Source organism: Oreochromis aureus, linkage group 23 (assembly GCF_013358895.1).
Source record: "Oreochromis aureus strain Israel breed Guangdong linkage group 23, ZZ_aureus, whole genome shotgun sequence".
NCBI lineage: Eukaryota > Metazoa > Chordata > Actinopteri > Cichliformes > Cichlidae > Oreochromis > Oreochromis aureus.
The window spans coordinates 42404983-42545168 of NC_052963.1; the positions used below are offsets into that span (position 1 = coordinate 42404983).

The 140186-nt window shown below is 41.5% G+C and overlaps 10 protein-coding genes across 19 annotated transcripts; 5 read left to right on the forward strand and 5 right to left on the reverse strand.

The window, feature by feature from the left end:
- Positions 1-4994: 4994 nt before the first annotated feature.
- Positions 4995-12502, reverse strand: lpl (lipoprotein lipase). The gene is made up of 10 exons (XM_031725752.2): positions 12267-12502; positions 11279-11484; positions 10735-10914; positions 10112-10223; positions 9219-9461; positions 8362-8604; positions 7393-7513; positions 7053-7235; positions 6846-6953; positions 4995-6298 (listed from the first exon to the last, which is right to left on the reverse strand). The coding sequence occupies exons 1-10, from the start codon at positions 12364-12366 to the stop codon at positions 6247-6249; spliced, it is 1548 nt and encodes a 515-aa protein (XP_031581612.1). The 5' UTR covers positions 12367-12502; the 3' UTR covers positions 4995-6246.
- Positions 12503-27557: 15055 nt separating this feature from the next.
- safb (scaffold attachment factor B) lies at positions 27558-35374 on the reverse strand. 2 transcript variants are annotated; one of them, XM_031725788.2, is made up of 21 exons: positions 34889-35374; positions 34496-34592; positions 34023-34087; positions 33729-33938; positions 33583-33642; positions 33458-33497; positions 32223-32649; positions 31793-31836; positions 31599-31708; positions 31349-31498; positions 30925-31013; positions 30651-30700; positions 30476-30561; positions 30217-30359; positions 29911-30061; positions 29574-29770; positions 29303-29471; positions 28838-28911; positions 28693-28751; positions 28542-28596; positions 27558-28450 (listed from the first exon to the last, which is right to left on the reverse strand). In XM_031725788.2, exons 1-21 carry the CDS (start codon positions 35039-35041, stop codon positions 28330-28332), a joined length of 2550 nt encoding a protein of 849 aa, XP_031581648.1. In that variant the 5' UTR covers positions 35042-35374; the 3' UTR covers positions 27558-28329. The 2 variants fall into 2 exon arrangements, with proteins under 2 accessions (XP_031581648.1, XP_031581649.1); XM_031725789.2 differs by having other exon boundaries at positions 29956-30061; positions 34889-35373.
- A 433-nt stretch (positions 35375-35807) lies between these two features.
- Positions 35808-45332, reverse strand: malt2 (MALT paracaspase 2). Of its 4 annotated transcripts, none has more exons than XM_031725791.2 (17): positions 45135-45332; positions 44545-44699; positions 44205-44371; positions 42730-42860; positions 42425-42569; positions 42156-42343; positions 40870-40966; positions 40613-40663; positions 40222-40311; positions 39929-40132; positions 39591-39768; positions 39439-39513; positions 39181-39308; positions 37475-37624; positions 37227-37384; positions 36927-37064; positions 35808-36501 (listed from the first exon to the last, which is right to left on the reverse strand). In XM_031725791.2, the coding sequence occupies exons 2-17, from the start codon at positions 44679-44681 to the stop codon at positions 36058-36060; spliced, it is 2481 nt and encodes an 826-aa protein (XP_031581651.1). In that variant the 5' UTR covers positions 44682-44699; positions 45135-45332; the 3' UTR covers positions 35808-36057. The 4 variants fall into 4 exon arrangements, with proteins under 4 accessions (XP_031581651.1, XP_039462283.1, XP_039462281.1 ...); XM_039606349.1 differs by lacking the exon at positions 45135-45332 and adding an exon at positions 44908-45073; XM_039606347.1 differs by lacking the exon at positions 45135-45332 and adding an exon at positions 44866-45073.
- A 288-nt stretch (positions 45333-45620) lies between these two features.
- mrpl54 (mitochondrial ribosomal protein L54) lies at positions 45621-48957 on the reverse strand. The gene is made up of 3 exons (XM_031725760.2): positions 48698-48957; positions 48356-48512; positions 45621-46169 (listed from the first exon to the last, which is right to left on the reverse strand). The coding sequence occupies exons 1-3, from the start codon at positions 48822-48824 to the stop codon at positions 46037-46039; spliced, it is 417 nt and encodes a 138-aa protein (XP_031581620.1). The 5' UTR covers positions 48825-48957; the 3' UTR covers positions 45621-46036.
- A 38-nt stretch (positions 48958-48995) lies between these two features.
- On the forward strand, positions 48996-52037 carry fam32a (family with sequence similarity 32 member A). The gene is made up of 4 exons (XM_031725761.2): positions 48996-49149; positions 50701-50845; positions 51666-51719; positions 51849-52037. Exons 1-4 carry the CDS (start codon positions 49076-49078, stop codon positions 51915-51917), a joined length of 342 nt encoding a protein of 113 aa, XP_031581621.1. The 5' UTR covers positions 48996-49075; the 3' UTR covers positions 51918-52037.
- A 91-nt stretch (positions 52038-52128) lies between these two features.
- On the reverse strand, positions 52129-54376 carry fh (fumarate hydratase). Its single transcript, XM_031725759.2, has one exon. It carries the CDS (start codon positions 54173-54175, stop codon positions 52676-52678), a length of 1500 nt encoding a protein of 499 aa, XP_031581619.1. The 5' UTR covers positions 54176-54376; the 3' UTR covers positions 52129-52675.
- Positions 54377-55372: 996 nt separating this feature from the next.
- hdgfl2 (HDGF like 2) lies at positions 55373-64285 on the forward strand. Its single transcript, XM_031725768.2, has 16 exons — positions 55373-55613; positions 56246-56322; positions 56827-56968; positions 57313-57519; positions 57968-58090; positions 58599-58667; positions 58771-58951; positions 59089-59173; positions 59299-59596; positions 59675-59808; positions 59910-59977; positions 60111-60181; positions 60277-60378; positions 62106-62265; positions 62383-62500; positions 63144-64285. Exons 1-16 carry the CDS (start codon positions 55542-55544, stop codon positions 63241-63243), a joined length of 2007 nt encoding a protein of 668 aa, XP_031581628.1. The 5' UTR covers positions 55373-55541; the 3' UTR covers positions 63244-64285.
- Positions 64286-64497: 212 nt separating this feature from the next.
- Positions 64498-91539, forward strand: ap3d1 (adaptor related protein complex 3 subunit delta 1). 5 transcript variants are annotated; one of them, XM_031725785.2, is made up of 35 exons: positions 64502-64885; positions 68258-68353; positions 69197-69277; positions 69493-69573; positions 69693-69800; positions 69958-70087; positions 72205-72344; positions 72479-72552; positions 72668-72717; positions 73109-73158; positions 73396-73444; positions 75242-75387; positions 75710-75858; positions 75973-76203; positions 76545-76776; positions 76914-77059; positions 77273-77414; positions 78467-78538; positions 78666-78741; positions 78929-79128; positions 79425-79498; positions 80663-80686; positions 82005-82173; positions 82355-82498; positions 82927-82980; positions 84759-84869; positions 85150-85305; positions 86015-86062; positions 86478-86498; positions 86805-86994; positions 87501-87589; positions 87838-87923; positions 88273-88394; positions 88583-88662; positions 88764-91539. In XM_031725785.2, the coding sequence occupies exons 1-35, from the start codon at positions 64790-64792 to the stop codon at positions 88857-88859; spliced, it is 3813 nt and encodes a 1270-aa protein (XP_031581645.1). In that variant the 5' UTR covers positions 64502-64789; the 3' UTR covers positions 88860-91539. The 5 variants fall into 5 exon arrangements, with proteins under 5 accessions (XP_039463181.1, XP_031581645.1, XP_039463180.1 ...); XM_039607247.1 differs by lacking the exon at positions 82927-82980 and having other exon boundaries at positions 64498-64885; XM_039607246.1 differs by lacking the exon at positions 80663-80686 and having other exon boundaries at positions 64503-64885.
- Positions 91540-93380: 1841 nt separating this feature from the next.
- Positions 93381-107592, forward strand: cdc34a (cell division cycle 34 homolog (S. cerevisiae) a). Of its 2 annotated transcripts, none has more exons than XM_031725765.2 (5): positions 93381-93793; positions 102813-102899; positions 103087-103184; positions 104420-104554; positions 104704-107592. In XM_031725765.2, exons 1-5 carry the CDS (start codon positions 93611-93613, stop codon positions 104927-104929), a joined length of 729 nt encoding a protein of 242 aa, XP_031581625.1. In that variant the 5' UTR covers positions 93381-93610; the 3' UTR covers positions 104930-107592. The 2 variants fall into 2 exon arrangements, with proteins under 2 accessions (XP_031581625.1, XP_039463126.1); XM_039607192.1 differs by lacking the exon at positions 93381-93793 and adding an exon at positions 102345-102608.
- A 7637-nt stretch (positions 107593-115229) lies between these two features.
- LOC116309230 (C2 calcium-dependent domain-containing protein 4C) lies at positions 115230-122902 on the forward strand. The gene is made up of 2 exons (XM_031725781.2): positions 115230-115360; positions 116269-122902. The coding sequence occupies exon 2, from the start codon at positions 116318-116320 to the stop codon at positions 117572-117574; it is 1257 nt and encodes a 418-aa protein (XP_031581641.1). The 5' UTR covers positions 115230-115360; positions 116269-116317; the 3' UTR covers positions 117575-122902.
- Positions 122903-140186: the final 17284 nt, after the last annotated feature.

A 140186-nucleotide genomic window follows, 5' to 3' on the forward strand; every position in this document is an offset into this window, starting at 1 on the left:
TAAGTCAAAGGTTCCACATCATTCAGGTCATTCATCGTCATGTTTGCAAGGCTCCACAATTCAGAAACAGTTCTTATTCAATATTATATTTTTTTTAAAAATGGAAAGATAAGACTGAAACTTAACTGAGCAATCAGTGAAGTTCTTGCAGTAAAACTGGCCACCATTGCTTTAAAACTCTGACCTGTGACCTATTACACGTGAGCATTTTACTTACCAAATAGGCTAGGTATTGCTGATACAAGCTTAAGATTATGAACACATATTCATGCAAGAGTAGCTGGCTTTACAGCTGCTGAGTTGTTGCCCAAAACTTCAGGACGAGACGCCAAGAAAAACTGGGAAGGAGGCCGATGAGGTGATGGTTGAAGAGTCAGAAGCTTGTTAAAGTCAGCTGCACCATTTGCAAGATATAAAAAAATTACTTGTGCAGTGACTGATATATATGATGTATGTTAGAGTGTGTAATAAATACAGTACATACCAAATTAATATAAGTTCGGATCTTTTTTTAAGTCCATTTTAATATAATTTTCTAAGTAAATCCAAGTTCTTGATTCTGACTGCTAGTACTGCTACTACTTCACACTTTATTCACAAATCACTTATGATCTGACTCAGACATGAGCACATATAAAATGATCATTTGTGAAATGGGACCCCCTGAAAGCTACTCAGATCTTTTATACAGAGCACAAACATCAGACAATATGCACAAAAGACATATATAATTACCAACATACATTACTTTACTAACCTATTATTGAAAATACCTTCTACACAGTGGCACATAAATAGCATTGTGAATTTATTAAAGTATTGACTTAAAATATGAAGCGCTTGCAGATTTTGAAAAATCCCCACCGTACTGTGTTTAGAATCAAATATATTTTAGAAGCAGCTGTTGTGTTAAACTCTTTCAAAACAGAGAACAATTTTAACATTTTTGTTGTGCTTTTTATTCTAGATCTGTGGAACTCTCCAGGTCACACTAAAACATGTATATTTACATTAAAACTGTCAAAAAAAATCTATATTCAGTTCATGTAAGATGATTATAGCCGTAAAAATGAGCGTTTGATGGAGCATCTAACTTGGACCATGAGTAAAACAATGCAAAATCAATAACAATACCCACTTTAAGCCTCAGCTGGACTGAGATGGGTGCCTTACAACACCAACAGTACAGTCTTGAGATTCCTGCCCAAGGGCTTCAACTCCCAGCACACCTTGAGTCAGGTGATCTCAAGGTCTCAGAGTGGTTTCATCCAAAACCTGTAGTGCTAATGACACAAGCCTTTTTTCACAGCTGGGCGCATGTGATGATGCATATGATTAATAGTGGGTCAACGACGACCACCTAAGGAACAACCCCGACTAGGGTTTAAAGACCTGGGACTCTCCACCCTTTGGTTTTAGAGAAGAAGCATTTTCAATGAGAGGTTAAATGTCTCCAAAACACTTAAAAGATCCCCGTGGCTTTCTATTCAGCTCTTCAGACTACTGTGACCTGGATGACCGAGAACCTACACAGAAATATTTTACACAATATCTTCATTTTTGCTCTGTTACATGAGGTACAGGCCACACTGTGTAATAAAAGCTCCACTCCTCTTCTTCCTTTTGCACACACTCTCCAGATGTTGGTATTGCAACAAAACAGCTGGTTTCATTACTTTTTATACTTCTTTGAATATGATTGGATTTTCCTTGAAAAACAGTGATTGCATTTGTTTTTCCACTCCTGCCTCTGCAGCCTTTTCAGGGGAAGCACTCGTCCCCTGGTGACTAGAGGGCAGTGAAGAACATACCAGACCTCCACAGCCAACATTTGTTGGTTCCAGCTGAGATGAAAAATGGGCAAACAGTAATTCCTCCTTAAAGTTTGGCGACAACAGAATGTCTTTAATTTTATGTACTTCCAAGATTATTTCCTAAGCTGATTTCTAGGAATGGCACATGTTGCATATGAAGACAAACAGAGTAAAACTTTGTATTTTTTAGGCTTATAGAAGACAGCAACAGCTTTAAACCAAGCAAAAGTATTAATAGGTAAATTGTTACCATTTATACATGCAGCATTTTCCCTGAGCTCCTTGAAGCACTAGTTTCAGATTGGAGAGGGCAGCAGGAAAAATGTAAAAGTCATCTTTGTGGCTTCAACAACACCAAGTTCACCAGCAACAGAAAGTCATGAGGGAAAGTTTCCACAGTGACCACAAGGACAAAAATGTTTTCCTGTACCTTGACCTTACACTTACTTACACCAAGTTCGGATCACCAAGTTCTGTTACAACTCTTTAATACCTTCTTTGTGTCCCAGAAAAGTAAATGAGCAATGATGTCAGTGATACTTTATGAATAATGGGAAACTCTTTGGCTCAAGGTTAGAAATCCTGTTATTCCCCAGTGACACTGTTAAAAGAAGAAAATACTGATTTCTACAGTCTCCTCATATTGGATCAAGCATTTTCAGAGTATCAGAATTATAGAAAATGAAACATTACAAACAAAGTCGGGTGAATTTTTGTTGTTTTGTTTGGAAGATTAAATCACTCCATGACCTGATCAACTTTAAAACTAAAACAGCTGTCAGCTGACATTCAGATTGTGCTTTGAGAGTTTAAACAACATGAATATTCACAAAACAGGATTGCGTAATGAATTAACATCCACATCTCATTTCATTAGCTCGGTCCAGACTCCAAATGTTGCACAACAGCTTTCCTCTTTTTCCACATTTGAGTGGAAACCCACACTCTCTAGGAATCAGAGCTGCATCATGTTGTTTTTTTATGGTTTGGTTCAAAGTTACAAAATATGAATTTAACTATTAGTATGTCTGTTTTAGTGATAACAACAAGCTATAGTCCTGTACTATTAAACCATGCTGGATGTTTGTTCCAAAGTTGTAAGCCATGAGAGAGTGGGAATTTAGTTATTTAGTTTTTGAATATCAGAACAAATGACTTCTTTGACCAGTGATGACACTGGTCACCCATCAAACATGTGGGGTCACAGCAAACCCACACCTATTCAGGTTCAAGTGGATGTGTCTACACAGGGCCTACAGCACTTTTGGCCTTTGGGGCTACTACATGGTCCACAGTGTACTTACCCATAGAAAACCCATGTGGAGCCTCAAAGGGGAAAAAACTGCTGTGGGCCCTGCTTGGGCACACCCATTTGAGGGCCATGTGGGATAAGTGTGGGACAGCCCTACAGTCTACCCATAGCTACTCACTGTTGGTCCACATGGGCATGTTTACTGGCACATTATTTATAATGAGGAAACACCGTACAGGTGAATGTGAGTATTGTGGAAAAGATGAAACCGACAGAATATGTTGTTTTCATATTCTGTGAAATTTCCCAGTTTGAGCCTGGGAGGAGACACAGGTGATGCCCCAGCAGCGAAGTCCACACTCTGGAGTGGGGCTGAGGTGTGCACTACAGGTGTGCCCGCTGTGGACCCGTGCGGGAAAGCTGTTACTTTTAAGTGATATTACAATCTTTATACACAAGGGTAGTAAAAAAGAGTGTTTACATAAAAACAATTCTTCTTTAGGGTAAATCATCATCTGTTGCCAGGCAACATCACCTGTTGCCTGGCACCTTATCTTTTAATTTTACAATACTGCAGTGAGCACTGATGTATGCACCTATATGGCTTGAGTCCCCCTAGCTATGGAGCGTACTTTTAATGAAAAGAGCAAAAGCAGTTTTACAAACTGGATCAGTGGTCGAAACCTTTCAGCTGCTGCCATTGTAGCGGCAGCTCAGGAAATGGTAACATGTGGGAAGCTATTCACAGATGGTGAACACCTGAAAGTATCATTTATTAAAATATCAGAGCACGCATTCTCAGTCAAACTAAACTGAATTGTTTGAAAATGTACAAGCATGGCTCTCTCCACAAATACAATCAAATACCAGGCCATAAAAGTGCAAGTCAGCAAGTAGAGAGCATGAGTGTATCTCCAGCATTCTCAGTTGCTATACTTTTAATTCATTATCAAAGCAAGCTACATTTAATTAAATTCATTTGTAAAATCACAGGTAGCACTCAGAGTGGCCAGAATATTTTTCTAGCTCTTTTTCAAAATTGACACAGCAAGATATTTTTTCCTTGTCTTCGCTAACATTCACGATTTCAGTTTTATCATTTCATGAATGCCACACATACAGAAGCTTTACTGGAATGAAAATGTAACGTTAGCTTCTTCTTCTGCCTCAGTTTCACCATCCTCTGTAATGCCATTCCCGTCTCACTACATCCACAAGTTTTCCTCCTGCCTGACAGCGCCATATTCAACATCCTTCATCCAGGATCTCCACCATTCCTTCTCTCCAATCCATCTCAGTCTTGCTGCTCTAACTTTATCTTCACACTGCCCAACCTGAGTGGTCACTCTGATATACTTATTTCTCAACCTGTCCATCAGCACTGCAAACAAGAAGGGGCTCAGAGTCGATCCTCGATATAATCCAACCAAGATCTGGAACTCATCTTGGCGCCCTATCTAACCTTCTCCATCAACACTCTGAAAGCAAACATGGCATCTGCGCTGTTCTTTCTCAGCATTAAACCACACTGCTCCTCATCATCACCCCTCGTCTTAACCTAGCTTCAACAGCTCTTCCCCATATCTTCATGATGTGGCTCATCGGCATCGCCAGATCTGCACATCACTCCTTGTTCTTGAGAACTGGTACCAGAACAGATTTGCTGCATTATTTATATGTAAGAGTGATGCTGATACATGTAGCCTTCATTATAAGGCTCTGTTCTTTTGATAGCAAGGGCTGTTGACCCCTACCTAACCAGCATCTGCACATACTCATACAAAGTAGTAGTTCTATCTAAATAGTTGATTCCATAATATTAATTAAAAGTTGTGCATGTGTTCTTAATTAAAAAAACATGACTGTATGGTTAGTTTTTCTCATCCATAAAATTAGTGAGAAATGTAACTCCAACACATCTCCGGTAATCACAGTATAGTTATTTTAATCGTTTTAAAAGCAGCTTTAAGCAGTAAGGAATATTGCAGCGTGGCTTATCTCTTTGCCGGGTTCTTTCTGCAAACAATGCCTCGCATTTCAGTTCATAAATGCACTCAACAGCTAGAACTGAGACCAATTTGATCGATCCTTCCAAGGTCTCACCCACAAAAACACAAACCGCTTGAATTATAAAAAATAGAGATGACAACGGGAGCCTGCCAAAATATATTACAGCTTTATATACAAATATATAAATGTACAATCAATAAATACAAGGCGAAGTAATCTTGAGATGTATTATGGCTGTCGTTTATGTCAGTCCATCACAAATCATAAAGGCTTGGGTGATTTTTTGTAATGTTTGACCTTTTAGTATATGGGTATAATTTAGTGAAATGAGGTCAACTGTTTCAGGTGAGATGCTGTTGACCGAGAGGCGCACTTATCCTTTAAAATTTGATCAGTTTACCAAAACTAAAAAAATGCATATCCTTATTGGAGTGCAAGCTCGATGACCTTAACATCTGAACTGCTTCGAGGGGCGGAGAGCCTTTTAAAGTGACCAGTGACACAATAACCAACAAAATCAACGAACAAGCAAGACTTCAAAAGATCAGATATTACCATGTAGCTCATATTTGAAAAGATACTGATTAAGGTATTTACAAAGACCACTGTGATTCTCCATTCAGTAGATTATAAATGCTTCTTTGGTCCCTGTTGATTGTTGGCAATTAGTGGTTAAGTAAAGACAAATGTTGGGCACAAAATAATCACTTTGGACATTTAAAAAACATAAAAACGAACAAAGATGTGCCTAAATTATGCCTATCACTCTGGATTATTTAAACATCAATAATAATCCAAGTTCACAAAGGCTCAGAAAACACATCGCTTCTGTCATTGCAAGTATATCAAAGTCGGTATAAACAGTACATATAGGATACAAAAAGCAAAAATAATGATTACAAAGCAGTTCAAGCTACTTAAAAATGTCAGCACATCATCAAGAAGAAACCTGCTTCAGCAGCGGGATTTCTAGCACTGTGGATGAGGTTAAGTTGGTTGCACGGGAAGTTCAGTAAATACAAGAAGAGCAGGAGAAGAAGAAAAAAACACAGCAAATCTCATATGTGTCCAGTTATTTGCGAAGACTTTCCCAGCGTTGCTGTGTGCTGCCCATCTTTGGCTACGTGTGAAGGGACAGATGATACACGCGGTGGGTGTTTGAGTGCAACTTCAAGCGTCCTGCTGCCCAAAAAGGCTGCCCTTCGTTTTAAGCTTGTTCGCCCTGGAAAGAAGAAGAGTAAAATGAGACATCTTGCCTTTGATAATACAAAAACAAAGCTCACAGGACCTAAAGAATGCTATCTATAGGATTCAAATGTGATAAATATTTTATTCTTGTTGTTCTTGTTTTCAGATTTCATCTCCTCCTGGCCTCCACAGTTTCCTCTGTCACGCCAACCACCTGCTTGCCCTCTCTCACCACATCCACAAACATCTTTGGGCCGTCCTCCTTTCATCTTGCCTGGCAACTCCTTTTTCAATATCCTCCTCTTAATACATCCAGTAATTCTCCTCTTTGCATGTCTAAACCTGCTCAATCGCCCTTGAACTGCCTAAAGTCTCTGCCTAAAAGTCTAATACATTTTTAACTGCTAATTCAAGTTTAATTATGTATTTCTGTGGTTCAGGTTTGATTTACTCATTTTTCCACTCATCTTCCTCATGATTTATCAGCTCAGGGAAAATTGAGTTCTCTACATCTCTCTAACAAGATAAATCTACTTTTTACATTTAGGCAAACCCTTAAAGTTTTACTGTCTTTAACTTACAGTTTTTCTTTACGGCTCTGGTTGTCTTCCTTTGACTTGACAAAGACGGCGTTCTCTCCTCCCCTAGTGAGGTCAACAAACTCTCCGTCCTTTGCAGTGAAGATCACCCTGAATACACAGAGAGAAAAAAAACATTATTATCATCCTCAATGATTATTTTTCCGTCACAAGACTGCAGTGCATAAATGTCAGCAGGTCTGAACTTACTTGGACTGAGTCTCTCCACACTTGATGCGAAGTTTTCGGATGTTGAACTTGGTGCTGCCCCACCAGTTTGACCAGCTGATGAATGCATCCCGCTCCCAGCGCAGCTTCACGATCATCAGGTCTCCGATATCCGTGTCGGTGGTGATGAGGAAGGATTGAGTGGTGTTACTGTTCAGGGATGGTCTGCAAGGTTAAGAGAAGAGAAGCTGCTCAGATTTGAAGGTTCTCTACACAGATTGTTAGATTTGTCTACCTTTTCTTGTAATCCACATGTGCACGTCTTTGCAAACTTGGTTTTAAAGTTATAAATGTAAATATGAATGCTGTTTAATGTACTCACAGAACAAAAGGAATATCTTCCTTCTCTCCATTTGTTCCATACAGGGAAATCTTCATTGGCTGCTCCGTGAAGCTCTGCTGGTTCTGGCTGAAGAAATGTGCCTTCACCTGGTAGTGGAAAACTGCAAGAAGGGGGAATCCGGTTGTTAGAGATTAGCCCACTTCTCTTATTTGACTGCTCCAAGTTTGTTTATCACTAGAAAAGATTATGTAACCTGGACCTTTCTCTATCTCAGTGTGACCTTTACAGACTGGCATTTAAAACACGGATTTGCGCTAAATCCTGGCTGGTTTCATTTGCAAAGCCACATATATGACTAACAGCCAGTTTCCCAGACACGGCTCAAGACGCGTACCAGATTAGAGGAAACATTCAATAAAGATCTTTGTTGAAAAAAGTCACTGAGTGGCGAATGAGGCTTGATCCATGTTGGAGACCCTATATATCTACAAAACATGCTAAGCTGTAGACACCAAGCTTCTAACAATAACACTGTTGGCTTGTGTCAATAAACTTTTCCATTGGTGGTGTGCACTGGTCTCACTTTTCCTTAACATCCCCTCTAGCAAACGAAACACTCATGACACCTTCTCGTAGCCTTCTGAGTGTGTGATACTTTTTTGTACACGTGTCGTTGCAGTAAGTGTCACCTTTCCTGGTCCACAAATTGTGCACAGCAACACTACCAGTACTACCAGTAATTCCAGCTTCAGGCAACCACATGCACACTAAGAACACCACAGAACAGTAGCTCATAGACTGAGGATTACTTTAATAAAGTATGTGAATGGCTTAAATCATTGTAATCCTCCATAAAGTACATAAAACCAGCTGGAATTTTCTTCAGCTGTTAAATGTTAAATTTAATCTCTTTTGCACTGCAGGGAGCATCCATTCATTCTACTTTAATAGAACTTAAAACAGATACTCAAATCTTTTCACATGCACGTCCTTTTTCCTGGTTTTTACCTTTGAAAGGCATCATTCCACGAGTCTTGAGGTACATCCTTGTGCTGCGGGCCGTGCGGACTTTTTTCACATTGTAGCCGATCTTGTTGCAGCGGTTCTTCCTGCAGCTGAGGCACATTCCCTTGTTGAAGGTGTCTTTGGAGTTGCATCGGAAGGCCACGCTCTGCTGCTCAATGTTCAGCAGAGAGTCGATGAACAGGTGGATGGAGCGCTCGTGGGAGCATTTGACAAGCTGGTCCATATCTGCGAAACAGAGAGCAAAGAACGTGTAAGGTTTCTGCACGTCGCCCAGATAACATCATGCAAACATGGAAAATTACTTCCTCGTGTTGGACTTTTACTGTTTTTTTAACACATGCTGACCCAGAAGCCATTTCCCACTTAGTTGTGCTCTGCTCTGTTAAAATACAACAGCTGAGGGAGCAGAACATCAAGAGGCACTTTAATCTCTGTCACAGTGCAAGTCTGTTATGACTGGAGGCAAACACGCTTTAGCTGCGGCCCTGAAAGCTTTTAAACAGTCAGAGTGTCTGTTGATGCCACATAAACTTACAAGAACTTATTATGTTCCACAACACTGTTACACTGTTTGTTAAACCGATCGTTTATACAATTTAACCGATCACCATTATCTTCTGTTTTTGCTCATTATACTGAACATAAACACAAAGTCATTCTTGGTGTTGTAGAGCAAAAATTATGTGATGCTGCTTATGCTGGTATGAATCCAGGTTATATTTGTATTTGGCTGTCTGTTATCATCAGTAATCAAATCAAACCTAAACAAAGTACTTCAAAGTGAATATTTGTAATAGTGCAGTCAAGAGCAAAAAGCAGAGAGGGTTTGTATGTCATACTTTGGAGGCCTTTGATTCCTTCTAATGCAATTCCCATCAAAGTGTTCTGGATGTCGCAGCCTGGCTGGAAGGTGCCTCCGTTGGGGTAAATATCTATGTGACCCACTGGTCTCTGGATGCCGATACTGCGGTCCGGGGAGCCCCTGGTGTTGGTGTGCAGGACATCCACAAACTGGGCATCGCCTCGGGACAGTGTGCTCTGTTCATCCGCATGCTCGAACGTGGGGCCGGCGGGATCCAGACCTGGAGAAAAAGAGGGATTCACGTTTATTTACTGTGTCACAAAGAAAATATGGAGAGATTTGGATGTACTAGAAGAAAGCGATCACTTTTATAGGTAGATTTACTAACAGAGCTGCACATTAAAGTATTTTGGCCTTTTACTGCACCTATCCAGAACCGCTGAAGCTCAAAACAATGTGAGGCAATGAGTGTGAGCTCTTAATGAGGCGCAGCTCTTAGATCACAGTAAACACACCATTATACTTGGCAGGTCAGACAGATTTCAAAGCTGGAGCAACGTCATAGTGGCAAAAAAAAACCTGGAGCCACTAGCTGGCAGGAGCTCAGTAGATGTAGATACACATGCATGCCCAGATTATGTTTCACTGGCATGCTGAGGTGCCTTTGAGAGCGGCACTGGAAAAAAATACTCATACATATGGTATGGTATGTTTACACACACAGGCACTTACACTAAATTTAGTATTTAATGGTATTTGACAACAGGTCACAGTGCTTACAGCTAAAACACCTTACACAATCTTAACTGTAATGATGCAGTTGTGTGAGACTGTGCTGTCAGTCAGAACAGAGGGCAACAATGACCCATTGTGCTAATAAATCTATAATGTGAGCAGTTAATAATCCGTTTGATATCTTAATGCTCTTACCTGTGATCCGGCTGATTTTGTGGTTGGTAAGGTCTCCGGCAATTCCAGCAACATGCGCTCCCAGACTATAACCCAGCAGATGAACTCTGTCCCAGGGCAACTGCAGCTCGTTCTGAAAGGTAAGAAATGCATCAGAAGAACATATTACACTCCCTTAAAACAGTTTGCAGAGAATCCTGCAGACTTGCAAAAGGGATCAAAACTATCTGTAGGTTATAGCTTTTCCAAATGTTCATAGAATTTTGGAAATCCTCCAAAAAAAGGGATCATTTTATGTAATTTGGGGTTTGCTAAATCTTTGCAAGCTTCATGTAAACAGATGACAACATTCTTCACGCCAGTTCCCCTTTTAGCCTCGTTCAAACCACTAAGCCTTGTTAGGAGACGCTGCTGTGAGCCACAAACGCGGTCATAAAATGCTTTTATTGGCATTTAAAATCATAACCAGTAGGAAAACATATCCGCAGCAGCACCACGAGGTACAAAACATTACATCATGTAAAGCAACTTTCTCTGGCAGTACACTGACGACATGTCAGCGCTGTGGTAATATGGCCATCCGAAAAGAAAAAAAAATGTGTTAAGTCAGCTGTCAACCACTGCTTTTCTGTTAGAGCACTCACTTGTATCCAGGTAACAAACTTGGCGACATCACGACCCACTAGTTTGGTGTAGGCAGCAGAGGTCGGGTAGTGCTGGTTGGCTCGGGTCAGCCAGTCCACCACAATCACATTAGCAGTGGGCACACGGTCGTACAGAGCAGACACCAACTTGGGCACCCAGCTCTCAAACATCCCTGTTACCTACAGGAACACACACAAACAAAAGGTCACGCTAGTGTGAGGTCAACTGCAGTATGGCGTGATTTATTCTGGTCTTAGCCCTCGCTCTGTGTCCTGTGGTTGGAGAGCAGCCAAAGCATCATCAGGTTCAAATTTTGCTGCCTGACTGGCCATAAATCACATTAGAACAGAAAATGCATGGACTTCCTATCATTCCTTTCCCAGCCTGTTTTCTCTTACAAGTGTAGCTTTGTATTAAGTTTACAATTCTGCCCCAAAAATAATAGTAAAATTGGTAGGTTTGGTTTTTCAACATCAGAACAAAGTATTTCTGTCATTTGCAAAGAGCAAAACATCGCTGTCAAGTGTGCTCAGTGTGACATACCGTCCAGCCGTGTATCACAACGAAGGTCTGTGTTTCTGAATTAAAGTTGCACTCCTTGATGGTTTCCGGCCTCCCGGGTACTATGTAACACATGTCATCATCCGGGGTGTCTGCGGTGCGCAGGGAGAACTTGGACACGATGTCGGTGTAGTCGGTGAGCCATTCAGTGGTATTCAGCAGTTGATCAATGGTGACTGTCTCGTTTGCTGTTACAACACACACAAACAAGCAGTGCTAGATTGTTATGATATGACAGAAAAGCGGGTGTCTGTTGACAGGTGAGACAAAGACACACTTTTTAAGTTCCAGTTAAGTGCAGCTTTTCAATAATGAAAAGACCAAAAAAAAGACAAAACAATAAGGCTACAGTGTTTTTTAATTAAGTGAATCAGCATCATTCTTACGCCTTGGACTGCTGATGCATAAAGCATTGTGAGCGGTGGAGCAGTAGGAGTGTAAAGCGTGACGGTGTCGCCCCCTTTTGTCTCCTGAATTCCCACCAGCACAAGTTTTAAAAGTTTCGTGACGGCTGAAAAAATGAAGAATGTGGATTTTCTGGAAATAAAACTGGATCTTGAAAAGTAAATAATAATAACTTTCTCCCTATGAGACAGACTGTGAAATTGAATTTGCGTTGTAACGTAATTAAATATGAGCATCGTGTTTTTCTACTCTATTTTTCATGTTTTATAATAAAACTGGGAAAATAAATGTGCGAATATTTTTTGCTTTTAGTTTTTCCTGTGTTAATGCCTTCTGCTTTACTCCTCTTTCCTCGGACAAAAGCCTCTTGGCCGTATTCACACATGGAGCTAAAGACCTAAACTCCGTCCGCTTATTACGGGGTTATTACCGGTCAACACGGTGCAGCGCGCATTAATTAACCTGCATCCATTTACTTAAACGGAGCAGCATTGGGGTAATATGATAATAATAATAATAATTTAAAATAAATAAAAAGTATCTCAGCCACATAAGTCGATCTTACCAAAAGCGGTGGTGTTGGATTCAAGGTCTGAAGAAAAAGTTGCAAAGATTTTTCCCAAAATTATCCAAGCAGTTAAAAAGCAGATATTTTGTTTTCCCATCTTATTGATGTGTTTCTTCGAAATGTTGCTGGATGCTGGTGGAGCAGTTGTAGATCCAGTTGTTGTTGGACCGATCAGAAAGTGGTGTGAAGCTGGAGCTGAGGAGTGAAGTTGCTTATGGTCTGTCACAGTTGCCGCTACAGGTCATCTTTATTGGTGACTAATTTGAATATTCAAGCACGATTGGCTGGAGGTTCGAGGGCGGAGACTAACGTTTATCCCAGCTCTGAGTGAGCGAGGAGAAGAACAGATCATCCACATCCCTCTTTACAGAAGAGCTGCTGCACTGCAGAGGGTTTTATTTACGCGGTGATAACAGGTTTAGGTATGAACTACCAATCAAGACGTGGCTCAAGAGTTGGGAGTTCGCCTTGTAATCGGAAGGTTACCGGTTCGAGCCCCGGCTCGGACAGTCTCGGTCGTTGTGTCCTTGGGCAAGACACTTCACCCGTTGCCTACTGGTGGTGGTCAGAGGGCCCGGTGGCGCCAGTGTCCGGCAGCCTCGCCTCTGTCAGTGCGCCCCAGGGTGGCTGTGGCTACAACGTAGCTTGCCATCACCAGTGTGTGAATGTGTGCGTGAATGGGTGAATGACTGGGTATGTAAAGCGCTTTGGGGTCCTTAGGGACCATAAAGGCGCTATATAAATACAGGCCATTTATCATTTATTTACCATTTTTAAGAAAACACCAAAGCGTTTCCTCACACTTCAGCCAAACAGTGACATTTAAAACAACACATTAGACTCATTAACTGGTGTATGGATTTGGATGCATGTGTTCTTATTTTATGCAACATATGATCATACTGCTGTCCGTCCTGGCCAGGACATTCTTGTAAGAGACTTTGAACCTTCCCTAGAAGGTTAAATAAAAAAAAATGATGATCGAACTTATTGAATTAATATAAAAATGTAAAAAGTAAACACAGTCATGAAAAAATATTCAGAATCTTTACAATCTGCAGCTAAACGTCTCGCTGTAAGTTTGTGCTTCAAATAAAAGTGGACAAAAATGAGGGCAGGGGAAAACTGGCCCATTGAGTCATGACTTTACATTAGTTGGGCAATGAACAATCAAGCAGTCAGACAGTGCGGATCGAGGCAGTGGAGTGAATCCAATGAAAACATGTTGTGTCAGCGTGGAAGTGAGTGTTGGTAATCTGGATGGACTTGCCTTTTAAACATCCAGATGGAGAGATGCCCCTGTGTGCTTGTGGGGAAATATCACTTCTGTGAAGCCTTGAGCCTTGCGTGACACAATAATAATTTTTTAATCATAGGCTACCTGTTGCCATGTTTTGTTAGTTACTATATAGAGGTCGCTCCGTCTTTATGGTAAACATTACAAATACTGGCTTTGAATACTGGAGTACATATTTCATAAGCTAAATATACATTTTCTAGGTTCTTCCTCCTGTGAATTTATGGTTCAGTTACCTAGATTACGTTTAATTTTTAATGACTAATCAATGACACTGGTCACAAGCCAGTGTACTCCTAATGCCAGCCCTATCCAGCACTAGGAGGCAGGAAAGGCACGCAGATTGTCACTAAGAAGAAAAATCATTCGTAAAACACAGAATAAAATGTACAATTCACAATAAATATATACTTATAAATGTATCATGAGCTTAAAAATACATTAACCTACTTTGTTTCCTGTTTCAAGATCAATAAATCATCTACATCAATAAATCAAATCACTTTAAATTCTAAGTATTACTGCTTGTATCACTGATCTTTTCTGTTTATTTCATATTCACATTTTAGACTACTTTGGCAGTGGTACTGGTATAAGTCTGATCTCAGCCAGGTGTTTTCTGCTTGTGGCATCATTACACCAGCGTTTATCGTTGTGGAGGTGACAAAGCAGAGCTTTTTGCAAACGGGAGAAGTATTCCTTCTAACACATCTTGTGTAAAAAGGGGCATTTTAACCCTAACAGTGACGTTTTCCAAAACCAAACCAAACAGCTACTGAAAACAAAATGTAAAAAATGAAAATACAACACGAGCCCTATGCAGGAACACAAACTTCTGTTTTCTTGATCAAAAATCTTGTGATTTATGCAGACATGCCAACAAAGATGCTGTGCTGCAAGTTGAGAAATCACACTAGAGGGGGACCCAATGCATTAAAACATGCTTCTTATCAAGCATGATGAAGTGGGAGTGAAAGTGTGTTGACACAAAACAGATCCGAAGAAGCGCATCGACAAAGTCTTTCGAAATGCGCACGGGGCAGTGAAAAAATCCCAAAGAGATGTGAATCTGGAGCTCTTTCTCCAGTGTGAGTTGAAGGCTTTTGCATCTTCGTGCCCCTGGGGCCCAACCTCTGATAATCTGTCCACGCCTTCAGCATACCTCCAGCAGATCTGAGCAGCGTGGGTGTGAGACAGAGCCCCCTCTCTCATTGGTGGACCTCTGGTGAGCCATCAACTGTGTAGCAACGTCAAAAGCACGGCGTGGTGTCTAATGTTACCACAGTGTCTTTGTTCTCTTTGGGTTTAGAAGAAGAATTTAATACCATTTCCCACCCCTATACCATATATAAATAAAACAAGATGCTTAGATGCATGTGCATACTTAAAATCCTTTAGTGACGGACTCGGGGGAACCAAAGCAGCAGTGAAATCAAAAGCATGTGGAGGTTACGAGAAATGCATTTCACTTTTACGATTATTTTCATGCCAAAACACCTGTGTGAGAATATTTTGTGCCTCCCTTCTTCAGACAGAGGCCAACAAACACAGGCTGACTTTTAACCTAGATTACCTACAGTGTAATTATATAGTGTGTTCTCTGTTGTAAGCAAAGTTTATCTATGTTTGATGTGAAAGATTAAAATATGTGGAGACTGAAAAGGATTGTGCACATTCTGCACACCTTTTCCCCAACACTAAGTTGTTTAATTGACAAAAAACATTGTTCTTCTAAACGAGTATAAACAAATTAAATTTTAACTAATAAACCTTCCTCTCTGTGAATCTCTGACACAATATCTCATCAAATAAAAGAGAATAAGCGAGAATAAAAGCCAGTAAATGGGTAAAGTGGACCACAAAGACACCAAATCTGCTCCACTGACAGCAGAAATATCTTTACTTCAGTCTAAATGGGAAAAAAAAGTTTAATAAGTGTAAAAAATCATTGTAGATAAATAAAAACACAATAGCCTTTTAAAATTAGTACTTTTCACTGCCATGAAAATGTTGCAAAGAAAGTGAGAAACTTTGTGCTCAGTGTGTTCATGAATTTCATCCATTAATAGATTTCTTCTTCTTCTGCTTTTTTATCAGTTGCTCCCTTTAGGGGTCGCCACAGCAGATCTTCTGCCTTCATCTCACTCGCCTCTGTCACACCAACCATCTGCGTGTCGTCTCTCACTACATCCCTGTACCTTCTCTGTGATCGTCTTCCTCTTTGCTTCCTGCCTGGCAGCTCAATTTTTACCATCCTTTGTCCAATATATCCACTATCCCTTCCTCTGCACATGTGTTTACAAGGAATAAAACATAAATCACCCCTGCTCTGTTTTTCTTTATCTAAATATAATCCTTTTGTTTGTGTATGTGTGTGAAAGCTCGCGTGTGTCAGTGAATGCCAGGAAGGTGATGCTTATGGCCTGACCAACAAGCCCAACCCAGTGATTAGACAGAAGAGTGACGCCTATCCCTCAGCCTTTGATCAGCCTCGATCTCTGCTTCTAGTGTGGTTACAGTACCTCACCCCAAGGGGAGACACATGCAGATAAACGACAGGGCCAGAAGAAATAAGCATCCTAGATGAGATAATCCAGAACAAACCTCAGTGAAATGATATTTAAGATCGTGGAAACAAGATTTTATTTTTCGCAGTTTGGAGATTGATAAAAGTCAGAAGAGGAAGTGCTGTAGATGGACAGAGAGAGCGGGAGGAGAACAAAAAGTCAATGATAATTGCTTATAAAAAGCAGAGGAAACAGATTACCAGTGTTTTTTTAGTTTGTATACAGATCATCAGCCTCTCTAAGCTCCAATTAGTCTGGTTTTGACTGCTGAGGAAATTAAAAGATCACTGCTGAGAGAACATAGATTTCATGCCGGTGAAGAATTTCTTCACTTTGCTCTTGCTGCTTTTTCATCTGAAGCCTTGCAGATCTAACGGCTGCACATTTGTTTCACATTCCTCAGCTGGCTCTGTTTGCACGTCTGAAAGATTATGCAGGCTGTAGCATTTGAAAGTACACAAGAGTGCAGAAACTGCAGTACTTAATCCACAAGTCATGCCTGGGCTCTGTGTGGTGTTTCAGGACTAATTGCAAATATTTAAATTAGTGGCTTCATTAGTTGCCTTATTTGTCTTGTTTTCCTTCCCGCAGTATTTACATGTGTTTACAGGGTTTAAAAGAGCGCTGTAGAAACACCGCCGCTCTGCAGGTGTATTTACACATACAGCTCAAGCCTTTATTATACCAACATACAGCATGTCACAGATTTTAAAGTCAGTAGAAGTAAAGCATAAACCTCATAAACATATGTTTAACCAGCAGTCTCACACGAACAGACCCTGAATTAAGCCCGAGTATAAACGGTCACTTTGATGACTCACTGAGAAGGCAGATTCTAGGAAAAAACACGGATGTGGTTTCATTCTTGGTGAGGAAATTTGTGGGGGGTCCTGTGTTTCAGAGAGGTTACACTATGTGTGTACAGTATATGGCTGCTCCGGTGTTTCCTTAACAGCAAACTGCATGTGTTTTCCTTTTTATTGTCCAGCTCTTATCTGTCAAAGGGTCGAGAGCAGATGCTCATGCCTACATGCCACAGTGTGAGTGAATATTTGATGTTAAACTTCCTTCCTGGAAGCAGAGCACGTTTGCAATAAGCCCAAGGCCATCCTCTAATTGTTTTCAGCGCATCTTCGCATCGTGTTCTCCTCTTATCCAATTGTTTCCGCTCGCTTTCATTGCCATATCTGTTTAGACACAACAGGAGATTGAAACACCTACAGTCTCAACAATGCCACCAGTTTTATTTACAGTGTACTTTAAAACTTTAAAACACAGGAGGAAGCGGTATTCGGTTAATACCACAGTTCATTTGAACCGTAATTGCCCTTTCAGAAATCCATTAGAAAAGCCAGATTTGCTGTGCAGCACTGAAAAGTAAGAAAGCCCTCTCAGTAGGAGTCAAGCCTTTTACGAGTCTCTCGCTAACGACCCATTAAGGTCATGAAAGAGCCACAGAAAGAGTCGAGGGAGAGAATTGTTTATGTGAGGAAGGCTGTTTTTTATTCTTCTGTGGAAGGGTGACATGAAAAGGCTGCATCGAGCACTCGTGCTGGCAGTTTAATGAGGAAAACTGCTTGATGTGTGAAATGTGGGTGGTTGGCTACATGTATAAGCGCATGGTCATTGCATAGGATAAACATTTTTTGTGTGGTGTATATGTGTGCGTGCCTTTTTTCTGAAGCTAGTCCACTTCCTAGTGTCATGTGAAGGCTGTGTGCAGGCAGGAGTGGTGGTATGGAGGACTCAAAGTGCAGACATTCGGAGGTAAACGTGAACTCAAACTCAGCTTTACTGCTGGATGGCAAGGCAGAACAAACAAACTAAACAAACTGAGAATACAAATAACTAACTGGCAGGCAGGCAGGTGGACCAAACACACAGTGTAGGATGATGGCAATCACAACACAGACAAAACAAAACACAGGGCTTAAATACACCGAGGGAGCAATCAGGGAATGGGAGACAGGAGGGAAACACAGCTGGGGCAAATCAGGGCTAACGAGACAAGGGAAGCAAAACCAGATACATTAACATGAGACACAGACTTTCAAAGTAAAACAGGAAACATAACACAGAGACGCGGACTTGACAAGGGGACACAGCAGACAGGGGAGACAGAGCAACTATGAAACACAGACAGAAACCAGGAGGCAGAACTCCAACAAAGAAACCAAAAGACTAGAAACAAAAAGTTCAATAATAATGAAAACTCAAAACTCTGGGTCGACGACCCAGGTCTCCTAACACCTAGCAGGTGAACCACCATTGATAAAATGAATCTACCATTTCTGTGCAAGCAGGTTCTGCCTAAATGGTACTAATGCTTATTTTAAAGAATATATCGTTCACAAACAGACAGACATTTTTTGTCCAGGTGTAACCTTTTTTTTCATTTGCAGAGTTTTTTGCTCGGTCAAACCCAGTGACGGTGAAGTCCTGCAATGGTGGAGCAAAAGTATCAGCAGTAAACCAGAAACATCAACTTTTTCTTTTAGCTTTACTGATTTATATTTAAGGTAAACATACCACTCCACTAACTTGTTACTTACTGATATTAGTCACATTTTTTCTCTTTTTTAGTCATAAAACATTAATGAATGCCTGATTCCAAAAGAAAGCATATTTTAAAACACCTAGGCCTCAATAACCTCTCAATTGATGCTTATTAGGAAGTGATAGAGTCATTCTCTCTGAGTGACCCATTGGCTTATTCTTATATTAACAAATCACAAAAGAGTAACTGTTAATAATTTCCAAAGTATGGTAGATCTTAGAGATCTGTGCATGACCAGTAAAGTGAACAACCACAGTGATGATCATACTTTAGGCTTGCAAACTCTACATCTGCAGCTGATAAACATCTGAAGCCTACATTTTAGTCATGAATGTATGCACATGATGCAGATGCAGATGTACACTGCTGCGCGCTCACTAAAAAGCCCAATTCCATGCGTATGGATTTCTTAATTTTGCACCTGTGGGTGGTTTATCCGTATTATATGAGTGGAATGCAGCAGATGAGAATCCTGAATGGGACGTGTGTTTCATCTATGACGACAGCTGGTCGTGCTGCTGTTCATTGGGTTTAAAGGACATGTGAGGAGCTGTGAGTACAGCCTGGTCTGACTGAGGTTTCTCAAGTCGCAGATGTCCCAACTCAGGAGGGAGAATATGTTTCATAATTATTGGATTTCATCTCCTCCAGAGGATACCACCGTCTGGGAGGCAGAGGTGAGATAAGGCTGCATGAACAAACAGGCATATAGTTGTTGGTCTTCAGACTTCTCATTGTGTTGTGTTGAAATTTATATCAACTAAGTTTAAAGGGTTTTTTTTCTCTCAAAGCATTTAATCACCTGATCTACTGGGCTGTTATCATTGGCTGATTTTCTTCATGGTGTTCCTCTTCTGCAGCTTCATCAGGGAACAAATCAGGGTTAGGTCTTCACTTGGTTTCTTCTAAATGTGGTTACAGAATTTCAGAGTTTGGGAGCCAGGAGACATAATTTGCTTCACTGCATGTCTGTGCATGTGCAATTTTTATGTTGTTTCAACATCATGCAGAGCTGACCTCACGCAGAGGATGAGGATTTGCATTCTGAAGGTGCTGAGTTAGAAAGAAGTGAGCCACCATTTCCACCTCATCTGTGCAAACAGCTCAAGGCTACAAATGCTACTAAAATCTGAATATTGGATTAAAATCAGGGCTGTACTTGCACTGTGAATAAAACAAGGCACCAGGTTTGGCAGGTAAAAGAAAGGAATGAAATAACACAACTGGTTCTTCTGCAGTAATTTTGGTCCTTATTTAAAGATCTCTGATCAAGCTTTGATACCATGTGTCCTTCATAGTATCAGGTACTTTATTTTGGTTTTAATCGGTTTTATTCATAAAGCACCAGCATCTTGTAGGAAGGCGGTCATCAGAATAGGGCAAAGAAAAGTGATGAAAGAAAAACATAAAGAAAAAACAACCAGGACAAAGCAAAAACTATGAGAGAGGAGACACAAACTAATAGCATAGTGGCAACCAAGTCAAGGTTCAGAATCATCTGACTGAGCCGTAAATAAGATTCAACATCAAAAAGAACATTTTAAACTTTAAGTAGAGAGGAAGTCTAATCGTCTAACTTTCCAGCTTACTCTCTTGTTTTCTAGTCTTACGTTTGTTAAAACATAACAAGGATGTTTTCTCAGCTTGTTTTCCCTCAAATGTACAAAGAAGCTCCCGGTGGATCTCCCTGTGATGATCTTGGGTCTGGCCTTTCAGACCAACATATAGGAGAGCATTGCATTACATTACAACCCCTCCCATCGTATTATCACACATGTAACACTTCAGAGTCAAGAATCTATCACAGCAAACGCTGCATATGAGCTCACTGCAAACCTGCTGTGTAATGTGATGTGAATTCCACAGTGTTTTTCTCTCTTGTGGGTTTGTCTCTCTCCAACGTACAATGAGATCCATTGGTTTTTGAACAATGACGCTTATTTCTGTCTGCACAGTGGATTTTAAATCAAGTTTTAATTCAAAGGGTTTATCAAAAGTATTTCGGTTTAGGAATTAAAGCCGTTTTATGCAAAGTCTCCCATTTTTAGAGGCTCATAACATCATTGTAAATATAAGGATTTTAAAACCCTTTGCATTCACTAACGACCTGAAGTCTAGAAACCACGGACATCACCAAATTCTGCGTTTCCTCCTTTGAGATGTTCTGCTAGGCTTTCACTGCATTTACATTCAGTATCTGAAAAGCTGCTCTACCTGAGATCAGGTGAAACACTTGGTTATTAAAGAACATCACATTTTGTTTTTTGAGACACTCTTGGATTGCAGTGTGACGCACTGACCAGACAGTTTTGCAGCATTTGGCTGAATCTGAGCAGACTATAGCCCTGTACACCTCAGCAGTTCATCCCGATACTTCTATCAGCAGCCACATCACCAATAAACACTAGTGGCTCCGTTCCACTGGCAGACTAATGTGCTATAAGAGTGAATCTATCATGTTTGACAGATGATGTGGTATTCTTCATGTCATAAGGTCTTTTCTCTTACCATCATTTTGGTTCAAGTTAATCTTCATTCCATCTCACCAAAAAATTGTTTTCAGACCTGTGCAGGTTGTTTTAGGTGTTTTCTGGCTAAGTCTAGTCTGAACTTGCTGTTATTGAGGGTACTCAGTGGTTTGCATTCATTAAGATTGCAGAATGTGATGCACGTGTCTCCTCGAGAGACGAGTGAAATTATTTTTCTTAACCACTGAAATAATTCTGTCATCATGCATTTTTTGTCTTCTGTGGTCTTTCAGGCATTTTGGTATCGATCCATTGTTTTTAGGAAGGTACCAGCTTGTAGATTCAACCCTCCCTAAAGTTTTTACTATCTTTGTTATAACAGTAGTCACCAAATACAAGTGGAATTCGCTCCAAATATTTTATCTGTATCATTTGTAATGGAGTACCAAGGGTACAGGACACATCTGGGCATGACAGCTAAAAAAAGCTGAAAGTCTGCACTTCAGTCACATTTTGATTGATTTAAAATCTTCTGATGAGGCACACTTACACAAAAAAGCTGTCTTTGTGCAAAGAAACTGTATGATCAAGAAAGGAGAGACAACCGTGTCTGTAAAATCAAAGATGTAGAATAAAGATCAAGACCCAAACATTATACACATCAACCAGTCTTCAGCTCCGAAGCTCATAGAGCCTCTCTGAAGATGTAAGCAACACACGTTGCATTCAACTAGCCCGACCTTCTGTTTAAAAAAAATTAAAAAGTAAACTTGTTTTTAATCCCTTTAAACTTTAAAACTCTCTCCGCTAAATCAACACTACAATTTTCAGATAGACGAAAGATAAAACTTAATAGATAAAAATCATCAGAAACAGATGAAAGGCAGCGTGTTTCTGTTTGAGTTTACTTCTGTCGATGATTCTCTAAAAAATGTGAGTTTTTGTAGCCACCTGCTATGAACTGTCTATTTCTGAAAAATAGATTTGGCGTTTAATTTGAAAGAAATACAAAAGCGAGACGCCACAGAGACACGCAGGACAGCCCAGACATTAGAAAAGAATGTAATTTTCCAAAGGCCAAGAATCTGGGTAAACGATGTTTCACAGCATGGGGGTCGATGTTGAGCATCAGTGGTGGGTGTCTGAGTGCATTCCTCGTGTAGTGACCTCTGTGTGTGTGCACGGGTGCTTGCAAACCATATTTCTGCCTTGTGTCTGTGAGGTGTCTGCAGCTACGTCCAGGCTCTCACGTTGTTTTCCACCTCTCAGCAGTCTGTGATGTTGATTTAAGCGGGACATTCAACATCTGGTGGACTGTTTGTTCTTGAGGAGTGGCCAGTCAGGGTGTCAGAGAGCCGTTATGTATGTCCTGATTTTAACCTCGCTCACACAACCTCTGTGCCCCAGTCGTCTGTCCTTTTTTTTCATACTCCTGTCATTTGGGGTTTTTTTGTTTGCTTGTTTGTTTGTTTTGCTTTTGCACATAGAACATAAATTAAACATTTTTTTTTAAATATACTATTAATTTTTACACTTGCAATCACTGCCACGCATAACAATCTAACATAAAGCTAGATATTACCAGTCTGTTTCTATTTACGACTATAGGATGCCCTCTAGTGGACAAAAAGGAAAAGAAAGAGGAAAATCTGGAAGATTTGGGGGCTTTTTTACGATTGAAATAGTCTTAATGACATTGTAGTTGAGAAGTAGCCCTCAATTATTTTTTTCCCCAAGTTTACTTGCTAATTCTAATATAGTTTCTGCATTTTAAGAGTAAGATATCTAGGCTTACTGTGAATGGTCCCTTTATTCGGTACACATCACTAATACTGTGTTGGACCCACTTTGTGGCTTGTTAACTGTCATATTTACAGATCCAATAAGTTCCCGAGACCTTCCCAAGAGATTCTGATTCATATTGAGATGCTAATGTCACACAGTTGCTACAGATTTGTTGGCTGCACAGCCATGATATGAAGTACTCATTCCACTGCACCCCCAAGGTGCTCTAGTGCAGGGGCGATTTTAGCCCATTTTTGGGGGTGCTGAAGCACCCCCAAAATGAATCAAAGCACCCCCAAAGATTTCTTACTTTTTTTTGACAATATTTGCTGTTTGTGTGACACACTACTGAAAATATAAAAAGCATACAGTACTTGGTTGAGACGGAACATTTTAACAACAAAAGTATAGATAACCCCACCCCCTCCCAAAATGGTTTGTTCCAGCTCCCCCCCCCCACTCTGGCTCTAGGGTCGTTGCTGCCAGAGCGATGGTAGCTGAGACGCAGCGGAGTGGAGGTGGAGTGCCTGGATTAAAACAGGACATATTAGCAGCATTTAACCTTCAGTTACTCTTTATGTAGTTAGATAGGAGTCATGTTTCTTTTTAGCTGAAAAACATTACACCCAGGTAACCTGCAGTGTTGAAAACGTGTTTTCCAATGATGTTTGCTACCCTACAATCCGTCCTACTCTGTAGTAAATTCAGCAACATTTGACCGTCCTGTTACTCCCACTGAAATGTATACAGCCTATTTAAAATCTAAAACTTAAAATTGTCCGTAGCCTGCTGTTGTTACCACTGTCCTGTTTGAAATGGATACTAACTAGCTAACTGACTGAATGCCCATTAACCTTATAACTCCTGTTGTGTGTGTGTGTGTTTGTGTAGAGAGAGACAGTCAGGTTCATAATGGATATAAGGAAGTTTTTCAAAAACAGGAGCCACATTCAGGTAAAAGTGTAAAATCAAATGATCCGTCAATAAAGGATAATGTTGGATCAGTGTTTCAATATTTTATATCTTTTATTAGATGTTCATGTGGTTTGGTTATTTGCCTTTTGGTTGAAAGTACACTGAGACAGGACTTTTCGTTAGTGATCTTAATAATTTCTTTTTTCATATTAATGTAATTTTTTCATCTAATTGAATACAATCTATTAGTGTATGATTGTCAGTCCAAAGAGGAGAGAGGAAAGAGGGGAACGTGAGGAGAAAGTACAAGGTCAGGAAGAACCAGGTAAGAAAACAGACAGGGAACAGTGACAGGCAAAACAGAAACTATTAAACTGACGAAGAGAAAAACCTGATTTTATTCATACAATCAGGAAGTTGTGCTCTCCTATATTAAAGCTGCTATACAGAATCTGCAAAACAAACTGGGTTGAAACATTTTTGACCCTCTTTAACAACATTCCAACATAACATTATCATTGATTGAGGAGATTAAAATTAATGATATATTTTTATGTGGTTCAGCCACAACTCCACTAAAACCTCAGCCAGTAATAGGTAGGCTAACTTTTGGACCGTCCAGTTGTCTGTATGACTGCCGCATACAGACTTATCGGCAGAGAAACACTTATCAGTGTTTCTCAAACTTTTACAGTGTGCACCACCTGAGAAAAATGTCAAGCTCTCCCAAGTACCACTATGAAAGCATGAAACTCATAAATCTTACAACACAAAATTAGTATTATTAAATTAGTTAAATTAGTATCTGCAGTAAAGATTTTTTCATACATTGTATACATTCTACCACAGGCAAAGTTGCCTCCATTTTTATAGTTTTTTATTAATATTTTGTAATAATTTATTCTGTTTTGGGAGTGTTTTTTATGTATCTGTATTATATTATACATACACATTAAAAGTGAATCTCTGTCCAAAACATGCACTCAGTTTACTTCTTACTCACTATGAGCATCATTTAAATAACCTTTATCAGATTTGATGGTTTTGTTACGGACTTCTCAAAAAAGTGTTTTGCTTTTCTTTCACAAATGTGGGGATTAAATTGTGTTAAAATGTACAAAACAGTGATGTTATGTTTGTGACGAGGACCCAGGCAGAGAGAGACTTGATGAATTTAAGAATCTTATGATTTAATAAAGAAATTTGCAGACTTGCACAGAGATGGCAAAATTATGATGACTAATAACGGAGATGAAGACAACAGACGATGAGGACAGGGAGGAACAGGGGTTTAAATGCACCAAGGAGACAGAGGGAACTCGGGACAACTGGAGACATTTAAGGATGCAGGGACTGACAGAGACAGGGAAGAAGTCTCATCGTGACGTGTAAAGCTTATCTTGCCTGGCTGGGCAGCTCTCTGGGTGCTCAGCACCCCCAAAGCTCTGATCCTAGAATCGCCCCTGCTCTAGTGGGTTGAGATCTGGTGACTTTGGAGGCCGTTTGAGTACAGTGAACCAAGAAATCAGCTTGAGATGATTTGAGCTTCATGGCATGACGTGTTTTGTTGCTTGAAGCAGCCATCAGACGATGGGTACACTTTATGTGGTTGTAAAGGGATGAACATAATGAATAGCAATACTTGGGTAGGCTGTGAGCCCTGCGACAGACTGGCGACCTCTCCATGGTGTACCCTACCTCTTGTCCGAAGACAGCTGGGATAGGCTCCAGTGCCCCCCGCGACCCTGAAAAAGGATAAGCGGAAGCGAGAGGATGGATGGATGGATGGATGGATGGATGGATGGATGGATGGATGGATGGATGGATGGATGGGTAGGCTGTGGCATCCATGCTTTCGTGTTGTTTACATTAGATTCTGAGCCTACCATTCAAAATGCCATTCAAACTCAGCACAAGCTGAGTCTTATCAGACAGGGCAACATTTTAATTTTGGCAAACCCAAATTGTGGCCTCAGTTTCCGGTTCTTAGCTGACAGGAGTGGCACCCAGTGTTGTCTTCTTCTACTTCGAGGTTCAATGTGTTGTGTGTTCAGAGATACTCTTCTGCATACCTTGTGGCCTTTCCTATCAGCTTAAGCAGTCTGGCAATTCTCCCGTGACCCCTGGTATCAAGAGGTCAACTTTCCCCCAGAGAACTACGCTCACTGGATATTTTCTCTTTTTCAGACCATTCTCTGAGATGATTGTAGTGGGAAAATCCCAGTAGATCAGCATCTTTTATTTCTTTTTTTTACTTTTCTGAATCACTGTATGTGTCACCCTTAACACTTAACAACAGGATCCTAGGACTCATATTTAACATTGTTATATTTACATCAATAAGTGAATGACCACACCTTATATTTTTCTCCAATTTGTTTTTATCTTTTTGCTAGTCCAGAAATATCGACATGTTAAAGGGTTTGCAAACATACAACAGGAAAGGATTATATATCACCGTGAGACATCATTTTGACCTCTGTTCATAACACCCACAGAGATGAGCACACACAGATGTCACAGCTCCACATATAGCTCCTTCCTTTTTTTCTTTTTGTTTTACATTACAACAAAATAAAGCTACTCATAACTTATCTATGTTAGTTCTTTATTCCTGAAATTGAGTTCCTGTATTTTAACTTTTACTTCACTCCATCAAGACTCAGCAGATCATGTGTCATATAGTATGATACATACTGGTGCTTAAGGTCATCCCAGCGCGTTAGTTCTTTTAAAGTGAACAAGCTCCAAAACAAGTCATACACTCTTAGTTTACAGCTTTATATTATTACTTTAAACAGCTTGTGAGTACTTAACATTTCAAACTGAATATGCAAAGTCCTTGTTTTTATTTTGCGCTCCAGAAACTCCCATCACCCCTGTATTTAGTCACCTGTGTAATCACAAATTAATGTTTAAAAAAAGTGCAGATCTGCAAAGACAACGCAACATATAAATGTTTACTGAACTTACTGCAATGTCTGCAGAGAGCCTGGCTGGAGTGCAAACATACAGAATGCAACACTAGATCTGACTATACACTTGTGATAGTTTAGGATTTATACCACTATTCATTTAGGTTATATGGATGAATCCAGTCAGTAATAAAAAAGCCCAAAACTTGTATTTCCTCCTGTAAAAAGAATGAATTTCAACAGTAAAACTGTTCTGTTTGGTGGTGAAGGACCCCAGTCACTCAGACCTAGAGACCAGATAGTGTCCTCCTAGTTGGTGGTTGCTAAAATGATTGCAAAAAAGTGTACAATGGTGCTCTGAAAACTTCTGATTGCTCAGGTCGACAGGTTTCACCCAGCAAGTTGGGAAATGCACATTTTAGCCAGGCGTCAGAGCTTGTACTGCTTTGTTTTATGACGTAACTTTTCTGATCACGTATCTGTATTAATTTTCCATTCATAAACTCCTCTAATAATAATCAGGCCTCATACCGCTTCATTTCTGAGAGCCACAAGGACTGTTTCATAAACTAGGACAGGACATTTTCACTGCCATGTCCAGTAACTGTTGGTCCAATTTTATTTGCAAAAGCTAAATAAGCGAGTACCACTGATGCCACAATACCTTTAAAAATCTGACAAAAATAATGCGCATGTGCATTGTGCGTGTGCAGTTTTATACCCTAAGCTTCGGTGCCACCGAGCGGCCCATAAAATGTTTTAAAAACATGCACAAAACTAGAAAGACATTTGAATCACGACCACACATTTAATTCTAGAATTTATCACAAGTCTAAAAGGAAAGCTGGAAAAACAAAAACGTTACAAGCAAGAAGAATCAAAGTGTGACATTTAATTTTAAAACGCTTTCATCTGCAACAAACTTTCACCGAGCATCTTTTTAAAAATGACGAGAACCTGAAACTCTCAAATTATTTTCAATAAAGTTTCATCAAAAACAAAAAAACAACAAGAATAAAAAAAAAACTTCTAAGGGACTTGGATACAGAAAGGAGGCTTGTGAGGTTAGGTCCATGAACTCAGGCGTCTAAAGCCTCTTTCAGACATGTGCTCTTCTTCATTAAACTGACAGCATCAACATATCAGCATCCTGATCACGCTTCCTTAAAAGACAAAAAATAAAAAAAATGTGGAAATCTGTCTAGGTCAAACCTAGAAACATCCATGTATTATTGAAGCCAGCAATATTACATATCACATGTCTGAAAAGGGTTTAATAAACATCTGAATTTATTTTACACGCACACACGCACGCACTCACGCCAACTTGCAAATGCATAACAGCTGTGATGTACAAACAAGGTAGGGCTGTATGATAAATACACTATCACTGTATCACAAAAGGATAAACACACTTCCATCAAAAATGGATGGGAATTGTGCCAAAAAAGGAAAAAAAATAATCCTGATTTTAAAAAATTATTTTTTCTTTTCTTTTTTTTTTTTTTACAAAAACAACATAACCACATCATTACACAACCGTCTCCAGACAGGCATCAGTAACGACGACCGAAGGCTCCGCCCTGCAGCCCGCTGCCCTGCATCAGCTGGTTCTGTCTGTTAAGCGCTCCGGAGAGAGACTGAGATGTTCCCGTGTTCATGTAGCCGCCACGGCCTCTGAAATCAAAGACGCACGGACATCAGCTCTGTTGTGAAACCAGCGAGGCTAGCTGCAAACAAAACAAGACTGAATCCAGAAGCTACTCACCCAGCCATTCCTCCCCGTGCCATGTGGCTCTGGCCTGGGATGGCTCCATCCCGACCTGGAATTAAAAAAAAAAGAAAAAAGATCCAAGTTAAGATAGCAGTGCTTTTAGCTACTTTTTGTAGCTAATACCTTAAAGCGCAGGTTGACCTACCTTGCCAAGGTCTGTCTCCATCCATCTTACGGTTAGAATCCCAGTCACGACCGCCCTCCCTAATAAAAAAAAGGAAAACTGCATTAGTGGACTATAAAAGTTGCTTATTGCGCTTGAAAAGAAGCCAGCATAGAGTGACATTCACCTGGGATTCATGCGCTTGTCATAGCCTCCACCCCAGGAGTCTCTTCCGTCTCTGCCGTGTCTTTCTGAGAAGTGCTGCAAAAGGACACAAGACAGCTGAAATTTTCATATTCTCAAATCTCACATGCAGACGCTACATATTCTACACACTAAATGTTCAGCGTTTAGTGGCTTTTGCTGTTAGTTAAAGCTCTGAACCACAACAACATATCAATACTGTGGGAGCTCACTTTAAAGAGCACTCGTGTTTGACATCCACACGCCAAGCCAGTGAAGCCGCAGTGCTCAGCTCAACAGTGTTTTATTTAACTTAAGTGGCTTTGCCGGTGTGCATGTTCCACATCTAGACTTCAACATGCAGAATTTAGGAGTCAGGGTGGTGCCAACAATAAATGTTTGTGTTTTTTTAACTCACTGTTTCTTTTTCTAACAGAATAAGATCTGGGAGGGGGATGCAGGTTCTTACCTGACCATCTCTGTCAGCACCCATATTACGGGTGTTGTCCCGCCTGTCCATCATCATGTCGTCTTGGTAACGTCCCCTTTCTCTGTGATCAAAGTCCTGATAGCGACCGAAGTCTGAGCGGCCGTAACGGTCATCCATGGCCATACGCTTATCAGGCCAGTCATCTTTCCTAAAAAGAACCACAACAACCACAAGGATCGACCAGTGAGCAGAGCTGGATCCAGCAGATAAACGCAGCATGCATCAGTGTCACCACACTATGTCACTGTACCTGCCGTCCATGTCGTAAGGCCTCTTAATGGGGCGTCGCTCCTGTTCATAGCGCAGCTGCTCCTGCTGCCGTCTCAGCTCCTCGCGCTCCCTGAGGATCCTTTCCTGCTCTCGCCGCCTTTCGTACTCAATGCGTAGCCTTTCACGCTCCAGGAACTGACGCTCCATGCGATCTGCGTCGAGGCGCTGCTTCTCAGCCTGCAAATGAAATCATTTGATTACAGTTAATTCATAAATCTTTAGAACTAACAGGGATTAAAGGTGAGAAGTGTTTATATGGGAGGAATGAAAGCAAATGTAGTGATTATGTGCAGAGTGCATCGGATTGAGAGTTGTACCAAAGGACGCATATTTGGAGGCAGAGATGAGTCATGTGAAGATACCTCCAACCAGTGTCTCTTCCTCATCAAGTGGTTTCGCTCCTCCCTCTCCCGGAAGAGACGGATGCGTTCGCGCTCTCGGTCAGGTCGGAATTCCCGATTGCGGTCACTGAATGGAAACAGCAAAGATCAGCTGTTATTCATTATTCATTATTATCAAAACCTCAGCTAACTGCTAATCTATATAAGTGTCTTTATGAATACATTCTGTATTGTTAAGCTCCATGATGGGCTAAGTATTGTTTCTGTATTCATGATCCTTACGTGAATCTGCGTCTCTCGACCTCTCTGATCTCCCTCTCCCTCTGCCTTTGTCTCTCTCTCTCCCTCTGCTCCTTAATCTGGTCAAATGACAAGATGTCTTTCCTCTCCTTACTCGAAGAAGTTCGGTCCCGACTCTTGGTGCTCTGAAGAAAGAGCAGAAGATTGTAAAGACGGGCATGATCTAACCACTTCATGCATCAACAAAACAACACTGATTAAGAGGGAGATGGCAGTAACAGGGTCATTAATCATTACTTACCCTCTCCTTGCTTTTGCTTTTGGTTTTGACACTGATAACAGGCTCTCCCTTGGACTTGTCCATAACTACAGTCCTCTCATTTCGTCCTGCCAAACAAACAATTATTAATGTCAAGTATGTAATAAAGGGTTTTTTTAAAATCATGTCCAGGTGGAAATTCTAACACATCTCACACCTTTGCCATCTTTTCCTTCTCCCTCAGACTTCTCATCCTTTCCATCAGACCTGCAGAAACATCCATATTGTCAGAAATCATTGAACAGTTAATCTGATCCTTATCTTGGTTTATACAAAGGGTTAAATGTCTGACAAACTACCCAGACACATGGCATGCTAAAAATATAAATACACCTGTGATATTTAAAAGCTCACTGGGCCAAACTTTCCCAGAAGAAGAGGCACTTTTAGCGATATTACTCAAACATAAGTCAAGAGTCTGGCAGTCTTACTTGGAGTCAGTGGAGTGTCTCCTGTCACTGCTGGACCTCTTGGGGTCGTTCTTGTCAGCTGGCTTCTTCCCTGCAGGTTCATTTTTAGCCTGCAATGTTTAAATGGGAACATGTTTATTCACAAGACCAAGCTCAACATCAGTGTGTTTAAAGAAACAAATACTACTGCCTTCTCTATAGCTTTCTAATTACTTCAGATCATTTCTAATCTTTGCCATTTCTAACTATTATGCTTACTGCATGTTTTTTTATTTAGAGCTAACACTTTAGTCTGATTATATCCAACAGTTTAACAAAGTTTTAGGCATTGCAATACATCTAAACAGAAAATAGACTGCTGCTTCCAAATGATCAGACTGTCAGATGAAATGTTAGTTACAGAAGAATAAATACTAAAATCAGCCGTCCTTCTCCCCACACTCACCCGCTCCACAGAGATCATCCTGCCATGCAGCTCAGTCCTGTGAAGGTGGCTGATACACTTGGTTGCTTCCTCTGTGGATGACATGGTGACAAACCCGTAGCAGCGAGCCCCGGGACTCTTGGCATTGGTCACCACCTTAGCTCCAACAACCTGCAGGACATTTATAAAGCCCATTAATATTTCCTGTTGCGTCCATGCAAAAAGTAACTGTGTGGCGACACTGGTGAGAGACTGTTTTCAATCGACTAACCTTGCCATATTTGCTGAAAAGCGTCTTCAGATCAGTCGCTCTGGTAGTGGAAGAGAGACCACTGACCCACAGATTCCTGCTGCTGCTTGCTGCGGCCCCAGCTCCAGCACCTACACATGTGCACATAAAATTAATGAGCACACAGCCATTGAAAACAAGACCACCAAGACAAAGAAGCCACTTGATTTACTCACCCTTTTCATCCTTCGACTCGGTCTTGCCATCTTTGTCCTCAGAGCTAGAGAAGAAGGGGGAAAAAAAGCCATCAACCTACAACGGTGAGGATGTTGGCGAGGACATCCACGATCTTCTGGCACACATGTTTGCATTTCTGTTATATAGCATCTCTCATTGCCTACAGCGATCAACCCAACATGTACCATAGTGCAGTGATTTATTGGCGAATAAAAGGAGTTATATCCTCTGGCAATCCGAATAGTTAGGTTTTTAATGGATAATAAAGTGGGACAGGTGAGTGCAAGGAATGAAAAATGGGGGAAACAAAACAAAACAAATGTACAAAACGATTTACCTCCAAAAGAGCATCCAAATTTTGCTAGCACAAAGGGGCCAAAGCAACAGAGATAACCATTTTTGGTTTCTAGTATACAGAAAGCAACAAACCTCTTTTTCTGATCATCGCCCTCTACAGAAGAGGACTCTTTCAGTGTCGAGGCTGAATCCGCAGCAGCTTTCTCTTCTGTCTTCTCATCCTCCTCAACCTTCTTAGCCCCCGTTTCTGAATCAACAGTTTCACCCTCGCCGCCCTGTTTGCTTACACTAACAGCCTGCGACATTTTGTTTTCACTGTCAAGTGTCTCTTCTGGGGCGTTCTGTTCCTCCCCAACCTCTTTGGGATCAGTCCCCACAACATCCCCGCTGCCCTCCGCATCTCCAGCGGCAGTCACGTTGGACTGGGCACCTGTGTCGGACACACTTTCTTCCCCTCCGGCGGTGGCTCCTTGGTCTTCTTCAGGGCTCGTCTCGTGGCTCTGGTGTTGATCTTCGTTATGCGGCTCAGATAAACAAGACCCGGCTACTTTGTCATTTTCTACGGATTTAACAGGAATAGAATGGCACATAGTTTAATCACTTCTGAAACACATCAATGGTTAACGAGGAACTGGCAAGGCCTGGATTAGGAACGTCATGACCACTGGCCTGTGCTCTTAGAACTATGTATTAAAACGATGACCCTAAAGAGAGACTGGAAAAGGGCCCAAAGGCTGTCGGGACAACCGAGCAACTAAAGGGGCTAAAACTCATTTCTCAAGCTCAACCACTTCACTCTTTTCACCTGATCCAAGACAGACAAAGAGTAGAGTGCTGAAGAGAGCCACAACATCAGCAGTACACTGGAGGCTCGCTGAACTCCATCTTCTTTCAGCCTTTGAGACTTTTCCAGCGTCCATTGGTAGTGAGCAGACCTTCAGCTCAAGTCCAGCAGTTTCTTATCCAGCTGATTTCTGATTCAGCGTCTTTAAAAAGTCGTAAGAGTTGACAAATCTTGATGCATCTTCTTTGCCTTGACCTTCACGTGGCAACCTAGAAACACTACAATCACCTGCAACAGCTTAAACCTCCCTCACCTTGAAACTGAATTGCTGGCAGTGTGAATCAACTTGTTAACCACAGTCACGTGAGCATGTGAGAAGAGACACGGTAACTCGACCGATATTTACAAATGAACAAAGAAAAGATCATATGTGGCTAAACAAATTTCAACACCAAGTCAGCAATTCCCTTTGGGCTTCCAGTCTCTCTTGTTGGTTGAAACTAAACAAAGTGTTTGCATTTTCAAGCTTAACACTGCACATCTACACCTCAACCTTATGATGAGCCAATTTTTTTTACAGTACCTGTTTCTTCTTTCGTGTCGTCAGCCTCTGGATCCTGAGCCTGAGACACAGAAAATTATGTCTGTTAAAACGTTATCGTGTTTTAACAAGCTCTGCAGGTGTAAGAAATGTGTTAGTAAACGCACCACATCGGCTGCTGAAAATGTTGCATCTTCATCCTTATCCAGCATCTCAAATTCATCCATCTGTTAAAATATATTCAAATAAACTAACATTAAAACAGAGTTACAAGCAAAGATTTAGCAGACATGTTTCTAGGATTATCTCTCACCTCTGGACCTCTGGTGTCTTCTTCTGACTCGAGTGCCCTGTAGTCATTTTCTTCATTCATCCCCGTGTCGTCCTCTCTGTAAAAGTTCTCGCTTCCAAACTCGTCATCTTCAGCTGGTATTCCGTTGTCATTCTCAGTCTCATCCAGAATGTTCATGTCAAGGATGTCCATGTCCTGCATGTTCTCATGCTCATCCTCCTGATTATCCTCCTGATGAGACAAAGAAGTTTTTAATACATCAGCCGTAGCATCCAAACTGGAGGAAAAGCAAGATAATCTTATCAATAAACTTACATGGCCATCGCGGGAATCCTCCTCCATAGTGCCATCCTCCGGTTCATCGTTCTCCTGCTTGGTATCTGAAGAAAATACACTTTAGTTTAGTCTTCGCCTGATTTTGACAGGTGTCAAAATCTCTCCCACGCATATTCTGTTATCCTTGCTCTTGCTATACTCTTATTTTAAACCCCCAAAACGGCCTAAAAGTTTTATTGACAGTATTAAAACTATTTGTCCATAAAGATGTGGGAATTATAAAGGCAAGGAAGTTTGCATCATTTGACTAACAACGAAATGTGCTCAGTTATGTGATGCGAACAGAAAGCGTTATATAACGAAATACCGTAATTATTCACGGATGCTGCACAAGCACGAAATACAACGACATGACGTATTACGAGTCACCAGGCTTGCAGAAGCCTCTCGGGCACAGAAACAAACGGAAAACGTGTTGACATGCTGTTTTAAGAGCTTGCTGCAAATCTTACCTCTGGCAGCGCGTTTAGGTGTAACGTTAGCCTTCTTGGTGGTCAACTCCGGAGCGACGATAATCTCGTCTGGATTTCCACCCTCCTCCTCGATTGCCTGTTTGTCAAGAGTACGGCAAAAACGTTTTACAGATTGTACATTTAAGCAGCAGTTGAAATAAAACCATGTCAAATAGGTGAATGCACGCAAATTAGCGGCATTAGCGAGTTATGTGGTACAAGCGTATGCTAGCACTTAGCATACATTTAGGGTCAACGGCCTCGTAGCGTAGTACGCTCGGACTTTTGCGGCTGTTTGAGCGTCAAACTAAACTCCTGTAATGCAGGCCTTTCTGTGCATTTGAAGCATTGTTATTCAGCGACTGGCTGTTTAAGGGACTGTACGATTCAGACCTTTTTAAGACGCTCCGATAGCACGCTCTTCACGCCCGTCGTGTCCAGGTTTCGTTTCTTCAGCTCGGCCTTCAGGTCTATAACCCGCAGTTCCGACAGTTTGCGCACTTCTGCACCCTCCGGCACCTCCACATCTGCTGATGGGTCAGCCATCGCAAGACACGGAAAAATATCTCTTCAGCTTGCAATAGTAATAATAATATTCCTTCAAAGAGCCGGGTTTACTGGCGCCGTACAACGAATGGGAGCTGCAGGATTACTAAATTACTGCAAAATGGCGGATGCTGCAAGTTGTGGGCAAAGGTGGTGACGACACAGCGCAGGCGCAGTGCAGCGATAGTGCGGAGACTGGCACCAACCAGCCGGAGAGCGCACAGTATACTAAAGTAAACAGCTGCTGTTATTTATGCAAGCGTTAAAACACGATGAAAGCACACAGACAGCATGCTGTTAGGAGTTCTTCTTTTCTGCTCCCATCATCTTCCTCCTTCTTACCCTACCTCTAACATCCTCCTCTGTTACACCAACCATATCCACTCGCTCCACCCACTCCACCCCGCCTGCACTTTTTCACCTGTCTTGTGCACTGTCCACTGCTTTGGATGGTTGACCCCAAGTATTAAAATTCTTCCTCCTTCACTGTTACACCTGTCTCCCTCTCATTCACACACTGCTGACTTTTATTCCTTTTCTCTCCAGTGCATACCTGCACCTCTCCAGGCCATCTTCCACCTTCCTATTCTCACTACACATCACAGCGTCATCTTTGAACGTCATAGTCCATCTCTGCAAACAAGAAGGATCTCAGATGTAATCCCACCCCTACCTTAAACCCATATGTCCCTCCAGCTGCACCTCACCACTGTCTTAGTGTCCTCATACATGTTTTTATAGGGCATGTTACAAAAAGGTTAAGGTATAAAGTTTATGCTTTATTCTCCTGTTTTGAAGGCAGTCTTTTGATTGCATAACATTGTTACAAATCCATAAAAAAAACATTACACAACTTAATGCATAGTTAATACAAAGATCACAGCTTAAACGGCCCCCATACAGTCCAGGCTGAATTTAAAGAAATGCCATATTAACAGGACTTGTCTGTCAAGCTTTCCACACATTCATGATTTTGTACTGCCGATTTATTAGTGGGTAAAGGCTGGATCTCAGTCTCAGTAAGAATGAAAATTGTACATGTCACTGAACTTGTAGTTCGAGTCATTTACTTTACTGTGGGGCAAACTTTTGCTGGCAACAAGAGGTCGAGGGTTATCTAGTATTTCGGGACTGTCAGTCTCCTCTGGCACATTGGCACTCCTGGGTGATGTCAGGGAGCCACCGGTGAAAGACACACTGGCACTTTGTGCATGATGTGACCATGTGTTTGAGGCTCTTCCAGTCGGGGACAAGTCTTCACCAAAGGAGGAGCATCCGGGAAAGTTAAAGGAGTCGAGGCTGAAGGACGAGGAGGCAGCGCTGACGCGAGCTGCTCGGGGTTCGTGGAGATTGAGTTTGGAGACCAGTGGTCTGCCGACTGTTACTTGCTGCCTTTCTTGTACTTCCTCATCCATGTTGGAGTAGGTGTAATGAAGGCATATTGTGAATGTGAGCTCCCTCTATAAAGACAGTGAAGAACACAGTTTGGTTTTGGTTTTTTTAGCAGTTATGAAAAAGTATTGGCTTCAGTCTTTAATGCATATTATTAAACTGCCTTTAGATGGCATAGATAATTTTTTTAAGTTTCTTTAAGGCAGTGATTCCCAAAGTGTGGGTCGAGGCCCCCTGGGGGCCACAGCAAAACAAAAATTCACTTTGAAATTATTTATTTATTCACATATTTATATAAATGTATTTATTTCTATGAAAAATACATTAATACTGGTAATAAGAGGAGGTTAATTTGTGACATTACTCATTACTTTGACCCTTTGAAGGGATTTCCTGTTTTTTAAGTGAGCTGCAGCAGGCTTGACATTGGAAACGGCTGCTCTGAGGTCATAAACAGAAGAACTTATTGTAAAAATAGGGAAAAATGACAGACCTTGAGTCTCTGCAGGCTGCGGATCCGCGTGTAGAGACTGTGGGCTTCCGGTGAAGGAAGCTCCTCTTTTATCAATAATAAACATCCAGCTTCCAGTAGAGACTCCTGATTGCTCTTCTTCAAATCAATGTCCACATCCTGCAAAAGTGATACGAAAACTGTGTAAAGCTCAGTGCATTTTCAATTAGATGCTTGTGCTTTAAGGAGATGCAGCAGCAAATTTAGTCCTGGGTAAAATTTTGTCTGTTCTGTATTGAATCACAAGCTTTTTAAATCTAAGTGGAATAATGTGTCTCACACCTCAGGGAAATCGGTAAGCTGAGCCGAGCAGGAGACTATTTCATCGGGTTTGTCAAGTATCCGAGTGTAGATGACCATGACGTTGGAGAATTCTGCAGCAAATCCAAGCTGAACCTTCACTCCACAGTCAAACTGGAGGTAACGGCTTTCAGGGAGAACTGTGAAAAAAATAAATAAATAAATACGAGTAGAAATGTCTTTTTTTGCTTTTTGAAATATTTCATCATTTCAGTTAATACTTTTTTTACCATGTGCAATAGCCCACTGCAGGTTTCGAGCTGAAGAGGATGCCGAACACTCAGAAACCTGTATCCTGTCAGTGAGGGAGCGTCTTTCAGAGAGATTACTGCGCAGCTCCAGCGCCTGCCGCCCTCGTGTGATTACACAGCGACCCATGTCTGAGAAGAAAAAACAAGCTTTAATATTGGGGGCACAGATGTGACGTGTCTATTTTTCTGTTCCAGGACATTATTTTTGTTTAAAACACTTTAATAATAGGATTAATATGCATTTTAAAAAGTGTCATAGATGATCTTAGAGCTTTAAATAACTGGATTAAATCAATTAAATAGTTTTTCTTGCAGGCTGTGCCACTAGATCTTAAATCTGTCATAAGACTAAACAGGCCATAAAATCAACAAATAATTGTAAAGACATTTAAAATAGAAATGATGCACTCAGTTTGCAGTTATAGTTTGCACCATTCAGTGTGGGTTACTCCAAAGAGTTCTCAGTTTTTTCATGCTACAGCGTGTATAAGTGGGATATGACCAGACCTGCAACATCCTCCTTGTTAAACAGCATTTAGTGGGCTTTCAGGTTTCCCTTCATATCCACGTAAGCATATTGCTGCACCTTGACTCAGTCCATCTAAGTCTGCTAAATGTTGCCATTGAGTCAACATGCATGATAAGTGCTTACATGAAAAATAAGTGAGTACCTCCCCACTGACCCCCTTGGAATCAGCTTTTCTTCCTCCAATAACATTGATAGATTACATGAAGCCATGAAAAAATTTACCTTCGTGCTATGAGCCATTTCCGAGTTACATGCATTTTAAAAACATAAGAGTGGCTTTAATAACGGTGCTCACAGTTTACACACAGTATCAAAGCTTCACCAAGGGTTCGAGCATCATGCCAAAAACGAAAGGAATCAGTTTGTTGTTGATGCTCACAATGCAGGAGATGGATTTGCAAATTTATCCCAGCATTTCAGTAAGTGTCAGGAATAATCATTTCTCACTACTCACACTACTTTGCAGATTTCCTGCAAAGTGAAGGATGTTGAACTGTTTTCACAGTTGAAATAGCTTGAAAATAAAAGCGAGTGGACTTCTGTAAGTTTTGTGAAGACGTTTCACGGCTCATCCAAGAGACATCTTCACTTCTAAAACTGTCGGAGTTGGATGTGTTTAAACCCTGTTCGGGGTTATCCCTTAAAAGGGTCGTTGACCCACTATTAATCGTGCTTTATCACATTAGCCAAGACGTGTGTCAGTGACACCTTGCCTCATCCTATCATGTGACCTATTATAGTAAACTGACACAATATTTTTGGGGGGGGGGGGGGCTTGGAAAGGATCTCAAGACTGCACTGTAGGTGGCCAACAGCTGGTGTCATAACCCAGCCACTCTGTTCAATGATTGTTATTCACAGTGGACATAAATGGCCCCTTTTACTCCTCTTTCAAATCTTCTGTCTTTGAGTTCCAAAATGTGAACATTGGCATCCTCGAAAGAGTGACCTTTATCCTTTAGGTGCAGGTGTGCAGCTGAGTCTTGTCCTAAGGACTTAAAAAAGTCACCGGGAGCAGTGCGGCACTGCCAGAGCAGTTTACTCTGAACGTGAAATCAGCCAAACTGAAGTCAGATATGTTTTTTTTTATTTTTTTAGTTGAGGAATATCGCGATCCGACCTCTGATTATATCGTACAGATTGTTGTGTGCTCTACCTTCAGCCACTCTGTCGAGCATAACGGTGACCTTCTCATCTTCACAAACTCGCCGTTTGAGGAAGCTTATGAAGATGCCATTTGACACGTCTTCCCTCTTCACCTCATACGCTTCAGCGTCTACGCATCTAAAAGACAGCAACTTTCACATGAGTTTCACCTTGTAGCCTGAAGTAGAAATACACAATAAGTGCTAGAAAACAACACCCGATACTGAAGAAATTCAAAACTGAACCGCATTTAGGACTGGGAACTTACGTGGCATAACCAAACACTATATTTGCCGTGACCTTCAGCAGTCCAGGCTGCACAATGACATCATCGTGTGGGTTTCTGAAAAAGAAAAAACACGAACAGATTCAGAGGCTCTGATTATAACTGCATTAAATTTAAAAAAAAAATACCCATACCTTTTGCGACACATGTCCAGCAGGAATACATTAAGACCAGTCTTTTTCTCCTGCATCTTTGTGAGTATGTTCTGTACACACAAGCAGTGCTCTGATGTGTAGGAGACCGGTGCGTCAATGGGAACCATGAAGCTGTTTCCATAGTTCTCATAGCCATGACCAGCAAAATATAGCAAACCTTCAGAAGTAAAGAAAAACAGATGCAATTATTTATCCTATTTGTATCCTCTTTTTTTTTTTTATTAAAAGTAGATTTTACAGACACAGTGCTGCATTTATTTTATCAGTAAAGAGCCTTGCAGTCACTCAAAGTGGACAGACTTATGCAGCAGATGTACCATAGACTCCTTTGTCAAGCAGCAACAGGAACTCAGTAACAGCGCTGTGCATCTCCTGCCAGTTGAGGTCGAGCAAGGAAACCACCTTAAAGTCCAACTGTCGAAGAAGGTTGGTCAACTCGTGGACATCAGAAATGGGAGCACACAGCTGCGTGTGGTGAATGTAGTTCATGTTACCAATCAGAAGAGCGACTTTGTCTGTGGCTGTGGACAGGAAGAGAATGAGCAGTGAAACACCCACAAATTGACAAAAGTAAGACTCGGTATTTGTCTGTTTGCTTGCATAAATTCACCATAAAAGTCCTTGGCAGATGGGGGCGGACTGGCTATCTGTTGGAGCGGATGTATTCCTACTCCATAGGTTTTGTGGACTTCCTGTGACTCTGAGAACACCAAAAGAAAAGAACATGCTGTGTTATCTGATAACCAACAGTTTGTTTAACATCTCGTTTTCACTTCTGTAAAGCATGGTAACCAGACTTACTGTGTACTTCAGATTAACCCAATTAACCACAGCTATCAGTAGCTGTTTTTTAGGTTACAATATACACATGCACACTATCTATAAATACCACTTTTTAATTACCTCTTATATATAAAAAGAGGAATCAAAGTCAGAAAGGACATAGGAATTACAATATTGCGATAGTTCCTGTAAATATTCTACCAGAAATTAAAGAGTACCTCGACCGCGGTCAACCTCTACCCAGGAGGCGTCAGTGACAGAACTGGGGCCTGCATGAAAGTGCAAAACAAGAACAGTTACCACAGCACGGTACTGCGATTTTGTAACTATACAAATGTGAAGTGTCAGACTTACTGTAATGTGCTTTTACTTATTTACTTCATGCAAATATATAAACATTTTAACATTAAGAGCTTACTAAATCTTCTCATTTATGTTTACAATCCTAATGTAGAAAATACAAACAATGCCTCACCGATGGTGACTGTTGCCGTGCTGCTCCACACCTCATGATACAAATTGAACACCTTGCACGTGTACTCTCCTCTGTGTGCTGTGGTCACACATGGGATCTGCACAGATACAAAACATCAGCCACATAGAGCATCAAGCTGACATCAAGCTACAACCTCCAGAGATGGAAAATGAATGTGGGAGTGCTATAAACTTGTAACAGCCAAGTGAGTATGGGCAGAAAAGTGACTCCCGGTACATGGAGTGATTTGGGTCCTTACTGATAGTCACATCCCTCGTGGGGACCAAAAAGCCATCACGTGACAGCCAAAATGTAAATATTTAGGTTTTAAAATGCAGAACCCAGAAACCAATGGATGATGCTCACGTGTCTATCTCCATCTTTTATATACAGTCTATAACTGATATAACAATCAGCTGCATTTTAATGTGAAAGTTTTAAAAAATTAAGGTGTTGCAGACATGTGACAGTTTGTTACAAATGTTAAATGGACTGATTCTTATATTTATACTTTACTTGAGCAGAAGACGTCTTTTTTTCCTACGCATATGTGCTTTCTATCCAACACTCACCGAGGAACGCATCAGTATCTTGCCCAAAGAAACTTTGGCATGCCGACTGCAGCAGAGAGGGATTGAACTACCAACCTTCCGATTAGTAGATAAACTAGAATACTTGCTCTATCTCCTGAGCCACCCAATCAAGTGAATGAGGTTCCAGTCACAGAGGTCACACAGTCGCCACCCATCCAGTAACCACTGGTGGAGGTTGATATCAGTTGCTGGGGAAATGATTACTAAAGCCCAAGTCACACAGACCAGTCAGTAAACCCCCAGGAACCACTTGCCAGTAGGGAAACATGTATTTTCCTTATCTGGTTGATAAAAACTTCCCGTTGTGATTGCTTGGATCGACGTGACAGACGTGTCTACAAGCATTGTGCAGTTAATCTCTGAGCTGTAATTGACTGCAACGTTGAGGCGTAACTTCTGATTTTAAGGCGAATACAGTACTCTCTCTGCAGCTAATTTTATCCACCAAGCTCTAGGAACCACGGCCAAATAGTGGTTTTCCATCCCCACTACATCAACATACACAAAAATGCACATCTTTCCATCACAAATGGTGAATATATCATATCCAGTGCGCATGACATCACATGTAAATCCACTGTGCTCTTTAAGTGAATATAATTCAGTGGCTTTTCTCTTTTTTTTTGGTTTGGTATGGTTTTCATATCCAATAGAGAAGCAGCTCTGTGAAGCCTAGCTGTGCTGCTTACTTACCCTGAGTGAGCTCGTCTTTTGTTGTGGCATGGGCACTTTGTTGTGGTACCACTCATACTGTGCAGGTGGGTTTCCCTCTGCAGTGCACTCCAGGACTAGAGTGTCCCCCTCAGAGGCTGCCTGGGACTGCGGGTGCTGGATGATATGCAACCCGCTCACTGAACCTGGAAACAGACTGCTGCTGCAGCCTGAGAAAATTCACCAAAACATTACATCACATGCTGAAAGATAAATTAAAACAACGTCAGAGAAGCAGAAGGAAGAAGAACCTGTAGAGCAGATCAAGCGAACTTGAGCCCACTTGGAGAAAACAAATTTCTCTCCATGGCTTATCCTGCAGATATAGTGACCCTGGTGGGCGGGGCTTAAAGGGCAAAGAACCAGTTCTGAGGAATTTCCTGTTTCCCCCAAAATCTATAAGAAAAAAGAAAAAAAAAATCAATATGCATGAGAGTTCATAGCTGAAACTGTATTAAGATATTAAGATGGCAAGCTATCTCATTCCCTCTGCGGGTTTATGCAGGAATCTTTTTCCTTCTTTTTATAATCCGTTAATCACAAAAGTTTCAGTGACCTCCTGTTTGCCTTTGAACCACTGGTAGCCGAGTCCGGGGGGACCAGAGGTCTGGCAGGTCAATACCACACTGCTCCCAGGTGCGGCTTCCTGGGACTGCGGCTGCACTGTGATCTGGATCTGCTCTACCACTACCACACAAACACACAACATGAGCAATCACATCACAGGAGAGAAGAAACAAATACAGGGCATTACTAAATATTACTGTTAGAGACTAAACTGGGAAAAAAAACTGCTCCACGCTCACTGACCCCTATGTTATGTACACATGTTCAGCTGCTTGTTACTTTTTAGGCCTCTCAGTAGTAATTACCCTTAGTACCAGTTTAAACATCAAGGCCTAGTATTGTTACTGACCATGTCTATCTTTTAGTGACCCCAGTGTATTAGATTTATGACACGTGCAAAACGACCAATACTGCTGTGCATATGTGAGTAAATCAGACTCATTGTAAATCAGTGGGCTCGTGCTTGCTGCTTACAATCTGCATACTACCTGCATACGGACACACCCCCATTTCTTTATATAAGGGGAAAAAGTTTACCTGGAGATGAAGTGGAAAGAGTTGTGATGTTGTAAGAGAGACGCCTACATCACCGAGGCAAGAAAGAAGGAAAAAATGCGACTAGGGAAACTTAAATAATGGTGTCCGAAATCTGAGGAGGTAGCCAGAAAAGGGGCAGCTTACCAAAGAGTTTACACAGGAGTGATCACTGCAATTACTGGCTGAAATAACGAGGGTGCCGAATTACATTTCCCCTGAGATGCTCACTAAAAGTTAAACTTGATATGAGAAGACTAACAGGCTATAAGAAAAAGAAGAAAACGGGCAGAGGAAAAGGAGAATGTGATCTATCAGCCGCAGATGATAAACTTACTCTATGAAACTGGACTGTAAGTGAGGAAATCCAGTATAGCCAGAAGTCATGTTTAATTAAAGATAGGATGAGATAAGAGATACTGGAATGTGTTTAAATGTAAAAGTTAAAGCCTATACTTTACCATTAAGCATTCTGTTTTCTTTACAAGTAATTTTATTTTTAAATGTAGATGTATTTTGGGGAATTTTGTGGCTTATGGGGTTCTGGAAAACTGTTTGTAATTATCAGGGTTAGGGTAAGCCTTATTATTAGTAACAGTAGTATTTCAGTATTCATTTACGCACAGATTTGTGTGTATGCCCTGTTAGTAAATAAGGGTCAGTGAGTTTACTGTAGTCAAATGGCCTCCACAGTCACATGATTGAGATGACAGTCACAGTCATCAGAATTAAGGTAGTTCTGAAGGCAAAAGGAAGTACTAGTGAGGTGTACCTAATAAAGCGGCTGGTGAATGTATGTTTTACAGTTACATGGTCTAAACAGGACTATTTCTTCCTCCTGGTTACAAGGAAACAGTAGGTAACAGTAACAGTAAGAAAACAGACTTACATACATTTGCATATATAACAGCCCAGTGACTTCTCCTTTACCTGCAGTGGTGAGGAACTGCACAGCTTCCTGGTGCTCCATCTTCCTCAGGCAGTGGAGCAGGAAGTCCAGGGAGCAGGAACGCTCAGCCAGCAATGCCAGCAGGGTGCGTGCCGGGCTGCCTGCAGCACTCAGCACCTGGAGAGAACAGCTGGTCAGCTCCCGCTCACTGCAGGAGAAGGGGCAGTGTGTGATGTTAGCAGATGGTGGCATAGTCAGTCTTGATGGGGATCCATAACCCCCCATAACCACACACCATACAGTAAAGACACGGTTTAAGTTTTAGAAACTGTGAATAAAGTGTAAAGCTACCACCTTCACGTGATGCCTTCAGGGTCTCACCTGCAGCAGAATTTCGGCTGCTCGGACACCGCGTTAGCTAGCTGCCTCCATCCACAGGTGGAGTTGTCCAACATCTTTGCCAGCTTAATTAGGATTTCGTCGCTCAGAGTACCGATGCTCCTTTTCCACTCCTCCATCTTCGTAATTCTTCACTACTAACAAAGCAGGACATCGAATTTAAACTTTAGGAGCTAAAATCGCCGAGTGACTGCGCAAACGCTTCTACCTCGAGGTGTGACTGACAGCGGTGATCTACAACATTGCTTTGATTGTTGAATGAATGCACTACTTATTCGCCTACGGAGCCGAAACACCACTAACCTATGGGTTGTAAACACAGCCTCGGGTTTTCCCGTTTCTTACTTTATGAAAATCCGCCTCTAACTGCACACGCCCGCGGATCATAGCACCGCGGTGAAGTAAGGTGAAGACTTAACAACGAAACCCCCTAAAATTGAACTGAGTTGAACTCATACCAAACTATCAAGACGTCCATTAATAGCTGCGCCAAGTGCCGCTTCCGCTATTTAGCGCTACTAAAACCTTAGTTTTTTGGGGGGGTTCAGCCGTTAAATAAGCGCTGGACTTACCAGATTTACAAAAAGCCGGTGGACTCTCAGATACATAGAAAGAGGAACGAAGTTACTTTTACATTAACGAGATAGATGATGCATCCTGATACAATCACTCTTCCAATCCTGCATGATTTGTTCCCCAGATGAGTCGCTTCTCATTTCGGTTCCTCGTTTCTGCAGCCCCTGCTGCGCGCAGTCATTTGCATGAAGCGTTTTTTATGGCAACACCACCACTGTAGCAAGTATTTAAAGATCAGCGCAATAACTATTACAAACTGCGACCCAGAGCTTTTCCTGTGACTTGGGGTTGGGCTGAAAAGCACCGACTTACCAAAGCTCTACATTACAACCTTAAGTGGTGCCACATCTATATACCTAATATCAATTAAAGCAATGGGACAAACTCAACTTTTGAATAGAATTTCATTTTTATTTATAGACAGTCTGCACATTCACAAACAGTCAAAGTGATTTGCGAAAAGAAAAGAAAACACCATAAACACATGTTCAAATGATTTAATCCAAGTTAAACACAATGAAATCCTATTTTTTTTCTACTTTTTGCCACAAAGTAACTGCTCCAGAGCGTTCTAGTATACAACAAAAATGTTGAAAATTGTTACTACGACTTCATGAAAACTGGTCAAATTTGATTTAATGAAGAGTTTGTCTGAAGTGAGACAATAACTTTATTAGGTTCATATGATGTTCAGTTTTTGCCTTTTTGAAGGACGCTGTTATATCACCACCTTTGTTTAACACAAGAGAACATTTGCATCAAACAGAACCAGCAATGAAGAGACAAAAGTCTCTCAGCTGTCAGGTGGGATAGACTGATCCAGAAGTCCATTTCTGTCATGGTAATTCAGTCCAGGGTGTAAAACACTGCTGTTGCCGTCGGTAAGTCCAGTGAAACCCTACAACTTCTTCCCTTTATGTAGTCTGTTGAAACGCCAAATGTTTTCCTTCCTCAGACGTTTCCAATACTCCCAAGAGTCCGACTCGAGCTCGTTCAGCTTTTTGGCCGTTCCCAGGTTTAACTGGAACAACCTGAGTGAAAGGAAAAGAAAAAAAAAAAAAGAAGTGAAATATCACAACTACAACACGAACTCACAAAGAAGTCCCCCGATTACTTAAGCAGTGAGTTGATATGTCTGTGATACAATCTCAACTAATATAAAAACCAAAAGTACTCATATTTTTGGAAATGGCCAGCATTCATAGTCACTGCAGGGCTGTGGATGCCTTTGAGTTTAACAATAGATGTAAAAGTTAATTCAATATAAAAAAAATTGCCTACAAATGGCACAGATTTCACACAACTGCCAGTTTCTCCTAACAAGTTCTGGCCGATTGCAGACTTTTTGCTGTAAAACGAAACATCCACGAAGCTCAAATTTTGAAAAACAATGCACACATTTTATGTTTTGCCCTTGATCTCGCTAAGCTCTCCTTTTTTCCCTCTTCTCTTTTCCTTCATTCTCTAGCTGGTCACCGTTAGATGGCTGCCTCTCCTTAAACTTGGCTCTACTGGTTTCTTCCTGTTAAAAGGGAGTTCTTCCTTCCTGCTGTCGCCAAGTGCTGCTCATACAGTATCATCTGATTGTTGAGGTTTCCTCTGTAATAAAGACCTTGAAAGGCCTTTATCATTTAGTTTAAAGCAGCTTGAGGTGACTTATGAGTAGAAATGCATTTTATATTAGCTATATTAAAAATACAGGCTCTCTAGATTCTCTAGATTTCTTTAAACGGTCTTCAGGAATTTCAGGAATAGTTCTTCGGGCTTCTTGAAGGACATTCAAAGCTCTTCTTTGGATCTTGGCTGGTTTTTGTTGCATTCTCTGTCAAGATGATCCCACACTGTTTCAATAATGTTGAGTTATGGGCTCTAGGGAGGACAATCCATGACTGCATTTTTCAATCCAGATATGCTTTTATGGCATTGGCAGAGTGGTTGGGATCACTGTCATGCTGAAAAAATTTCCAGATGGTACTACATTGTGGATAAGACAAGACCCCACCCCATAGCTTACAAATGGCTGTGAACACTCACTGAACCTGGAACCACTTGTCGAGTGTCTTCATATATTTTCAAGGACACACAGCATGTTGAAATATGCTAGATTTTCACCTGGTTCAGCTAGTTTAGCTAATAGCTCTTTGGGAATCACAATGTTGGTCCAAAAATACAATTTTATGCCTCTCAGCGTGTTCTCTTTGGCATTTTTTGTAGATTCAGCTAAAGACATGGGAACAAATGAAGCATACAATAGTTAATCCCTTGCCTAAGCTGCTTTTTGTCATGCTTGAATGATTCATGAGTCTGTGTTAAGTGGCTTAACAAAAAAAATGGGGGAGGGGGAAACAGCCAATGTCCAAAGAAAAACTTCCCTGGAGAAAAGAGAAATACAATAGTCTTCTCATTGGAAACAAAATATAAAGAAATAAGGGATACATATATATGTATTGTCATAGTCCCAACTCTGTGCTTCACTATTAAGAATAAATCTACTGTGGTATAACTGCTGAACAAATGTATCTTATCACAGTCTAACTAAAGAAGGTGCTCAAATTATTCATTAGACTCCTTTTCATGTCATTTAAATGTTGTAGTTTGTTTTTTTTTTCCCCCGGACACCAAACACAAAATATTTCATTGTGTGAGCTGCAAGAGGAACTCATATTTTACTTGATAAAGCAATGCTTGTCTTTTATTCAGAGCTGATGGTGTAAGTAGTGCCCCATTCACTGCCATCATTTTCAGAGGATCCCACCATGGCTCTGATTAGTGGCACGATGTCTCACTCTGTACTTCTCGATCACTGCTGCAGCTGTGTTTATGCTTTTAATTTAATCACTGATCTTTCACTTTGTGTTTCGATCTTTATAAAGATCTGGTGTTCACAGGTCATTTCAGGAGCAGGTTTATACTTTTACTATACTATAACTGGAAATCGCACCTGCAGACAGATTTGTTTCAGGAATCACAAGTTTCCTAAGTTTTATATCAGTTATGGAAATTTTTTGAAAACCAGCAGACTTTTGAAAAATGCCTATTAATTAATTTAAGCTAAGGAGCCACAACCAGCTTCTGGAGCCAGATGTGGACTTACTTTTCCCAGAACATCACACCATTTATTAGTTCAGTAAATGGGTGAAACTTCCACTGGATGTGTGTACGATGATGACACGAGGGAAAACATTAAATAAAAAATTAACATAACGTGCACTCTCACCATTCAGGGTACTCCTCAGGAGGCTTCAGCTTGGGGTCTTCCCCTTGTTTGAAGATGTTGACCCCTACTGCATGAGATGTGAGTCTGACAGGGTCTTTACACACCTCTGGACCTTTCAGTTCCTCTTTCATCATGCCTTTACCCTTTCCCTTGGCCGCTAAAAGATGGAGGAAGAGATTTGTGACACATGCGTTAAATTAGACTCATGTGGAATGGAGAAAAAAAATATCCACACAACATTAATGTGATCTAACTGACACATGCAACGACATCTCCCCTTTTTCTTTTTATAAAATCGCACACAGTAAACAAGCTTGGCACACAGATGCCCTCTTTACTCACCAACTTTCTTAGCATATCCACATGTCTGTCCTCTGTTTAAAATGCTCACCCTGCACAGAAACGATGTGTTGTGTCCGGTGAGGCACTGCGCTACCGGTGCTATCCGTAATAAACTGTACCGTAACATTTTTACTTTATTTAAAAAACGCACTCCACCATGCTACAATTTGACATTCAGTTTTGCTTCAACTTCCGCTTTCTGCCTTGTGTTTGGCTCGTTAGAAGTAGAGTACAGCACCCCCCGTGGCTGGGAAGAAACACCGCAGGACATTTTCATGCACGCTTGGGTCGCTTCCTTTCACCTCCCGATAGGTGGCAGCACTGATCCGTCTCTGTCAGAGCAGAAAACTGAAGAAGACGACAAACAGCTTCTCGAACATGTCTGAGTACGTTACAGTCCAGAAAAGTGCCCTGAAAATAAAGGGTATGGGAGATATTTCTGCTGGGAAAAAGTAAGTCTTAGTAGTATCAGCGCTTAGAAGAAAATGTACGAAAAAGACATCTCTGTTAAGTCGATGAAATACTTCAAATTATGTGGTTATGTTCGTGCCAGGCTATGGTTAGCCCTTTTGCTAGTAGGAAAACAAACCTCTTTGTTCACTGAACGTGTGTGGATATGAGTAATATTACGTAATACTGTATTTGAAGAGGTCAACAAATATGAAAATAACATTTAAACGAATGCTTCGTGGCCTCAGAGCTGTTGATAGTAGAATTATGGACTGTAACGGAAGGGGTAGCTAGCATTGGCAATAACAAAACGACCGACTAATATATACTTTCTTTTGTACGACACGGGATACACATCCCTTATAAATGTAAAAATCTAAAATACACAAAACCAGCTGAATAGTTAGTTGTCCAGAAAGCAGGAAACACAAGGTTTTGAACGCTAAAGACAGATGTGTGTTACGTAATACATGATTACTGCTGTAGTTCTGGGACTGTGCAGGCCTTAAGTGCTTACAGGATCTTTATGTGTAATTAAATGAAACCTGTAAATGTGGATGAACATATGTGAATGCTGGCTTTTGCCGCACTGAAAGTCCTATAGTATTGTTTTACAATCACTTTTTTTTTGTGGTATTTGACTAACATACGCAAAACCCCCCAACTTGAATGGTATGTGCAGTACTGTGCAAGTCTTGTGGCACCTCTCATTTATTTGTGTTTTTCTTTTTACTTTACTGTAATTGTTTTTAGTGGTCTTGATAAAATAGTTGGCCAGGCAGTATGAAGGCATTTCAAAGGTTTTTATCTCACCTTAAAAATAAGGCAAATAGAAAAGAAGAAGTTGGAGGCCTAAAAGAAAATTAATCTACAGTGGATGAATAGTATTTGAAAGTGTTGTCCTTAAGAACATCCCAAAAAGACCTGATACAGAACCTGAGAGATGGCCCTTCAGTTGATCCATCTACTGTTTGCTGAAGCTTCATCAGAATTGTACTCGGTGAAAGGGTGGCTGTCAAGTAACCATTCTTGAAGAAGGGAAATGGGGGAGAAAAGGCTGAAGTATATTAAATTACTCAATTAGTGGAACAAAATCTGTGGCACCAAGTCTTATGGAGTGAAATGTGAAATTTGTGGTCCAAATTGTCGTTATTATGTGTGGAATAATTCAGGAGAGAAGTTAAAAATGGTTTCATTTTTGATCCCAAACACACTGCCAGTGCAGTAAAAGGATACCTGGATAGAAACACACACAGTTAAACATTAGTAGTCACCACTGGTGTACTCGATTAAAAAAATTGCTGCAGCTATTTCCCATTTTTCTGGCAAAACATTTTTGAAAAAGAGGAGTGGCTCAAGACCTTTGCATAGTACTGTCCTGCATGTACATTTTCTTGCACAGAATTGGTAATAAATTATGAGGTTATGAGCCACTGAATATAGAATTTTTGCATTAAACGGTAGTAGTGCTTTTTACTTTATCCATCAGCATTCTCAGCCGCAGATCTGATAAGTTCCTGTTAAGCCAATAATGGTGTTTCTCTTATTTTTAGGAAGAAGAAGAAGAACAAGGAGAGCAAGCATCGCATGGAGCAGGTCGTTACCAGCCAAAATGATGAGGAGGTGAAAACCAAGAAAGTATATCTTGACAAAAGGACACCGGCACAGATTGCTTTTGACAAGATGCAAGAGAAACGGGTGAGTTCTTTCCCTCCAGCGTTCAAGTGATTGAATTGTGAGGGGAAACAAAGACATAAGTATTAATAGATTGTAGAAGTTTCTGTTTAGAGGAGTGGATCATTTGTAAGGTTGGGTTCAAATTTGGCACTTTTCAGGACTGAAAAACAAACTTGAGCAGTTTGAAAACTGCAGTCAAATCTATTATTCTCTGAAGTAAATTATCTAAACTCAGAATCTCTTTTGTTGTTTAGCGCAATATTTCATAAAGCCATCTTTATTGTCAGTATCATTATAGTAGGGTTTCAATAACAAATCTGCACCAGGTCTGTCAGTGGAAAGACATCAATTGGTAATGATGTTTCACTAAGGTATTGATAATATTACCTCTAAGAGATAGCCACTCTTAGCACTGTACAATAATTCCAAACTAGTGTAGTTTTCAAATACACATTTGCCTAATAAGCAAATTCCCAGTTCATTTCTGAAAAGAGACCCAAATCCCTTTGGGAATGGCCTCCAGTGTGAAAATCTGCCAAATCAACTTTGGTGCTACCTGTTGCAGTGACCACTTGTGAACAAAGGAGCAACCTTGACTTGTTATGTAATCTGAAATAAATTCTTATTTTGTCTGTGTGTGTGTGTATCAATCTTACTCCCACTAAGTGTTTAGAATATTTGTAGGTACTGCAAGCAACTGGCAATCAATCCAGTAGTCTGTGTTAAGTGTTTTGGGGTTTTTTCTCCCCTCTGGCAGAGATTTAAAGATTGTGAATGTGTAAAAAGAAAGTTTTAATGTAAATTTTTTGGCATTAAATTTCTCTGCCTTTCTTTTTAACAGCAAATGGAGCGGATTTTGAACAAGGCATCAAAGACCCACAAACACAGAGTCGAGGTAAGAACTTCCTTAACTCGCCCTTTCAGAGAGATAGATTTAAGACAACATTTACGTAAAACTTAATATCAAAATTGCATATTTCTTAATAGAAACAGTTTGTGACATTATGTTGTTGTTGTTTACCAGGATTTTAACCGTCACCTGGACAACCTGACAGAGCATTATGACATCCCCAAAGTCAGCTGGACCAAATAGAAGCAGGGGAAATGTTCACTCTTGTTTTACCACTTGTACAAAATGTTTCTGCACCACTTTTTTTTTTTTTTATGCATATTTGTTATTTACAATTAAAATTCATTTGATTTCACCTTCATACTTTGGCTGTTGTAATTCCTGGTGTTTATACAGCAGATGTTTAACCAATCATGCTAATGTGTGTGCATGTAGGCAAGAAAAAAAATTGAAATAAGACTGAATTTGTTTTAATAAACGCATTTCATTTAACGGACACATGGCATAAATGGCACACATCGTGTAAACCAAAACACACGAGGTACAATGTTATGTAGTGTTTTGAAGCAACCACAATGGCACTCCGAGCTGCGGTGTTATCGACTACAAGCTGAGGAGGAGTTAAAAGTATTCTGACTCTGGAAGGGAAAAAAAAAAAAAAAGACTTTACATGTTTACATGTACAAAATTAAGTCATATTGATGGCAAAGCTTTACTGCTGCTACTTCTTAAAACATTCCCTGATAAGACACAAAGATAAAGGTGTGTAGAGCTGCATCAGCTGTTTCAACCATACCAAAGAACCATGACACAGTGCACATTGAACACAACCAGTATGCCAGATATTACGCAAGTTGCGTCATACAACAGCCAGATTTTTGTTGAGAGATGAAAAGTTCTGGATCCAAAAAAAATGCTTATTCAGTTCCACATCTGATTTACTTAAATACTCTTTTCTTTTGTTTAAAAGAGTTTGTTTTTTTTTTCCTTGGGTTGTCAGTTTACTTTGGCCCCAGCATGTCACTTGGCTTCACCCACTGGTCAAACTGCTCTTCGGTCAGATAGCCCAGCTCCACGGCCACAGCCTTCAGGGTTGAGCCCTTCTTGTGAGCCGTTTTAGCGATGGTGGCCGCCTTGTCGTACCCGATGTGAGGGTTAAGCGCTGTGACCAGCATGAGGGACTCGTTCATGAGCTTGTTGATCCTCTCCGTGTTGGCCTGGATGCCCACCACACAGTTGTTGGTGAAGGAGACTGAGGCGTCACCGAGCAGCCGTGCGGAGTTCAGCACGTTCTTCACCATCATCGGCTTGAAGACGTTGAGTTCAAAGTGTCCGTTGCTGCCTCCGACGGTGACGGCCACGTGGTTCCCCATCACCTGGGCTGCCACCATGGTCATGGCCTCACACTGGGTTGGGTTCACCTTGCCCGGCATGATGCTGCTTCCTGGCTCATTCTCTGGTAAGATGAGCTCTCCCAGGCCTGAGCGGGGTCCTGACCCCAAGAAGCGGATGTCATTGGCGATCTTCATCATGCTGACGGCCACAGTGTTGAGAGCCCCGCTCAGCTCTACCAGGGCGTCGTGAGCTGCCAGGGCTTCAAATTTGTTGGGAGCGGTTACAAACGGCAGGCCTGTGAGAGAAGCAACGGTGGAGGCTACCTTCTCAGCAAACCCAATGCGGGTGTTGAGTCCCGTTCCTACAGCCGTGCCTCCAGCTGCCAGCTCGTACACCCTAGGCATGGCGGCCTTCACCCTCTCAATGCTGTACTTCACCTGCTGGACATAACCGCTGAACTCCTGGCCCAGCGAGAGCGGCACAGCGTCCTGAGTGTGCGTGCGCCCAATTTTGATGATGTCTTTGAACTCTTCAGCCTTTGCAGCGAGCGCGTCGTGCAGAGTCTGCAGGCCGGGCAGCAGGACCTGGTGGACCTCAGTGGCTACTGCGATGTGCATGGCCGTAGGGAAGGTGTCATTGGAGCTCTGACTCTTATTGACATGGTCATTGGGGTGAACTGGATCCTTGGAGCCCAGTTTCCCTCCCAGGATCTCAATAGCCCTGTTGCTGATCACCTCATTGACATTCATGTTAGTCTGAGTTCCAGAGCCAGTCTGCCACACCACCAGAGGGAAATGATCATCCAGCTTACCGGCTGAAACCTCATCTGCAGCCTGGACGATTGCCTCGGCTATTTTTGGATCCAGGCCGTACTCCTTGTTCACCTGAGCAGCTGCTTTCTTCAGTACACCAAAGGCCTTGATCACTTGGATGGGCATTCTCTCACTTGGTCCCCCTATCTTGAAGTTCATGGTCGATCTGACAGTTTGGGCCCCGTAGTATTTGTCGGCCGGGACCTTGAGCTCCCCAAACGTGTCTCGTTCAATCCTGTAGTCCGAGCTAGCCATTCTGGACGTGCAGATATGGAATTTAGAGGTGGCGCTGAGCCTCTGCAGAGTCAGGAAGTTGCAGTTTAACTGCTGAACGCGTCCTAAAGACCGAAACATGGCTTCTCATTAGAGGTGATTTCGGGGGGAGGTCAACGTTGCTTTCCACATTGTAATATGTCATTGGGTGATGAGGAAACTGATCGGCGGTCAGCCAATCGCGAGGCAAGAAAGGCGGGATTTCCGCTGTGGCTGTCGTATCAAGAGAAAACGAAGAGACAGCTTCATCCGGATTAATGAAGTTTTCAAAACATCCCACAACTCTATTTCCGGTCCGACAGGAAAGTCTGTTTAACTTAAAAGAATAAAAGTCAATAATTTAAATAATTCATTTAAAATTGAGCGTTTAATCAAACCTGAAGACGACTTTTAAATATATTTTGATGTGAAATGAGTGATATTGGGTATGTGTGAAACTTGTTGGGATTGATGTGCTTATATTTTTATTTTTAAGAATGTCTGTCTTACCTTGCATTTCTGTGTTTTACTATTTGAAAAGCAAAAATTATAAAGACTGTTTATTGTCATTATACAAGCAAAATAAATGCAGCTATACCACCCTTACATGGTGTACAAAATTTCAGTAACAGCTAAATATACTGACATGTATACGCATACACACATTCACAGGGTTAAATAGTGATGCAATGATTAGCACTATAATCTCACAGCAGAAAGGTCCCAGGTTCAAATCCTTTCACACATCTGGGGCCTTCCTGTGTTGAGTTTGCATGTTCTATCCACTGGCTTTGCTCGACAGTCCAAAGAGGTGCATCTAAATTGAACACTGAATGTGTGCGTAAATAGTTTTCTGTCTCTATCTGTCCAGGATGTACCATGCCTTTCTTCCTATGACAGCTGGGAGATTGGATAAGCAGAAGAAAATGGAGGGATAGATACTTCCCAAATATGTATGTAAATACATGTATGTATTCAAGGATATTGCACCTTTACAGACCATGAAGTGTGCAAATAACACAGTCATAAGTATATGTCTATATCTGAGTATGTAAACATGTGGAACTGAACTGTATAATTTTGCATATATGTATTTAGTTTGTGTAAATTTAAGCAACACTCTTAAAAAAATATTTTCGTGATTTTTATTTGGTGGAAAACTAGAATTTGTTTAATGGCGGCCAAAAAATGTTTATATGAAGGAAAAAATAATTTAATGTTTAACTAATTCGCTTTTTAAAGTCTTTTCTTTTGAAGTCTAACATGGCCCCCTGGAGCGGAAACGGTTAGTACGTAGCGTCTGGCTTCACGCAGCTTCTCGCGGTAACGTTAGTATACTGTTAGCTTGGCAGCTAACACCACCGTTTCCAGGTTTCGTGTCGACCTGAAAACATCAAACCAAGAGAGACACAGAAAGACTGCGCATCTTAAACCTTTTTAAACCCAGGCTGTGCAGAAGAGAAGGACAATGCCACACAACTTCCAGCCCGGAGACCTCGTCTTTGCTAAGATGAAGGGATACCCCCATTGGCCAGCCAGGGTAAGCAAGCAAGCAGGCAAGCAACGTTAACAGCAGCAGCAGCAGCAGTCTGAGAGGCGGAGGAGGGGGTGGGCTGCTCTGCACGGGACGCTGTAGAAGGTTCTCTGTAGATGTTCTCCACTACGTTCATGGATACAGACACACAGAAAGCGTAGGCTTACCTCTGCAGGGCTGACAGGCTGCAGGTGTGCACAGGCCCACTGTCAGCGTATGAGCGGCAAAATTTGCATGAGATGCTCGTGGCCTAACCTACACGGAGACGTCCACCACCCCAGCTAACGTTGTTTTTATGGAAATGACGTTTAAAAAAATTGTGGATTTTTTCCCCCTCCCCTTTTTAAAAACTTGCTGATATTGTAGAGCATATTTCCCTGCGCATTAAAATGGATAAAACGACTATCAGGTTGCGTTTGTTGTTGTTTTAATTGCTAATTGCAGAAATGGCCAAGGGGCTGACCGTTGAAGTGGCACATTTACAGGGATTCTGATGAGCAGAAAAAACTTTTCGAGCCATCAGTATATGCCAGTTAGGTGTTCAGTCCTCTGTCTGCAGTGAATGTGTGACATGTCATCTGTTTGCTCTCTTCATTGAAAATCATGCTTTTAAAAATTATGATTGTTTTTTTAAACAGATTGAAGATGTGGCTGATGGAGCAGTGAAACCACCTCCTAATAAAATCCCCATTTTCTTCTTTGGGACACATGAAACGTAAGTACACAGAGACTAGAGTTAAGTGTATTTGCAGAACTGTTTAATCTTGGGTGGATGCAGGTGTTGTAAACCTGCACATTGGCTGAAATTCATTAGCTGTGTTTACTTTTTCTGGTTAAATTTGGTAGTTCCAGTTTTGAATTTAGGCTCTGGCTCACCTGTTTTTTTTATAAATCCCCTTTGGTAGAGTGATGTTGGCACATATAACTACTTTTATGTTTAACTACTGTTAATTTGAGTCAGTCTTAGTGCGCAGTATGTTTCCACAAGATGTGTTGACATATTTGAACTGGTGAGACACACCATCTGTTTGACAAGATGGCACCTGCAGTATTTTAATCTGTCACTAGGTGGCACAGCGATCTGCTTCAAAGTCTGGAGTCTAACACCAGCCTTCCTAAACACAAGTATAAACATCCTGTTCATTACTGAAAGCCTGTGACATCAAATTGTTTCCCGTCAGTTTGCTTCACGTTTTCTTTACTTTCTCTGTTTTCAAAGAGCATTCCTCGCACCAAAGGACCTTTTTGCCTATGAAAAGTACAGAGAACGATATGGGAAACCCAACAAAAGGAAGGGATTCAATGAAGGCTTATGGGAGATCCAGAACAATCCACATGCCTCCTACAGCGCCCCACCTGTAGTAAGTCTCCGTCATCTTCCCCAAATCCTGAAGCACGCATAATTCAGCAGGAAATGTAAAAGAATACTGGAAGCGTATTTGTTTTTTCATAACCCTCATTTGGGTGATTTTTGTGATCATAGATTTAGAATCTGTAGGATGTACTTGGTAGCGATTGGTTTGATTCAAATGAATCTACTTTTCCATTTCATGAAAATTTCCTTGCTCAGACTTGGAGAGACTGTGGCCTGTGATCTTTACCAACGCTGCTACTGTTCTGCACCAGGATCTTTGCTGCTTCTCCCCTTTTTGTCGCCCTGTTCAGATATTTTTTATTATTGTATTTTATTGTGTTTTGTCTGCAGCCAGCTAGCTCATCTGACAGCGAGGCTGAAAATGCGGGAGGAGGAAGTGACGAGGATGAAGATGAGGAGGACGCCCCGGTTCCTCGGAAAGCAGACACAGGAAGTGAGGTTGATTCAGATTCTGGGAGTGAAGACAGAGGAAGGGGGGGAGGAGGAGGAGGAGGGGGAGGAGGAGGAGGAATGAAGCGAAAGCCACAGGCTCCTAAGGTAATTATACGGAGATTATGTTGTCAGTGGATGTGTGTCATTACAACTTGTCCGGTGATTTGATTTAAGATTCACTCCTGTTGTTTTTGATGTTGAGCTCGATTAAAATAAATGGTTCCCTTGCTCACAGTTAGGACCACAAAGGAGGTTTTTCTGGCACCATACATGACCAACTACCATCAGCAGCACCCAAGTTACTCTAACAATTTGTCATGCATGAATAGTTGCCGAGAATTTGAAGAGGTGGAAGAAGAGCACACATTTTCTGGTGGCTTCTTTCGTTATAGCCGATGTTGTCGCAGCAGTGACAAAAGCTTAATGAGCCAGGAATAAAGGGATTTGTCTGCATGACTTGAATATTCGAGCAGTGAGATTTTTTTACTCAAGTGACCTATAACTGTTCAAATTTTCTGTTTTCTCACAAATATTTTATTTTTTGTTGTTTCAGCGGCCTCCTCCTCCAAAAAAGGCACGAGGCTCATCAAGCGACCGAGATGAAGAAGAGAGTGGATCTCCTTCTGAATCAGAACCCACACCTTCGGAGTCTGACTCTGGGAAAAACAGTGATCAGGTAATAACATGTGCATACGCGCGTGATTGTAGAGGAGTGTGATGCTCAAAGCCACTTTTGGTTGCCTCTCATTCACAAATGGGTTGCAATAGCCGCGTGTTTGATTTGATAGATTTATTTATGCTGGATGCCCTTCCTGACACAAGTCTCACCACTCAGCTGCCAACTTGGTAGCACCTCCATAGTTGCTATTTACAAATGAAATGAAATGAATTTCTTTGGTCATGGTGGCATAAAAACTGCACATACAGAACGACCAGTCAGAATTTGGTGGGTTTTGCCTCAAAGTAAGGTTTTAAAGCTTTTTTTTTTTTTTTTCAGTGCAAGGTGCAGTAAATTACAGCTTTATTCCAATTCATTTCCCAATTTTCTTCCCATTTTCCAATATGACTTTTGATTGGCTTTTTCAGGGCAGGGAGGAGACAAACCGCTGTTGTGGATTTCTTTCGTGTCTCTGTCTTATAACGTCTCGGCTGTGAATCATTTGATGTTTGTTTTTCTTCAACAGGATTTTACTCCAGAGAAGAAATCTGGTGGACGAGGTGTAAAGAAAGCAGGAGGCAGAGGGAAGAAAAAGGTGAACCAGAAGGCCCCGTCACAGAAAGAATTACCTGTCACAAAACTTGGTGTCTTCTCTTTGCGTTTCCAGCTTTCGTCACTTTTTCTCTGTGACATTGCAGAAGGCTTCGTCTGACTCTGATTCAGACTCGGGATCGGCATCGGAGAAGAAAGTAGCAGACAGCGACTCGGAGGACGAGAAGCCTCGACCGGCTCTGTCTGGCTCAGAATCCCAGTCTGGCTCAAAGTCTGAATCGGAATCAGATCCTCCCCCGCGGAAGGGCCCACAGGCTCGCAAGAAAGGTGCGAGTTTAGTTTTGCTCTTTTATTTACTACAGCTTCATCTACAGGTAGATGTTTAGAAGGCTTCAGGCCATTCTTTGCTGGTGAGTTAGTGCAGAGTTTTTCAAAGTCTGTGCTTGTGTCTTTCTGATTCACAGAGAAGCCAGCGCCAAAGCCTCGAGCACGGAAACCCAAACCTGCGCCAGCAAAACGAGCGCCTTCGTCGTCCTCCGACAGCGAAAGGTCAGGCTGCTCCCAGGATTTCTTCTTAACGATTTATGCACCACAGGTTAATACAGTAAGAGAAATTCTCCTCTACACATTAACTTGGCATAATTAAGGTTACCTTTTCCTCCCACCTCTCGCAGTGATAGTGAACCCGACCGCATCAGCGAATGGAAGAAACGAGATGAAGAACGCAGAAGAGAGCTGGAGGAGCGGCGAAAAAAGGAGGAAGCCGAAGAGCTCCGCCGGCTACGTGAGCGAGAGAAAGAGGAGGAGGAGAAGAAGAAGAAAGACAAAGATAAGGTTAAGAAAGGGAGTGACAGTGACAGCAGCAGTAGCTCAGATGAAGGCATAGACGATCACCCGTTGAAGAAGTCCAAGAAACCCCCACCACCACCTATCCCTGCGCCCTCAGACTCTGATTCTCCGCCACCAACTGAGGTACGTCTGTTAACATAAAGTAATGTTTTTGGTTTTGTTAAAGAAATGGGATTATATGTGATACTTTCCCATCAAAAGGTAAAGAAGCCACCCAAGAAGCTAGACAACCAGAAGAAAGCAAAAATAAAGAAAGAAAAGGAGAGGAAGGAACGAAAAGAGAGAGAGCTGAAAGAGAAGAAAGCCAGACGGTCAGAGGAGAAGTCCCGAGCGAGGTGAGTGCCCAATGGGAACAGACTACTGCATGCACACCTCATCAGGAGAAGTTGATCAAACATTAATGTACACGGATCACAGAGTTTCCTCTCTGTCTTAGGTCTAAGCCTGAAAAGCTGAAACGCAAACCAGAGAGGCTGCCGGAGAAGAAGGTGGAAAAGAAAAAGGGTCAGTGACACTCGCTGTTGGCTGAAAACGTGCAGTGTCATTTATATATACGAGAGAGAGACGAGTTCAGTTTTGTTTTCATCATCAAGAAGGGATGAAGCGATAATTTAGTACTTTGTGTGTTTATTTGCAGAGCCGTCACCTGGAGAAAGGCTACAGAAGCTTCATACAGATATAAAGTTTGCACTTAAAGTGGACAACCCAGTACGTAACACTTATGACGATGATTAATATGGTCACATAAATGTTTTGGGTTTCTTTTTATTCTGGCATGTAAATTCGGTTTGTGTGGTTTTCAGGACATAGAGCGATGTCTACAAGCACTGGAAGAGCTCGAGGCTGTTCCTGTCACCAGCCAGATCCTACATAAGAACGCTGAAGTTATTGCCACACTAAAAAAGGTGAATTTGTTTTGTATTGCTCCACTGTTCTTTACTTCTAGGTTCACAACTCATTTTGGTGTTTAAGCTGGAAAACCTGTGCTAAGATCTACTCAAGTAGTAAAACACAACACAAGGTTGCTTGAGCAGTAACTGTTTATGACCTTGTGTTTTTATTCCCAAACACTCTAGGATTGTAGAGTAACTTTGCATAAGTCACCGTTCAAAATAATCCTTATTTATTTGACACTGGGCTTTGATGCAGCCTGTTCAAAACAGGGCATTTTGGGTCCTCTGCCTTTAAGCCAGTTTTTTAAAATGTGATTGGCTTTGGCTCTTAGGGATTACTTACACACATGCTGACCTCATTGTTTGAAGGTTTGGCCAATTGTTCATGTGTATCCATCTCTGTAAAAGTGTAAAAGGAAAGGCACGAGTCTTTTTTAGGGAGACTCATTGGCCACTTTGTTGGTTACAACTTGCTATGACAGTGCTGGAGACTCTTCTGCTTTCTAAACCGCCTTACATGGCAAAGATACAACAAGGCAGGAGCTCCAGCAACACTTAAAGGTAAAGAGGAACAACTTTATTAACTGACCAACGTGTTTCGGCTTGTGGCCTTCATCAGGGTCATAATAACATATAAACCAATTTGTGTTTAAGTAAAGGACAGGAAACAGAAAAAAGGGGAAAAAAATGTTTTCAAATCAACCAATCACACCTTCACAGGGAAACCAGCTGACGTGTAACAGGTTGGTATTAGTTAATAGGTTAATTGGTTAAGTCACAGCCGAAGTGGAAATAGGTGAAGTTGTTGCTATAGATACAACAAGGAGCAGCACATGATGGCATCACACAGTTGCTGCACATCTGTAATGCAAATCCTCAGGAGATGTGCTCAAATGGATTGAAATGTGGTGACTTTTGATGACTGTGAACTCAGAAGATGGGTACACCCCGGTCATAAAGCGACAGACATGATCAGCAGCCATATTGTGTGTTTTCTCTGTAAACCATAGAGATGGTTGTGTATGATCAGCAGTTACTGAAATACTTAGGCAAATTCATTCAGTACCCAAAGTTACTATAGTTAACTAAAACTGTACTAAATATGGAGAAACTATATATGGGGAAAAAAACATTGTAGTTAAAAATAAAAACTGGATTTTTGGAACAATTAAAACTGATATTATTGAGAATTTGGAAAACAAAATAAAATGAAAACAGAAAATATCCTCACGTTTAGTCTTTGTTAGTTTTTGTTAGACCATTAAAGCCTCATCAGGCCTCATCAGACCATTAAAGCCTCATCAGGGTTTAATGGTCATGTTTATTTTATTGAGACTTTGGACATCTATGAGACTGAGAGTCAACTGCTTTCAAAAAAGTTCACTATTTTGTTGGAATACCTTTACTGATTTTCCTAAATCTTGCAGCTAGTACATGCCCTCCATACAGTAACAATTAAAAAAAACTAAAGTCACTTTAGTCTCCCTTCTTCTGATGCTCAGTTTGAACTTCAGCAGGTCATCTCGACCGTGTCTGCATGCCTAAATGCGCCGAGTTGCTACCATGCGATTGGCTGATTAGATATTTGCTTTAATGAGCAGTTGAACAGGTGTACCTAATAAAATGTTCAGCATGCGTATGTTTAGCAATCTACGTGGGTTTTTTTTTTTTTTTTTTATTTGAACAAATTCATATAAAAATGTTACCTGACTTATTTGACATGTTTGTGCTCATTTTAGATCCGGCGGTACAAAGCCAGCACTGCAGTCATGGAAAAAGCTAGTGACGTCTACAATAAGTTAAAACTGCGTTTTGTGGGCAAGGCGGAGGTGGCAGCTAAACCTAAAACTGAGAACAAGGAGCCAGAGAATGATGAGGAGAAAGAGACACAAAACACAGGTAAAAGCCCTCGTTTTGGATTTACTAAAATCTGGATTCTACTTTTTCTACGTTTTCTAGTGCACTTTCTTGGGATTTATCTGCTCGCTTATTTAAATCTGATTTTGTCGTGAGCAGATTCCACACCTGTGAATGGGGAATCGGAGCAGAAAAAAAATGACACAGAGGGAGAGGAAAAGCCAAAGTCGCCCGTACAAGACGAGAACAACGTTGATACGGCTTCAAGTCCAAACAGGTGAGCGTCACGCGTAAACCTACGTGTGACAGGATGCGAGCTTGGGATAAATGTCACATTTGGGTCACATTAGTAAAAATGTGTCTCGTTTGCTATAATCAGATGACGTCATGTATGATGTTTTAAGCATACCTGCTCTTCGTTAGACAACTAAACATAGGGAAGGGGGTACCATCTTAAATTGCCTGTGATTGGTCACAGGACCACAACCAATGGGAATAATATCCAATCAGAACCATATCTCATACAGGACAAACAGTTTATAAATAAATAAGAACACATACTGTCAGAATAATCAGAGCCTAGAAAGACAAATAAGGGAAGATAAACATGATGTGTCAGGCAACGTCTAACAATAAAACTGGATACATTTGGTTAGACACACATGAAACCTACTCACTCATTTAACCACTATGTGCCTGCTATATAGAAAAAATTAAAATTGTATAAATGATTTTTGAAAAGCACGCTACACAAAGTATTTAAAGAAGCCTTCGGTAAGAGGTCTTATGGTGCCGTCAGGTTAAGTGTAGGAAAACTCCTAAAGAGGCGCCTGCATGTTGGATGCATGACATTTACTAAATAAACATTATCGGGCGTAATCGTGTTTTGCGTGTATTGTTACGACTCTGATCCTCCTCAGGCGAAGCCCGGACAGCTCAGCCGAGCAGCAAACGCACACGTACGACGAAGAGGACAACTCCATCTCTGCGGAGACGGAACAACCTGCCGTCGAGAGCTGAAAGCTTCCCTCACCGACCACTGCAGTGGACCAAGTGCTAAAAGATGGTGGCCTCTGTTTGACATGACGCAGTGCTGCTGGCCCAACAACATTGCAACACTCACCCAGCATTTCCTACCTTATCTGTTACTTCATTGTTCATGTTTTAGACCTTTTTGTACTATAACCATACCAAACCAGAAAAGGCCCATTTTAGTCCATTTGTTCATCACATCAGAAACGACATGCTTATTAGTGAGCTAGATAACGGCACCGCGCAACACTCTTTGGTTTCCGAGATGTACTTTTTCTTTTCTACGACACTCGGCCCGTCCTGGATCCTCACTCCAAACTCCTGCCAGCTCCTGGCTGCTTTCTTCTTTCTAAAATCTGAACTCTTACTTTGGTCTTTCATACTGTGTGTATGTCAAATGATTACATTTTTAGCTCTTCTATAGAGAGCAGGGTAATATGAGATGAAACTGAATCTGATGAAGAAAATGGGAAGAAATGAGTTATACTTTATTTTTTTGTGTGTGTATGTGTGTGTGTGTAGCTCTTACATCTGTTGGCTTCTTTCTTCTTCTTTTTTTTTTATAAAGCCTGCAAAACATCACAAAGACCTCCTATCTGTGTGTTTGCCATAGTGGGAGGGGTAAAATGCTACTTGTCTTTTATGTTAACTATTTTTTTTTTTTAATTCTCTGGTCTTGATCCAGTGAATCCAGTCTGAAATGTAAAGAGTCACTTAAAACTGTTTTCTGGTTGAGGTCCACCTACTGTTTTTATAGCCTCGTTTTCAGATAGATACAGTTTTGTCTAAAAATAATAATCTATGTGGCGTTAAACACCTTGTACTCTCCTCTCCCCTAGTGTCTGCTTAATAAATGGAATAACGCACACATTAAAAACAAAAACTGCCCGTAAAGCTAATCAGATCTCATGTAGCTGCAGCCTTTTTTTTCTGTCATGTGCATACAGCCGGTGTTTTTAGTGCTATGTAAATTGGTAAAGTATTTCTATCACTAGACTTGAATAAAAATATCAGCATGGTTTTGGTTCTACTACATTTTCTGGTGTTTTGAACTGCCACATTGACAGTCGGGGCTCTTCCATGCAGTCATTATTCTCACATGCTACACTGATTGTGTTCTGATAAGTGGTTAAAATATCAGTGGAGTTTAACTTTTTTAGGATTAAGAGAATAAACCATCAGGCTCACAACAGACGCTAAGTGGGGAGGAGGGTGTGGGTGGGGGGACTAGACCTTTAACTCAACTGATTCCCACATGAGAATCTCGCATAATACTCCAAGTCAGCTGACTTTAGACGCCATTTTGTCAGCCATTTCCTACCCCGATACACTGCCAGCGTCTCTGCACAGCACAGGACGGCCCCGTCTGGCCTCAACTTCATCTGCCCGGGCTCGGTAAACAGCAGCGGACCCCGCAGCACACCACGGTACCCGGGTGGATGAGACACGGTGTAGCGCGTCGGTCGGCACCCACTAGATCTCTGCAAGGCGCTCGGCCCCGCAGGACAGAAGCGGTACAAAGTCGCAGACAGTCATGGCTTTGAAGATTGTCAAAGGGAGCATCGATCGGATGTTCGATAAAAATCTCCAGGATTTAGTACGTGGCATCAGGAATCACAAGGAAGATGAGGTAAAACGAGCAAACAGTGACACCGGGGTGTTTTAAGCTTAACGTTCATTAACGTTTTTTAGAAGTCCAGCACACACACTGTGCCGTTACCGTTATCGCTGACCAGCGGGCTAGCGCTGGGTAAGTTAACGTTAGGTAGGCTGGACAGCTAGCGCTATCGTCAGCGGCTAACGCTGCTGCCTTGCTGGCTGGGTGGTAAACTGTCCTTTGCTTACTAACATGTTATTGGTTGCGACCTGTTACTGACTCGGTAGAAACACAACTTCTCGTGTTTTAATAGAAAAATGCTGCCAACGTTACTGACAGCTAGCTAGTCTAGCTAACAGGCAGTTAGAGGAAGCAGCTCGCTAGATTATTAAAGTTTACCAGTAGATTACTCACCGAGAGCACACCAGATATGCAGATAATTAGGCTCTTGTCATTTATATTGTGAGCTAATGGCTTTTAGTGTCAGGCCCGTTTAGCGAGAAGTATATGCAGTCACTTATTTGAGTTGACTGTGCAGCCACTTGGCCTCTGAATGAATGCTGTGATGAGTTGGTGAAGAGAGGCCTAATGTTTCGAGGGTTAGCCTAAAAATTCTAGTTGTAACTATTCTGGATTCGCAGATTAAATCTGAGCCTTTATATAATCTCGAAATGAGTCATCCAGCAGCTCCCGTGAAACATCTCCTCATCCCTGCCACAGCTCTGTGGGTGATGACAGGCTCATCAAAGCATCTTGCTTTGAAGGGGCACTCAGAGGGTGTGTGGGGGTTAGCCATCTGTTAACATCTGTCACATCATCCTATGTCTCCTATAAGCTCTGCATTGGGTGCATCTAAACATATTGATGCTGTGAAATGCTATGTCAGGTAGTAAGGCAGGGTGGGTATGAAGTAGAGCCAGATAATGATATTGGCCTGTCTCAGACAAGATGCTTGGAGTAATTCCGAAATAGTCATCACACAGTTTGTCAAGCAAAATGCTCCAATTCTGTTGTTTACAAAACTCTCAGGACTGTCTGCAGCATATTTATGAATGTGTCCAAGTTTCCACCAGTGCATGGCAAGGCTGCCATCCTGGGTCCAGCCACCAGATATTTTCTTAACTTGTTAACTAGTTTGTAAAATTCATAAACAAACAATAAGCACGTCATATCCCTATTTTATCTATAACTCTAACATACCATATATATTCTGGCCAGAATACAATATATCATACCATACCATATATACCATATCATATATGTTTGTTACATACTATATATGTTTGGGGTTTTTTGTTTAACTTCCTTAAAAACTACATTGGCTTTGGCTCCATTATTAGGTGAACTATTCACCTAAAATCTGCCAAATCAAACATGCACAGCAAACCCTTTTGAACAATGGAGCAGTTGAAAGTAGCTTTTATTGTGATGCACAATCCCTGATTGCTTAAAGCTGTACTGCTGTGTGTGCGCACCTGCATCATTGCTGTAGGGAAGATGCCAAATGTCAAGGTGGCACGTCTGACCTCAAGACTACTTTGAGATTTGATTTCTTCTCAGTATTGTTCAGCTAGAAGCACTAAACCAGTTTTATAGATACTTTACTTTTACATTATATTACTTGTATTAAGACACAAATACTGTTTGTGTCTGTATTCGAGTTTTTGGAAATGGAAAAACAAGCATGTGGGTCAGTTTTGTCGTTCCAGGACGTTAGCGTTTGATCTCTTGCTTTGCTGTATAGTCTGAGCTGTTCACCAGTGGAAACCCAACCCAGGCAGCCTAGATAAGGTGGTGGTTACCCAGTCAACAGTGGGCAGTTTGCTAAAATATTAATACGCTCTCTGTGTATTCTGAAGTGTGTGCCGAACATCCCACAGTTTCGCTGTTTGTTTTACACATGTGTGCAGAGTTTGTGCAAGTTTCTGCACAGTTCATTCATTCACTGTCTCTCCCACGTCTTTGGAACAGCAGCCGTATTGAATAAAGGTGTGAGGATTGGAAGTATGAATTTCACTTGTCTTTGTGATAGTGATCAGATTTTTAAAAAATATAGCACTAGTTAGCTTCATCTAAGCCCAGTCATTAGTTTCTTGGAGAGTGCACGACTTCAAATATATCTCCACCCCAGTATGTGTTACTGGCAGGAAGGTTGTCTGTGTTGGCCTTATGTCAACTATTTCAGTTATTTAAATTGGTTCTGGATGGATAACTGAAGAATATTGTGATGGAGAAGCACTCTGCATATGCGTATGTCTGTTTGCTGATGGTGTGTTCAGGCTCTGCCTGCCTGGCCTTCACTCTTGATAGCTACAATCTCTCCAGGAGCAGGAGTAGCCGAGCTCAATCCGCCCCCTCTAACAGCACCTCCTGTCACTGTGCTGTCTCATGACTGCACACACATGACCAGCACCCTCTCACACACTACAGAGCTATATGTGTATGTGTTTGTTTAGCAAGGTTGGTCCTTTCTATAATGGTTAACCGGTTGCTGGAATTAAAAAAAAAAAAAAAAAAAAAAAAAAAAAAATTGACCTCCGTTTGTTCTCCACCGTTGAATGAAATGTGCTCCCAGTATTTTAGGAGAACTGATATGATTTAGCAGTCATTGTGAGAGTTGAGATTTCATTGTTATTCATTCATTTAGAAATGGTTTTCTGGGAAAAAACTAATTTATTTAAAGATAAGTGGATAAATAGATGGATGCATTGATAAACAGATATATAGATGATGGTGCTACTGATGCTAGCATCCTACAACATAATAAATACAATTGAAGATCTCTTTAACTGTGTAATTGTAGTAATAATGATATATAAAAATGGTTATTATTTCTTAATGTTTTTACACTGAGTAGGATTTTTTTTTTTTTAAATTTAATTTTTTTTATCGTTGGTCATTATAGCTGAGATAATGTTTTCGTGGAAGAGAGAGCTGAGCGGATGCAGACCTCATTGTTCATTAGTATGGGTGGTGGACCGAAAACACATCTAGCAGATTTGAAAATGGATAAATCCACACGCCAAACAGCTCCAGTGTAAGAATTTAATTTGCTGTGTGATGTCCCAAATTAATGGCAACTCTGTATTCATCACAAGTCTGAGTGTGAGCTTTGTGCTCAAAATGAATGTATTTTCAGAACTGTTTATCAAAATTTATTTATATCTGGCCCTGTAAATACCTACATACATCAAGCCACATGTGACAATCTTGTAGGTTAGTGGTAGAAAGAAAGAAGCAGTTAAACTTGGGCAAAACGCTCATTCAGCTCTTGGTTAGCGTCTTGGAAAGTGACAGCAAAAAGATCAGAATTTTCCAGCCTGCTCGCAGCCTCCCTCTCCGGATATCAGTCCACCTAATCTGATCTGGTGTCTGTTGTTTGCCCTCCTCTTTGTCTGCCCCCAGGCCAAGTACATCTCCACATGCATCGATGAGATCAAACAGGAGCTCAAGCAGGACAACATCGCTGTCAAAGCCAATGCTGTGTGCAAGCTCACCTACGTAAGACCTCTCACCCTCCACTGATTCACCGACTTTGTCTGTCAGATCTACTCTCACACACACACATATGTATGAGCTATTGTATACATAAGCCCACCATGTGGCTCCGTTGGGCTGTAGCTTAGTTACAAGTTATGCTGCTGTACTTTTCTTTACAGCACACCTAAAATTAACAAAGAAAAAACTAAAAAACACAACGAAACAGACGAGACTTCGTTTATAACAACTATTACAGATACCATCAACATGTAGTTGTAGTGCAAGAATACTTGGCATATATTTTAATTCACAAATGAATCCTTCATCTGTCCTAAATCAGCTCCACTAGCATATTGTGGCATATTTTGTTGACATGCACACAACGGAAAATTGCGACTGGCTGTGACACTGTAGATGAAAACCACACAAAAATCTGTGGATAGTATCTTTTCTACCCAAACAGAAACAAGCTGAATCAAGGGGCTTTGTTTCCTCTTACACTTTCATCAGATCAAATGGAAGTGCTACTATTTAGCAAAGTAAAGTAGTGCATTTTTACAAAAACACATTCAAGGCTGAGTGTGTGTTTCTTGTTTTTGTTAAGATTAGTCACTTCACAGCCAAACGTCGAGCAAGCGGCACTTACTGAGAATATTGTCCAATTCCCGTTGAAATGAAATCGCTCCGTCTATTTATAGTCAAGGTACACATTTAGATTTAGATGTCTTGTTGCGGTCGGCATCAGTATTCACTTTCAGAGCTTTCAGCCCAAATCAATTATTCTCTCTCTGTACCTCGCCGGAGCAGCTTAGCTCCCCCTCTTCCTCTTAGTCACAATCTATGTCTGTCTCCTCCATGTTGCAGCTTCAAATGCTGGGCTATGACGTCAGCTGGGCTGCTTTCAACATCGTTGAAGTCATGAGTTCCTCAAAGTTCACGTACAAGGTAAGTCTGGGATGTCAGGATTGGTCGTGGAAGTGCAGGACAGAGAGTAATGCAAATGGAAAGGAACATGCACACCCAGAATTTACACAGTGATGTAGTCACAGCTGAGTGAGCTGTATAAGTGGACCTCTGTGGTGCTGCAACAGGCTGACGAATGTTTGTAGTAATGTAATATAATAGCAATATGTTCTTTATGCTTGCTTGCTTTCCTACAGAGGATTGGCTACCTGGCAGCCTCACAGTGCTTTCATGAGAACACAGATGTCATCATGCTGACAACCAATCAAATTCGAAAGGTCAGCGATGCACATGTTTTGTGAACTCTGTAAATATCTCCTTACTGTTAGTTTTCCCCTCAGCTAATGTTTTTTCTTTTTTGTTTTTCTTCCTATTTTTTTTAATCTACTTCTCCCAGGATCTCAGCAGCCCCAACCAGTATGACACGGGTGTTGCCCTCACTGGCCTCTCTTGTTTTGTGACCCCTGATTTAGCTCGGGACCTAGCTAATGACATCATGACATTGGTGAGTAAGTCGAGAGGTGTACCCACATGACTTCTGCTCTTTTTTTCTTCTTTTTTTTTTTTCCTCGTTACCATTTACCTCACAGTCAAATAAGCTGTCATTCCACTTTTGTTTTTTTTAATCTTTAAAAATGTGTCTGTACTGTCTTCTACTGCAGATGTCCCATACTAAACCTTACATCAGAAAAAAAGCTGTGTTGATCATGTATAAGGTGTTTCTCAAGTATCCCGAGTCCCTGCGCCCAGCTTTTCCCAGGCTCAAGGAGAAACTCGAGGACCCAGACCCAGGTATCAGAAAACACAGTATATATCCAGCCTGTTAGGGAACGTTTGTTTCTCAATTTCCTGTCATGAAAAAGAGAGATAATTTGCTGGTTTTTCTAGTAAATTTCGATTTGTGCCCCATGTACACAAACCTTTTGTTTTCACTGAACTTTAATAGATACAGCTGGAACTTTTGGGGCCTCTGTGTACATGAACCGAGCGGCACGTGATCTTTTTTTGGTTAAAATCATACAGAAAATACAGAAAAATTTGGACAGTGTTAGTATTTTTAAGGTCCTGTTTTTAAGTAATTTTTTTTAAGTGCAGTTGTTAGTAACTGTACATTGTATATAAATGGTGGACTAAGCCACCTTGATGTCACATTTTAACCCAGCTGTTTGGTGGCTGCTGTGTTTGTGGATTGCTGAGCCAAGAGTTAACGTTGAGATGAAAAGGTGACATGCTAAGATCTCAGCTAATGCTAGCAAGCTTTATTAGTGAGCTGTATCTGTAAACTCTGAGTGCTTTACACAGACACTCATCTACTAATTAGTACAGATTAAGCACAATTTTTTGGATACTTTGTACAAGGAAATAAAGCTTCTTTCAGCTTTATGTGTAATACATTTAAAGCAGTTTTGTCAAATACTGGAATATTTATTTCCCCACGGACGGCGTACGAAAAGGGGTTTTCAGGCCAACTTCACTGTGCTTGACATGGATGACGTTCTGTGTTGGTCAAATGCTGATTGGTTGAGAAATGGGCCAGAACAGGGATGGGATCGATGGCAGAGAATGGAAAGAGTGGAAAAAATGGAAAGTGTGTGGAAAAAACATTTAAAGATCAAAAAATACAGCATGAAAAGTACAGATAGTGGCTACAGTGGATACTTCTCATTGTTTTTAACACTCGGTTTCACTTCATCATTTTGTATGTCATAACTTTGCTTTTCTCCGCGGCTGGCTGACGGACCAGTAACAGAACAAGCAAGAGTCGCCCACATACTGGTTGTAACATGTTGTACAGTGCCCCTATCCACAGCAGACACTCTCTGCAAGCAGACAGGCTGTCCATGGACTGCTAGTGGACTACCAAGGCTTTATCACTGCTGAAGCATAATTTCAGCTAAATTCACAAGGGTACACCACAGCAGATGGAGCCTTGCATTTTGATTTGTCAGATGTTTACACCGCGTGCCGATCCTGATGCATCTTCCTGAGGGATTTAGGTCTCCTCCCGGTCTCAGTGTGTACAGGAGGTTTTTAGCCCTTTTTGTCTTGGCTTTGAGTTCTAGATTATCAGGTTTCTGCTTTTTGGTAAATTTCCCAAAGTTGGCCTGCTCGTCTCATGTTTCCGTACCAGCAATAGCTATTCTGGTGGACTTCACCGCCTGTCATTCAGCTACCGCTTCCATGAGTCTCACATCTTTCCAACAGACTCCAGCTGGGAATGTTAGTCCTTGTATTGTTATCTGCTGCAAATTGGACAACAGCTGCAAGTAGAGCTTGCACCAGATGAAGAAGTGGTTTTGTGAGTCACTCCACTAAGCTGACTAAGGCATCAGAGCAAAGCAAGCGATACAGTCACCAGCTGCAATCCAAGACACTACAGTTGGACTTGCAGGGGTCGAAAGCCTCAGTGGAGAAGTAGCTAATGCTTAGCAACACCAGAACCTTTACAATAAAATATACTCCAGAAAGCATTACAAATTAAGACTGTCCACAATATAAGACATCGGATCCCCTAACTGAACCTCATAAATTATTCAGCAGCAACGAATATGTGATTAAAGAAGGCTCGGGTATGGTACTGAGCCAGGACTTCCAAGACTGCAAGACAATACTGCTGACTCTCTTCTGGTTTTAGAGCACACATCTAGGACTGCCAGTGGTTTCATACTTACTTAATCTACTCTATTTAATATCTCACTTTTTTTTATCGAGTTATGTTGACAATACAGATTCCATTTTTTTATTATTACATGCTTTGTTTTGTATGTTTCACTGCAGTCATTGGACTCTTTGCATTACATTTTTGTTCTTTAATAACACACTACATAGTTTTTAAATGTTCTTTTAAAGAAATTAAGCTTTTGTAGTTTTCAATACTTGTTTCCTGATGTTACTTTCTCTCCTTTTAGGTGTCCAGTCAGCAGCAGTAAATGTCATATGTGAGCTGGCCAGGAGAAATCCCAAGAACTACCTGTCATTGGCCCCACTTTTCTTCAAACTCATGACTTCCTCTACTAACAACTGGGTTCTCATTAAGATCATAAAGCTGGTAAGACTTTACATTTACATTTTAGTAGTTAGTAACTGAATAGATTTAAATATATACATTTATATATTTAGTGTACCAGCTTCTGAAAGGTGATTGTGGACAAACAAAATCCAGAAATTCTGTGTATCTTGTAGTTTGGTGCGCTCACACCGTTGGAGCCACGGTTGGGGAAGAAATTGATTGAACCTCTAACAAATCTAATCCACAGGTGAGAGAAATTCTCTTTTATTATATTTCCCATACACAGTAAAACAGTCTGATCTGATAAACAGCTCAATAACAATTCTAAACCTTCTCACCATCCTGATGTTTTTCTCTCACAGTACCTCTGCCATGTCTCTGCTGTATGAATGTGTCAACACTGTGATTGCAGGTCAGTACAGCTGTTCTGTGGGTCACATCAAATCTCACTTAGCTTAGTGGCCCCAGCCCCATGTTTATTTCATCGTTTCAGTATATTTTTGCTTCTGTGTTGAGAAATAAGCTTATACATTGATCTTCAAAAAATACAGTGTAATGTCTTATCTGTATTTGCTCTTTTCAGTCCTCCTGTGTGCTAAAACATCATTTTCTTAGCTTGAATGAATAAGTGGAATTTGTACAAGTTAAATTTTAACTTGTATACTGGCACTTAAACATCCTTGAGATTTAGCAGAGGTCTTTTTCCTCACGTGTTCTGATCTTTATTTGTTTTGTTTTTTTAAACTTGCTCATAAAAAATTGTTCTCATTCAGATGTAATTGTTTCCTTCTGCTACATTACAGTGTTGATTTCTTTGTCCTCGGGGATGCCGAACCACAGTGCTAGTATCCAGGTAAGCTCCTCAGTTCCTCTCTTTCATCAACATCTTCATGTGTTTAGTCACAGATTTTTAACCCTTTCCACTCCAGTTGAATCACAGTGCATGCCGTCTGATCCAACATAGCTTAAGTAGAAACACAGCAGCCATCAGACAGGCCAGAAAGTCTCACAAAACTCCTGGTGTGGAAAGGTTTTCCGTGGTGATAACAGATCTGCCCCTCTCCCTCTCTGTTTTTTGTCTCTCCCACAGCTCTGTGTGCAGAAACTGCGAATCCTGATAGAAGACTCGGACCAGAACTGTGAGCCCTCTGTCAATGCCTGCAGTGTGTCATTTTCTCATTGTCTGCGTGTTTTTGACTATGGAACAGTCCACCCTTTTAGACGACAATAACGTAGACCTCCTGACTCTGGATAACTCGAACATTACTACCTTTTCACTCTCAGTTGGGCGTCCTGCTTGGAATACCATTGCACTTAAGTCACATCCACCCAGTTTCCAACAGAATATATACAAAAAATTGCCCAATTTTATTTTATTTTTTTAACTTTTCTTTGCTTCACTCTAGAGGGGCTTAAATTTGTTATACTAAGTTGTTATTACATTCTCCTTGAGTTTAGATTTCTACATTCAGGTATTCGAGTTGTCTGGATCTTAAAACGTAGATAACTGTGCATGTGTAAAGTAAATTGTAGACTCCTGGTCATAGGCTACATCCACTCTAAAATGTTTCCCATATCGGTCCTAAATCACTGTAATAGTGAGTATTCAAAGGCGTAAAGTCGTGCTTTTTAAAAGGAAAACTTATTAGTGTGGACATGGCCTTAATAGAGTAGACTGTGAACCTGTGGTTCAATGTTTTATCCTTTTATTGATCACTGCTGTGCCCCTGTTTGGTTTCACAGTTATACTTGGGTATAAAACTTTCCAAAACATCAGTGAGTAAAGCTGTGAATATGTAGCGATTCCCTTGTGACGATGCTTAACTGGTGAAGTATTTAATCTCGGGGCCCACTTAAAAGCCCTGAGTAAATTCATGTAGAACACTTGTTGAATTAGGACTGAGTAAAAGTTAGGTCACATACTTTTTGGTGATGATGCCATTAGATGGCGTGCAGGTAACTAAGGGTTCAGTCACATTTAGGCATGTGTTATTATTGGGTTATTATTGCCAACCAGTCAGGGTTGGCAGCATTAATAATAGTAATAATGATAATAGTTATTAATATTATTGATAAATACTTGCTGAGCTTAAATGAATCTCCAAAATGCAATGCAAGCTGAAAATGGAGAATTTTCACCTTCAAAGTAAAAGTTGTGCTTTATCTTCTTCTGCCTCTTTCACACAAAATAAGGGTGACCATGGCAACATGCTAGCAACCAAAAAGGTCACAATTAAAACTCATATGTTAAAAGAAATATAAGTTTCAAAAATCTGCGTAGCCTTTTCTTGTTCAACACATCCCTGAACGTCCACTGTAAGTCCACATCAGTGGTCACTTCTCTAATATAAGCACTGCAGTGATCAGCTTCACTGATCCAAGGCCAGTCCAAGGTCACTATAACACCCTTTTATTGATCACAGAACCTGAGAGCAATTAGTCCCCGTCAGGTCAGAAGACTGAGAAAAGTCATGACTCAGCAGATTTTTTTTTTTTTTTTTTTTTTTTTGTAAGTGTTTTTTTTGGCGGGGGGGAGTTGGTTGGGATGAGCTGCCAGGGGTATGAGAAAGGATAAAGCAAAACAAGACTGTGTCCCAGTGTGTGTGTTGTCCCGTGTGTGTGTTTGTGTGTCCTTTCCATCTTTTTGTGTGTTTTATGTTTCTTTCCTGTTTTGATTTAGTTTTGTTTTTGCCGTGTGATTTATTTTATTTTATTTATTTATTTTTTTATAGATTAGCGAAGTGAAGATGAACATAGAGTTTGTAGTGTATTATAATTATTACATACATATGATTATTACTGCAGTCACAGTAATGTAAAGCTAATCCGGTTTAAGAGTGATGGCATATAGCAAGGTGAATAAAATATACTTGGTAACGCGTTGTATGTCCCTTTTTAAGTACACTGAGGTAGTGTGTGTTTGCGTATTTTTGTAGTGAAGTATTTGGGCCTGCTGGCGATGTCGAAGATCCTGAAGACCCACCCCAAGTCGGTGCAGTCTCATAAAGACCTCATTCTCCAGTGTCTGGATGACAAGGATGAGTCCATCCGTCTGAGAGCTCTGGACTTGCTCTATGGCATGGTATGCAGCCAAACTTTTGACTTTTGTTTTATTCAGTGTTCATGAAAACTAATGTTGAATATTTTTAGATCCAGATTATGCTTGTTTCAGTCTAGTCTAAAGAATACGGTGCAATGCAATACAAAAAACAGAACTTTCGTTGTAACTACTTTGCTTTAACTGGGTGTAATAAAATGGCTTTGCTAGCACTCACACACTAAAGTGTTAAGTACAATAGATGCCTTAAGCTGTTACTGCCAACTATAAAACTCTGCAAATGGTGCTGTTTGATCTAGTAAAGTAATAATTCTCTATGGTCACTTGTGGGTTCTGCTCTCTGCAGGTGTCCAAGAAAAACTTGATGGAGATTGTGAAGAAGCTGATGATACATGTAGACAAAGCAGAAGGAACCACCTACAGAGATGAACTGCTCACAAAGATCATTGACATCTGCAGTCAGAGCAACTACCAGTATATCACCAACTTTGAATGGTTAGTTTACTTACCAGCAGCATTGTCCTGTGCTTCACTCTGAGGTGTGTCAGTTTGCTTGACATTTGCTACTTGTTGTAGTTATATACACCCCTCTCCATGTCTGCCTAACAGGTACATTAGTATCCTAGTAGAGCTGACCCGATTAGAGGGCACACGGCACGGCCACCTCATTGCCTCTCAGATGCTGGATGTGGCCATACGAGTTAAAGCCATCCGGGCCTTTGCCGTTGCCCAGATGGCTACCCTGCTGGACAACGCCCACCTGCTGACAGGCAACATGCAGAGAAACGGCATCTGTGAAGTGTTGTACGCTGCAGCCTGGATCTGTGGGGAATTCTCAGAGTAAGTCATTAGAAGTAGTCAGTATGGTTGGTATATTTAAACTCTCTGCCTGACGCTAAAGGTTTGGCAAACAAAAGAGACTGATGCATCCGACCACGTGTGTCTTCACATTAGTTTCTGCAGCTCCTCAGGGCAGAGCAAATACTGTTTTACTCTGTCAGAACAGATGAGTCAGGACAGAGTTAATGCAGTCATATAACATGTAGTGTGTTGTGTGTATTTATTTTGCACAGTCACAAATGTGTGTAACACAAACACCGTACTGCTGTATCTGTTTGGGAACCTTCCTGAGGGTTGAGAGTTCCAAGCCTGAAAAAAGAGAAATCTTCCCTTCGTTTTAGACACCTGGAGAATCCCGTGCAGACTTTGGAGGCCATGCTGCGTCCTAAGGTCGCGACCCTACCCGGTCACATCCAGGCTGTATATGTGCAGAATGCAGCCAAGCTGTTTGCCACCATCCTAAAGAACCAAGAGGGGAACACAGACAGCACAGCTGCACAGGAAACCAGCCAGCTGATGATAGACAGGCTACCACTGTTTGTCCAGAGCGCTAACCTTGAGGTGCAGGAGAGGGTAAGATAAATGAGGACTGAAAGAGCCAGAGTCCTTACAGAACCTGACCTTTAATGCTTCACAGATTACAAGGTTACCTACTGCATACAAATCGGATAAATACCTGCAATCTAAAGTGCCTCTCCTTTTGTCCTCAGGCGTCCTGCATCCTGCAGCTAGTTAAGTACATCCAGAAACTGCAGCAGAAGGATGTAGAAGTAGCAGAAGAAGTCAGCGCGTTGTTTGCTGGAGAACTCAATCCTGTAGCTCCGAAGGCACAGAAGAAAGTGCCTGTTCCTGAAGGGTACGTTGTCTCAGCACATGAGATAAACAAAACAAAACTGCAATATCACATATTTTTACAGTTTATAATCTTTTTGCTTAAAATGCAGTGTTTTTGTTTCTCACCTTTGAGGCGTAGCAGCAAGAGTAACTAAAACGTTTCGGCATTTATGCTGCATGTGTCTGCTTTTGAGTTTTTCATAATGGAATGCAACAACCATGTTTGTGTGTGTAGGCTGGACCTGGATGCTTGGATCAATGAGCCTCCTTCTGAAAGCGAGTCTGAGGATGAGCAACCCAAGGCTATTTTTACCAAGGAGGAGCCCAAACACTCACGCCCCCGTCACACAGAGGTGGACGAGAAAGAGCTGGCAAGGGTGCGTAGGTTGGTCTTTGTATCATTGATAAACTGCAAAGAGCAGTTATGGTACAGAACTCTATGTGGAAATTTTGTTTTTTGTTTTAGCTTGTAACATCTGAGGTTTGAAATGTTTGACCTTTTTGTGTCAAAGCAACTTCTCAATTTTAACTGATGGAACATAGAACAAAAACAGTACACGACTCTGACTTTTTCGTTGTTGTTTTAACGGACAGGATTTGTAAAAGTTTCATCATTTTTGGTGGGTTTTTTTTGTTTTTTTTTAAAATACCGTTTTCTTTTACAAAATGCTGACTAATAGAAAGAGTAGAGTATGGTTTAAAGTGATCATGGAGGAAAAGAGGAAGAGAGATGTTAATGCCACCTCAGCAGATGGATATGTTTTTCCTTAAAAAAGCCTTAAAACCGGTTGACTTGTGCTTTCTTTATCAGGGGAAATTGACATTTGGTTTTCCGTCTTCGCCTCTGACAGAACTTTTCGTGTCTGAATTAATTTTGTTCCGAGTGTTGCACTCTGGCTCTTCTGCCACCAAAGACAGAGGTTTGAGGTTGGGGAGGAAACTGTCTGCAGATTGGACAAATCCGGTCCTGTAAGCACTAATTCCAACAGTAGGAAATCCCACCGTCTGCGCTTCTTCTGATCTGTAGCAGTCATAGACACGCATCAAGACTTTGAAGCAGAATTGTACAATGTAATGTTTGATCTTAGTTTTAGAAAGTGACAGACCGACGATGCTGCCAGCACTGTTTCTAGTCTTGGATATGAATTATTTAATGCTTCGGTACATCACTTTAAATGTTGTTATATGCCAAAGCCTTCAGGGTTTTTCATCACTGATTTAAAAAAAAAAAAAAAAAAAAAAAGAACGGTAACATATGTGATAAAATGTTCTGTGACTGTTTATTAATGTTGCCATTGATTCAGAATCAATATTAACCTCCTCAGACTCGCAGTTAGTAAATCTGGCTTCCCCTTTGGATCCCAGCTCGTGCTATAAGTGATGTAGGCTGTTCATGAATTCATATTATATATCTTGTTTCCACTACCAGAGGAGAGAAGCCAGAAAGCAGGAGCAAGCCAACAACCCATTCTACATCAAGGCCTCTCCATCTTCTCAGAAGGTATGCTCACCTGTCTTCAGTAATTACTTTGTGTTGGTAGTCATTTTCACTGCACAGGGTATTGAGGAAAAGTAGTTAGGCTCATGCATGGCAAAAACCTTTTTGAAATGAACTCTTTTATGTGTAGGTGTACCAGGAAACTCCAGGAGTGGAACACATCCCAGTTGTGCAGATTGATCTCAGCGTGCCTCTCAAAGTCCCAGGTGGGACACGCAATCCTTGTATTACTACAAAAACTAAAAAAAGGAACCCCAATATCACTATCATAACTTCACCTGAATCTAAGTGCAGCCGTACTTGAAAACATACTGTTGTGTCACAATTTTTCTATTCATATACTGAAAATTATCAACGTTACCCTTAGCTACAACTTGCCCTCCCGCCCCACAGGTCTGCCTATGTCTGACCAATACGTTAAACTAGAGGAGGAGCGTCGGCAGAAAGAGAGAGCAGAGAAAAAGAAGAAGGAGAAGAAGAAGAGGAAAGAAAAACGCAGCGGGCGAGGGAAGAAACATGACTCAGGCCCAGAGAGCGAGGAGGACATCACACCTGCACATGTGGTTGACATTGTTACAGAGGAGATGCCAGAGGTAGGCACGTGGTGACATCAGTGGAAGACGACTTTATACAAATACTAAATTTAAAACATTCTGTAAGTTGTTGTTGAAACCTTCTTTTTCCCGCCTGGTCCTTCTTTCTATGTAGTGTTGAAAGTTTTATGACTTTATTATTGAATTTAGTTAATGTTAATTATTTTACACTGACATGTTCAAGGAAAATCATTTTCACTCATGTTTTTATAAATATATTTTTACTGTATCATCACAAAGATCACTGGAAGTCAGTAGCTCAGCTAATCTCTTGTGTTTTATTCATTCTCCTACAGAATGCCTTACCCAGCGATGATGATGACAAAGACCCCAATGACCCTCACAAAGCCCTGGACATCGACCTGGACAAGTGAGTTTTATTTTACATGTGTTCGACCTTCATCACTCTAACTGCTGATTTTGAAGATGCTGAAGTCATCAGTTTTATATCTAAACTAATCTGCCAGGCACTGAAATTTAAGATTTTCCGCCCAAAGTTGTTGTTTGTGTTGTGTATCTTGTTTTAAAGCTGGAGGATTTCTAGTTTGAAATACAGTTAGGTCAGAAAATAACTGAATAGTGAGTTCAACAGAGAGCTATTTGAAAGGAATCTATCAAAGTCAAACTGAAAAGCAGACTTTGAGGTTAAATTCAAGTGGCTGAACAAAGATATTGTATCAACAGCCAGATGTAGCTTATTTACAGTCCTGTGCCATCTGGGGCTGTTTTGTGGACAGATTTAGGCTGTTTTTTTTAATTAAGCATGTAAAAGGTTTGCAGTCGATTCAAAGTGTAGCGTTTGCATTTGGAAGCAGTTCATTCAAATGCAAATGCCGTTCTCAAAGGGGATCTTGTTTCAAATGAATCAAGCCAAACTTAGGGTGCACAAATAAAACAAATTTATTAGAGAGAGTGTGGGAACATAAGAAGTGGCCAAATCAGCATTTTGGAACATTCAGAAAAAAATGAAGCACCTGTGAGGTCACAAACATGGCCCAGGCCGCGATTTAAGTCAGCAGTGGTGGATGATCGCAGGATGCTTTCCATGGTAAAGAAAAACCACATCACAGCATCCAGGCAAGACACTAATCTCCACAATGTAGACACATGATTAGCCAAAAACGTCTTTAAAAAAAAGCCATAAACTTTGATTCCCTGCAATTATGTCAAGTTGTCCAATTATATTTGAGTTGATGAAAATGGAGGACTTTGACCACAGTGGCCTTTGTCATTTTTATACAATGCTAATATTTTTCTTAAATCCTCCAAATTTAACCTAAAAATTGCATTTTAATTCTTTCGTTTCAAACCTGTTGTTTTGTTGTACTGAGGCAGAGAGATGAAAATTGTGTCGCTCGCCAAACATTTCATGAAAGTGTAGTTTTAGCATTTATTCCTGAAGCTTTCCAGTGACAGCATTAAAGCCAGTGTGACCGGGCCTCTCCCTCCTCGCACTCCTCCTCATGGCGTTCTGCTTTCTGCTTCCTCTTTTCTGTGCCTACACACACCCATTACTGCCTCTTTGTGTGGGCAGCTTATTGGAAACAACTGCGCGCAGGTGAGTAGCACCCCAGCCATAGGACCTGACCTCTGACTGTGCACAGGTCACCTTTGTCTTTCTCTCTGTCTTGCTTTCCAAGTAGCCGTCCTGCTCTTTTCAACTAATATAGCTGTCTGTTCCTTACCTATCTGAAGCTTGTAATGTCCACTTCCTCTTTTTGCTCTTCTTCCCTTCGATCTGTTCTTTAGTTGTAGAGTTTGACCTAGTGATGCATAATGATATTGTAGTATCCCGTCTCTCTTAAAATTGCTGCTTCTTCTTTTTCTTTTTTTTTTCTTTTTTTAATGTTCTTGAAAATATCAGCATCTCTGTTTCTGAACAAGCAGTTCTGATTTATCTGTCCTTAAAGAAAAGGAAACAAAATGATTTCCTAGAAAGAAAGAAAATAAGATCTGGCTGCTGATGTTCTCATGACTTAATCTTTCACCCTTTAAATTCCCAGAATAGTTTCCTAAAAGCATTTTGGCTCTTCTTTTTCTTGTACTGGGCATCGGCATCAACATGCTTTTAGAAACCTATCCCAGGGGTTCGACGCAATAGTCTAATTCTTTTCTCTTAGATCTGCTCAGCTGAGTTTAGTAGACTTGGCATGCCTTCAGACTGTCTCCAGCTGTTTTTGAGTGGATACGCTTTGCCTGCCCTCAGTGGAAAAAGATGTGGCCTTAAGCCAACGACAGAATGTGGATCGTTTTAATAATGTGTTGATGAGATAATGCAGGACAGGCTGTAAACAGTTTTGGTCTTATAAATTAATGTTTACTTAGACTTCCACATGTGAATTTGTTTCTTTTGGATTGTAATTCTAAAAGAAAAATGGCACCACAAAAGCAAGATTACTTAATTCTAGGAATCTAAAGCTGAAAGAATAAAGCCAAAAAAGAAAATTTACTTAAATTGGAGACGGATGTCACAGCATGGTTTTGTATAATATCTATATTAGATTTTATATTATATATAAAGATTTTCCAACAGGGGGCTATAGTGCACGCTACTAACTCCTAATTTCCGGCTTTTAGGAAATAAGTTTACCAGCTCTCATCACTTCAGTATGGAGGACATTATTAGGATAGATCGACCGTGTGGAGTTCTGCTAGAGGAATGACTTGTGCTTTGAATGAGACCTGGCTGCTTCACAGTGCAGAACATGTGCTTGAGAATTGTGGATTGCTGCACCCTACATGCCTTGTTCACCTTTAACAATTAATACTCAAGGAATGCATCTTTCAGATGATGTAGCCCAGGAGGATCAAAATCACCTCCCAAGTCCTTATCTGTGCAGAGTTAAAATATGTATCTGTATGTTTTGTTTGTGCAGGCCGCTTGCAGACAGCGAGAAGCTACCGGTCAGGTCACATCGTGCAGCAGGGGCTCCAAAAAGCTCGGCTGAGGATGGAGAGGCAGAAAATGCCACGCCACAGGAGCCCAAGAAGAAGAGCAGCAAAGAAAAGAGGGACAAGAAGAAGGATAAAGAGAGGGATAGGAAGGTGAGGTTAAGATGCTGGAAACATTCCCCACCTTCTGGTCGTAAGTCAGATTCACGGAGCGCTCAGAGCGAGGGGAGAACAGCACTGTGCTGTCAGCTGCCCCGTGACAATTTGATGACTCAGTGTTTGCATTTCTTAACCCGACTGACACTGACTGGAATATATTCTCCTGTTTTCACAGAAGAGCAAAGAAGAGAAGAAGAAGAAAAAACACAAACATGAAGAAAAGGAGGAGGATCTTCTTGGAGGTCAGGCAGAGGAGCCTGTGGTCCAATCGGAAGAAACGAAGGAGGTGGAAGCGCAGCCCACTTCAACTAGTGCTGAGGTACGCCTTTATAACATGTTGGACCGAGGATGTTTCCTACGCAGCGCCGCAGTTTGTATCTAACATCCAAACACTGGTTTTAATTACCAGATCTATGAAATTATATTTAAAATAGCTTAAAGGATACCTTAAGGAGTGCTCCACAAATTCTGTCAAATGGTTAAATGCAAGCAGACACGTTTTACCATGTTCATTAACTCGGCGCTTCCATTGCTTTTTCCCAGCCTGTCTTTCAATCGCCTATAGCGATCAAGTATCAGTTTCCTCGTAGCCGACTGTGCAGTCTCTTGCCAAATACTTGATTTATTCATGAAACAGGACAGTGTATTCTCTGTATCCATTTTCATGAATAGTAGTAAGACACAGAACCTGTTTGGCCCTCACCCCTCTCACCTCCTCGCGCTCCTCTCCCTCCCTTCCTCTTTTAGGTTTCGGACCTGGATTTCTGGCTCTCAAATGCTCCAGTGCCCTCTAACACCCAGGTTGAGTCACGCCCCTCTTCTTCTCTCTCTCTCTCTCTCTGTCTCTCTCACCCTGTCCTGCCCACATCTGTTCAGTTTCATGACACAGTTTTTAATCAACCTGCCTCAGACATTGGTGTAACCATACATTCTGTCTCTGTTGCCCTTGAGTTGTTCCTTTTTTTTCCTCCCCTCCGCATCTTTTGACACTGCCTCTCTTTCACAGGGCTCACGACACTATATTCTCTCATTTTCCAGCACCCTTCTGCTTTCTAGCATGTGTGTGTACACAGTATGTATCTGTATTTGTCTCGCACTTCTTCTTGCCTTGTGTTGTGTCAGCCATGATGTCAAAGCGGGTGCTATTACCGTTATTATTTTGTTTTTGTTTTTTTGTGATTTTTATTTATTGATTTCTTTATTTTTGAAGAAGTGACAATGCACTAAATGTCACTAATACGTCTTTTAAAGCAGTGTGGTCCTGGTACCCATGCTGGTGTGAAACATCCAGTACACACACACACAAAAAAAGACTCCAAACAGAAGCTGGGGTCATTTTAGTGGTAGACAGGATATGTGAGCTTCAGCTAACAGTTATTGCTGGGATAGCTTTTCATGATTTTGGGTTGGACACCAGCACAGCAGGGGTAGAAGAGAGGTAAACGGCTTCCCGGAAATTAGCCTAGAGTCCTTTCCTCTTACGTCGCCACTGTATGAGCACACTATCCACTCTCCATTATCCCTTCTTCCATGATAGCAGTGTGGGGCCATGCTTATCTTTGTTTCTGTTTGAAAATCAAGTAGAAGTTCCCAAATCAGTTGCTAAACTTCACCTTTACTAACAGACTTTTTGATGACTGTGTTGCATAAGAATGCATGCATAGAGATTAACACAGCTAGCTAATCCAAAGCTGAAAGCAACTCATGTGAGGCCTTCGGGATACAGACTATATGTTTTTTGGTAAGAAAAACTCAACAAGAAACCCGTGAGAGGCACCCATTAAACTGAATACTTCCCTTTATTTTTCTTTCATTAAAAAAAAATAATAGAAAAATTACTTTCTCAGCTGTTTTAAATTAAATCTATGTGGGCTGTGGTCATACCAGGACACCGCTCTCACACCATTTCCAGCTTGTTTAAATAAGCTAAGCTATTCAGTTGCTCCACTATTTCATCCTGACTGTTCAATGAAAAGACTGAATAACAGGCACACTGTTTCCTTAGCTATACATGTAACCCAGATGAGAGCAAAGATTTTGTTTGGCTCCGTCATGACTGTACGCTCAGATCTGTCAGGCCTTTTAACTTTCCCTTTGGGCATTTCTGTTATTAACCATTTGAACTGTCAGCCCAAGAGTTAAAGCTGCCCCAGTAATATGCATCGATGTCTTCGTCGAACGCTTGTTTTTGTTCTGGCTGTCACACCAGCGTCCCAGATCATACTGTTGCATATATTTAGCCTTCGAGCAGCACCCAGTGTAGCTGGTTAGTGCAGTGGATCCAGCAGTTGTACAGCAAAACCGCTGTAGGTGTAGAGGTACATACAAACATGATCATGTTTAGCATTCTTCCATGCAACACTCTTGGCTCATTGTATCTGATGTTTGTGTGTGGTGTCACTCAGCTCAGTAGGTTGCAGGTGATCATGAATGACTTCTCTTATGAATGACTGAGTGAACTCACTGACCTCACTTACCTCTGTCAACACAGAAGTGGTAGAAAGTTTTGCATGTGTTAAACGCTGTGGTTGTTCTTGTTTGTGTGTTTTATTTGGTGGCGTGCTGGTGTATCTGAACAGGAAGCAGCAACAGTAGCAGCAGCAGAAGCAGCCCCCGTGCCCGAGGCGCCTGCTGGCACAGCGGCCGACTCTGAGCCCGATGAGCCCAAAGACACCGAGACGGAGGAGAGTGTGAGTTAACGCTGACGAGGCAATAGTTGGAAGGAGCAAAGTTTGACGGCACTGCTCGAGATTCCAGTTCACAATAACCCCGACTGGACTCGGGGAATTGGCAACTCTAATTCTGATACATTTGTGTGAACGATGTGTCGCAGACCTGCCAATTTCTGTGGGCTCTGGGGGAGTAATTCTGACACTTCGTTTTATTTTCATTAGAATTTCACTCAATGGCGAATAAACATTTGATTCAGGAAATTTATCTCCATCTCCCTCTTTGGGTTTTTGTTTATAGAAGTCCTCCAAACACAAGAAGAAGAAGCAGAAAAAAGAGAAGGAAGAGAAGGAGAAGAAAAAGAAAAAGAAACATCATCACCATCACCACCACAGCGATGGAGGTGGAGAGGAGTCGGTGCAGAATGGCACTGTCGAAGAGGAGGAGCCTCTGCCAGTCAGTGTTGAACAACCACAACATTAAACTTAACCAATCATTATTTTTAATTTGTAAACTATGGGTTATGATTCCTAAATCCGAATCGGTACAGCAAAATGTACACGTACAAAGAATGGGGCTCATTCGTTTTTTCGTTGCTCTCAATTTACTTAACAGAATAGATAAGAAACATTACTGATAAAAGCATGACACAGACAATAGCAATTTGTATAGCATATTTAAATGTGCAGTGCGCTAAGATCTTGGAATAAAATATTTACTAAACTGGGGATGGATAACTGGTTACTATACAGTATATACATGAGGAATTGATGATATAGATGTATAGGTATGTACAATACCATATTGATATGTACAACAAAACATTATGTACAGCACTCTTTGGTTTTAGCATTTGGTGGATGTTAAAGTAGAGAGGATATGACTGAAGTAAAAATCAAATTGGCATCCTAGTGTCATTCCTCTGGGATTAAAAACAGACAAACAAAAGCTTACTGACCTCAAAGACACGAATAACTCAAAGCCGCATGTAGGCAGTATAATTTATCATCATTCATCTGAGCTCCACTGGGTAAACCCACTTACTGCTGCCAACACACACTGCCTTCCTTGTTATACAGCAGCTAGGTAGGAGCTCCTGTTGCCTAGTTAGCATGCTTAGTGACTGAGAATGCGTCCTCTGACCTGAGCTCTTCTCTCCTTTCAGCCCATGTCCAATTACTGCCTGCTGGCTGAGAACTCCTACATCAAGATGGTGAGTGATGATGACTGCGATGCCAGGCTTTGGAAATTTGTTTTGCTCTCAATTTGTTAAAATAATTCCGGTCTCATTTTGGCCATGAAAACATCTCCAATTTAATTTTTAGCATCCAAAGCTCCTCACGCCTTCTCCAATCTAATTGTTTGCATTGTTAATTAAAATGCACCAAGTGAACCAGATTGTGATAAATATTCTACTTTATTTAGACATGTTGGGTTCTTCTGTTGACTTTAGTAAGACAATAAATAAAATCATTTTCTTGCTACATTATAGCACACATTTCTTTCTAGATGCTGAGAAAGAGAAGCATTGTTGTTGTTTCCAAGATCCAGCATGTGGAGTAATTGGTTAAAAAACAAAAAAACCCTATCATATACAGATTTTTCTTTTTCTCTTCCTCTCTTTAAAGATGATGGAGGATGCTGATCAGGTATTGGTTATAGTTTTGTCCTAGATGTGTTTCTCTCTGGTCTCGTTGCTCTTTACCGGCCTTCCTCCTTGGGCAGACTAATTTATGTTTCTCTAGCGCAGCGGCGCTCAGTTTCTGAGAATGATTCTGTCCTTGTGATTATCTCCTTGTGTTCATTTCTTGGAAATGGTGATGTGTGCTCTGGATCTGGGTAATGACTCTGATTTGCCTTGTTAACACTGTGTAAAGAGAGGAAAGATGAGACCGTAATTCACTGTTCCAAAATCCACGTTTATCACTTTCCTTGTTTTCTCTCTTCCCTGTAAGGTGTGTGACATCCAGGGGAACCTGCAGGATGGCAGTCAGGTGGTAGTGTCTGTCATCTTTGAAAATAAGAGTGACAGCTTCCTCAAATCCATGGAGTTCAATGTGCTGGACTCTCTGAACTCCAAGCTGCAGAGGCCAGAAGGATCAGGTCCACATGATGGCCTCACCGTCCCCTTCCAGCTTCCCCCTGGTCAGTTATTATCTAATGAAAACCCGTGTATGAATCGATTCATCCACGACTGTGAATTAAAAGGCCCATAGCCCCCCCTTAAATCTCTATTATTCATATTTTGGAGGGGCATCCAATCAGAAGTAAGTTAGCTTAAACTGAGGTTGAATTGAGCTGAAAGGGTTTTGTTTGGTTTTTTTTCAGGCAGATTATTATCTGAGGCCCAGTATAAGATAAATTAGTATTACTTAAACCATGTGAAGCTAGTCTAGCATAACCCAAGATGGAAAATATGGGGTTGGAAATGGGCATCATACTTATCCTTTGCTATAATATTGGCTTACTAAAAAAATAAATAAAACAAGCATTTTCCTGGTAATTGTAGAGGGGCTTTTCAGAATAAATGTCCATCCTTTTTACTGAGTTACAGATGATTCAAGCAGCAACTTAAAAAACTGTATTATATGAGTTTTTAAAGTTGTTGAGTTCCATAATTTGATGCTGAGAGATTCTGTTTTTTCTTGTAGGAGTGTCCAATGAAGCACGATTTGTCTTCACTGTGCAGAGCATCGTAATGCCGCAGAAGCTGAAGGGAACCCTCACCTTTATTGTAAAGGTTAGTAGGAAAAGCACACAAGTGCCGTGTATACTAAAAAGAAATGAAACGCAGACAAAATTGATGGGATTTTTCATACGTTAATATTAAACCTGTGGCTTAATTAATTAATCTTTTGTATTTGTAATACTCAAGTTGGCGTAGTAGCAGATGAGTTAATTCCGAGACCTATGAAGGAATCAAACAGGTGTTTTTTGGGGTTGTTTTTTTTTTTTTTTTTAATGTGCCGTTTTGCTCCATTCCCACAGAACGAGGACTCCTCCACTCATGAGAAACTGGATTTCAAACTGCACTTTACCTGCACCTCCTACCTGATCACTACTCCTTGTTACAGGTTGGTTATGCCACTCCTTCAGTCATATCAGAGTTTCAGTGAGTCATTTAAACTTTTTAAAGAAGCTGTTGAAACTCCTCTCAAAGTGTTTCCAGATAGAAATCTTTGGAGTGGGAGAGTTTGTAGACTGAGTGGTGAGTCTGTGGTTTAAGCATGGCAGTAGAAAATGGCCATCTTTGAGGAAGAATAAATATCAGTAAATTTCACTTGCACTTGTTTTAAGATGGAGCTTGTGTGAAATTTTAAATTAAAAAGATCAAGAACCATTAAAATCTGTCAGATCTGTTGAATCTTTGTCAGTAATGGAGAAATCTAAAATCGACTTCTTTTTGTTCTTTTGCTCTCTCAGTGATGCGTTTGCAAAGTTGCTGGAGTCGGGAGATCTGAAGAGCAGCTCTGTCAGACTGGAGGGAGTTAACATGCCCTTCCATCACCTTCTGGCCAGGATCTGCTTCCACCACCACTTTTCTGGTACCTTTACGTTATCACTTTTTTGGGGGGACCTGAAACCTGTGCTACTTCACATGCAGGAAATTACAAAGAGAAATTACAATCATCAGAGGGGAATATTTGAAAAGTATACTAATGCTGGGTAATTTTGACATTAATTCTGATGCGCTGCATTTCTGTGATTGTGCTTCTTTCTCGTCTTTGATTAGTTGTGGAGAGAATCGACTCCTGTGCCTCCATGTACAGCAGGTCTATCCAGGGTCACCATGTCTGTCTACTGGTCAAAACTGTAAGCGAAAATAACATAACTCAGTAAAACAGAAGATGAAAAGAGTTTTCAGGTGGTGACACTGACATTGTCCCCCACTTCTCTCCCCCTCTCTCTCCCAGTCTGGTCAGACTGTGTCCATTGACGCTAAATGTGACGAGCCAACGCTGCTTGGGAATGTGCTGGATGAGATCAAGCAGACCTTCTCTCAGTGCTGATTGTGTCTGACAGCCGAAGGGTGCCCCACCCCCACCCTCCACCCTACCGCTCCATCCCGCCCCTCCCTCACTGAAACACAACATAATCTCGTTACGAAACACTGCGACTGGCACCTCCAGTATCGCCCTATTTATTAGTCCGCAGATTTGCAAGATTTCTTTCCCCTTCTCTGCTTCTCCAGCGCCCCACACTTTGCCCCTCTTTGCACTCTGCGCTCTGTGGTCACTTCCTCACACTTGATGTTGTTTTACAGACTCATTGTGTACATGCTTCATCTTCTCTGCAGTGTAATTTTCATTTTTACTTCCTAGTTTTCAAACAGCCGCCCTGTTGCACCCCGACTCTGACTGAGCTCCTGTTTCTGGACGCCTGGCATCCTCTGCTCTTTCCTGCGTCTCTTTCCGCCCTCCACTCTGTCGGGAATTCAATCTGTGACGGTCGCGTCATGTAATGTTGACAACTGGACTTTTGCTGTTAATAGTTGAATTGTATTTTTACTGTTTTGAAGTTTTTGTCTTTGGTTTGTTTTTGTTGTTTTGTCTTTTCTTTTTCTTTCTTTCTTTGTCTTTGTCTGAAACCTGACTGCGCCTTCATCTAATCTCCTTCTTTACTGCTCACTAAAATCTGTGTGTGCTGCTCATCTGTGTAGGCCTGGAAAAAAGATAAATCAGGTGATTGACTCTTTTTTCGGACTAGATGGGCGTCATAACCTGCTCACCCACCACTGACCTGGTGCCTGGAGAAGACCAGACACTGGGCAAGTGCAGTGAGAGGAGAGCAGAGGTGAAACCAAAGCTACAAATAAGGCATGGGTTTTAAACTTGTATCGGGGTGCTTTTGCCCTACTTGCCTATTGGCGAGGCTCAGAGCAGATCTGCTGGTGTTTAGTTGAAGCGAATCCTTGTCTCTACGGGTGATTGTACAGTAGTTCAGTAGTTTTGCTCTGTGCCTTAGCCCTGCAGTCTGACCTACTCCAGCACTTCATAAGTCTTGTAGAGCCCCCACCTCTCCCCTGAGTGCACTGATCTAACAGTGCTAAACTGCAGATTGACCCTCCCCCAAGGACTTTGAACATATCATTCCTTTTGCGAATCCAGTGCAATGTGAGATTTCTATTACACCTGACAAAGCCACCTGTGTTCTACCACACATGGATGGTTTAGTTACTGTATAGAAGATGTAATAATATTGTAAAGCAGGATGCTGTTCTTTGTCTGAAGGCAGGTTGTCACTTGGCCAACGTGTTCACGAAATAATCTGACGTAAAGAGCTGTCCTCTGTGACATCACTGTCCTCTGTAGGGGGGAAAAAAGACAACCTGTGACAAGTTAAAGGACACCACACTTATACTCTCAACCTGCCTGTACTGTTTCTTTTAAAACTGCTGGTCTGCATATGAGGTTGCTAAAACTCGTTTACTACTAAGCGGACGCTGTTAACTGGTCAGTGGCTCGAGGTGCCCTCTGAGTCAGTATTAATCAACACGGCTTCCACAGTAAGGAAGCATCGCCTCTGTCAGCAGTGCAGTTTTTGTCTGTCCTCATGTGAAATATTTGCGCCCGTCTCCCTCTCATGCATCACAGAATAGGCCAGCTGACCCACCCGTATAAATCCCCTCATGTTTCTTTTTCCCTCCAGAAACTGCCTTGCCACTTTTTGTGTGTATGTGTGTGTTACGAGAGTCTTTAAAGAAAACACAACACCCGACTTCCTGCTGAACTTTATTTGATGTCTTCATTTGGATCATTCACGTTCAAAGCAACCACCCCGTCCACTTCAACTAATCCTTGTAGTAGCAAGACTGAAAGGAAAAAAAGACTTGGTAGCGTCTCTGTTCATATATACTGGTAAGGCCCACATCTGTCTGCTATTGTAGATAAGAAATATGATAATGATGTCTGTGGCCTGAAGGTCAAGTCAGCCATTCCACTAGATCTTCAGTAGTAGAGTCTGAAATCAGAGGTGATCAGCTGTTTTTCAGGAACGTCATTAGAAAATAATTATGTACGTGCGCCCTGTTCCTGAAAATGATATCCATGAATCTGAGAAACGACTTCTCTAATCACACGCTGTCCTAATACTGATCATTCTGTGCATACTGTTAGATTAAAATTTGTATATTGCATGATTAGGAATGTACACTTTTATTTTCCCTTTTTCTTTCCCATGGACATGCTTACACAGACAAAGATGTGTCATTCCATTTTCTCCTTTCTTTTTCCTACTTTTTTCTTTTTTTTTAAAATGAGGTTTTCTTGACCATTCTCGATTTTTGATGGTATTGTGTTTTTATCTATTCGAAGTGCAGACAATTAAAAGAAGTGATACCATTGAATGTTTTTAAATTATTAGTCACAGGGGAAGGAAGGGGGTTCTGTTTGGTGTCGCACCACTGAGGACACGGGGCTCACAATAACAGTAGAACAGGTTACGTGAAGCAGTGTACTGAGAGGCAAACCCGCTCTGTCTTAATGCTCTGTTGGTTCAGCTGTAGTGACTTATTCTACCAAGTTTGGCTTGTGACATTGAAATATACTCTCATATGACAGATTTTTCAAGGTCCTGTCTTTTTATTTCTTCATATTCAACTCTACAATGTCATATTTAGAAGGGGACAACATAAATTACATTCCCTTCAAAGAAATTCCACTCAACAAAAAATAAAAATAAAAGCTGTAAGAAGATGCTGTAGTCCTTTTGTTTGTGTGTGTGTGTGTGTGTGTGTGTGTGTGTGTGTGTGTGTGTGTGTGTGTGTGTGTGTGTGTGTGTGTGTGTGTGTGTGTGTGTGTGTGTGTGTGTGTGTGTGTGTGTGTGTGTGTGTGTGTGTGTTAAAGTGAACCAATAAGCATACAAAAAACTAGTTTTTCTGTGTATGAAATGATAGAAACCTGGAGTGTGTACGTGTAGATGAAGATATGTTCTTGGGAAATTAATACGTCTCTATCAATAAAGCAAGATGTGCTGCTTTGAACTTCAATTCCCAGCAAGCCTAGCCTGGCAGCAGAAGTAATCGAGACCCCCACTGACTGACAGCGAGCAGCTGAGTTGAGAAAAGTTGAGCAGACAAAGCCTCAGTTTGAAGTTTTATGAAAAACTTGATTGTTTTGTCGAAAATGCCGCTTGGCCAACCTCCTTTTCCTCCTCAACGCACCCGATAAAAACAGGTTGACAAGCTTTCGGTAGTAAAGATAACCGAGATCAAAATGAGTTTCCGGTATAGACTTTCAAAACAAAACTCGCGATTCGAACTGTATTTTTCTCTAAGCGCAAGCAAACATGGACACTTATGTATGTTTAACTAGAATTACATTAAACGACACAAAACCTAAAAATAAAGACTCTACCTTCATCATAAACATTCAAAACATCCTAACTGTAAGGTCTTAATAAGTTGTTTACCTGAGAGAGTGCAACTACAGTAAAGGTCAGAAGAGGGAGGGGCAAATTGTGCAGTGCTGTGAGGAAGTATTTGCCCCCTTCCTGATTTTTTTTTTAATCTTTTGCATATTTGTCTCACTAACATGTTTCAGTTGAAAGAAATTTTAGGCAAGCTGAACAAATACAGAGTGCAGTTGGTGGATGGTTTCATTTATTAAAGGAGAAAAGCTATCTAAACCTACCCTGTGTGAAAGAGCTAGTAACCTAATAACTGTTTGTGCCACCCAGTGAGATCTGCAATCAAGCATTTGTGAAAACTGGCAATGAGTCTTTCACACTGCTGTGGAGGAATTTTGGTCATGAGAAAGTAAGTTTATCAGACCTGGACCTGGACTTTGATTAGACAACCACAAAATCAAAACTTTAATTTTCCTTTCAAAGGTGGACTTGGTTAGATATTCTCCTTCAGGATTTTCTGGCAGACAGCAGAATCCATGGGTCCATCATTTACAGCAAGTTGCCCAGATCCTGAAGCAACAAAGCAGCCACAGACCTTCACAGTATCAGCGCCATATTTGATTGTGGGTATGATGCCCTTTTTGTGAAATGCTGTGTTAGTTTTAGGATTCTAACTTTCTAAAAAGTTAAACTTTTGTCTCATCAGTCTATAGAGCATGTTTCCAACGGTCTTGGGGATCATGAAGATGCTTTTGGCAAATGTGAAAGGGAGTTTTTCCTTCCCACTTTCACCAAGTGCTTGCTCACAGGGGGTGGTTTGATTGTTAGGGTTTTCTCTGTATTATTGTAGGGTCTTTATCTTACAGAATAAAGTGCCTTGAGGCGACTGCTCTTATGATTTGAAAAATGAAAGCATCTTTTAAAAACTTTGTTTTGTATTTATATGGGTTAAACTGTGATCAATATAATATACTTTTATTAATAACATAATATCTAAAATTTGTTTGACGATCTCAAACAGACAAGTTTGAAAAATTAGCAAAAAATAAGAATTCAGGAAGGAGGGGAAATGTTTTTTCACAGCTGTCTGATATGCGCTACTGATACTTAGGAGTTTTATTTTTAAGAATGTCACCGGAAATAAGGCAAGTAATACCTTCGACTTGATAACGGTAGGTTCATGGTCGTTAATAACTGGGGCTCCGTTGGATTGTTCATAACAACAGAGAGGAAGGCGCATCAGCTCCAGCCCAGACGCGTTTTGGAACCGCACACAAACGGAAACCAGCCGTTCCTGCGTGACGAGCTCCGTTCTTCTACTGTTAGCTGTTGTTTGTAACGAGCTAGCTTTGTCCTTCGTAGTCACAGCTGTGGTGGGTCGCTGATATTTTTTATATATAAATCGCCGTGGAATATGGCTCAGAATAAACATCATGTAGCCAGTTCCCAAAAAGCATTAATGCTGGAGATGAAAAGTCTTCAAGATGAGCCGGTCGAAGGGTTCAAAATAACTTTGGTGGACGAGTCGGACCTGTACAACTGGGAAGTAGCGATATTCGGACCCCCGAATACACACTACGAGGGTGGTTATTTTAAGGTGAGTGGCTAATGTTAGCTAGCAGTCCGTCTATTGTTCTTTAACTGGTTAGTTTTACTGTATATTTCAGTAGTTTACTCATACAGGGCAACCAAGCGACCAACCTCACCCTTCATGTAACCGTTTCCACCAGCAGCAGGTAATCGTTAATAACGTTAACTTGGCTAATTGCTCCCTGTTTAGCGTTATTGTGACAAATCCTTCTTTGTTTAACTTTAAACCAGCAAGACTCCATGAGAACTTTGTTGCTGGGGCATATTTTCTCCTAAAAACACAGATTCAGTGAGGTCTCTTACAGATCTTACATGTGCCCGAGTTACTTTTTTTTGTTGGCTTGAAACAAAAGGTTGTTGAGCATAACCGCCTCCAGCACTACCTTGATAGTTAAGCTCATCATCTATCTCGCTAATTCAGTCCTTTTCTTTGTGTTCATCATTACAGCCCTGGCTCGAGTACTCTTTTTGTTGGTTATTCACATGTACCATACACAATGCATGGTACTAACCTTGCTTTTGAAATGTTAAATGGCTCCCAGCCTTAACTTGTCTAACTTGTGTAGTGACTCATAATTTGTTTTCTCGTCTACTTCCTCCCTTGAGAGTAAAGATGCGTTGGTTTTGTTCCTGTTTAGCAGATTTGTGCTGATTATAAACCGCCACCAGCGTATTTCCGTCTTCAGAAGATTTCTGCGGCTAATGTTTGAGTGTGCCATTTCTCTGCCCTTTGACCCCTTGAGTACTGACCATTAAGTAGTGTTTTATAGTTCTAGTACAAGTATTTATATTGGCATGTCAGTTGTTGCCATGTTTTCTAATTCTAACTTTCAAATGTTGCAACTCACTGGAGTCATTGTTTTGGGTGCTGTGATGCTCATCCTGGAGGGTGATTGGATTCATTACTTTGTTTATGTTTAGTGCAATAAAGCCCCAAGTAGATGTGCTTCAGACTTGCCCTAGATTGTTTTTGTTTTTTTAATTTAATTTAATTTAATTTTTTTTACTGTGTATCAAAAAAAACAACAGATGACAAGCCTTTTATTGACGTGGCACAATAATGCTTCCTTGAAACCCGATTTTAATTTGCAGAAAAGCAAAGTAACAAATTCTGCACGATTGCTTTACAATGACTTGATTTTATTTCCTCACAATGCTAAGCCTGTGTTGTATCCATACAACAGTTGTTAAGCTGTAAATGATTAATATTGTCTGCAGACGTCATGTAACACCTCTCTTTTTGCACACTGTCCCTTCAGCTGTCCTGATGTGTTTTTTTTTAGTTCCAGTTCCTAAGAAACAGTCTTCATTTTGCCTCTGCTCTTTTTAAAGCCTGTAAGCGCAAACGGAGGGGCCCGACCAGGCTCCCGTAGACGGTGTTCAGTGGGTCTGTGTGGTTGCCGTGTACAGGATTCCTTTGTTGGGCCAGGAATGCACAGCTTGGCTGTGAAATCTGCCGCATGGCTGTGACTCATTGTTCTGTGCTGGTTTCTATCCGACCAGTTTGTAATATTCAGAAGAAAGAAGGGAGGGGGGAAAAAGAGGAGAGAGAAAGAACCACCTCTTTTTGGTGTTACCCAAACAAACAAAGAGTTATGACTCGCTGTGAGGCCTGTTCATCTGAAGCGGCGCTGATACTGACGTCACGTGCAACCTGGCTGACTCAGGCGTTTATTTCACATGGGTGTTGCTTTGAAAAAGGCACACTATGACGAACACATTATGCATGCAGGCAGGCACGCACAGAGTGGACCGAGACATATTGAAGTGTCACTCACACAGGATTAGATAACTGTCCTGGTTGCTTTAGTAAACACACAGTGCAGAAGTAAACACACAGTGCCTTATCACGATAAGCTGACCCATGACCTATGACTTTCATATACTCGCCATTGCTAACACCCATTTGCTGACTCTGACATTTCTGTGTATTCATGTGAGGAATCCATTTAGGCTCTGAGACTCTGACGTTTACTGACTTTGGCCTGTAGTAAGCTGTGGTCTTGGTACATGAGCAGCTGAGTTGGCTAAAGCAGTGGTTCCCATACTAGGTGCTGAGACAGGTCAAGGTGTGCTTGGGGATTTAACGACACTACCTGAAAAGGACTGATAATTAGTAGTGGTGGGGGAAAATATCAATACAGTATAGTATCACAATATTTTTTGTGGCAGTATTGAAGCGATACAGGGACACCAAATATTGATATTTTCTTAAGTGATATCAAATATTTTGGGAATACTGGAAACAAGAGGGCACAGCTCATGCTCCACCATCCTGTGATAATGTTAGCCGAGGAAACTTGCATTAAATCGGCTCAACTGTAAAACCATCCAACACTGGGCACGCTTAATTATCTCCTAATTAAGCTAATGGCTCAGTTACAGGAGTAGAGATAGGACAGCAACCTTCTTGCAACTACAAAACAAAACATAAAAATGGTGGCTGTCTGGTGATTGAATGTTTTTGTACATTCTGCAACCAATTGATTGGTGACTAGGCTGCCCAGACCCTCAGGGTGTTGCACACTCACGACCAGTTTTGATGGCGAGGTGATTGCACAGGTGGCCTTAAAGGAGGCACTCTTTCTGCATATATTTGCAGTCTGAGTTGTACTGACGGCAATCACTGTCAGAGAGCTTGTCGAAGAGTTGAAATAATTTTCTTCTTCTTCTTCTTCTTCTTCTTCTTCTTCTTCTTCTTCTTCTTCTTCTTCTTCTTCTTCTTCTTCTTCTTCTTCTTCTTCTTCTTCTTCTTCTTCTTCTTCTTCTTCTTCTTCTTCTTCTTCTTCTTCTTCTTCTTCTTCTTCTTCTTCTTCTTCTTCTTCTTCTTCTTCTTCTTCTTCTTCTTCTTCTTCTTCTTCTTCTTCTTCTTCTTCTTCTTCTTCTGACAATTTATCACAATAATTGCTGTATTATCAGAAACTGATTGCATCTTATTGGCAGCTTGACCCCATTCAACCACAGACTGATAGCAGCATTGACCATCTCATTTCGCAGCAAAAAATAAACTAAAGCAAGATGGTGTTATCTTATTTGAAACTGACAAAGTTTGAGGATGTAATTTGCGGTTAGAAAAAAAGGTGATAAATGTTGCTGTGTTTTTAACATCCTGCAAAATGTTAAAAGTTGCAATAATATTGTATCATGAGTGAAGTATTGTGATAATATTGCATCGTGGATGATTCTCAGCTCTGTGAATACAGATACATACGCCCAAACTGTTTGAAGACCACCATGTTGGAGTGTCTAGTCACATTATTGTATATTGCAGATTATTCTCACGATATGCAGTCCTGCTGTTTTTGCACAAGCTCAATTTGTGTGCGCCTTTGTAAAGTCTTTCCTATTTAGTCATAGACTTTTTTTATTCTTTTAATCTGAGGCTTAAATATGAAAACTTTGGTAATGCAGAGAGTTTAAAAATATTCTCCATGCAGGAAACAGTGTGTAGATTACACTGAGTGTAATGAGTGTTTGACTCTCTCACTCGGCTTTTTTTTTCTTCTTCTTCTTCTTCTTCTTTCTCCTCACATCTGTTTGTCCCCGGGGATAAGATTTGAGTCACACAGTTAAAAACACTCCACGGCTTTAACAGCTTACTCACCAGCCCAAATGATAGGAAGCATAGTACCACGTATCGAGTATGACTGCTGCAGAACTTTAGATGTTTTGGGTATTCACAGATTTATCTAGTGAGCAGTGACTTATTGATGATTTGAACTTGAATTGCAGTTTGAGTGCTTTAAAATTAGTTACAGAACATGGATACAATACAAATTCAGCAAAGTTTAACAGCCGTGACAGTCAGAGACCTCATGAAAGAGAGGCACTGCACTCAAATAGTCCTGAATTGATGCAAGAAGACAGATGGAATTAGTTTTATTCACCTTTGACTGGTGGTTCAAATATAAAAGTGCAATGTTTTATGTCCAGGTGAGCACTGAAGTTCAGGCTTTAACAATCAGTGTTTTTAAGATGGCTTGTGTGGCAAGAATTGCTTCTGTAAGGACTTTAAGGTAGTGTCCCACCCTGAACACATGCAAACACTACAGTTTGCATCACAAAGCGCAGTACTTCCACTGGTGTATTTAAAGCTGTGGGTTTAATTTTGCTTCCTATTCTGTCGGCAGTACATTTAATGTCTGCCGAAAACCGTAACCATTCGCCACAAGTGAAACAGCCCACACATTTTTAATTTTGCCAAGCATTTTCTAGAACACACTGACATGAGGCAGGGTCGGCCAGGTCAACAAGTCGTATGACAGAGAGACATTTTTACTTTGCCTGAAACAAAATAGTTTGTTCACCATTTGCTACATTTCTGTATATTTGTACTGCTTTTAATACCTCTATGTTGGAATAACCTAAAGCATTGCACTGATTGTAGCTCTGTGCTCTCCAGGTGGAGGTTTTTTGTTTGTTTGTTTGTTTGTTTGTTTGTTTGTTTGTTTTGCCCTCCACTTCAGATGCAGCATTCACTATTTATGTCCACAGATACAGTCATCTAATTATGCTTCACATTAAAGTTTCCTGTGGTGACTTGTAGATCTCTCACTATGTGTAAAGTGGCACAGGTCTTTTGAAGGTCCTGGAGCTTGGGTGGAGGGGCTGTGTCAACTTTCTTACTTGAGGTCATGATGTAAATGAGGGATCTGCTGCTAATACTCTAAAAGAAAACACCTTTAATCTGTAAGTCGAGTGTTTTTCTCGACTGACAGACCCCATGTTCACAGCTGTTATGAAAGAGGAGAGCTGCCCTTTGGTTTTTGCCCGGGCCTGTCTGTTTTTGTTTTTGTTTTAAAGCACTTGACAATCAGATGACAGACACTGGTTGCGATTAAGAAGCTGACTTTGTAGTTGCACCTTTCTAATATGCTACAGAATTTGTACATGTTCCCTGTTAGCCTTGCAGTAGCAGTAGAGGGGAGGGTAAAAAAACCTAACCTGACTGCAGTGTGCCTGGCTGAGCTGCTGGAGTCATGTTTCCCCCTCTGGCTGTGTCACAGAGAAACAAGAGCAGGGCAGAGGGGAGGAAAAAAAACTCCAAAAACGGGGAATATTGAAAGGGCCAGATCAAGAGGAGGCACAGCCCTTTTCCTTGCAATGCCCCCCCCTTTGAAAGCGCAGCCTGCTGTGAGCAGAGGTAAGTGTGAGGCTCTGGTAGACGGTTATAACCATCCCCTGAAGCCCTGGCAGTGTGTTCTCTTCCTCTTCCTGTTTGGGCCACTGGTGCAATAATCTCATCTCTGAGACGTGGCTCGGTGGGCTTCTTGAAATGTCGTTGTGCTAAGACCACCTAAGAGTTGTTTGAAATATAACTGTATTACAGCTCTGCAACAACCAGAAGGACGAGAATTAAAAAAATGTGCTGTGTGGGATCTGCTCTGTGCCGGGGCCGTTTTCCTTGTCCTGCGTATGCGTGAGAGAGGATAAGGTCTGTGGGGACGGTGAAGAGGTGCACAGGGAGAACAGAATGATTTGTTCTGTTCAGGGTCTTTGCATTGACCTGGTTTACTTCGCCTCGCTGTCATTATCCGCAGGGTGGGCGTGCTCTTTCTCTGACTCGTTCCTTCCTCAAGGCAGCTTTTCAGGTCACAGTCAAAGATTTTCATAGAAAGAGGAAACTGATCTTCACCGTCTATAATGCGACAATAACAAGGGGAGTGTTTTATAAGTTTTTTGGGTGTTTTTTTGCCTGGCAAAAGAAAAATCAGCTGCACTTCCTGTCAGCTTCTCAGATGAGATGTTCAAAGTGAATCTCCTTCTGAGAATGAAGGCTGTTAATTGGCTGCTCGGGCCAATTATTAGGCATGACATGCAAGCCAGCATGTTTCAACAGATACTCTAAGAATAGCACTCTGTTTTGGGTAAACGTCTTGGTTGAGCAGCTGTATGGGTAAAGACTCAGAGCAGGACCATTGATGTATTTGAAAAGAGAACGCTGATATTGGGCATCGAAGACCCTGCTGCATTGTCCTCGCTCGTTCTCCTCCTCGCGTTTCTTATCTTCTGTCTGCTTGGAGCTGAAGCGGCTCACAGGTACAGAGCAAATAAGCCAACCAAGCAGCCGGTCTTTGCTTGGGCCACTTCTTTACCTCATCTATGCATGATCTCCTCTATCCACCATTTCCTCTATCCACGTCCATCTGCAGCCATCAGCTGTATAATAGGTAGTCATATAATAAGGTAGGTCAAGAGCCAATGAAATTGTGTAGCTGTTTTAGAACAGGAAAACAGTCTGAAGCCTCCTGCTAAGCTGCAATGTGAAATCACACTCTTTCCTTTTTGCTCATGGTTATTGTTAATGCATATCCCTGCCTCCCTGCTTTCTTATTTGCTCTCAGACTCGCAGGACTGTGATGAATGGGACTATTTTATGGGAAGGGTTGCCACATGGGTCTCTCTGCCCGGGGCTAAAAACTGAGATATTGATTCAACTTATTTATTCAGACGTACAGATTTGGCTATTTCTTGACGGGCAGGGTGAGTTTGTCTCACCAAAGAGCTGTGTTCTTCTTTTGAACTTCCCCACAGTTGGATAGAGTATAGGATTTCTTCCACATCTGATCACAGTTTGGTTTCATGGTATCTCAGTGGCTTTGAATAGATTTGGATGAAACTGCTTAGATGGAAGGCTCTCTGCCAGAGGTGTGAAACAAATTTTAATGGTGCTTTGGGGAGTAATTCTAGTTTTAATCCATGATATGTCCTGTGAAGTAGTTGCATCCATCTTAAAGAAGCATGTTAGAGACTCATTCAGTGTTTGTTTGGGGTAAAACAGGCACTGGAAGGATGTTTTGGCACACTCGGCCAAAACCAGTCCTTGTATTATCTGTTGAGTCGGACCAGATGGAAATGAAGGAGCATTTACATAACACTTTTGTCTACGTTACCACTGAAAGTGCTTTAGGCTACAAGCTATATTTCCCCATACATTCATACTGTGCTTTCTTCTTTGCATTTTGGCTGTGGATGCAGAATGAATAGTTAAGAATCAGGCAGAATATGCAAAGTTGACTCCCAAAAGGCCCACCTGACCAGGAGATTCAGACCCAGAACTTTCTCACTGTGACCGAAAGTGTTGTTGAATGGCTGCTGATGATTAGTGTGGTTTATTTAAAACATCCTTACCGGTAAATGCTGTCACTGTCAGCTTATTTATTGAGCTCTAAATTACAGCAGATATTTGACTATCTATGGACATGCTGCGGAAGGAGGGAGCAACGGAGGGCCAGCTTTCCAAAATATACAAACTAATGTCTCCTTTGCCCCATTTCCAGCCAGGGGACTGATATGATCTTACTGCTTATATTGTTTTGGACTAAAAACTAAGCAATCACTGTTGCTGTATGGCCTCCTCCCCCTTCCTCCACCCTCCTGGCTAGCTGCTATGTGTTGCACTGCTGCTAGGCTGTAATGTGTACAATGTTGGCTTGAACTGTGCACTCTGATGGGTCGCCAGTTATCTGGCAAGGCCGGTCAAACTCAGGGATTTTATTTTTTTCAGCGCCTCTTCACTCAGGATTGTCAACTCTTCCTCTCTGCCCTGCTATGATATGGAGAGCGCAGGTTAGGATAAGCAGGTTGCGTGTGTTTGTCGTCTTGACTGAATTTATCTTGTGCTGTTAGTCGGGATGTACAAACACACTCCTTCATGACAAAGAGTCTTAAATGCAGAGCATTCTGTGACTATCAACAAGTCACTCAGTGTTTTGCACAGATAAAACATTTGGCTGCATGCACGAGGGTTAAATTAGGCAAAGCGGTCAAAGAAGGCTCAAAGCTTATAAAATTATATAGAGCCCAACCCCCTTTAGTTCAAATGAAATCCCCCTCTACCTCCTCCCACTACTGCTCCTCCACCACCCCTGCTGCCAATTCGCCCCCTCTCCTGCTAGTTGGTTCACTGTGGCGAGGACCAGCTGACCATGCCGAATCAGCAAATGTACACGGGTGTGTGTGAGAGAGACTTTGGCGGGGGCGGGGGGGTCAGAAGGTTTCATGCTGTGAGCGATGCGTTTGTGTATAATAAGTCCTGTTGGTGTGTGCGCTCCGTCACAGTCTCTCCCATGGCACGCTTTATGGAAAACAGAGGAGTGGTCTTCCACACAGGATTTACAGTGTGTGTCTGTGGTTGTTTTCAATGTGAGGACATATAATGGCAGAACATGAGTGTGAGTAGTGGATTGTTTTGGGTTGCAGTGACAGCTGGAGAGGACAAACACAATGTCTTTATACCAGCACCATTACCCCCCCCCCAGCCTCCGGTGTTTCTCTCAGCTCCACGCGCTTTGCAGCTGAACGGACTGCAAGCCTCCATCCCTCCCTTCCTCCACACCGTATTACATTACACTGTCATTAGCTATGTTTTGCACTGACCCTGTAGCTACTATTTAGAGGTTTCTTTCAATCACGACTGACGCTGATCAGCGTGATTGTGGAGGTCTTCAATCAGCTGCTGCGCGTTGGCATCAGTGCTGCAGTGTAGGGCTTTGTGAAGAAAAGCAGTCAAAATAAAGCCCTCTCTCCTTGGCAGCTGTGTCTGTACTTGTGTGGTTATCTTTTTGAGGACCACTAAAGAGTTTTAGACCTTGGAAGAGAGAACATTATGGCTTGGCTTATGTGACACAGGACTGTTTGGGGCACATGTTAGGTCGGGTTTTGATGGTTAAAGTAACGCCTAGGGCATGCATTATGTCAGTAAATACCCCGACAGAGAGCCACATACATGCATGCTTTTATTTCTTCTGCAGAATCATTCGGACTTGCAGTGTGTTCTTGCAATTGTTTCTGACCGTGTGTGTGTAGATCCATTACACAGTGTAAGCAAATGGCACCAGGACTGTCTTTAATTAAATGCCTAACTGTGGGTAAAGCAATCATCTTGTTGCTCGGTTGTACTAATGAGTTGAAATGGTTACCAGGCGGTGACAAAGGAAATTGGTTACAACTTGTCTGTTCATGAGAGAGAGGTAAACACTCGTCCTGTCAGTACGCCACTAATAGGTGTCTTTTCTCACCCCAAGGCTCGGATCAAGTTTCCCATCGACTACCCGTACTCTCCACCAGCTTTCCGCTTTCTCACCAAAATGTGGCACCCGAACATCTATGAGGTAAATCTAAACAATTTAAAAAAATTTATTTAAAAAAAGCGTGAATGTTAAACATTGACATTTTTGTGATTCCAAGTAGATTTTATTTTATTTTTTTCAACATGTAGCCCTAATATTTGAATCTTTTCGCACTTCTTAAAGGTGACTGCTTGTCTGAACATGCTTGTTTACTATCTCATGTCCCTAGAACGGGGATGTGTGCATCTCTATCCTTCATCCACCAGTGGACGACCCACAGAGCGGTGAGCTGCCTTCGGAGAGGTGGAACCCCACGCAGAACGTCAGGTACACGTCAGGCTCTTGGAACAACTCAAGAGAAAAAAAAAAAGATGATGATGATGATGATCTGCAGGGATTTTTTTTTTCTTTTTTCTGGCTTGTAGCTAGACCATAATGAATTTTTAATTGATTCATTTAGATGCATAATGCATTTTGTGTCAGTCGGGATTTTGCTTTCATCATAGAGTAGGAACGTCTGAACAGATCTGGAGATGCACTGGCTGTGCACCTGCTAAAGAAAGTCATTGGCCACGGCCAGTCATGCTGATCATGGAGGATCAGGGGAGGAGCAAGACAATGTTTGTAGCCAGGCAGAGACATTTGCTTACATTCGGGTGGCATTGTTGTCTTTCCTTGCTACTGGATGTAATACCAGCTCTATGGGTACATTTGTGAGCCTCTAAACGGCTTCACCATTACTCAAGTGTGGTGGCAAGACAGTAGCTACATTATGTACTTTAAGAAATGAATGTCTTTACTGCAATTTTGTCCACAGTTATGAAGCCTCAGAGCTGAATATTACAAAAGCAGTACTGCATTTTTGCCTACAGAGCAGAAAATGTAGATGGCTGACTCCAGATCCTGTAGCATGAAAACAGGATGATTGTTTGAGGCCTTTTCTCAGCTTGCTGCAGTTTAAATGTAGCAAAAACACCCAAACATGATGTTTAATTCATACACCTTTTTATTTCTGATATTTGCTTGACACAGATTGAATTACTTGGTCCCTCCAGATTCTCAGTTGTCTTTTTTTTTTTTTTCCTGTGCTCAGTGTAGACAAAATCCACTACGGATGTGTCTTTAATAAAGGATCCTCCGACTGCTGCAGACAGAAGCGACAGATACAAAAGCAGCTTAATATTATTTACAAGAGGAGAGTGGGTAAACAATGTTTTGGAGGATAAAACATTCTGCCCACCCATGTTTGTGTGACTGGTCTCTTAATCAGAGCTGAATTCTATAAGAGTTTAGGCCAATAAAGTCAAACGCAGCAGCAGAGACAGATGATCAGAGGGTTAGCAGGCTGCTCGTCTGACCCTGACCTTCATCTCCCTCCTTCCCTCCCTCTTCTTGTCTGTGTGTGTGTCTTTCCATTTCTGTACACTTCTGTTTCCTGCACTCAATGTCTCTTGTCTCGTCTTACCTCCATCTTTGCTACTCTCCGCCCTGTTTCCTTCTTCTCATCCTGTATTGCCTTCAACTATTTTAATCACTCGTTCCACTGTCGGCCTCTCTCTCAGGACCATCCTGCTCAGTGTGATCTCTCTGCTGAATGAACCCAACACGTTCTCCCCCGCCAACGTGGACGCCTCCGTCATGTACCGAAAGTGGAGGGACAGCAAGGGCAAGGACCGAGAATACATCGAGATCATCAGGTACAAGAAGGAAAACGCACTCGACTGTCTCCTCACTTCAAACGGGTGCTTGTCTGTGAAGTAGAAACGGAGCGCCACAACTGAACTTGCTCATAGCCTCGTTTTTATTTATTTTTTCACCTCTTCTGTTTCTTCTTTGCGTCTTACAGAAAGCAGGTGGTGGCTACCAAAGCGGACGCAGAGCGGGACGGTGTCAAGGTTCCTGTCACGTTGGACGAGTACTGCGTCCGAACCCAAGTCCCACCCACAGACGATGGCTCCAACCTCTTATACGATGACTACTACGATGATGAGGAGCTGGATGATGATGATGAGGAGGAGGACGATGAGGACTGTTGCTATGATGAGGACGACTCGGGCACTGAGGACTCCTGACCTCGCCCTCCCTGCGACATCGTCCCCCTGCCTGCTGTTCTTGTTCTCAACACCCCCACCCCACCGCTGACCGCCCTCTTCTGTCATGAACTGAACTTTAAATCCCACCTACCCCTCTTCTTCCCGAGTACTCACTTAGCACAGCCCGCCCCCCCCCGTCCACCTTCTGTCACATGTGCAGTCACAGCGTGCGCACTAAAACCCAATGCATTGAAGAAAAGAAGGCTACAGAGTTTTTTCTGCTTACATGTTTTATTTTATTTTTTTTTATCTGTTCTGAGTAAAGGTTACACACAATATGCACACTCAGCTTCAAAGTAATAGTTTTGGTTTCCTCACCTCCTCCTGTTGATCTGCACTTACTAAAAATTAACTTAGCCTTTTAGCTTCGAGTCCTATTTCTTCTGCAGGCTTTGAGTGGAACAAATATGATGTCTGAGTTAATTTTGGTGCAGAATGGTCACACCTGCTCTTAATCACAGTCATCAGGAGGCAGGTTCAGGTCAGAGTAAAGCAAGATTTGTGAAGAAAGCTAACGTAGGATAATTGGCATACTGTGCGTACGTGTGTCTGCGCGAGTTGTTTTGTTTTTTTTCCCTTTTTCTAAAGCGGAGTCGTTTCCGCCTCTGAGCCCCGGATGTGTGTGTGACTCTACTCTAGTTTGCAGGCTGTTCAAAGCCCTGCCATGCCTCACCTCTGACCTTTTAAGCCGCAAGGCTTGTGCTGCTCCACACATGAAAGTTGTCTGCCATTCACACTCGTGTGCCTTCCCTCACTCCCTAATATTCCACATGTGACTGACCAATGGGATCCATGAGTCACGGCAAACCCCAGTCAGCCAGGCAAGAGGAAAGTGGCATAAGGAGTCAGTCAGCCCTCCTCCCGCTCTTTTAATTCTCAGGTGGCGATATTGTGTAAACGGGGCCGTCCTGATGGAACAACTTATTTATAGCGGCACCTGTCAGATTTGTCCGAGGTGTGAGTGAGGAAGGTAAGATCAAACAGCTGAACTAAAGAATGGCATGTAGAGCAGAACCCCAGAAACGTCCTCTACCGACTGCCACACGGCCTTCGTCGTACAAGCATGCGCTACTAGTGGCCCGGATGCATTAAGAAACCGCTAGCCCAGCTCACTGCTGCTCGTGAAATCTAATGTACTGTATTTAACAAACCTATGCAGTCAGTGCTTTAACTTACTCAATATGCAGTGCTTTAAGCGTGGCAGTAAAGCTGAGCTTTGCAGCGTGTCCCGAACTCCAACTCAAGTCTCACAAGCCAGCCACGTGTCCTTGGTCAGAGATGGACATGTGTAGCTGCGTCTGTCTGTGGTTTGTGATCCTAACTCAAGAGTAGCACAAGTCTCCAGAGCTGAAGAGTTGCATTGTTCACTGCCCTTCACAGAGCTCACCCCCTGCTGGCGGCTGTGTGTACTGGCATATTTCTTTGCGCCAGCCATTTTGACTCATCAGTATCAAAGGCCTCAAAGGCAAACGGGTGGCAGCTTGATGCAGGACGTGATTCAGAAGAATTAAAAATGGAGACAGATGGGGGAAGGGGGGGGCGTCTTGTTTTCAGTCTACTGTACACCATCAGACCCTCTCCTAACTGCCAAGAGTGCTCTGTTACACCCCCGTTACCACCACCTAACAGTATTTCCGATGAAATCCTGACTGTAATCATGTTTCCGTTGTGTGTGTGTGTGTTTGTGTGTGTGTGTGTGTGAATACTCGCTGATGGGTTTTGTATTATTTTATTTTTTTAGATGAGCTGAAATGTGCAGAGAAGAAAAGCAAAAATGGGAAGGTACTGGGATGGGGTTTATCTTTAAGCATGAACAGGAGAATGTGGTTCTTCACTAGCATGCTGTTATGATGTGTTTGTGGTTTTAAACCTGCTATAAGGGTTGGGATTGTGTCCAAGGAAAAAGGTCCTCTTAACTCAATTTTATCTGGGCTGTGTTTGGAGGGGAAGGGGGGCTGCTTTTCTGTTTTCAGGGTTGTTGTTTTTTTTCCTTTAAATTTGTGGTAAAGGCTGCAATGTTTTCTCTTATATGTATTGACTTTATTGTTAAAAGCCCTTTTGTTGTTCATTAAAGACTGAGTAAAGATATGAACCAGTTACACAGATATGAAACGGAAAAGTTGAACAGAGCCAAACTGAGTCGGCACACCATGCAGGGATCGTTACCCGCTACTGTTTACGCCACAGAGTTGTCAATACTGTATAATTGATCAGTGTTTGTTACATAGTTTATGAATGAACCCCTGCCTCTCTATTGTAATGGTTTGTGAGAATGGGATTTTTATTTTTTTGGGGGGGGGTCAAACTACTGTTTTATCGTCCTTGCTCCCCACACTCTGAGCTCTGGTTGGTGGCAGCCTCACTGAGGGAAACCCAGCAGTTAAGAAAACAACAAGAACCTCAGGAAAAAAACAAAACAACCACCAATAAACAAACCCTTTTCCAGCTGAGTGAACCTGACCCCAGGCAGTCTCACTTTTTGGCTTCAAAGGACTGTTTACAATCTACCTTGATATGCACATGTGGATATTTTGACGATCACTTGATATATATTTTTTTTTTTCCTCCTCGTTTTTGTTTTCTTTTTTTTTTTCTTATGGTTTGTAAATCTATTTAAAATCTGAATAAAGCTCTTTATTAGATATTGGCTGATTTCATTTTTTGTGTGTGTGTGTGTGTGTGTGTGTGTGTGTGTGTGTGTGTGTTGGAGATTTTTAAGGTCTCATTGGTTTCTGCATTTTCTGTGTCGTCTTGCAGTCACTGAAATGATGAGAGTGAATACCCTTTGAGGGAAACTCAGACTTATCTTGCAGAGGTAAGACCTGTTTCCTTTCTTAGTTCATTTTAAAACTTGTGTTTGAGTTGAAGTGTGAGGAAAGCACGTGATGAGACGTGTACCCCGTAGTCACCCTGCTACACTCAGAGGGTGGTGGAGACTTTTAAAGGATTTCCTGATGCTTTCTGTGTTTTTATATTACAAACGTGAGTTTGAGCTTGGTCTCTCCTAAGTGGATGCATTTTCTTTTTTTATTTATTTCTTCTGTGTAGGACCTTTTGAATCGCAGCCCAACTGAGGTAAGAGTCCATCTGCATGCTCTGTGAATTGTGTTTAAACTTAGCTCAGTGTTGCATGAAAGATCAAGATTATGCATGAAACAATTGATTTGGTATTTTTGGGTAATGAACAAGCGTGGCTTTTTTTTTTTTTTTTTAGTATGACTTCTCTGTACATGCCAAAAACTATGGATCACAGGAATTGTGTGATAACTACACTGCTCAAAAAAATTAAAGGAACACTTAATCAGAGTATAGCAACAAATCAGAGAAACATCTGAGATATTGATCTGGTCAGTCAAATAGCAGAGGGGCGCGGGGGGTCTGGGGGGGTGTCTGTTGGCCAGTTTCAGCTTCTTCGATGTTAATGAAATTAACAATAGGTGCAATACAGGAACAACAATGAGACAATCCCCCAAACAGGAATGGTTTTGCAGGTGGAAGTCACCGATGTTTTTCACTCCTCATTTTTTTTTTCCGGATAGTTTTTTCACTAGTTTTGCATTTGGTGATACCTGGACCCTACAGAGGTTGTGCAGATAGTCCAGCTCCTTCAGGATGGCACATCAATACATACCATTGCCAGAAGGCTTGCTGTGTCTCCCAGCACAGTCTCGAGAGCATGGTGGAAATTCCAGGACACGGGCAGTTGCTCTAGGAGAGTTGGAGAGGAGCGTAGAAGGACCTTAACCCAAAAGCAGGACCAGTATTTGCTCCTTTGTGCAAGGAGGAACTGCCAGAACCCTACAAAATGACCCCCAGCTGGTCACTGGTGTGAATGGCTCTGACCAAACAATTAGACTTGGTGAGTGTGGGCTGTGGGCCCTATTTTCATTGCCTGGCACTGCTGAGCCAGATTGGCATTTGCCATGGAATACCAGAATTGGCAGCTGAAGCACTGGCACCCTGTGATTTTCACAGATTAGAGCAGGTTTACACTGAACGAGAGTGTGGAGAACATACACATGTAACATTGTGCAGCATGACTGGTTTGTTGGTGGGCCAGTGATGGTCTGGGGAGGCATACCCATGGAGGGGTGCACAGATTTCCACAGACTAGGCAAAAGCACCCTGAGATTGGGTATTCGGATAAAATCCATGGCCCCACTGGGTTCTGGTTTCCTCCTAGTACAACCTCATGTGGCGAAAGTAAGGAGGCAGTTCCTGGAGGATGAAGGGTTTGATACCAGTCACTGACCCCCTACACCTGAGCTAAATCCAAAAGAACACCTGTGGAACACCACGTTTCGATTCATCCAATGATGCCAGGTCACACCTCAGCTGTCCAGCAGCTCCGTGATGCCCTGGTCCAGATCTGGGAGGAGAGCCTCCAGGACACCATCCATCATCTCATTATGGGCATGTATACAAGCCATGTTGAGGCCATACAAACTACTAAGTACCATTCTGAGTTACTGCAATGACACTTCAGCCTTCCACGTCAATTTTTTTACTGTAATTTTTGGGGTATGTTTGAATTCAGCCCTCTGTAGGTTTGCTTTCATTTCCATCAAACAAACAAGTTCTGCAGTGAACCATTAATTCCTTTTCTCTGTCCCATTTGTTCTTCTTTTTCTCTCAGCTCTGCACCTGCCCCACAGGGTGAGGAGGATATCTGTGGATTCTTTTTTTAGTTCTTCATCACTGGAAATGATGGAAATTCAGTTGAAATCTGATGTGCTTTCAAAATGTTTCTTTAATTTTTTAACCAGTGTATAAAATGTTTCCATACTGTTCTAATAACCTGATAAATTCTGGGACTGACTGAGATCATTTGTCATTTTTAATAGGAAAAGACGCCACTCTCTCCAAGACGAGGACACTTGAGTGACATAAGACATTTCTTGAGGGTAATTTCTCAGCCTTTGGCTAAAATCGGTTTAACCTTTTTGTATTAAAACCTTTCAGGAATATCAGGGCTGTGCCTCTTTAACCTTTCATGCCGTTCTCATATGAAGCATGTTTGGGTTATTTGCAGAATCTTTACTGGCAGAGTTGAGACTAGATGTTATAATCTTTGTATTCAAAAGTTTACTGTGATCTGCGGTCGTACTGAAAGATAATAATTCAGTGTTCAGACCAAGGACTTTGTCAATAAAAAAGGAATGCAAATAACCAAATACCAGAAATAAAAGTATTCTGACTTGCTCCTGAGCTGGAGGAGTTCAGTGATGACGTTTCTAAATTATAAACAGATCACAGTATTATACTGCATCCCGTACCTGAATGGTGTTTGACAATCACTCGCGTTATCATCGAGTTAGAGACAAATCAGCCAGGTGATTTCACTAATGAAGAAGTTCATGCTTTTCTGGGGTTTGCTGTTGTAACTATCCAAGACAAGTATAATATAAATCAAGCTGATATTTCTCTAAGTGATGGTCAGTGGAAAAAGGGTAAAAATGCATCTATATATGGATTTTTTTCTTTATAAAATAGTCTTATTCAGTTTTTTAAAGTCTTTGTGCAGACAGGGAAGTGACTTTAACACCCTTTAATAAACCTTAAATGTTTAAATTATTTGTCTCCTTTCTGGATGAAACACTCTCTGTGTCTTTGCAGCTTTACACAAAATATATCCCTATCCATGACATATCCACATTTTTGGAAAACTCAGCCACTTGCCAAAAAATCAATTTAATCTAGAATAGAAATCTGATATAGAAATCTGCAAGTAAACTGAAGTAATAAGTTGTATGTGGTGCAGTAATTGTGCCTGCGCCAGAGTGCAATTACTTTCTGGCTTCCTGTGAGTACGTCTTGCTCTATTTCTGGCGTTTTATTTCATCGTGGGGCAATAACACCCTGACATTCAGTGATGCATGTGGTGGTGGATGCATTTCTCTCTGCATTGGTTTTCTGTCTTAGTTGCACATGTTCAAACGGGGGAGGAAATAGATCTGCACTTGCAGATCTGAACAATATTTTTTCCACAATGAATTCAGTTTGTTTCTGTTTAATACCTCTAGGGGGCAGCATCGGCTTGCTTCTTGTGAGCTTTGAGCCATTTCAGTGTTCTGCGCAAACCTGAGGGAGATTTTTGTTTTTAAATAGCTGATGTTTTTTTCTTTTTCCTTCTTGTTCTTCTTATCTTTTCACATGTTTTTTCTACCTTTTTTGGAGGCACTGTGCATCCTTGAGAGTAATCTGTGCCATATTCAATATTTCACCATCTTTATAAAAGTGCAAAAGCATCATCTGGTCCTTTTCCCTTTTCTCATCAACCAGTGCGCCTGTTGAAATGGACTGTATAGCTGACATGCTCTACCCTTATATGCTCTTCCTACACTCCAGTTATATGCTTCATTATCTGCATGCTATGCTTTCTGGTAAAGTTGACCCACGTTTGGCTGTCTGTAATCTGCTGCTTGAAAATGAAAATCATGAATCTGTGAAATGCCATGCAGGAGCTTTCAGCTGACAAAAATGTCGATCAATATAGAGTAGTGCGCACAAGAGAATACTTTCCCCATTTATGTGCTAACGCTCTCCCATGCACCTAGATCATGAGATGTCCTCTGACGGTGATACACCATCTTTTCTGCTGAGCCCATCAGATGTGTTTCCTGTGGCGACGGGTATGACCTTTTGCCCTGAGTCCGCCCAATCCAAATGCCAGTTCAGTGGACCAGAAAAAGCAAGACACCCAAATGGTCCTGGCATTTGCAGAATTGCTTCTCAGTCTGTGGTTTCCTTCATGCTCTGCACATGGATTTTGGTCTCGATGGATAACGCTGTGCTTAAAACCAGGCTGCTGAGCAGGAGCCGGATGCCATGAACAGTGGCTCTGGTTTCACGCTGTGACCGCGAGCCACGTGCGTTACTCAGTTGCTCTGCTCCAACTGGCAGGCATCTGAGCACGAGCCGTCTGTGACCTGCAGAAAGATGGACAGCCTGGAGGAGGTGAAGAAATGTGGGATGAGAGGGAGAGGATAGAGAGTTGGTTATTGGGATGCTGTGTCTGTGCGTAATCCGGCAGAAGCTGTCTAGGGTGGGAAGAGGCTGGCAGGAGGGAAGAAAAGATGGATGACGACAATAAAGAGTGGGCCGCTTGATCTTATTTCTGTTACAAGAAAGACCTGCGACCAGAAACCATCACAAGAACGTAATTAGCAGGAAGAAGAGGACAATAAACAAATAAATATTAAAAACATCATTAAGAAATGCTAATCTAATCAAATCTAATCTATGGTATCTGAAGCCAGTTCTACTGAACATAGTGCAGCATCTTATGTTAACGATCTCCTCGATCCTGATTTACATGGTATGAGAGATGACTTGAAAGCTTTTACAGCAGAGCTTTTATGAATGAATAATGGGGAAAGGCTGTTTTTCTTCTTCAGTGAAAAGGGGGTCTGTGCAACCTTTTCACGCAAAGAACAGTAATGAAGCATACCGCACTATTGTGTATCTGCTGTGGTGTTGCTTGGCCAGCATGACACTAATGGGTTGCCATACATGCTAAGAGTAAACACACACTCAAAGTGATGACGGAACAAGGAGTCTACGAGGAGGAGCACTGGACCTCCTGCAGAGCTTTGGTGCAGCTTTCTGTGTACCAGCTCCAACTTCTCCCTCCCGTCTTTCTAGGAAGCCAGTCGAGCGTCAGCAGAGAGGATGTCACAGTGTTGAAACACACTCGGGGGTTTGTCCTTTAGTCACATCCTCGGCGGTACATCTGTCCATCCACAGAGAGAACAAGCAAACACGACCACACTGACTCAGCTCTGTATTATTCAGTGGGGCAGCCACTTTGGTACAGTCCGGTTTGTAATAGCTTCAGTGTTCCTCACATTTTCTGACAGAGTTGTAGGGTTCAGCCCCTTAATGAGAGCAGAACAGACACATTAACCTTTTCTCAGTAGATTCTCCGCCGCTGGTGTATTGATCTCATTATTTTGTAGATGAAGCTGTTCGCAGTGTGAGGCTGGAGTTGTGCACAGTAGTAGCACATTCAAATATTCACCAGAAGAGGTAGTTTCAGTTTTAATGAGCCTCCTTTTATATTACACTTTTAAGGTAATATGTTCACATTTTAATTTATGCTGTAGTGTCCAAACCTTGGTTACCTGATTAGTCTGCGGACAGAAAATGTGATAATTGGTTAATCATTTAAATAAACTCTGAAGCCAGATGGTGCAGACATGTAGTTTGGTTTATAAACAGACATGAGCTGTTAGAAAAAAATTAAATCGAGAGTAGTTTAAGGCTCTGACGCATGAAAGTCACTCTCCGTTACGCACCTACTAAACTGACAGCCTTCCACTCTAATACAGGCTTTGCTTAAAGAGGTAAAGAGAGACATCAAGTGTCTCTATGGCGATCAGGCAGCTCTGGTAGGCAGTGGATGAGGGTTCAAATGTGTCTCTGCAATCTATATGGTAAGTGCCCTCTCCAGATTACATCAGCCGGTGACCCCTGGCTGGACCTCCGAAGACGAGATGTATAATTATTCGCCACTCGGGTAGGAAAGGCGGTGTCCTCCACCCGTGTTTCAAAAGGATTCCGCAATATTTGAATTCAAATGTCATGACATGTTGACAGACCAGTGTCGATCAATTCTGATTTAAAACAAAAGCACCTGCAAAACTCCGATTACATACATTTTATGAGGTATTGAATGCTTGCGGGGGGATTAATGTGCGTCATCCACTCCAAAAGTACTCAATACTATATCTGTTTATGCGCTCGGCCTTTTATCAGCTGCCATGCAAAGGTTGCATTTTTTTTATTGTATCCGTTGTTTACTAAACTATTGATTGCCGTCATCCTCAACTATACCTATGCTCTATACACCAGGTAAAAATGACCTGTAATTTGAGGAAGCGCTTCGACGGCTAATAAGATCCCTTTTACTTCATATCTGCTGAACTCTGTCTGCAAAGCATCTGCTGTCGTGTCGTCAGTGTCACCGTGAGCTTGTTGACATACTGATGTTTGGCTGCTTCTCCTCAGCACAATAAGAACCGACATTGCAAGAGCATTTAGTCTAATTATTATTATTATTCCTTTTTCTGAGTTTGTTGTAGAGAAATAATGTATCCATGACAGGCTACTGAGAACCTTTTATGCACTTTGAACTCGGGGCAGAGTTCAAATATAGCTGTTAGTTTACTGTAGAGCGCCTGTTTCCCCTCAGTGAGCTCCCAATTAGCTGTGACACGAAGGGCAACACGACCCATAGCAATCAAGGTCGTTTTCCATGCGCCTGAGGCACAGACAGGCAGAGATGCTGACACCTATTCCAGGTCTGCGCGCGGTAAATGTTGGCTAATCACTTGTTTGCAAAGCGGTTGTCAGAGTCACCAGACACGGACACTCTCCATCTGCACATTTCTAAGTTGGCGAGCCAGTCTAGTGTTGCTGCCTATTTACTGATCTCTGATAAAGCAGCAGCAGCCCTAGCCCTCTCAGTCGACGGGCTGTATGGCACTTGACTCAAAACCAGGCAATCTGGACAAATAAAGTGCCTTTTGTGCAGCAGATCAATGAAGTCAGCCCTATTTTAGACAAATGTATTTGTTGCCATAGCAAAGTTTCCAGGGAGACCAATAGGTCGGGTTAAACGCGAAGAGAGAGAGAGACAAAAAAGATGAGTTAAAAAAAAAGGTCAGTCTAAAGTTAATTGGACCAGCACACAGGTGCATATGCTCCACGTTGCACTGTCTGCTTGTGCTTTTTTCTGGTCAAACAGCCCCATGTACATATCTATATCTATATATAGATATAGATATGGATATATGCAGAGAGAGAGAACGAATGATTGGAACATAAAAACCTCAGTGCTGTGCGCAAAGGTTAAAAAGAAAACCCCGGCTCTCGTAATGGTTGTTGAGCTGACCAACAAAGTCACGACTCAAATTTAATAGTGCTCACGTTGTTTAAAAAGAGAGTGTGTCACACTGAGTGATCAAGGGGAAACAGAGTAAAATATAAAACTTACTTATTGTGCTGAAATAAAAGAAACCAAGTAAAACTGGGGCGCTTTTACTTTAAGCCAATTCTAAATGGCAAAGCACGTTTTAGGCGCAATACAAAACAACTGCAGTGACTCTTGGGGACTCATGTAAACCCAACCTGTATGATTCCTTTCCTCACAGAAGCAACTGGTGTTCTTTCTAGCTGGTTCTGCGGAAACGCACAGTTTGATCTTATTGGTCAGCTGCATCTGTGTGCCATCTATAAAACGCACCACAGGCGCTCCGGAGCCGAGACCGTCTGAGGGCGCAGAGCAGCGCCGCGGAGCGCACAGACTTATCCGAGGAGAGAGAGAGAGGGGGGGGGGAAAGCACACCTGTTACTGAAGAAGCGAAAGCAAAGTGCAAAAAAGAGGACTGCGTCTTCCTCTGTAGTGCTGTAAGTATCATAATTTTATTACATAGCACAGATATCAACAGTGTGCTGTGCCGTATTTTAAGATAACCTAACAGTATTGAGCTTTTGGGAAGCAGACCAGTGCATAATGGGAGGAAACATGCAGGCACCTGTTGAACTGTCTTTTCATTACTGAGTTTTTCTCTAAAAAAAAATGAGTTCATGTGATCGTTCAATGTCGAAACGTATAGAATATCTATCTGCAGGAGCATTATTAATGCATTTGGTAAAATAATTTATATTTGTGAGCTTTTCTTTTTCGCCAACGTGACGTCTTCCCGAAACTGAAATTAAATTAGATTAAAGCATAAAGGCAAATTAAAAGTTTTCAGTTACATCATGAGGGAGAGTTGCTCATTTAAAGAATGAACTTTTAAATTTTGCTCATTAAAACACGACCGTGCGATCGGAAATAGAGAAGTAAATCCTTTGTTGCTGATTTATCCGCAGACTGATTGCGTTAGTCAGTAAAGACACTGTTATCTAACAACAACACAAAGACTTTATTTCATGTGTTGCAGATTTAATGTAGCTGTATTTTTTTTTTTTAGTAATGCACTGTCATTTGTCCGTTCAAAGGATTCTCTCCTATTGTTTATAAGCCTAGAAAACCTTTTTAAAGAGGGGTTTGTCCGTATCTTCGAGACTAAACAGCTCTGAAAGTTAAGCTCAGGTTCAGTGCGTTAACGCTGTAATATTTCCTGTTTACTCAAGTCTTATTCCTGTAAACGCCTGCGGTCCTAATCACAGACTGCGTTTCAGCGCTAAAGCATTCAGGTGATATTTTTATCCCTCTTCTCCCCGTGGAGTGACGCTCTGATCGTTTAACACCCTCCTCCCCCCTTCTCCCTCCCTCCCCACCGCCCACCCATGTGTGTTATTAATTGCAGACACACCTGACTGCACCTACTCCACACATCCCACTTTCCGGTGGGGACCATGTGGGTTCTGGATAAGATCCGCGGGTCGGTGGAGAGTGGTGTTCTGCGACAGGGGGAGAACGGGGACAAGAAGGGTGGCACCCCGGCCTACAGCAACGTCCTCACTCCCGACAAGATCCCAGATTTTTTCATTCCTCCGAAGTTGGTGAGCTGCCCGCCAGAGCCCGAGATTCCCGCCGTAAAGCCCAAAGAAGGCCTGCACCCGTCCACTTCTGAGCACACCATCGGTAGTGGGAAGATCAGCAGCCCGAGAAGCCCACGTCTGGTAGCCAAGATCGCAGGAGACACCAAGAACTTGCTGAGAGCTGCAAACCGCCACATTATACAGATAGAGAGTGCTGATGATGTGGTGGCTGGAGACACTAACGCAGACCCCCAGTCGCAGACTGCAATGTCTCTGCCTTATGTCCCCAAGACTCAGACGTCCTATGGGTTTGCTACCTTGAAGGAAAGCCCCCACACGCGCCGTAAAGAGTCGCTGTTCCACTGTGAGCTCACCAGTCCCATCACCTCCCCAAATACGCAAAGGAAGACTCCGGGCAGAAGCAGCGACACGGGAAACCACCTGAATCCCGCTGACTTTAACACCTCTCACATGAATCCCTACCGATACTTCAGCGGCGGAGAGAGCGACACCTGCTCCTCAGCCGAGTCCTCCCCTTTCAGCTCCCCTCTGCTCTCTCGCTCCGCGTCCCTGCTCAAGATCTTCACCCATGAGACGCAGGCCAAAGTGGTGAAAGCCAAGCGGACTTTCGCGCGCCACAGCTCCCTCTCCACCGACGAGTGCAGCTCGGCCGAGCCCAGCCCCAACGTCCAGCGACGGCTCCACGTCCCCACCTATCACGGCGGCGCTGGAGCTTCGGACCACGGCCTCCATCAGGAGCACACCATCAACCTGCACAAAGGCGGGACTCTGCGGATCAGCGTCAACTACGACTCCAGCACCTCCCGCCTTCTCATCCGCGTCCTGGCGGCGGAGAGTCTGTACGACAAGCACTTCGACATGAAGAGCATCAACTGCTGCGTGTCTGTCTACCTGAACCCCGGAAAGCTGCAGAAGCAAAGGAGCAACATCATCAAGAACAGCCGCAACCCGGTCTTTAACGAGGACTTCTTCTTCGACTCCATAAGTTCGACTCAGGTGAAGAGCCTCTCCGTGAAGTTCAAGGTGGTGAACAAAGGCACCAGCCTCAAGAGGGACACCTTGCTGGGAGAGCGAGAGGTGCCTCTGGGGAAGTTGCTCTCAGGGGTTTAAAGCTCCAGGAACTGAAGGTCAAAGGGGGGCAAAGAGCGAGGATACAGATGAAACTTAAATTAGATGTTTGCACTGGTTTCTATGTTTTATTTATTCTAACAGTGACCATAAAGACAAAGGGAGACGACAGGGAAGGACCTCCAAGAATGAAAACCAATCCCAGAAGGAACATCAGCTTTAATAAATCTAAATAAACACCAAGCCCACTAAATGACCCAGATGTAGCCTATATGTGGACACCTCAAGGATTTATCATCCCCAAGCTCTGCCTAGCTCCATCTCCCATTAAAGAACACTCATTAAACCAAGCTGGGCTGAACAGCAACGGTTGAATTTGACACATGAAAGGTTTTCTTTCTGGACGTGTCTCCCAGCCAGCTCCGGTTCAAAGGTTGGAGGACACCTGTGCTTCACTGCGCTCATCTGTGCGTGCCACGGTTTTATTATTGTAATGTGGCAGAAATCCGCAGCAGCACTGGATGCGATTCCCCATCTCGCCATGTGCTGCACGGGCACAGAGATGCTTTTGTGAAACGGTGGGAGCTTTGAAGTGGCACTAGAGCCTGATGTGCAAATGACCCTTTGATCCCAGTTGCCAGAGCAGCCCACATTTACATTCCCATCAAAAAGTACAATTATAACACGATTGATCTTGTAAGAAAGACTAAAGTCTATGTTATAACGATACAATTAAGGATAACTGAACATTACAGAACATTTACAAATGTGGGGAAACGATGTCTGTAGAGTTTATAACCACCCGTGTTTAATCCTTTCCTTCAGCATCAAACATTTTAAAGAAAGCATTTGTCGCTGTCTTTTTGACACGTCGTTGAATAAAACAGAGCAAAACCACTTGTATTCTTACAAGCATGCAAAATATGAAAAATAGCCTAGGTGTAAACATTGCTCTGTAGCACTACTAGAGGACAATCCACAGGCTACCTTTACATTGTATCTAGTCAGTTAAAAAATCTGCCGATCTTTTCCAGGACAACTCAACTCATTTCAAGTAAAGATATAAAATCATTTCTCATCTATTTTGATTGCAGAGCAACATTTGGACACTATCGATGAACAAAATCTCATGTTAGAAGCAGATTTCTTCACCTTAAAATATTCCTAAAGCTTAATTATAGACAGAAATGACTTGTTAAAATGAGATTTTTATTAGTGAGCAGTAATGTTTTTGGATTTTAATATTTTTAATAGCCCCCAGTCATGTCTGTAACAGTATGAAACACAGCTATGAGTTAATGAAAGTGGAGCAGCAAGGGAAACTGGTTGCAGTATATTTGATATACATATTTATCTGGTTGATGAAATCCTTACACTGTGATGAAATAGCGGTGTGGGCACTCCAGTTAATAACAGCCCGTCAGCCCAGTGTGGGCACCTTGATTAAATCCTAATTAAACAACATGTCCTCACCAGGGACGCCGACATCTACTTCAAGACCAGTTGGTTAAACCCTTTCCTGAACTACAAGATAAAAACGCAGGCAAATACTCAAACGGTCTTTTCCTCATTTAAAATTTCATTCCAGTTCGCTTCACTCTTCATTGTTTACTCCAAATCTCAACAGATATGAAAAAAGTGCTCATTTTAGATATAGTAGCATGTAAAGGACATTTTCTAGTTTGATTATTACAAGTGAGTGTAGGGTTTACACTGGACAAAGTGCTGATTTACTGTTTGCAGCAGGACAAGAAAGTCGAACTTTTTACCTTTTTAAGTTTACAACTTATGCAACAACACAGTACTGTCCAATGGTCACCCCTCATTTCTTTATACTTTTTAAGGAAAATGGGAAATAAGTGCAGCGATTTGTTAAAACGTGCAAACATACGTGGAAAAACAGTATACGAGGCAAAAACTGAGTGTGTGCAATTCTAAGGAGCTTAAAAGTCAATATTTGCTATGAACACTTTATATTCATCAACACAGCCGGAACTCTCACAGGCAAGCTTTCTGGTAATTTCTTTAAGTGGTCTTCAGGAATAGTTCTCCAGGACATTCAAAGCTCTTCTTTGGATGTTGACTGATCCCACTCTTCTTCAATAATTTTGATCTGGGCTCTGGAGAGGCTGATAGTACAGCTCAATTTTCTACCCGAGTATGCTTTTACTGCATTGTTGGTGTGTTTGGGATCACTGTCATGTAGAAAAATGAAGCTCTTGACAATCAGATGCTTTCCAGATAGTATTGTACGGTGGATGAAAACCTAGTGGTAATTTTCTGTGTTCACATTTCCATCATTTTTGACAAGATCCTAGTTAAAATGTAGCCCCGTATCTGTGCATGCACAGTAGGACAGTATACCTTTCAACTAAAAAAATGTGAGCAAACGATGTGTTTGTGTGATCAGCCGCTAGTAACAAAGTGCCAAAATATACTTATTTAAAATTGGTTCATTTCTAAATTGTCTTTTATGCGTAGACACATAGGTCAGTGGCTTAACAGACTCTGAAAATGGTCAGGTACAAGGACTGGACTGAAGATGAGTGAAAAAGCTGCCAAAGGAAAACTGTTGCTCAAGGCCACCTTAAAAATGACAAGAAAGCCTGTCTCCTTGGGAGCAAATGAATAAAGAGATGAGGGATGGATTGAGACTTTTGCACTGTACTGTACATTTGCCTGTTGGCAGTAGACAAACTATCATACCATTGTGCATTGTGTAACTTTATTCAATGTCTCATTTGAGCAGATTAGAAAACTTGTGTCACAGCAAGTACCAGCTGCACAGTGTGAACATGGCGCTGGTCTTTGCATGATGTGTGCAAGGATTTATTAAACCCTAAAGCCTTACACTGTGGGTGTGTGTGAGTGTGTGTGTGTTTTGAGCCTGATTTCTTTTCTTTTTCCTTTTTTCGTCCAGAGTTGTTAATTTTCTATGTCGTATTTTGTAAACTGAATGCTTTGAAATGACTCTTCGATGTATGTTGGGTTTGTATTGTGTATATACAGTGTAACTGCATTTGTCAGTGAAATGCTAATTATGCACCAGCGAGTGAGAAGTGCTTATGACAGATATTTTCAGATATGGCGTTTCATCTTTAATGAAGTCCGATGGGGAGGAAGCAGACGTGTCAGGAAAGAGATGTTAAGAAAACAATCTTGTGTGCTTTAATGGGAGCAGCCACCCTGTCTTCTGTTGCTGTTCTCTGCTGTCCTTCTGAAGAATTAGAAGAAATTGGATGTGACTGCAGCCTCGAGTGTCCAGCAGAGGAAAGCGACTTCACAAAGAAAATAAGTCAGAGACAGCAGACTGATGCAAATTACTGAGAGTTCCTCACACGTCCACCCAAAGCTTCGTTTAATTATACGAGGACTGCTCTCACCTGGTGTTTGTAGCTCACTTGTAGCACCACTATCGATGTGCTTCATATACAGTGACTCTGTTGGGTGGTTTGTTATGGCGTGAAACTCTGTGATCTGTTGCAATCCCTGCTGAATACTTGTGTGCAACATACAGTGCCTGCTTGTAGACTTTGTTGTTGTTTTTTTACTCAAACTTTCAAATTGTTTGACTGTCGATGTTTCTTTTGCATGCCTAAAATGTTCCAGTAGTTTCAGTACTAAGTCTCAGTGGATTCTTATTGTGCAGTTGTGGCTCTCCTTGTGCTATAGGTGAGGATTTCCTGCAGACACTAATGTTTATATAAAAATGCAGCTAATATATGGAGGATGTGTTCGAGTGTGTTCAATTTTTATAACTGTTTTCATGTAGTTTATCTTTTAATAGAGTTGAAAACAATGCCTTTATCTGGTATTTCTGCTTGGATGGGCTGTGCTGTTCTCGGTTAATATGTCACAGGTTCATATTCTGCAAATTGTGAGATAGACCCTCATCAGTACATACGTCTTGTAGCTGAAATAAATTCAACCAGTTAATTATTTTTTATCACAACGAATGCAAACCAAAGTACCAACTGGAGTTTTAAAAGTTTTTCTGAAGAATATTTTACCCAAATCTTTTATTATTCACATCTGACTCGCTTCATTTTCTTGTCAGCTTTCGGATGATATTTTGAACTGAAATCGCAAGGAGTAGAGGTAGTGATGGTGCATGAGTATAAATACCTGGGGTCAGTCATCCAAAACAATGAACGGTGCACAAGAAAGGGGAAGAAGAGAGTGAAGCTGGGGTGGAAATGGTGGAGATGAGTGGTTTATAAGATGGTAGCGAGATCTGCTATGATGTGTGGTCTAACAAAAAGACAAGCGGCGGAGGTGGCAGAGTTGAAGATTTTCATTAGGAGCAACCAGAATGGACAGGATTAGTAATGAGTATAGCAGAGGGTTGAGCGGTTTGGACATGAGCAGAGGAGGGATAGTTGATATTGTGGACAATGGATGTTTACTATGGAGCTGCTGGGCAGGAGGAAAAGAGGAAGATACAAAGGAGATTCGTGGATGTAGTAAAGGAGAAGCAGAAAGATGACATGACAGAGCTAGAGATAAGGTGAGACGGAGGCAGATGATTTGCGATGGCGACCCCTATAGACAGCAAGAGCTGAGGCCAATAGGACTCGAGTTACTCATCTTAACTTTGACATTCTGGGAAAATGTCAGACCACTGTTTAAATTCTTCCTTGATGTCACAACTTAGCAGTTAACCACCAGGAAAGAGCTACCAGATGATGGAGCTTGAAAAAACAACAGTAATAAGCTCAAACACACCATACGTACCAGATGTTACAACAGTTTACCCGGCAGCTGTCAGGGTATTCCACAATAGCATCGCTAATCGCCACTGCGCCTGTGCAGCTAACCTTTATTACATCAGCAGAAGAATTACCAGAATCAACTTACTACAATTAACTTTCCCATTATCCACCCTGCTGTTGTGGTGGAAATCAGTCTGTATATTTCTGCACTCAATAGCTGTTTAATTAGACGCAGGCCAGAGAGGCTTGACTGATGACATTTAAAATGAGAATTGAGAAAAGTGTCAATACCTGTGTGTGTGAGAGACCGAGCTGAACATTATACTGACGCTGGCTTTAGTCACACTTCTTCTTGCTTTTAAAAATATGCTGTGTATATATTTTATTTTAAATACACTGTGTTTCTCAAGTCTTCCTGTCTTGACAGGTTTGCTCTGAAAAATGCAGCTGCAAAGTGCCGGTCCGTTACTTGATATCGAATTCCTTCATTTCTCTCCGGTGGAAGCTGGTTTCCATGTGCAGTTGCTGTTCTTGTTGTGTTTCTGGACTTGTGCAGGTAGAGATTTTTATACTGTGACGCTTCAGCCACTTACAGATGTTCTCCAGTTGCTGTGTTAATGGGTGTGAAATACTTTAATTAAAGGTGAAATTCAATGAATTCTCCTTCTTATCTTGTTATTGGTTTGATGTTAATGAGTGCCCCGATTTCAGGTGATATTTGAGCATGGGCTGAGGTTCTTGATCAATAAAACCTCTACTCTCATTACAGTAGACGTACTCTGCTTTATACATTTGTACAGACCTTTTATTTGCAAGGTGCATGTGACCGGAAGAATGAAAGCATCCATACGGTCCTGAAGTTTTCCCTCAAAGTACATGCTCTGGCAGAAAGGCATGTGCCCAACACTCCTGCTTTCTCAAAGTAATCCCAATTTTCCTCCTTAAAATCCCACATCCCTGAGTTCAAGCCTCCTTATTTGCTCAGTTCTTGCCCTGTTTGCCTCTTCTTAATGATTCTGAATGAGCAATATGTGAAGGCATAGGGTATATATAGAAGGAACATTAAACCTCTTATCTCTGACGTGTTGTATGTAATTGCAGCGTAAAAATACTGCACAATCTTTCCATCTTCATTATCCTCAGAGAGGAGTCAGTCTTGGATTTGTTCATTTGGAGAGGAAGCACGTGGGAAGCAGTAGGAGACATGAGCTGTTACATACGCCGGTAATAAGTGATGCTAATGTCACATTTGTGTTCCTCTGCATGCTTAGTGGTCGCTTGTTGTGATGAACCCAAAGTGAATGAGTCAACAGACAAATCTACAGCTGCCCTCGACTCTACAAATAGTTTTCTGTCATTTATTTATTTATTCTTTACATTTTGTGGGACGGTTTCGAAGTTTCTGTTCAACCCAACTGGTGAAAGTTGGCAAAAGTGAAGCAAAGGTTGAATCTTATCTGATGAGCGAAGTGAGAACATATCATCAAAATTACCCTGAGAAACTGAAGGAAGAAGTCAGCGAATCTTCTGAGGACCAAGGCAACTTTCATGGTAATTAATGATGTAGAGCAGGCGTGCTCCAACCATCACACACTGCTAGATGCCTTAAATAAGGAGATCTACAGTGTAAGAACTGTTAATTCTTTCCTATAATTAAGTCAATAATTGCAGAGACATTTCAGCTTTAACAGTAAATCAAAGTGTCTGTTACAAAACTGGAAAAAAAAGCGTGCAGGTGTTACCACAGAGCTGTGAGAGAATGATTGCTGTGATGAAAAGTTTGTACTTTAATAAACTTAAATGAATTTGTTTAGGTTTGTGTCATTTAAATAATTTGACTGACATATGAACTGGTATTTCTGAGTGTTTATAAAAATAAATAAATGCAAATTTATATTACCTAATTTTAAGAAAAAACGCCCAACCTGGCAACCTTATGACACAATACATAGCTAATGGCTAACATTAGCCGAGATGGCTTACAAACAGTGCAGGATGGAGAAAAGCCACTGAAGCATTTCTTTAGTTTAACTCCTGATAATTATGGAGGACCAGACATTATAGAAATGCAACAACCTGTACGAAGGTCACACATCAACCTGAATAATACTGGATTAGAGCAAAGCTAACCTGTTGCCTGGTAGGTCATTTATTATTCTGTCGCTTGTGTTTTCTTAAAAACTCTTTTGCCATCGCATTTCCAAGGCAGGTATGCAAGATGAATGGAAAAGCCCAGAAGCACATCCGTGACCTCAGCGGTGAAATGCTGAGGCATCTCAGTTTATTGCATGCTCTGTTTTCAGCTGTTTGCCTACCTGCCGAGGTGCCACCCTCGCTGTGTTTGTGTGAAAAGTGTAACTGGACACAAGCAAATATTGTCAATTGAGGTGTTTCCACCGCACAGACAGACAAATAAACTAAAGTCTGGATTATGGCAGCTATCTAAACTACCCACTCTCTCTCTTGACTATTAGATTTCAATTTTCTTATCACTGTTACCTTTAAATTGAGCTGTGACTAATGGTTTAAAGTTTATTTTTCTGCTTTTTATTACTGTGGTGATACTAAAACTTCAGGTCTGGCTCACACATAGTTTAAAAGAAGGATGTAGCTGTGACATCACCCAGCAGTTAATAAAGTCCTCTCGCGAATGCTTGAGCGGAGCATTATCGCTGTGACCACGCTGGTGTTTTGAAGCTGGACCTGATGAGCAAGGAGCGTGTTTACAAAGGTCGCCGAGCACAGGAGCTAAGGAGTCACTCCCTGCTGGTCATTAAAAGATGTAGGTTTAAGGAGCATTTTGTCTACAGCTTCATTTTTAAAATCCAGAAGCTACATTCATCTTTTATACTTGTTATGGTTTAGACCAACTGAGAGCCTTCAAAAACCAAAGTTTTCTACTTAGTTCTTTACTTTAATGAGGTTAAAAGAATTAGAGTTAAAAAAAAAAGAGTAAATCTCCATAGTCTCCCATATTAAAATGCACAATTTTGCAGCATTAAAAGAATTTTTTTTATAGCCCAGCACAAAAGTTTTAACCAACAGATTTGGCCTTTATGGATAATTTCCCCCTGATGAGTGTGCGCTGGCCTCATCTGCTGCTTCGAGTCACCGAACTAAACCTCCTCACTGTGTTTGTGCTGTTAGCGCCTTTTGGAACATTTGAATGGATTATCGGAATAATATTATATCCTGCTGTACGGTGCAGATAATCCCAGATGTTTGTAGTTTGGTTTTGGTGTGTGAAATTATAACATTGCCTTTGTATTTACTTAGCACTAAGTAGCACATGTGTGTCTGTCTATTGCACCCATATGGTTTATAAATGCACTTTGCTAATGAAGCTTGCTGATAATTTAGCACCCTTTTATCCATATAAGCCAACTTCTGACCTCAAAAACAAACATGGTGATGTCCAAAAAGTCTAAAATAAGTGGGTGATCGCATGGTGGCTACGCCTGCCGTTTATACTGTTTAATGGTCGACCCCTTCATGCTTTGTACTGACAAAACCATCTAGAATGTGCCATTTATGTATCAGTGGAGCGGTAGGTCTTGGTGGTCACAGGTCTGATGTTTGGCATCTCTCCTTTCAGCTCTAGAACATCTGCTCATGATTTAAGGAGAGATTCACAGAAGCAGCAGCACACCAAGCTGACATACACATATCCACTCATGTAAGCTGGTGTCAGAGTGACTGATGGAGAATCACAAGTGTAAGCACTTTCTGTATCCTCTCCTCCACCACCTCATTCAGAAATTGAGTTACCGCAAACAGCTCTGCCAGCTATGATTGCACATTTCCGCTATTTATTATTCAGAAATCCACACAAGCAGCAGAGTCGCACTAACCCTTCCTTTCTCCTTATTATTCCCATCCTTCCTCTAATTCATCGCACGTGCACACGCAAAAATCCGATTAGGTTTCTCGTGGCCAGCTGCACACGAGGTGGTGCCAACGCATTCACCCGCACACAGTGAGGGGAAAGAAAATGTTTTCCAATATGCTTCATCTGCCATTGTTCGTTTCCATCATCTGCCCAATGTCTCTCACAGCTTGTAAATTGATTTATAATGCTGTCCTCTCCTGAATAAGGGTGGAGGTGGGTGGGGGTATGATGGCGGAGACACCGTGCAGGCTAAAGGTCTGAGAATGGGTGCAAGGTTCTGGGTGTGACATGGCGTCAGAAATGAGAACCTACGCTCGCTGGGGCAAATTTGATTGGGGCAATTTTCATCTCTGGCTTTCTTTGCTGGAAGGAGGAAAGGGTTAGGGCTGTTATTGGCTTTGTGATTACTATGGCAACCACAGAGGAGAGCGCTCTTTGAGTGAAGGAATGAAATGGGTGTGTGTGTGTGTGGGGGGGGGGATTTTAGTATTTCTGTTTTTCATTTCCACATTATAATGAAAGATTTAGTGAAGTCTTACATTTGTGTGTCTCTGGCTACTTTTGTGTAGTTTCTGTATCTGGTAGGGGTGCATGATGTGCGACACTGTTCTATACCCGAATATCGATTTCCTAGCCAGTTAAATGAAAGGCAAAAACAAAGACAGCTGGACCTGTCTGAAAGTAAGAAAATACTCACAAGACATTTAAAAAACCTGCCGAATTTCACTGATTTAAATCAGATTTTATTTTTAACAACAGACACAAAAAACTATTTGTTCCTCTTGATCCACAATGCGTGATCTATATTTGCATTTAAAAAAAATCTGTGTCAGTTCAAAGGAGATATCAAACTAAATACTGGATTCGAGCACTGTGGGGTCACCAAAGCTTTTTGAATCTTTTTGTTTGTGCTTTAGTACATACATTATTCTTTTTAGTGGACGGTTTGGCATCATTTGCTGTTTCCAGTGCTTTTAGCCTTTTTCTGTTGTGTCAAAACAAAGCTGTTAGTTTTTTGGCATTTAACAGATTAAAGTTTATTCATGTTTGGTCACTTTTTAAAAAAATGATTATAATTGTGCCATTCTAGTATAAAAATCAAATAGCAGAATTTCTTTTGCAATAAATTTCCTCAACAGTCACTGTGACCTGTTTGCACAATGTTGTAGTTTTTCTGCCAAACTACATGAAACCGTGTTCCTTGAGCTTCTGTGCATTGAACACTTTGTTAGAGCAACCTCGACAGCAGTGGGTCAAGCGCCCTTTTCTTTATTTTTTTAACATGTTAACATGATAACATCACACAGTTTCTGCAGATTTATGGCTCTACATCCGTGATGTAAATCTCCAGTTCCACCACATTCCAAAAGTGCTGCGTCGGCTGGAGGTCTGGTGACTGTGGAGGCCTTTTGAGTAGTGAACTCATTGTGCAAGAGACCAGTTTGATATGATCCTTGGGTAGAGTGTAGCATTTAAACGTCAGGTTACAGCTGGATAATTACGTTTAAAAATCAAGTGTAAAATTAGGATTACAGCTTTATCTAATGAACATTTAAGTCAGGCAACTGACGAGCATAGACAGAATAAGAAAATCTTTTACTGTGAACGACAGAGCGGACTGAAATGACTCTTTTCTCCACGCCACTGTTTTTTTTAAAGATAAACACGCACACATTCATATTCCTCGCTCCATTAGATTAAAATGGAGGCTCCGCTCTTTATGTACCCGTTGCCATGGTGGATCGTGGCATTGGAGCTCCACCGATGATGGCTTTAATTCAAGGTGACGGTGTTCAGAGTTGATTGAACTTTGGTCAGCCTTCTTGGAAATTGAGACTGGCTCATCTCAGCACTCGGACTTTATGGTTAGAGTTTGTTGAACCTGTTCTCTGTCTGGTCTGTGTTTTACCAGCATCCCTCGTGCTCCTTGTTTTTGTCATGGATCCCTGCTTTGTGTTCCTCCTTGTGGTTTGTCATATATGGACTTTTGAACGAGCCACAATTAAAGGATCATTCATTTCTTCTGCCAACGACTTCTCATGATGCCCAACAGTTAAACAGGATTTTGGAAGGTTTTCCCATTTAGTGATGAGCCTGAACATGAGACTCCATCATGACGTATGCATGCCCTGCACTTCCTGACACTGCGACTATGCTTGCCTCTTCCAGGTGGATTACAGTTAAACTTGAAAAAAAGTATCATGAGGACAACATGCTGTCCTTGGTTTCTGCAGCTGCCTGTGTGCAGATAAAATGACTTTTCTTTTGGATTCAGTTTCCACATGTACAGTAGGCTTTCGGTGGAGATTCAGATTACTGCACAAGCCTACAAAAGTTACAAGCAACATAAACTAAAGGCCACAGATCCAGTGCTGTTAGGTAATACAAAAGCACTGTCCTGTAAGTACTGATTCTTTTAATGTTAGACTTGATTTCAGGTTATGGTTTTGTTTAATTTAAATTTAGTTTCATTGTTTTATGCTGTGCAAAAGAAAACAGAGCATTTTTTATGTCTCAACGCTTGTTTGCAAGCCTTTTTGCAGGCTGTCCAGTTGTCATCAACTCCCCCACGCTTCCTCTTTCTGCTCTGTTAGAATTATGACAAAACTATGAGGAAACTACTGTGACCATATGCACAAATATGTGCAGAATGTATTAAGGGCTCTCACACTGCTTTGTGCCATTTTATCTGATAAGGGAGGGGTATGTTAGGCGTTGGTTTCTAGGCAAATAGGAAGAAAAATATATAAGCAGCATGGAAAAGAGAAATGAGACATTTTTGACTTTATTTTTTGTCAATTATTGTACCTCACACAGGCATATAGTACTTGTGTGAGGTAAAGTGACAGGACACAAAACTGGTAACTCATATTTAATCCATAACCCGTCAATCAACTCCAGAATTTCTCAAAAAAAGCTGCAAGGATGCAATATGATCAGACCATGATGCAGGAAAATACTATTAGGCATTCACCAATATATAATGTGCTATTATAGTGATAATTAAAGAGTAAAGGATGAGCAGGCATAATAATAGATCCCTCATCAATGGATGGATAGATGGAGCATGCTTACACCTCCTGGTTCTCATTCTGGGAGTGATACCTGGATACTCCCAGAATTTTAAGACAATAAGTGCAAAAATCAGTAACCTTACATAAAGGCTGTAATTTCTGATCTCGTAATCAAGACCGACTGCTTTACACACTTTGCTCCAAAATGTCCTTTATGTCTGATCTTGAATGTACAACGTAAAGGACAAATATTTATCAGCCACTCTGTCGTGTGTCGCTGTGTGGCAGGCAGAGTGTGAACCCAAATGCAGAGCCTGGAAAACAGACCTTTTACCTTTAGCTTTCACGCTGGCACTCTCAGGGGAAATAAAATACAAAAATGACCTGTGTCATGGAGCCAAAAAAACAAAACAAATCATAATCTAAGAAGAGACATGGAACGAGGAAGCACACAGGTAGAAGAAGGACATGACAGAGAAAAAGGGGAGACACAGCTGGTAATGTGGCAAAGGAATAACAGGTGGGAAACACGACAGGAACAAATGAGGGACAACGAGACAGAGCGAGTAAAACTGAACATCACAGGCCCAAGACAAGAAACTTTGGAAAATAAAACAGGAAACACAGGAACAGAAACTAAGATGTGATCTTGACTCAGACATGAAGGTAACCAGACCGGGGAGACAAGACTAACTACAGAGACCAGACAGACAAGGGGACACGACCGCGGAGACAGAATGGCATACAAAAGAAAACACACTGGACCAAAAAAGAGGTTATAATAATGACATAACTATGTTACTAGTATTTTAAAGAACCAAACTGAGACATAAGCGGTCCATAAAACAAAAAATAATGAACTCTAAACACTGGGTTAAAGCTCCAGAACCGAGACACATTCAGGATGTGCAACATGTTGTAGTTCATCACAGAATAGTTTGCACACAGCTGGCCTATGCGTGTGTTTCCAGAGTTAAATCACACTACAGGCTCACTGCATTTGTTTGCTCTCAAACTCATGAATACATCAGAAAAAAGCTTATTGTAACAACTTATTGATTTATGAGATATGCCATGATAAGGTGTCTGCCATCCATCCATCCATCCATCCATCCATCCAACACATCTTTATACACACGACTTAAAGTTTCACCAAATTCTCGTTCCTAAAGCACTGAGCAACATCAGAGTCGTTAATATGAGATTCTTGATACATTTTAAATGCACAAAATGACGAAGAAAGAACTCCATAAGATACCAAATGATGCGATAGCTTGAAATATCACTTTTCCACACACTTACATCCTGTTAGATGGTCCTGATCAGGATCTTATTGAACAGGATGCTGGAGGGAGTGGTCCTGTTGGTTGACTCCAGTATTAGGAAGGTGTGATTGGGTCCTTTCTATCACTGTTATGCTAACATCAGCAATACTGTCAGTGCTGATGATCTCCCATATTTTCACGCTTTTTCACATTTCCATCTGGTGGTGAACAAGATTCATTTGTCCTAACTGAACAAGCCTTCTTGACCTACCAGGGGATTTTCATTCTCATTATGTAGTGTATGGGATTTCTTAGGTTTCTACGAGGTTCAGCAGTACTGGGATTAGTGCTCAGGTAATAACAGATGAAGCACCAGGTGTAGTAGGCCTCTTTGTCTTATTAAATGAAGGAAGCTGATTCAACACGGTCCTCCAAGCTGTATGTGTGCGGTAAATGTACCACTGGAAAATTACATTTTGTCCTCAAAAGCCAAACAAATGCATCTCTTGCATGAGCTGTTATAGTTGATTAACTGATAACTTGGGGCTGAATGTTCCCCTGGAGGTATGCCATGAAGTGTAATTTTAAAAACTAGTGCTCATAGGCTTGCTGTTTATTTTTCATGTACAAAGATTAATGCAATTATTCATAAACCTAATCTTAATGGTGCTTCACACAGTGCTGCATTTTTTACTTTTCGTCTTGTTTCTGACTTTAGCAGGACCTGTGGATTTTTTTTTAAAATTAATTTTATTAATCGAGTTGCACTTCCTACTTATTTATATAATTAATACAAGTGCTTATAGTAGCACTTAAATGGGGCATTTTTGGCTGCTGTGTTTATTTAAATCTCAGTGTGGTGGTGAGCCGTTTGTGAAATACAGCCAACCAACGACAAGAACACTTATTTTTCCTGTACTTCTCACATGACAGGAACCCGTGAATTGTGATGGATGATGAGTCGATTGAGCTGCTACGTCACCGGCGTTCTGGTTTGGAAAAACAAAAGTCAAAAACGACTTCCCACATGTGTAATTACAGCAATTTTACCATAGAAAAACATTATATTACTCCTGTGATTTTCTGCAGAATGTCAATCCTGTTAACATCATTTCCCCCAAGTTTCTGTATGGGTACCCATTACTGTATCCTATTTTAAAATGTTCTGAGTATAATTTAGTTCTCATTTCCAGTAAAATGCCCGGTTATTTGTCTGTTGTTTAAAAAAAAAAGCTTCTTTTTAGACCATGTGCCAGTGAAAAGCTATTAAGATCTTTCTGTTATTTAAGTCATGATGCTGTAAAACTGCATCATAAATCGCAGGCTTTATCAGGTCTTACTGATTGTTGCCCTGATTCTCTTACAACTTTACCCTGATTGGCCTGTGAATGAGCAAACTGTTGGCTACTGTATGCACAATAAATCTGGCCTTAACGTTGCTCCTTTATCGTCTCTTTAACCTGCACAAAGTCTTGGAAGCAAACAAGCAGCTAATCAAGACAAAGCAGACTTTTATTACAGATCCACCAACACTACTGTAGGTGGATCTGTAATAAAAGTCTGCTTTGTCTTGATTAGCTGCTTGTTTAGAGGTGTGTGTGCACATTTTTTATTTATTTATCCTTTATTGATTCAAACTAGATTTAAAAGTGGCAGTCAATGAGAACAGGTCTCTAAAAACTAACTCGGCAAACTTGGTTGGAGCAGTTATCTCTCTCTCAGGGCAAAACGGCAAATACGGCACCGCAGATCAACAGATCTTGGTGATGTTCCATGTTTTCCACATACTCCAGTCAGACTGTCTCATACAAAGCAAGAAATATTGTTCATATCATCACAATAGAGAAAACAAATGCATGCGCCTTTTTTTAATCCAACATCATGGATGTGTGCCATCATCATCTGGCTGGTTTCTCTCTCAGAGATATGGACATAGGTCATTCGAGGAGCTCAGAGTAGAACATCTACTGCTCCTATTCCAAAGGATGAAAGAAAGCCGTTGAGATGATTTGGGCTTCTGACAAAGATGGGCGTCTCCTGGGTGATCGGGCCAGACTTAGGTCACGCTGGAAATATTACATCTCGAGGCTGTCCTGGGATAAGCTGGAGGAGGTGGATGGGTAGAGGAAGGTCTGGGCTTCTCTGCTTAGAAAATGGATCAATCAATTTGATAGACAGCCCCATTCCAAATACACAGACAAGTATTACTAAAGCCTTTTTTTCCTCAGTTCAGACAACATTGCATCCATTTAAAGTCTGAACTACTTACTTGCATTGTGAGCTTATTTGCCTGGACAGGTGTGGTGGAACTGGTTACTGAACCAGTTAAGCAAAGTAAAATAAGAAATAGAGACAAGCGCAAGCACTTCATTTGACCTTACTAGATATTTTCTTATTCTTTTCTTGACTGACATTTTTTTTATTGAATTTTATTCTATTTAATTAAAGGATAATATAAAACACTTCATGTACGCAAACCAACTGTTGATAGAAAATCAAAGGTATCCAAATGGTATTGAAAATGAGTCAGGTGACTCTGTGTTTATGTTTTGTTTTTTATTGATTTAGTGGTTTTTCATGGTTTGTCTTTTGTATTTCTATTTTCCTTAGTTATTCTTTAGCACTTTAGAGATTTTCCAGTCCTTAGGTTTTGTCACTGTGCCTACTTTGTGTTCCTTGAGTCCTGGTTTCCATGTTCGTGTATTTCCTGTTTTACTTTGACAATCCCGTGCCCTGCGTCAGTGTATTCTGTTTTGCTTCCTCCCTGTCTTGTCTTGTCTGATTATGTTCAGCTGTGTTCCCTGCCTGTTTACCATTTCCTTGTTTCCCTCTGTGTGTATTTTCCTCTGTTCCTTGTCAGTTCGTCTGCGTTTCCTCTGTGTTTCCATGTCTCAGCTTCCTTGTTCCCGGTTTTCATGTTTTGCATGTTTACTACATTTCTCATGCTCTTTTGGTTAGCTTCTCCCAGTTTAGGTTTTGTTAGTGTTTTTCAGTTCCTCCCTTCATTCATTGGTTTGAAGTATTTTGTACAGCCGCCAAATAAAGGCTCACTTTCAGTTTAAACATTCTCCTCCATCTATTTGTCTGCGCTTGGGTCCACACTCTCACGTCTCCAGCTGTGACAGAAGAAGCGAGAGTGAGGTTACCTCTGTGACACTGTACCATCTCATTTTTGAACTGTTATTCAATCAAAGCTGAATAAGAAGCAGCTCCTCATTCTGTCATGTTTTATCATTTAATTATAACAATTCAGTAACAACAAAAGTTAAAAAAGGTCAAAGGACCAGTACAGCTACTGGTGCTGACAGGTACTGCTAATCAAATGCACTTGATTAGCTTGATCATCAGCAAGCGTGACCACCTCTTTAACGGCAGAGGTTTTGGCAGTTTGACCAAAAAAAGCTTGGCTGAAATTTGGTCATTCAGCACAACGATCCTGAGCAAGCTAGCAAATCTACAACACTGGCTGAAAAGGAAAAGAATGAATGTATTTCAAGGACTCGGACAAATTCAGGGTTAGGGTTAGGGTAACCCTAGGGCTAACCCTAACCCTTCAAGTTATTTCTGCTAAAGGTGGTTCTACAAGCTAGTCATACAGCTGATAAAAGATTAGAACCTGTCTATAAAGTGTGAAAATAATCATACCTTTTCAGATAGCTACAACCAATAAAACCCAGAATCACAAAGAGTCATGTCATCTTCATTCACTCCAATGGACCATGTCTTTTGATAGCAATGACTGATCATGCAGCCTCGCGATAGCTCCAAAAGTTATCAGCGTCATATCATTTGGTAGAGATATAGCAACACAGTTTGCTCTGTTCTGTTTTACCAGTTAAGTTTAAACCTGAGCACTGGTAAAGTTTAGGCCTTCGTCAACTGACTGTTGAAAACGGGAGAAAGCACACGGAGGGGAAGGTGTCATAAGCGTATAAAGTCAAAGGCAGGCTGTCCACGAAGGGTGTTCGTGCTTTGTTTATCACCAAGCAGCCAGCAGCATTAGCGATCAGCTGCTGCTCCTTTGTCGGCGTGGCCCCCGCTGACCCTGTCGGCGAGCATGCTCTGAACCGAACCAATGAGATCGGATAAGCCTGAACCAAAAGCGCTGTGGCTCAGCAGCCGTGACCTCAAGAGGCACTTTAGCTGTACACTCTGTTAGGGTGAAAACTGGAGAAAATGTGCTGTCAAACCAAACCTACCATGTCACTGTTTCCACGGCAACACGGGGAGCGTTTGTCACAGGTGAGAGGGAAAGGAAGGTTGTTTTAAAAAAAAGAAAAAGAGAAAACCCATCATATGGTCAGTGTGACAGAGTGTGAGTAATTAGTTTGTAGTAGCAGGTTTTGCATCTGGTATCTATAAAGAAAATAAAAGAATAAATCAGTGTTTTTATTAATAATTCTTAAAATGGAAAATGTCCAATGCAAGTTTCAAAAAATCAAAATATTCACATTTGAGAAGCTGGAGACGGAATTTTTAATGTTGATGTTTAGGTTTCGTAAAATTATGAAACTTAATAAGGTGCATGTGTGAAATATGGCGATTGAGGGCTACGACTTTTAACTAAGCGCAATCAATATTCCTGCATCCATCCCACTCCTGTATTTACCAACATCGCTGTGGGGATAAAAGTGGCGCAGTGATGAAAAACAATGTTTGCATTTATCTTCCTTTATTTGTCATAAAAGACAGGAAATGCTCACCTCTTTGACAGCCCGTGTTGATTTTTATTAAGGGAACAAAACTGCTGAAGCTTCCCCTTTCACTAAGAAAACACAATGAACTGGATGGAAGGAAATGAAGGCAGTTACATTAACTAGTCATCAACACCCTGGAGACAAGGCGAGGGCTATTTTCCTCCTTAATCTCTCATCATATTAGGATGATATCAAGGGGAGTGCTGTAGCATTTGTTCTCCCACAAAGCAGCACATTATTCACCTCTTCCTGAAGTGATGTCCTTATAAACAAAAGCACACGACACGGTTTCATCTCTGCAACTCTTGTTCCCTCAACCTTTTACGACGCGTCTTCATTGAAACCTCTATTTCTTCTCGCCGTGTAGAACGACAGCTTTCCGATTAACACTTTGAGGCCGGTCTGTAAGCTGTGTGCATGTGCGCACAAGCTGAGATAAAAGAGGGTCTTTTTGCACATTTGATTGCACAGAATATTCAAAGACAAAAGCTGCTGCACAGACAAAAATGTGCAATCCAGATAAAAGGTAGTTTTTGTTTTTTTTAAATTGTGTGATAGAGTCAGCAGGAGACCATCTGCTTGTCAAATCTGATGTAAAAGCTGTTTTTGGACTCCAAATGTTCCTTCAGATAGCAAAAGTGAACACTGGGTGTTTAATTAAAAAAAAGCATAGCTTCTAGGGATCCATGGAGCTTTTGTAGGGTTACTGAAGTCAGTACAGTTGATATATAATGACCTGCCAACCTGTGATTTACTGCAGAGTCAATGTTGGGCAAACACAGCCTAGAAAAATTTACCTTTGGATATGCTCACTTCTTACAAGTCGCTGAATTTCACTGACCTTCCATGGCATGGTCACCACATTACTCTTTATCTTTTCCCGTGTAAATATCCCTTAACCATCAAAGTACATACTAAAAAGCTTTAATTTTAAGCTGATAAAACAGTCGAGTCGAGGCAGGCAACTTAAACACCGGAGTAAAAGTAGACAAACTCAAGTATTCACGATAATGAAAAAAGCCAGATAGCGAGGGCATGTAGGACACAGACAAAGTGGAAATGATGATTGGAGGGGAAACGCACAGAACAATATCAGGGTCACACCACCTACCTCTGTGTGTGTGTGATGGTCACCCTGCTGAACTGCTGCAGCAGGCCTTTGGGTGGTGTCTGCATAGATGTTGGTGCTGCTGCTGCAGTGATGCTACAGCAGAAGGAAAAATGCTGCCCTTTACTGTGAATGGAAATGGGTAATATTTTATTGATACCAGTGTCGTTATTTATTCTGCTTATCGGTCCATCTGTATATGGATAACAGATCAGTTTTCTTTGTGGAAAAACTACAGGTTTATACAAACTGTCAGCTTTATCGCCTGTTTAATTGGCTGTGTCTGCTTTTAATGGGACACCAGCTCTGGTGTTTAGTGTAAATTAACTGATTACTCTAAAGATATTAGATGTGCACAATATTCTGTGCAACATAATATTATACAATACTGTGCAAAGGTTTCAAGCCACTCCTCAATTGTTTCTAGTTTACTCAGAAAACGGGGAAGAAAAAGTTTGTATATTTAAAAGTCAAAGAAAGAACTGAACTTTGAACTCAAGCAAACTTTCTTATAATTTCTTAAAGCAGTCTTCGGGAAAGTTCTCCAGGCTTCTTGAGCAACAGTAAAAGTTGAGTGACTTTTGTTTTGTTCTCTGTCAAGTACCTGTGGAGCCCTAACGCCTGTTAGTGTTCCTGTCATGAACTCAAGGTTCACCCAATGAATGGGCCAAAATGCAGACACCAACACATGTAAAATAACTATTTACAAGAAAGTTTATTTTGATAACAGAAAATGCTTAACAGGTTGAGAGTCAGGTTAATAAGGGCCACGGGGAATCAACTACTGGAGTGAGGGAAGGATTGTCCTAGCAAACTGGGTCACTGAAGTGGTCACAGCGAGAGACAGACGAACGGGAGGGATTCTGAAACAGACGGAGAGGGAGTTATTGCAGGAGCTGAGTGAGTGATTTTCATTGCTTTGCAGGTCCAGGTTTGCAAGCTATGAGGAGGGGAGGTTCGTGGGAATTTCCAAAGAGTCCGAGGTGTAATGGAAGGCTGACGGGCGGGCAGGCAAGCAAGCAGGGAGACGAAACAGATATCCAGGTGAGTTCAAACCGTGGAAGCAACCACCTTTGAACACAGGGAAACACAAAGAAAGAGTTTCAGGAGGTCAGCCTAGTTACCGCTGTGGAGAGCATAACAAACTGGCGAGGGAAAGGAGGTTGCACAGGTTTAAGAAGCTTTCCTGTTGATTGCTTGCAGATGAAGTGCAGTTGAGGTGCTGGAGGTCCCACCCAAAAAGGGGAGGACCAGCTGCCACAGGTGGAAAACCTCCCAGATACTCTCACAGACTATGGTAGTGAGTTTGTGTCACGGTCCCTCTGTCCTCACCGGTTGACTCATGCGTGTCTGTATTTGTGCGGTTTGGTTTTAGTGTAGAAGCAGGACTCTGCCTCCAAACTTGTTGTTGCCACTTCTCAGACCTTCAGTCCTTGCTGAATCATTGAATTGCTGCAGTTAGTAAAGTCCAGCTTCTATCTTTGTGACTGTCGCTGCTCACCAGCCTTTTCGCTGTGTACAGATCCTCCTCGAGAAGCATGCGCTGGAGAGCAGTGAGCTGTTTTGTGTCTGTTGAATCAAATAGATCTGTGGAAAACCCTGCCTCGAGGGGATGGTCACTACTGTTGGTCTTTTTGTGTTGCACATTTCACAGTAAATAAACACAATCAACTGTGACTTTTGTAGTCTTACCCTGAGCGTCTCTAGACCTGTGATCCCTGCCAGTCAGACAATTTCCAGATAATATGGTCGATTAAAAACCGGATGGTACCATCAATTTTGACGTTTCATCAAGTCTGACAAGATTCCCAGCAGCACTGGCCCCAAACTGGTGACAGAGCCTCCAGCTTATTTTACAGATGGCTGTTGTATCTTTCTCCTGACTTCCTCTGTGCAAATTTTAACTCATTACTTGATCCCATTGCCACTGATTTTCAGTCCAGTTGTAATTTGCCATACCCCAGCCTGAAGCACAGACCCGCAATGTCTGTCAGGAAGTTTGGTTTTGTTATGCTTTTGTTTTGAAGGCCACTAACCACTCTCTCTTTTGAGGTCAACTTCCTGAAGGTCTAATTCATGGAGTTCACCCATGATTACAGGCTAATGATGTTCACCTGAAAGGAGTTCCCTAATTATCCACTGTTAGTGGGGTAAACCATCAGATGAGAGCTGAGGGTGGGAGTGGGGTGAATCTTTAGTTTAATTTGTGTATTATTTAACTGGGGGTTTGTTTGTAGTCAGATGTATGTGAGGTGTGTTAAAATGACTGTAGTGTTTTACTGTATATGTTTATTTGTAGCTGGAGTGTGTTGGGGGAAATCTTTTAAATTTTATTGGTGGTGATATGACCGGTGCCTATTTAAGGAGGAGGGGTTTTGGGGGCTGGGTTGTTCATGTTTAGATGTGTTGCTGCTGAGAGTGTAAAACCGTGTGTACCTGTAAGAGAAATATAATCAGAGCTCTGAAAAACGACTGAGGGCTCATGTAGTTGTTTTTTGCCGTCTGGTCCCCTTCACACTACCTTGCGACCGCTACACCCTCCTTAAGAACGACTACTTGACAGGCAACCTTTCTGTGAGATTATTTCTGATGATGTTTCAGTGAACAGCAGATGGTGCTTTTCTTTTACGCTTGAATGATTCACAGGTCAGTCTTAAGTGGCTTAAGAAACAAACAAAAAAAGCCTCTGAAAATGTTCAGGTGCAAAGACTGGACTTAAAATGATTGAAAAAGCAGCCAATGTCCAAAGAAAAAGAGCTTCAGAAAGCCTGGAAAACAAAAAAAGAAAGAAATAAGGAGTGGCTCAAAACTTTTGCACCGCACTCTATAAGCATTTCTTTTGTATTTTATTTTTCTTGAAATCACTAGATTGTGACAGTAAAATGCAAACTGTGCCCAACCCAGAAACATCTATCGACTGCTGCAAGCACACTTCAAATCTCTCCAAACGTCTGCTGCACACAAATACAAACAAGAGGAGATATGGAGATAAAAGCTCTTCACACAGGACTACTCTTATCTGGGGATCTCTAGTAATTTATCAGGTTTTCTGCAATCTTAATCCCATGCCATCACGCCGTGCCTGTAATATGTGAAGTTAACATTTCACCACAAACCTGTCATATTTTGCCAAAAACACAGAAGTCCTGTGATGATAATGTGATAATGATAATGAGCACCTTCAACCTTTTTTTTTTTTTCTCCAAAGTGGTTTTGTGTTCTGCACCTCCTTCTTTTCTTCTTTCTGGAATGAGACAGGAAAGACGCAGACATCAGGTTGTAATAATACTCCTGTGCAAACATTACACGAAGGAGGTGACCTTAAAGTAAAAACAGGAATTGGAAGAGCAAACCATAGTGCTCTGGAACTTGTGTAGGCTTCTATTTAATTCACAAGGCATCCAGAACGGTTAAAGTTTCATACTAAACCAAATGCCTGCAGACTGAATGCATGTGCAGTTACACTCCCAGATGTAACAATATGCGGATATGCAGGAGGCCTATTACTGAGACGGAGCACACAGGGGAAGTAGAAATGCTATAAAAGACTGCAGACTATTGAGTGATGAAAGAAAGGGATGGTGTTTGAGATGAAGTGGAGAAATGCCACGAGTGAAACCTGAATTCCTTTGAAGGTGTGGGCATTGATCTGCCATCAGCAGGTTTTTAAGCTGCCCGTTCTGAGACTCTTAGCGCTCGCAGTTATGTTGATCTACTCTTCATGGCCTGAGTAAACATCCAGGGGAGTTAGGCAGCTGAGAGGCTTTAGTGTTCTTTCAAGAACAAATCTTAATGGTTTATTTGCCACCCAGAATGCACTTTAAGATCCGACATTTAACAGACAGCCTTGATTTCCTGTTCTGGAGAAATCAGCGGCAGGTTGCCCACGCTGCCGTGAACATTGTTTGCTGTCCAGATTAATCAGTTCTGATAAGAGGAAAAGAATAAAATGATGAGAGTGTGTGTGTG

What these genes read in the sequence shown, in the direction of transcription:
- mrpl54 (XM_031725760.2), bottom strand. Translation starts at nt 48,824, where the DNA reads ATGTTACGGTACAGTTTATTACGGATAGCACCGGTAGCGCAGTGCCTC. An exon ending in TGGATATGCTAAGAAAGTTG is followed by an intron (nt 48,513 to 48,697) that starts GTGAGTAAAGAG and finishes TCCATCTTTTAG; the next exon opens with CGGCCAAGGGAAAGGGTAAA. An exon ending in CCTGAGGAGTACCCTGAATG is followed by an intron (nt 46,170 to 48,355) that starts GTGAGAGTGCAC and finishes CCTTTCACTCAG; the next exon opens with GTTGTTCCAGTTAAACCTGG.
- fh (XM_031725759.2), bottom strand. Translation starts at nt 54,175, where the DNA reads ATGTTTCGGTCTTTAGGACGCGTTCAGCAGTTAAACTGCAACTTCCTG.
- safb (XM_031725788.2), bottom strand. Translation starts at nt 35,041, where the DNA reads ATGGCTGACCCATCAGCAGATGTGGAGGTGCCGGAGGGTGCAGAAGTG. An exon ending in AAGACACCAGAGGTCCAGAG is followed by an intron (nt 33,643 to 33,728) that starts GTGAGAGATAAT and finishes ATATTTTAACAG; the next exon opens with ATGGATGAATTTGAGATGCT. An exon ending in CGACACGAAAGAAGAAACAG is followed by an intron (nt 32,650 to 33,457) that starts GTACTGTAAAAA and finishes TTAAATCCGTAG; the next exon opens with AAAATGACAAAGTAGCCGGG.
- ap3d1 (XM_031725785.2), top strand. Translation starts at nt 64,790, where the DNA reads ATGGCTTTGAAGATTGTCAAAGGGAGCATCGATCGGATGTTCGATAAA. An exon ending in ACCACAGTGCTAGTATCCAG is followed by an intron (nt 73,159 to 73,395) that starts GTAAGCTCCTCA and finishes TCTCTCCCACAG; the next exon opens with CTCTGTGTGCAGAAACTGCG. An exon ending in TTACAGAGGAGATGCCAGAG is followed by an intron (nt 79,129 to 79,424) that starts GTAGGCACGTGG and finishes ATTCTCCTACAG; the next exon opens with AATGCCTTACCCAGCGATGA.
- cdc34a (XM_031725765.2), top strand. Translation starts at nt 93,611, where the DNA reads ATGGCTCAGAATAAACATCATGTAGCCAGTTCCCAAAAAGCATTAATG. An exon ending in ACGAGGGTGGTTATTTTAAG is followed by an intron (nt 93,794 to 102,812) that starts GTGAGTGGCTAA and finishes TCTCACCCCAAG; the next exon opens with GCTCGGATCAAGTTTCCCAT. An exon ending in GAATACATCGAGATCATCAG is followed by an intron (nt 104,555 to 104,703) that starts GTACAAGAAGGA and finishes TGCGTCTTACAG; the next exon opens with AAAGCAGGTGGTGGCTACCA.
- fam32a (XM_031725761.2), top strand. Translation starts at nt 49,076, where the DNA reads ATGTCTGAGTACGTTACAGTCCAGAAAAGTGCCCTGAAAATAAAGGGT. An exon ending in GATATTTCTGCTGGGAAAAA is followed by an intron (nt 49,150 to 50,700) that starts GTAAGTCTTAGT and finishes TCTTATTTTTAG; the next exon opens with GAAGAAGAAGAAGAACAAGG. An exon ending in CCCACAAACACAGAGTCGAG is followed by an intron (nt 51,720 to 51,848) that starts GTAAGAACTTCC and finishes GTTGTTTACCAG; the next exon opens with GATTTTAACCGTCACCTGGA.
- lpl (XM_031725752.2), bottom strand. Translation starts at nt 12,366, where the DNA reads ATGGGAAAACAAAATATCTGCTTTTTAACTGCTTGGATAATTTTGGGA. An exon ending in AGGAATCAAAGGCCTCCAAA is followed by an intron (nt 8,605 to 9,218) that starts GTATGACATACA and finishes TCTGTTTCGCAG; the next exon opens with ATATGGACCAGCTTGTCAAA. An exon ending in GAAGATATTCCTTTTGTTCT is followed by an intron (nt 7,236 to 7,392) that starts GTGAGTACATTA and finishes TTAACCTTGCAG; the next exon opens with ACCATCCCTGAACAGTAACA.
- malt2 (XM_031725791.2), bottom strand. Translation starts at nt 44,681, where the DNA reads ATGGAGGAGTGGAAAAGGAGCATCGGTACTCTGAGCGACGAAATCCTA. An exon ending in TCGCTTGATCTGCTCTACAG is followed by an intron (nt 42,344 to 42,424) that starts GTTCTTCTTCCT and finishes GAATTTTCTCAG; the next exon opens with GCTGCAGCAGCAGTCTGTTT. An exon ending in GCAGTGGGCTATTGCACATG is followed by an intron (nt 37,385 to 37,474) that starts GTAAAAAAAGTA and finishes TTTTTTTCACAG; the next exon opens with TTCTCCCTGAAAGCCGTTAC.
- LOC116309230 (XM_031725781.2), top strand. Translation starts at nt 116,318, where the DNA reads ATGTGGGTTCTGGATAAGATCCGCGGGTCGGTGGAGAGTGGTGTTCTG.
- hdgfl2 (XM_031725768.2), top strand. Translation starts at nt 55,542, where the DNA reads ATGCCACACAACTTCCAGCCCGGAGACCTCGTCTTTGCTAAGATGAAG. An exon ending in ACCCCCATTGGCCAGCCAGG is followed by an intron (nt 55,614 to 56,245) that starts GTAAGCAAGCAA and finishes TTTTTTAAACAG; the next exon opens with ATTGAAGATGTGGCTGATGG. An exon ending in ACGGCTTCAAGTCCAAACAG is followed by an intron (nt 62,501 to 63,143) that starts GTGAGCGTCACG and finishes GATCCTCCTCAG; the next exon opens with GCGAAGCCCGGACAGCTCAG.